The 144,179-nt window shown below is 48.8% G+C and overlaps 1 protein-coding gene across 1 annotated transcript; it reads right to left on the bottom strand.

Annotated features, from left to right (window-relative positions):
* Positions 1-39,124: 39,124 nt before the first annotated feature.
* Positions 39,125-117,791, bottom strand: SPSB4 (splA/ryanodine receptor domain and SOCS box containing 4). Its single transcript, XM_045903662.3, has 3 exons — positions 117,203-117,791; positions 100,899-101,745; positions 39,125-40,575 (listed from the first exon to the last, which is right to left on the bottom strand). Exons 2-3 carry the CDS (start codon positions 101,590-101,592, stop codon positions 40,448-40,450), a joined length of 822 nt encoding a protein of 273 aa, XP_045759618.1. The 5' UTR covers positions 101,593-101,745; positions 117,203-117,791; the 3' UTR covers positions 39,125-40,447.
* Between the last annotated feature and the right edge of the window lie 26,388 nt (positions 117,792-144,179).

The raw sequence follows: 144,179 nt of genomic DNA on the forward strand, positions 1-144,179 counted from the left end.
AGTACCTGACAAGAGCCAAACATTGCAATAGAAAAGTGGAGACGAGGCAGTCATGGCCACTGTCCTCATATAGTCTAATCTTCGTTCTCCACACAAAGTTGGGTACCATCCCTAAATTACCATCTCTTCCATTACCCTGAGCTCTCATTTCTGCATTCACACATCTCACACTGGCTGGGGGATGTCCAGGTAAATGTTGCTCCCCAGTCTTGCAGAAACAGAATCCAAGAGATTCCCTCAAAGCACTCTCTGAGATGGATGTGGTCAGAGTAGACAATAAGAGATCTCAGAATCCAGTCCAAAGTCCTTCTGGTACCTAATTCATGGGAAGCTCTTCTAAGTAGCAATACTAATAGCACAAAGCCCCCTGAAATAAATATTCAAATCTGTTGAATAGTATTACATGCTGGAAGGATTGAAGAGTATGTTCTTATTTTCAAAAAGTACATGTTTCTTTTTCTTTTTTTAAATTTTATTTATTTGTTTGACAAAGAGTGAATGACAGAGAGAGAGCATGAGCAGGGGGGAGGGGCAGAGGGAGAGGGAGAAACAGATTCCCCATTGAGCAGGGAGCCAGATGGGGGACTTGATCCCAGGACTCTGGGATCATGACCTGAGCCAAAGGTGGACGCTTAACCAACTGAGCCATCCAGGTACCCCCAAAAGCATGTGTTTCTTTCTAGATCCTGCTACTCTGTTCCCTCTGCCCTAAAATTTTGATGTGTTCCCCAAGGTTAACTTCTTTGCCTTCTGCTCTATGTATCCTGAGTTCAAACACTTCTTTTTACCAAGTCTGAATCCTGGTCCAACAAGATCTCTTAAGTTCGTGACTTATATGTCTATTTTCCTTCTAGACTCACATATCCCAAAGGGCATAGAAATTCAGCCTGTCCTAAATCAAAGTTTAAGACAAGTACAATAGCAAGGCCTCCAGACTTTAAGATCTGATGAACGAAATCTCGGGGGATGTCTCCTAGGCTAAGCAGAGTAGTCCAGAGAGACTACCCCTAATTAAGGGACATGAACCCACCTCAAGAAGCATGCAGCAGAGGAATCCTGGGGTTCAGAGAGAAAACTATGTTACTGTCCAAGGAGGAGAGTCCCTAGATAGAGGGGTTCTAGCAGAAGTCCTGCTACTAGAGAGGTACCTTAGTCCTGGAGTAGGAGACTGTTTTAGGATGTTCTGGTTCAGGGTCCATGGCTCCTAAACAGCTGAATGATTAAGACCTTCCCATCTTAGCATATTGACACATTCAGAACTTTCCTGACTCCAGATCAGGACCCCAGTGCTGTGAATATATGAATATACCCCCTTTGGGGAGAGGAGGTACATCAGCCTCCTATAAGTATGGTTAGTGTGAGCCGAACACTAAAAGACATCATTCTGAGTGGCCTGTGAGCCCCAGCTCAGGCCTGGATTCCCCAGGTTCTGATGGCCCAGAGAGGCACTGGCCATTTTGTGTGGCATTAATGACATCCAGTTGATCCATATCTACACCAATTGTGCATGACCACTTTCGTGCTGTGATTTCTAGGACTTTTGGGTCTAGCATTTCCCTTATTTACTCACTGACACCAGGAAGTTCACTTTTAGGAGCCATCACTCCAATAGCTAAGTCTTTCTTGCTATTTAAATGCAGTCTGTAGATCAGTATACACTGATTCAGTTTTGGAAAACTGTCTGGGAATATTTACTAAAGATGAACACCTACTCCATGATCCAGAAATTCCATTCCTAGGCATATACTCAAGAGAAATGAATGCATACATCTGGCAAAAGACATATATGAATGTTCATCACAACCTTTTCCGTTATAGCCCCAAACTGAAAAAAAAAGACAACTGTGCATCAATAGAAGAATGGATTTAAAAAACTGGAGAGAATGGCTAAAATTAACAATAGGGGAAACAACAGGTGTTGGTGAGGATGCAGAGAAAGGGGAACCCTCTTACACTGTTGGTGGGAATGCAAGCTGGTGCGGCCACTCTGGAGAACAGTATGGAGGTTCCTCAAAAGTTAAAAATAGAGCTACTGTACAACCCAGCAACTGTACTACTAGGAATTTACCCAAAGGATACAAAAATACAGATTCAAAGGGGCACCTACACTTCAATGTTTATAGCAGCATTATCAACAATAGCCAAATTATGGAAAGAGCCTGTGTCCCTTGACTGATGAATGGATAAGGAAGATGTAGTGTGCATGTGTATACACACACACAAACACACACACACACACAATGGAATATTACTCAGCCATCAAAAAGAATGAATGCTTGCCTTTTGCAGCAATGTGCATGGTGCTAGAGGGTATTATGCTAAGCAAAATAAGTCAATCAGAGAAAGACAAATACTATATGATTTCAGTCATTTGTGCAATTTAAGAAAGAAAACAGATGAACATATGGGAAGGGGGGAAAGGAAAAAAAGGAGAGAGAAACAAGCCATAAGAGACTCTTAACTGTAGAGAACAAACTGAGGGTTGACAGAGGGCGGTGAGTGGGGGATTGGCTAGATGGGTGATGGGGATTAAAGAGGGCACTTGTGATGATGAGCATCGTGTGTTGTGTGTAAGTGATGAATCACTGAATTCTACTCTGAAACCAGTATACATTATATGTTAACTAACTAGCATTTATTTTTTTTTTTTTTTTTTTTTTTAAATGTTTTTTATTTTTTTATTCATGAGAGTCAGAGAGACAGAGAGAGACAGAGAGAGGCAGAGGCAGAGGGAGAAGCAGGCTCCCCGCCTAGCAGGGAGCCTGATGCGGGACTTGATCCCAGGACCCTGGGATCATGACCTGAGCCGAAGGCAGATGCTTAACCATCTGAGCCACCCAGGAGCCCACTAACTAGCATTTAAATAGAAATTTGGAAGAAAATAATTCTGTAGGTAAAAAAAAGTGAAAAAAAAAAAAGACCAAAAAGAACAAAGAGCTTCCCAAAAACCCGTGGCTAGCCATACGATGGAATATTACACAGCAGTAAAGAGGAATAAAGTGCTGATGCAGGCAGCAACGTGGATGAATCTCAGAGACACGCACTGAATTAAAGAAGGCACAAAAGGCTACATGCTGTATCATTCCGTTCATATGAAGTTTAAGAACAGGCAAAACTAACAGCGATAGGCGTCACAGGAGAGGTGACCTCAGCGTAGAGATATCGACTGAGAAGGGGCACAAAGGAACCTTCTGGGGGCCAGATATAAACTTTATCATGATCTGGGTGGTGGCTACATGAGTATTAGTGTGTAAAAATTCATTGGCTTGTACAATGAAAAGTAGCACTTTTTGCAATTTATTACAAGTCTCAATTTTTCAACATCGAAAAAGAAAAAATTAGGGAAAAATATAAAGAATGTAGTTAGTCTTGAGCAGGGAGAGCAAGATGCAGAGAGAGCAAGTGTATTTAATATCTCACCTAGACTCTAACTGAGCTACATTTTTTTGTATGGGGCCCGATAGTAAATATTTTGGGCTTTCTGGGCTGTACCATCTGTTGCAACTACGTCACTCTGCCCTTGTAGCATGAAAGCAGTCACAGACAATAAATAAATGAACGGGGTGGTTGTGTTCTAATAAAACCTCATTTACAAAAGCAGGCAGTGGGTCAGATTGGGCCTGGTGGCCTGTAGTGTGTCCACCCCCTGATCTAATCCACTGGTGGCGACTTCCCGGAGAAACTGTTGAGCAGTTGGAGGCCCCTTCGGAGGTTCCCAGGAAGACTGTGGCGATCCCTAGCTATGTCTGTCCTAAGAGAGGGACAGAGCAGTTACACAGCAGGGAGGACGAGCCAGTCCCTCCGAATGAGCCCTTGCAAGGCCTCGTTTCATTGGGAAAAGAAACCCTTTGTCCTTCACCCTCTTACCAAAGGCCTCCTCCACCATCTGCCTTCACGGTCTGGCCCCCGAGGCACTGCTCAATGCCGCTGACGCTTCCCCCTTCGTGCCTTATAGCCCAGGTCTCCCTCTTCCCCGTGCCACTCCCAAACCGCCTGTCATGAAATCCTCCTCTCCCTTGGGGGTTCTGCCGTATAACCATGTCACCCTCTTCCCCTGCTCAGAACTGACTTGTGTTACCCTCCCAGGCACCTCCCTCTCACGGCCTTCCTCCTCATCCCAGGGACTCCGGTGCCTACAGGGCTGACCTGTCCATGCCCTAACCTTTAGGACCCTAGACAGCCATGTTTCCAGATTCTTCACCCGCCTTCTCCCTGAGCTTCTGGTTCCCACAGCAGCAGTGCAGACCTCTCCATCACAGAGCCACAGGGCCCTGGCCATTCACATCTTAAATCCACACGCTGGCCACTCTAGACACAGTCCTTGCCTGTCTTGGCTCTCCCCCACTCATTCTCACTGCGCCTCCTCATGAGATCTGGAAGCCTTTGTGTGACTTGGCCTTCTCCCTGTTAACCCCTCCAGGCTCCACTGCTCTTCATGCCAAGTTTCCACCCTCTTGCGGTCACTTCAACCTCCTCGCCCCTCTGTCAAGCTCTCTTATCCAGCCCCCAAGAGCCCCAGTTCCTAAGGAATCCTGTTGTCTGCCCCTCTGTGCCCCCCTCTGTATGGCCTAGCGCTGTTGGAGAACATCTTACAGTCTCAGCCTGGGCAGAATATAACCTCGTGGACTTCAACTCAGCTGGGTCCTCAATGCCACCGGGATTTCTTTCCCCAAAGTGCTTCAGCAGCTCTTTGCAAACCTCTCCGTGGGCTCCGGTCCTGTACCCCTCACTCCGCCGGTGACTTTGCCCTCACTGCTCAGAGGGGGCTCTTTCACTTCTCAAGTGTCCAAGGGAGATCCAGGTTCAGCTTAACCCCCTCCCCACATTCTCCCTAACAGTCAGTGCACATTCTTGGGGGTTCATATCCTCAGATCACTCTGGTCCTGAGTGCCTGCCTCAGGGGGCCTCCTCCCTACCGTTGGCTCCAGGCCTGCCCACATGAAACCACCCTTGGGAGGAAAACCCTTCCTCTTCCTGTTTGTGTCCAGTGCTTGGGGGCCTGCAAAGTAACAGGAGAAAAGACAAGGTTCATTTTCACACACGAAAGTGGTGTTCCCAATAATGGGAAAAACACAGAATAGCCTGAAGCAAAGGTTTATATATATCAACTTAACAAAAGAGGGGTTTTTAGAGCTTCGATGGGAGAGTTTGGGAGGTGATTGATGATATTGGGAACGGGCAGTCTGTCTTTTTGGCAGCTGAATTTGCAGTAGACTCCCTCATAGGAAGATTAAGGACACCTGTATTTTGGGAGGCCCTGCTTTAGTCAGATAAGATTTCTTCCTGCATCTTCTGTAACTCAAATGTTTTTACCGTATGTATGTATCTATTTATGTATGTATGTATGTAGGCTCCATGCCCAGCCTGGAGCCCATGACGCAGGGCTTGAACTCACGACCATGAGATCTAGACCTGAGCTGAGATCAAGAGTCGAACGTTTAACCAACTGAGCCGCCCAGGCACCCCTCAAATGTTTTTACTTTAAAATAATCTTTATACCAACTCTGGGAACCCCAGAGGGTTGCCACACCACTCGGACAAAGCATTTACAGGTATGGCAGATTTTACCAATCATTTTGAGGACCAGTGGAATTTACAGCATAGAAAAGCAAACAGCCTAAAATTGAACATTGGAATTTCCTGTTGGGAAAAAGTCCCTCAGTGGCTTTCGCCAATTAGAGCCCCGCTCCCACATGCAGCTCTTCCTGGCCCTGTTTTGCCTTTATTCGCAGCCCAGCAACCATAACCTCCCCCACACCTTCTCATTCAGAGCAAGGTAGCCCTCTCCTGCCCCTACACTTAGATTGCCCCAGGCCTCCCTTTACGTTGCTGAAGACTTGATCTATTCAGCTAAACAATGGGCACATCCCCTGAGCCCCTCAAGGCTCAATCACCCTCTTACCCACCAGTTTCTGCCAGGAGAAGGGGGAGTAGTGAGATTACTTTCCCCTCTGATCTGAGAGTGTGGTGGTGGGGAAGGAACCACCGTCTGCTTTTATTTAGAAAACATTCTTCTCCCTGTCACAGCTGTGTCCCATGTCTCCCTGCTCCCCCAGTACCCCATGGAGAGGGGCCCTCCTTCCTAACAGCAAACCACTGAGTCTGGAATTCTCCCCTCCGGCCTTCTCGGGGCCTCACTCTTCTACTTTTCTCCTCTTTCTCGAGGTTTTAACTGCTTTCTCCACTGGCTTCTTCCCATCTGCATTTAAATACTCTCAATTCTCTTTCAATCCTTGGGGGGAGGAGAAAAAACTCCCCAAATCCTAAGTCTTTTCTTCCATCTGCAACTGCTGCCCTGCCTTTTTCCTTTCATTCACCCCCATGATCTGGAAAAGTCATCCCCGCTCACAGTTCCAGCTCTTCCGGCCGGCTGACTCCAGTGTCACCTCACTGAAACCTGCTCTGGGGCCATGTTGGGTCACCGCTTTGTAGGGAAACCCAGCTTCTGCTCCGAAGCCACTGCGTTGCATTTCATGTGGTGAGCCTGCCCTTCCCCTCCGGACCCTGCTCCTCCTCGGGCCCCTCTAGCTCTGCTGACGTCCCTCTGGCCTCTTCAGCTGCTCCTCCTCAGGCTCTTACGCTCTGCCGCCCATCCCTGAACCGGTCCTTCTGCAGGACTCTGTCTGCAGGCGCCTTCTCACTCTGTGTGCTGGGCCTGAGCAAGGTTGCAGTCAGTGACCGTTGTTTCTTTTATTTTTTAAATTTTTATTGTTATGTTAATCACCATACATTACATCATTAGTTTTAGATGAAGTGTTCCATGATTCATTGTTTGTGCATAACACCCAATGCTCCATGCAGAACGTGCCCTCTTTAATACCCATCACCAGGCTAACCCATCACCCCACCCCCTTCCCCTCTAGAACACTCAATTTTTTTCTCAGAGTCCATCGTCTCTCATAGTTCAAGTGACCATCGTTTCTTAAGCAACACCTCTCCCTGGAAAGTTCTGGGCATCTTTGGGGTGATGATTATAGCAGGGACTGCCAATTTGCCTCCTTGAATCTGTTCTCCCCTTTTTACATGGTAGCAGATCCCTGATATATATATATATATATATATATATATTTATTTATTTATTTATTTATTTATTAAGATTTTATTTATTTATTTGACAGAGAGAGACACAGCGAGAGAGGGAACACAAGCAGGGGGAGTGGGAGAGGGAGAAGCAGGTTTCCCTGAGGAGCAGGGAGCCTGATGTGGGGCTAGATCCCAGGACTCCGGGATCATGACCTGAGCCGAAGGCAGACGCTTAACGACTGAGCCACCCAGGGGCTCACAGATCCCTGATATTTATCTGGGTACGTGGCAGGGTATCTCCCCGCCTCCGTTGCAGGTGGGTGTGGCCATGTGACTTGGTTCTGGCCAGTAGGTGTGAACATGTCATGGAGAACTTCTGAGAAGACTATTTAGAAGAAGCTCACTGAACTCGGGGTCACATCCCGTGTTTTTTTCCCCCTTCCTCCTGTCCACTGACTGGAAGGAGCTGTAATGGCTGACTCCACTGCCATCTTGGATCATGAGGCAAGTTTAAGGATGGCAGTCCCATGTAGTGGGGCAAAAAGATGGGAGCAGTCTGGGTCTTGGAGAGCTTGGTAGAGCCTCAACGCCTGCCCTCGATGCCCCCCTGGACTTCTGGGGGAAGAAAAACATAAAAACATAAAACATAGAAAACAGAGCACTGCTGTGTGTCTAAGCCACTGTTGAGTCTGTTGAGTCTGGGAGCTGAAATGAGCCCCAGTACATCTCTTGACCTCCCAACTGATGTAGGAAATGTTGCGGTTTGGAGCCAATGGCCAAAAAAGAATTCTTGAGATGACTTCGGTGCCAAAAGGTGGTTTTATTAAAGCCCAGGGACAGGACCCGTGGGCAGAAACAGCTGCACTGGGGTGGTGTTGGGTGACTGATTATATACTTTCAAGTTGGGAGAGGTCTAGGGATAGCATGAGTCTCTAAGGAATTTTGGAAGCAAGGTTTCCAGGACCTTGAGGGGGCTAGCCATTGTTAGGAAAAGGTCATTTTAAAAAAAGATTTTATTTATTTATTTGACAGAGAAAGACACAGCGAGAGAGGGAACACAAGCAGGAGGAGTGGGAGAGGGAGAAGCAGGCCCCCTGCTGAGCAGGGATCCCCATGCGGGGCTCCATCCCAGGACTCTGGGATCATGACCTGAGCCGAAGGCAGACATTTAATGACTGAACCACCCAGGCACCCTAGGAAAAGGTCATTTATTACTGTGTAGTAAAACCCTAGTCACGAGACTCTTCAGCTGTATATCAGTGGGCCATATGCTTGGGGGATGATTGCCAACATGTATCTTGGGGGGTAGAGATAAAGGAAGTTTCCAAAGGAACTTTTATATGTTAAAGAAGACTTAGAGGATCCTAAAGGTCAGGATAATATTGAGCTGAGATTGCCTTTTGCCCTCAGCAAAGTATTAACATCGAGGCCGCTGAGTCCCTAGAGGAATGTCATTCTGCCTGTTTCCAGGACTTGTCAATGGGCTGTAAGTAGAAAGGAAATTAAATTTTTTTCTTTTGCCTCTGTATCCCACATCACTGACCATTAAGAAGTTGGTGATCTTCTCCTGCCCACCTGCTCCTCCCCCTGGGTGTCCTACCACAGGTAAAGATGCACTCCTCCCTCCTGGTTTCTCCAGACCGGAAACCAGGGAGTCACTGCCTGGAGTTGACTGCCGAGGATCTCCTTGCACACACCCAGTGATGGCATCCTGTCATCCCTATCTCCTCACTGCATCTCAGGATCCATGCTCTGCCTCTAGGCCAGCATAAACCATCATCTCACAACCCCCCGCAGACCTGGGAGTCCCAGGGGGCTGGGAAACCGCCGAATGCCCCCCAGTGAGGATCCTGGGGGCTAGGCCCAGTTTGCCTGAGACAAAGGGGAAATGGGGAGGTGAGGGTGCCTGGGGGCTGGATGGAGGGAGGAAGCGCCTTGAAGGGACTTGAGGCCCCAGGGACAAGCCCTGGATGCCCCCGCAGTTTCCTCCAGGGCCAGCCAACTGGGATGGTCATGGGCGAGGGAAGATCTGGGCCAAATCTCAACATCTACTTTTTGGAACTTCTGCAGCAGTGCCTTCCTGGGGACTTCCCTTTCCCCCCAAAGCCATTTCCAGCCACTTCCTGGGGAGGCTTAGTTATCAACTCACAGTCTGCGCGTGTGGAGCTCAGGTAAGTACAACCAGGGCCCCCAGGCATCCCTGGGCTTAGTCTTCCTTCTACTAAGCACCTGCTGTGTGCTTGGCATTGTGCTAGGAGCCTCCACCATCCTTTGGGGAGGGTTTCTCATGCCTCTTTTCTAGGCCGGACACTGGAACTCATAGAGGTAAAGTGATTGGCCCAGGGCAGCACAGCGGAAAAGGAATGGGCCTGGGATTTGCCCTGGGTCTGACTCTGAATCCCTGCTCTTTCCTGCTCACCAGTACCCCTAAGCCTGGATAAATATCTCCATCACCTGCAGAGCTATTAAAAAGTCTGATTCTAGGGGCACCTGGGTGACTCAGTCGGTTAGTGTCCGACCCTTGATTTCTGCCCGGGTCATGGTCTCAGGGTCATGGGATCAAGCCCCAAGTGGGGCTCCGAGCTCAGCACAGAGTCTGCTTGTCCCTCTCCCTCTGCTCCTCCTCCCTCCCACTCGGGTTCTTGCTCTCTCTAAAATAAATAAATAAATAAATAAAATCTTAAAAAAAATAAAAGTTCTGATTCTAGGGTCAAACCGCAAAGATTCTCCCTCAGCTGTTCTGGGCTAGAGCTGGGGAGTCTGTTTTTCACAGGTGCCCTGGATTCCCAGGTAATTGTGATGCTCAAGCAGGTCTAACATTGGAGCTGCATCAGGTCCTGCGCCTCTGGGAGACAGGAGCGGCCGCTCCCCGCCCCCGCCCCGCCCTCTCCCCCCCACCCCCCGCCCGCTCCTGCCCGTACAGCAGGGAGGAGGGGCCGCTAGATGAGGCAGCTGTAGCCCTGAACAGGGGTCTGGCCAAACATGAAAGAATTGCACCTGCAGTAGGCCCAGCAGAGCCTGCTGAGAAGTGCTGGTGTCAGGAGACAGCTGTTCCCACCTAATAATACCAGTTTTAGGGACTGTTGCTTTGACTTCTTTGTGCATTGGACCAATCTAATCATTCTTGCCCTTCACCTTGCACAGAGATGCCAAGTTTGGGCACAGCATCTGCCTATGTCAGTCTGTGTTTGAATATCTTCATGGGCTCCTCCCATTCCATGGGGTCCAGGTGAAGCTCCTGGCCCCAGGATGGTCTAGCCCGACTTCTTGTTCCGGCTTCTCTCTGGCTGGTCTCCTTCACAGAGCCCCTGGACCCTTTGCTCATGCTTCTCCTTTCTCCCCTTCCCTGATCTAGAACCAGCACCCCCATCCCCAAACTCTTCCTCACTCTCCAGGTCCTACTCTAACTAAATATCCTTTCCTCCAGGGATAGGCTTGGTCCATAGTCCTTCCTGGCCCCGCTAGAACATTCGCTGTTGCTCTTGTCTTCTGCTCTGCTGTGTCCTGTGACCTCCACACATCTGTGTCCTGAGGACACAGCACAAGCTGCTTCTCAAGGTCATCAGCTGGGTCTTGAATGTCTTCTTGACTCCACATCTGCACTCCTGAGCCATGGCCCAAGCCCGGCGTTGTCCTAACAAGTCCCTTTGCCCTTTCCTCCCTGCCCTCAGAACTGACCTGCCTTATGACCCTTTACTCTGCTAAGAAACCAATGATCCGGGGCGCCTGGGTGGCTCAGTTGGTTAAGCGACTGCCTTCGGCTCAGGTCATGATCCTGGAGTCCCAGGATCGAGTCCCGCATCGGGCTGCCTGCTCAGCAGGGAGCCTGCTTCTCCCTCTGGCCCTCCCCCCTCTCATGCTCTCTCTCTCATTCTCTCTCTCAAATAAATAAATAAAATCTTTAAAAAAAAAAAAAGAAAGAAACCAATGACCCAGTTTGTAATAATCTAATCATGCGACTTAATTTTTCATTTTGTTAGGAGAGGAGCTAAATTGTATGCAGCATTGTCCCTGGCTAGGTGTTTTATCCCAGGTATCTCATTTATTACAAAAACACCTTGAGGTAGGTGCATTAGTCATTTTACCAATGCGGAAACTAACATTCAGGGAAGGTAAGCGATATGCTCAAGTTTGCGCGGTGGGTGGGTGATGGAGCAGGAGAGTGAGGTCCAGCCGGTGCGTTTTCAATCATTCCCTCAGCTCCTGGTATCCCTTTCTTACTCTGCAGTGTTAACAATAGTCACTAGATGGTGTCTCGAGGCAGCTGCCAGCTGGGCTCCCCTGGATGGACCCTTGAGGAGAGGCCGAGACGGTGGTGCCCACCTTCACCACCAGGGGGCAGGCGGGGGAAAGAAATGGCACCTGGGGCCACCCAAGAGGCGGCATAGTTCTAAATGGCTAGGGCACCCGATTACCTTAGGGCTGGGGAAGGCCACCGCAGTGCACTGATTATTTTAGTTACGCTAAATATTACAGGTTCCAAAATGTGTTATTGAAATCTTCCTTACATATATCAAAGCACCCTAGCCGAAGCAGAACTTTTTTGTTCACTTGAAGTCATCAGCATGATTGATAGAATGAACAGCATCCCCTCTGCAACCTCCAGGCTTGAGCAACAAAGAGAATCACCACCAAGTACCTCCTGCGTGCAGACGCTTTACGTGCTTTATCATGTTTTATCTTTACGACTTTGAGAGGTTCTGAGAAGGGAAGTGATTTGCCCAAGTTTACAAGACTGCAATCCCAATCAAACCGACCTCAAAGTTTCTTAGCCTCTCTGAGCCTCAGTAGCCTCATCTGCTAAATGGACATAATGATAATACTTATGCCAGTGCCGAAAAGGATCATGCCCATGGAGTGGCACAGGTGGGAGCACTCAAGTGTGTGAAGTACTAGATGCTAGGTACCTGCGGTCTGTCACAGGGTGAAATCTAAAACTCGTCCCCGAGGGCAGTCTCCCTGTGCAGCACCAACAGCATTATACATTCTGGGGGTGGGTATTTTCATATTTGACTTACATGGAAAGACTGAGGCCCCCAAAGGGAAATAGTCTTAGCTGAGCTTTCTGAACTGGCTGGTGTTCGTTGATTTTCATTGATTCACATACTTGACAAACATTTATCGAATGCCTACTGTGTATCAGGCCTCTGCCAGGCACAGGAAAACAGGGATGACTCAGCTATCTTCCCCTTATTTCAGGTGTTCACAGTCGAGGGAAAGGATGAGTGCCCCGATCAGGACTGAGTTGTCATTCCCCACTGCCTTCTGTGATGTCACCTCACCCATATATCCACTCACAGACCCACCTACCAACTCCCCCATGCATCTACTCATCCACCCAACCATCCACCCACCTATCTACCCACATATTCATCCCCTCATCCATCCGCCCCCTGTCTACTCATCCATCCATCATCCACCCATCCATCCTCCCACTTATCAGTACATCCATCTAAACAGTTGTTTAACCATCTTTCCTCTGGGTGAAATCCCTTCCCCGTGTCCCCACAGTCATTCACGTTCCCTCTATCACATCACCTATCAGTCTGGTTGTAATGGTCTCTTCTCTTACCTGTATTCCCTTCTCAACAATGAGCTCCCTGAGAACAGGAAACTGGAGTGTAAGAGACACTCAGCAAATGCTTGTTCAATAAAGCAGTGGTGCCCAAAGTGGGAGCTGGGCACCGCAGGGTTTGTGCAAGATGATCCACTGGAATGCAGGAGGACAATTTTAGAACTTCCATTTGTATTTATTTTTAAATTAAATAGGAACATAGTTAATTATCTCTACATTGATCCTGATGCAGCTGATGTATTGGACAATCCTGCATTGCTCCTAGCACATGAGGCATCCTGAGAGGAGAACAGGAGTCCCACGTTGTGAATGGACTCCAGAGACCCCCTCCCTCGTTTGCTGGCTTTCAAGCAATTGCAGATATAATACTTCAACCGTAGTATATCCCCTGATGCTAATTTTACAAAAGTGAGATTTTCAGATATCTTTGGTCTTTGGTGTGACTTTGTAACAAGATGTCAAGTGACTAAAATTTTTGAATTATTTGGTGGTTAAATATGGTTAATACCATCCCCTGAATTTAAGATCAAATGGCAAAACTGGGTATTATATTTAGCAAAACAAGGGGATAAAACAAGAAAGAACACATGGGATCTAAGACCCAGGGGGCCCCACAGCACAGCAGGGTGGAGGAGGTCTGGAACAGTTGATGGGCAGCAGGTCCAGAAAGCAGGCAGCTCAGACGAAGCTGATGGCTGACCGACTCAGAGGAAAACGACTTGTTAGCAGGCCTGATGTTCAGCCAAGATGTACCAGTTGTATTACTTCTGAACTGCTTGTTAAATAGCAGCTAACATGGGCCACCCTTCTTCCACTGCCCCGTCGGGTCCGGAGGTGATGCTTGGCACAGCCGGGGGCTTCCAGTACCTGCCCTGTCCTTTTTTTTTTTTTAAAGATTTTATTTATTTATTGACAGAGAGAGGTAGAGGCACAGCGAGAGCAGAAACAGAAGCAGTGGGAGTGGGAAAGGGAGTCAGGCTTCCCACCGAGCAGGGAGCCCAATGCGGGGCTCGATCCTAGGACCCTGAGATAGTGACCGGAGCTGAAGGCAGTCGCTTAACCAACTGAGCCACCCAGGTGCCCCTCTGCCCTGTCCTTTGATGGCTAGTGCTTTGTCCATTTTGATTGCTCTCCGCTATGACTCATCCCTACATATTGAGTTAAATTAGGTTGGGTTTTGATTAAATAGTTTTAGTATAATTCTCTGCTTATTAGAGTATCTGATATGATGGAAAATTTGAAAGAAAACTAGGATATGATATAGGCAAAGGGGACAAAGAAAAGAAAGACAAATAGAAACTGCTGAACAAACAAGACTTCCAAGAAAGACAGCGTGCTTATAGTATGTAACCGGAATTGGCTGAGCCACCATCAATATTTGCCTAGTCATAATAGTGTAAACACTGTTGCCTGATTTTCAATTTTTAGATTCAGCCTGTAAACAAAGAACAGAAACCTTACTTGTAGCTGTGAAATAGAACACCAGTTCTGAAAACATAAAGTAAAGCTGACCAGCATTAGGAGGAAGGAATAGGGAGAGAAATTAATATCTTCATCTGACTAACGGAGAGTCAGAATACACTGTGGAGGGCTGGTAGACATATAAAGGTAGTATTTACGCTTACAAAGACATCCAAATGAGGAATGCATATGATAATCTAAATTCAGGTTAACTAGGAAGGTAACAGATAATGCCTAAAATCGATAAGTCTAGAAAGCATGTTAAAGTCACACTGTCTCGAAGAGGTTTGGGAAGATGGCAGAGTAAGCTCACGTCTTTCCATGTTTACAACTAGATATCGCTCACATCTGAGTAAATAAACTGGAGAGCAATCTGAAGACTGGTGGACAAACTCCACAACTAAATGTAGAGAAGAGAATCATACTTTCTGGAGATATGGAATGAATGCCCAGCAAAAGTCCCTGACAGAGATCAGACTGGCCCCACTGGGAACAGGTGGGAAGGATGGCTGGGCTTCCCTTCCAAGCTATTCTGTGCTCCTTGACATTTTATCAACCAGGTGCATCTGCTAAAAACTTAAAACCAGCAAAAGGAGCTTTTTTGTGATTAAAGTGGATGAAGTGGGAACTACTTGAAAGCAGTCCCTTAAGTGGTGGTTCTTGAAATTTAAAATTTGTTGACAGGCATGCTTTTCTTAGAAATCTGTTGTGATTCAGACTCTCTAAAAAACCTCCCTCTCCCCCGTGTTGGATCTCATCAGGTGAGGTCTGAGAAAGGTGACCAGGTGGGGTCCCAAAGCCAGAAGGCTGCTCCTGAGCTCAGAAGGGGATCGAGGCTCCTTCTCTGGATGGGGCATGTGTGCTGACTGTGGGCAGCAGGGCAGGAACCAGACCACATCCCATACAGGAGCTCAGCAATCCAGGGGCCCCACAGCTCCTGCACAGCCCTAGCTGGGATGTAGGCCTGGGGAACCCCGGGGCAGGGTCATTCTTGCTCTGTGAATAGGAACCCAGGGCTACCTGTGTGCTAGATGAGCTGCCCCCAGCCCCTGGGCCATTCCGAAGTCCTAGCATTCCTCCCTGAGGACAGATGGAGACAGCAGTTGGCAGGCAGACACACATACAGGTGGGACAAAGACTGTCCATCTGTTGGGGGGAGGGCAGGGCCCAGGAAGGGAAGCCCGACCCTTTTCTCCTCCCTTCTGCCCCAATCTGAAGAGCTGAGGATACCAGTCTGCAGGGTCCCCTCCTGCCCCTCCTCCTACTCCCCTTTCTGCCCACTGCAGACCCCACACAGATCCCCAGATTCCTCCCACTTTGAGCAGGGCCCCTAATTCCAAAATAATACATCACTACTCCTCAGTCAAACCAAAACTCTCAAGGTCTTGCTCCTCCCTGACCTGGAGCCTTGCTGCTCAAAGGGTGGTTCTTGGGCCAGCAGTAACACGCATCACCAGGGAGCTTACTGGAAATGCAGAATCTTGGGTTCCACTCCAGACTCCCTGCATCAGAACCTGCATTTTTAAGAAAACCCTGAAGAGGGGGCAACTGGGTGGCTCAGTCAGTTGAGGGTCCAACTCTTGGGTTTCAGCTCAGGTCATGAACTCATGGGCGGCAAAATCAAGCCCCACATTAGGCTCTGTGTTCAGCAGGGAGTCTGCTTGAGGAATCTCTCCCTCTGCCCCTCCCCCCAACTCACACACGCTTGTTTTCTTTCTCTCTCTAAAATAAATATATCTTAAAAGAAAAGAAAGAGAGAAAGAAAACCCCCAAGTGATCCACATGCACATTAACATTGAGAAGCCGAGAGTTAGAATACACTATCTGATAAATCAACTGACCCTATTACTACTAGCTGACATTTTAAAAATCCTTCCTGTGATGCAGACTGCGTGCTAAGACTTCACATGTCTTGTCTTATTTAACTTTCACACAACTTGACAAGGTAGGGACTCTATTGAGCCCATTTTACAGATGAAGAAGCTAAAATTCAGAGAGATCAATCGACTTGCCCAAGATTACTGGGACTGACCTGGGATTTGACGCCAGGCAATCCGACTCCAGAAAACTCTTAGGTCTCAAGACTGAGGTTAATAATGATGTTATCCATCTGGAGAGGGTTTGTGTTTATTCTAAAAGGTCTTAGAAAAACATTCAAGCAGGAGAAGCTGTCCAGGAGCTGGACAGAGCTGAGGACAGGGTGGGAGGGGATGTGGATTCAAGAACCACTGTTTCAGAGGGTGACTTGGAGCAAGTCACTTAGCCTCATCTGTGGAATGAGAACGAGAATGATGGTTTCTGCCACGCGGGGTTAGTCGATTATTCAATGAGAAGGTATGCACATCCTTTTACTAACAGTGAGCATTGGACATTAGTTGCTCCTTGAGTTCGAGGCCAGTACCAGATGCTGGGATGTAGAAATCGGGAGATGACACTCCGCCCTCTGAGAGTTCAGAGCCCAGGGGGAAACTGATTTACAACAATACAGCATGTCTGTTACTCCAGGGAAGCATGGGGCTTATGGGAGCCGCAGGAGAGATGTACAATCCCCTCTGTGCAAAAGGAAATGCTTCCCTAGAGGAAGCGACCCCTGGGTTGAGTTCTGAAGAAGTTAGGCTGGTGGAGGAGTGTGATCTAGATGAAGGGAGAGGCATACTGCCAAGGCTGGAATGGCAGTTGGCACACAACACCATCCAGCAGCCAGAGGGCAAGGGGTGTGGGGAAGGCAGTCCCCAGCCCACAGCGCAGGGCAGGCGAAGGCCAGGGCTTAGGTCAGAGAGCAAAGGTGCCGTTTACCTGCCCCTCCCAGATGGATTGCTCCAGGCCTCCCCCCCGCCCCCACCTGCTTCCTCTGACTTCTCATTGTCTCTCTTGGCTTCCAGGCTCTTTCGAAGGCTTTACTGTCTTCACTGACACACAATTGCTCTCTCCTCTCCCTGCTGCTGGGTTTGGAGATTAGTTTTGGGGCTAACACCTCAGACCCCCACAATTCCGCTTCCCAGCTTCCTCCTCAGACCTGACCCAGGTCTTGGGAACGTGGTACCCCTCCTGGTTGCCTCTAGTGCACACCCTGGTTTTGTGCCTCTGCCTCTGGGCAGACACAGCCCTGTCCCGGGGGTCACAGACAAGCAAGGGGAGTGCTGACAGGCTTCAGCCTCACTCACCCCTCAGGTGCCTTTGTGCAGTGCTCAACCTGCACAACCATACATGATGATCCTGATGCATAAGAACTTGCCCTGTTCTCTGCTCAGGCTGGGGGTGCCTTGGGAGCAAAGACACTATCATACTCATCTCTGATACCCAGTGTCCAGGAACAGGGCTTGCCACTCAGTGGGATGAATGGATGGCCTCGCACTCATACCCTCCAACTCAACTGCCAGGGTTAGGGAAAAGAGATGCACTGCATAGCCTGCCTGGTGGGGCAAGGCTAAACTTGTTTCAGCCTCTAGCTCCCTCCCGCTTGGGCTCAGAGCAACTTGACTACGCCATTTCTGTCATCCAGTGGGACCCAGTCTCGGCAAAGTACCTGAAGGCAGAGGTAGGAGTGGGGCCTTCTAGGCCCTTCTACCCAATGGAAGATCTGCTCCCCACAGCCAAGGAGGGATAAGGGACAGGCATGGCCATTGGGGAGTGATAGCCAGGGTGGGGAGATATTAGATCCATCATGAGAACATATAATGAATAATTCAAACCTGCTGATCATTTCAAGCTATGTTCAAGCTTCCCAGACTCCACCAGTGAGCATGTCCACTGAGCTCCCGCCTGGGACCCCTGGGAGTCTGGGGTGAGCCTGAGCCGCCTGCTACAAGCTCGAAGGCTCTCTGAAATTACCTGTTTCATCTTAAAAATTCATGAGAATTTTGCACTCTAGTTCTGGGCTTGTTTTAATGTAACATTGTGTGTGAAATTACTTTCTGTGGGGAAAATAGAAGCTGCAGAGAGATGCCTGAGTTTCCCTGTGACTTTGCATTCTGTTGGCGCCGTCTTGGTCTTGGTGAGGAGACAGCTCTTCTGTTTTTCCTGCCCTGCCTCCATTCCTTTCTGCCTCCAGTGCCTCAGTTTCCCTTTGAGGGAACCATCCCCCTCATGCCCCCTCTACAGTCAGACTCTGCCCTCTGTCACGGGTGGGCCCATAACTTAGGTTACATTCTTCTGAGCACAGTGAGTGCTTTGGGAGTGGATGTGTGGCCCAGGGTGAACCAATGAGCATCACCCTGGGGGCTTCGGCTGCTGCTGTCAGGACAGAGAAGGCCTATTTCAGCTGGGATGGCTAAATTGCTGGGAGACAGCCTGGAAGCTTCGAGCCACCTAGTAGAGAAAAGCTGCCTGGGAATGAACCAACCCAAAGGAAAGCAGAACTGAAACATGGAAAGAGACCAAATCTCAGTGGGCCATGTAAGTCCCTGGATCTAGCTATACCTGAAGCCATGTAATTTTTTGGTGAAACTGGTTTGCATTAGCGTTCTTTCACTTGTAAATAAAAGAGTTCTGACTAATTCAACCAGTGGGAACATGCTTCAGTTTAGAGGCCAGACCTATTGGAAAGAATCTCAGAGCTTTGGCATGGGAGCCAGAAGACTGGATTTGGGTCCTAGCTTTCCCACAAACTTGCTATGTGATTTTAAGGGTTGAATTAGATCATCTCCAGGGGTTCTTCCAACTTTAAGATCCTCTGCCTAAAAAATCTTGTAGAGATTTAATGAAAGGCAAATTTACCAGAGACTTGGGGTGGGATTTGTGGGCTGTGTATCTGGAGATTCTGACTCTGTCTGGGTGGGGCTTACAAGTCTGTATTTTTAATGCAATGTCCAGGTGGTTTTGATACACAGCCAGGTTTGGAAACCACTCAGATTCTTGAATTCTTTTTCCTGAGGCGGCCATTTAAAGATTTGTCCAGGGCGCCTGGGTGGCTCAGTTGGTTAAGCAACTGCCTTCGGCTCAGGTCATGATCCTGGAGTCCCGGGATCGAGTCCCGCATCGGGCTCCCTGCTCAGCAGGGAGTCTGCTTCTCCCTCTGACCCTCCTCCCTCTCATGCTCTCTGTCTCTCATTCTCTCTCTTGCAAATAAATAAAATCTTAAAAAAAAAAAAAAAATTAAAAAAAAAAAATAAAGATTTGTCCAACAAGGATTTATTGAGCACCTACTATGCACCAGTGACACCTTCTTCTGACAATGGCCTTCTTGTTGGGCAGGGAGGGTGACCTCGGTCCTCATGCCGACTTTCTGTAAAATCCCAGAGCTGGCTCTGAGAAGGAACATACATTACTGGTAACACACTTCCTCCAGTCATTCAATTGCTTCATAAATAGCATTTAAAACTTTTATTGATGAATAAGCTATTCACTGTCCAGTTGGTTCATTTATAAACAGCAAGTAGGTGAACGTGTGCATTTATGTAGCTGTTGCTGTTGACGTCTCATTTAAAAACTTAACAAGACCATGCCATGGCAACCGTAACTCCCACATTACTAGAATTCAAATGGCTTATTATCAAGATAAACATTTATTTTATTAAGGTATGCAATATTAGTGTCATATTTTATACATGGTTACTTGTGGCATAGTTCAGCTTGGGGCCAATACCATATTGAATTATTTAAAGCCATTTCTCCCTGGGTTATTAAAAAGTTCAGTAAAATATATATTAGTGTATAAAATTTTAATGCATCGTTCCCATTGCAGTGTTTGCAAGCTCTTGGCCTTTAGAAGAGGAAAGCCAGGGACACCGAGCTCTAAACAGACTGTGTCTTTGAGAAGGTGCCCACCATGCAAACAAACACAGCTTGCACTTTGTCTCAACAATGACTTCCAACCACGCCAGACTCTCTTATGCAAGCTACAGGTGGGGAGGCCAGGATAAGATGACAGCCACCAATCACGGCCTTTGGGTCCTTAACTGCAGTGATTTTGACCCTATTGACTTAAATAGAGAGAGGGTGACCACCAATTCTCTCTGCTCTGTGTGACCCCTAGTAACCCCTGGGTCGCTCAGGTGGGCAATGAACCAGGTGTTCCCCACACTGTTGTTCACCCATTTCCTGAGTGTTCATTCTATCTTCCCTGCACCACGCCTTCCCTCCTGGCTGGAGTAGGTGGGGCTGGAGTACGTGGTTTTAAAAAAGCTTGGTCAAGGCAGAGAAGCCCTGTCAAATGCAGGGTCTACTATTGCCAATGTCCCCTCCTACTGGCCCAGATCCCCTGTATCGGGGCAGGAGGCTCTGCTGGCCAATGTCTTATCACACCAAGGTTGGACCACGTGACCTTCAGCTTGAGCAAATTACTGCATTCCTCTGAACCCCAATTTCCCCAATAAATACCTGTGTCTGTGAGCATGAGACACATGACACAAACTAGGTACGTTCCCACTCTTTGAATATTGATTTTCTGCTTCTGAGATCTGGGTCATCAGCACCTTCTCATTTTTCTTCTTTCTCTACCGCAAGTCCATGGCCATGGATCAGGCTGGGCATGTGGTAGATGTTCAGTATGTGATTGTTCTGTGGCAGGAAAATGTATTGCAGCGTTCATTTCTCATATTCTCTTTGTGGTAGGAGACTCTCCCAAGGAAGAAGAGGTAATTTTTCTCTCTTACCTTGCCTCTCTTAACAGATAAGGGCAGACTGGGCCTGGACTCCTTTACCTCTGGAGGTATTGGGAGCTTTTGGGTTTTAGAGCCCAGAACAGAAGCTACCAGGAGCCTTAGGCTGGGGTCCCCAGAAGCAATCCCCAAGACAAGGATTTGCAAGCACTCTGGGAGGTGATTCCAGGAGTCACAAGTAAGGGAGTGGAGGGAAGGGGAGCGAAAGTTGATGTGCTAACAAGCACTGGGACTCCATCCTACTTGGACATCTGGGAGAGTGTGGGAAACACAGACATGCACTGTCCCACCCCAGGGGCCCAGAGCTGGCGTATTTATCCACCAAGTGCTATTCATCACCGGTTGAAGTTGCTCCCAGGGCATTAGCTTCTGGGTACTTCTGGCCTTCACCCTGGGCCAAGCATAGTCCTGCAGCTGGAGAAGTCCTCAAGCAGAGTGTCAAGGGCCTGCAGGAAGACGCTCTTGGCTTCCCCAGAAAGGTGAGCTCGGGGTTAGAGGCAATGTACCTACAGTGGCAGTGACATCTAACACCTAGAACACAGCTCTTCCACACTGAGGGGGTTAAGCTTGGTTCTCCCCGAGGGGAAGGAATGGAGGCTAGAGCTTGGGGCTTTGGGTGACTTCTGGGGACAGAGGGGAAGAAGGTGAGTCCATGCAAGGTGAGAATGACACCTCACTTTCATAACAGGGCCTCCGAGGGATGGCATACAGACGTCTGGTACTGGATCCTAAGGAGTCTGACTCCAGGGACCAGCAGCGAACAAACACTGTACTCAAGCTGGAGAGGAGGTAACACCACCCATTTTAAATGGGCGACATGGGGGGAGCCTGGGTGGCTCAGTTGGTTGAGCATCTGACTTTTGGTTTTGGCTCAGGTCCTGATCTCGTGGCTTCTGAGATCGAGCCCTGCCTCCGGGTTCGTGCTCAGGGGGAGTCTGCTTGGATATTCTCTCCCTCTGACCCTTCCCCTGCTCACTCACTCTCTCTCTCAAATAAATAAATAAATAAATAAATAAATAAATAAATAAATCTTTAGGGGCGCCTGGGTGGCTCAGTTGGTTAAGCGACTGCCTTCGGCTCAGGTCATGATCCTGGAGTCCCTGGATCGAGTCCCGCATCGGGCTCCCTGCTCAGCAGGGAGTCTGCTTCTCCCTCTGACCCTCCCCCCTCTCATGTGCTCTCTCTCTCTCTCTCTCTCATTCTCTCTGTCTCAAATAAATAAATAAAATCTTTTAAAAAAATAATAAATAAATCTTTAAAAACAAACAAACAAACAAATAAATGGGCAACATAGGTGATGAGAATCTCATTGACGTCTGTGATAGCCTGAAGACCAGAGATGCTTCCTCAAGTTTTCAGGAGTCTGCAGGTTCCACCGGCATCTTGGATGACCCTTGGGAAAAGAGAGAATATCCCCAGTAATGGGTTGTATTGAGCATCTTACTGCCCTGGTAAGTGGAGGCTGAGATTCTGATGGAAATTGAATTAGCAAAAGAGAAGTACTATGATGCTTCTTGCTCCTGAGTGTTGTGGAGCAAATGCAAACCTATTTCAGCAGTTGCAGTGAATAAAGTTTTGAAATCAGGTGGGAGAGAAGCCTGAATTGTGGGGCCGTAACCCAAGGGCGAGCAATTGTAGTTAAATGCTGTGTGTCCAGCGCAGGCACACAAAAAGAAGTGTCCCCTCTGCAGCAAGTGAAATAGCATCCCGAGGTTAGAACACACAGCAGAGTGATTTTTAAGTGACAGAGACCAAAAAAAAAAAAAAAGTGCCTCTTCCTCCTTAAAGACTCACGAGGTGTGTGAAGTCATGGAGAAGATGAAGAATAGGACTTGAATCTTATGACAAAGTCTAGACACTCAGAGGAACTTTGAAACACAGAACAGGACATCCTGTTTCCCTAAGGGCAGCCTGTCACTTTGAGAGATGGCCCAGGCTGGAAATGGAGAGAGGTTCCAGAAAGCCTAGAGGAATTCACAAAATTGACAAAGGCAGGCATGTTCCTTGAGGAATTCAAAGCTTAGGGTAACCGGGCCTGATTGAAGGACGTTCTTGACCTTCACAAACCCACGGCAGCCAGCAGAGCCATAGGGAAGGGTAGGCCAGTGGGCCCTGGATACCAGTCTGTAGAGATATCACTCCAGAGCCATGCTAAGATGTCAGTGGAATAATTGAAAACATGATACCAGTAACTCAGATGTCCCGCTTGACCAAATGTACCATGGTCCTGCTTTTGCTGAGGCCCACAGCACACGGGAGGGGAAATTAAAAATACCCATAGCGTGTATCCACCTACTATATGTGAAACAAATACTGTGAAAATATCAAAGCAGCCCCTATTTATCAGCCTGTCTGAGACATACATGTCTCAGGCCAGCCCTGAGATAGTAATTCTAACTCCTGGATGATGGAGGAGTCTCTATGGAAGCAGGAGCTGAAAGGCACCCAGGCTTCCAGCAGAGGCACAGGGGAGCAGGGCAGACCTCTAGGAGCAGGTGGGGCCTGCTAGGGGAGCCTGGGGGAACACAAGCAGTTCTATGTGGCTGGAAGGACAAGTTGGAAGTTTCAGGATATGAAGTTGGAGACATAAAACAAAGGTCAGATCACAGTGGGCCCTGTAGTATGATAACCATATACTATTCTTTTGATTGGGGTGCTTTTTAAAAATTAAGTTTTTACTGTTGAGGTAATTATAGATTTGTATGGCAGTTGTAAGAGATACTACAGGGAGGTTCTGTGTACCCTTTATCCAGTTTCCCCCAATGGTAATGTTTTGCAAAACTATAGTACAACATCACAAACAGGATATAGACACTGAGGCAGTGAAGCTCAGAGCGTCCCCATCCCCACAAGGATCCCCAATATTGCCTTTTTTAGCTACATCTGGTTCCCTTCCATATACTGTCTCTTTCACTTCTGACAACCATTAGTCTGTTCTCTATTTATATAATTTTGTCATTTTAAGAATGTTACATAAATGGAGTCGTACGGTGTGTAACTTTTGGAATTGGCTCTTTGTGCTCAGTATCATTCTCTGGCGATTCATCCAGGATGTTGCACGTATCAACTGTTCATCCTTGTTTATTGCTGCATAGTATTCCATCGGGTGGAAGTGCCAGATTGTTTACCCATTCACCTGTTGAAGAACGTCTGGATTGTTTCCAAGTTTTGACTGTTTTGACAACTGCCATAAATACTCATGTACTCGTAAATCCTATGTGAACATGAGTCTTTATTTCTCTGGAATATACCCAGGAGTGCAACTACCAAATCTTATGGATGTTGCATGTCTAGTGTTTGGAGAAACTGCCTAAACTGTTTTCCAGAGTTCAAGGAACTCTGTACTATTTTACATTCCCGATAGCAAGTGAGTGATCTAGTCCTTCTGCATCCCCACCAGTATTTGGTGTTGTCCTTATTTTTTTTTATTGGAAATAATTGACATATAACACTGTGTAAGTCTAAGGTGTGAAACACATTGATTTGATACATTAATATTGTAATATGATTGCCATCACAGTGTTAGCTAACACCTCTATGAGGTCACATAATTATAATTTCTTCTAGTGGTGATAATTAAGTGAACAATTAAGATGAGATTTAGGTAAATGGATTGACAGGGTCGAACCCAGAGGAGTCACCCCTTTAAGTGGAGAGCGGGCGGCTTCTAAAACTCAAAGAACCACAGGATATCAGTGTGGGAAGAAGCCTCAGAAATCATGGAGTCCAACCTTCTTGATATATGGGTGAGTATACTGGGGCACAGAGATGTGCCCCATCAGCAGATTCTTTAAAAAAAAAAAAAAAGATTATTTACTTATTTATTTGAGAGAGAGAGAAAGAGAGAGCACACGAGTGGGGGGGAGGGGCAGAGGGAGAGGGAGAAGCGGATTCCCCGCTGAGCAGGGAGCCCAATGTGGGGCTCAATCCCAGGACCCCGGGATCATGACCTGAGCGGAAGGTAGATGCTTAACTAACTGAGCCACCCAGGTGCCCCTCACCAGAAGATTCGTATCGCAAATGATGGAAAATTTCTATGGATAGTTGAGAAATCTGTTAGTGCTTCATAACTTTATCCAAATTCAGGCCAGTGGAGATCTTGTCAAAATACACATTCTGTCTCAGTAGGTCAGGGGTAGGGCCCAAGAGTCTGCATTTTTAATAAGTTCCCAGGTGATGCCTGTTCTGCTGGTCTGTGGATCACACAGAGAGGAGCAAAACTTAGAAAACATTAAATAGCTCACAGAATTCCCAGGTGAGCCAGAAAACCAGGCAAGGTGGCTTCATGGTCAGGTGGAATCACACTGGGGAGTAGTCACAGGAGCTATGGGAACCCTGCTAGGAACACTGGCACTGAGTGGATTCCATGGGGGTCTGTTTCTTCACATCATGAACTTCAGTTTCACAATCTGGCATGGAGCTTCTGACTGGCAGAGTGGGGGTCAGGCTGGTCCGTTGTTTCAAGGGAAGCTGGGAATGAGAGCTCCCTAGCTCTCCTAGTCAGGAAGCCCTGACCCACGCAGTGGAGGATCTCCTAAAATCAACTCAAAGGGGCTGGATGGCCAGAAAGAATGACATCCCCTCTTGGGTACAAAGTATACATTCCCCTAACAACCAATAAGATTAAAAACGCTGAAACTTCTAGGAGGAGGAACACATAAACTTTAATATTTGTGAGGGTCAATGGTAATTTTTTATTCCTCCATTAAAGAAGCATGTGGATATTTACTGAATATCTACTATAAGCAAATCACTGAGGTGGGTAGTATCCTGTGTTCATCTTACCATCTGGTCAGGAACTAGGCTCCAAATATCTCTCTATAATTTTCTCCAGGCTTATGATTTTTCCCTGACCTCAGAAATCATGGGAATGGTCTCTCTTTAGGAAATCCCTGGCATCCATGATCCCTTTGAACTTCTTTCAGATGTCAATTCATTGGCACCAAATTGTTAAACTCCATTTATTCATTTTATCAGTAGCAGGCTCCTGGCACATTCTCCTTCATACAGAGGGTAGAATGGGCTATCTTTCTAAAACATTCCAAAACATACTTGAATAAAATGGTGTTCTTATAGAAATCAGAGAGGGACATGACACCCCACAGATGGAAGGAGCCTCAAGATGTTCAATGCTTGCAAAGTAACAAACAATAGAAAGGGTGAAAGATGGAAATGGGATTTGCTAACAGATGGTCAGTATGAAAATATGCAATCCTAATTCAGATATGCAGATCTGTACCTTTATGAAGAAAACTGGAAATGGTAACTAAAAGGGTAAATACATAAGATTTTTTCTTCTTATTTAAATCTCATTGAAAAGGTAATTATCTAAACAACAATAACCACAAAATACAATGGTTTGTGGGGTTTATAATATGTGTATAAATAAAATATATGACAACAAAAGCATAAAGGTTAGGATGGGTGAAATGAGAGCATATGATTGCAAGGTTCTCATACAATATAAGTAGTGGTAAAATATCCCTTGGAGGTACAGCATAAGTTAAAAATGTATAAACCTGGGGAACTCGGGTGGCTCAGTCGGTTGAGCGACTGCCTTTGGCTCGAGTCATGATCCTGGGGTCCTGGGATTGAGCCCCACATTGGGCTCCCTGCTCCACAGGAAGTCTGCTTCTCCCTCTCCCACTCCCCCTGCTTGTATTCCCTCTCTTGCTGTCTCTCTCTCTGTCAAATAAATAAATAAAAAGTCTTTAAAAAAATGTATAAACCTTAGAGCAACCACTAACATAACAAAACAAAAAGCTATAGTTTATAAGCCAAAAAAATGAGATAAAATGAAGCATAAACAATGCTCAAGTCATCCAAAAGAAGGCAGATAAAAGAAGAAAAAGAGAATAAAGAACAGATGGAACATGAACTCCCTTTAAAAAAAAAAAGCAACACATATTTCTTGTAGGCAGTATAATGTTTAAAGTTGGATTTGCTTTTTTACCCACAAAGAAGAATCCAGGCACAGACAAATTCACTGATAAAATTTATGAAATATTTAAGGAAGAAATAATATCAATGCTACACAAATTTTTCCAGAAAAGTGAAAAGGAGAGAATCTTTTCCAACTCAGTATTATCCTGAGACCAAAACAAGAGAAAAGACATTACAAGGGGAAAAAAAGGGCACAGATTATACCCCTCACAAAACGAATGCAAAAATTTAAAGCAAAAATGTTAGTAAATCAAATTCAAAAATAATTAAAGGGATAATATATTACTGGTGAGTTTATCCCAGGAATGCATGTGTCAACTGATCAATGCAATTAACCTTATTAATAAACTAAAAAAGAAAAACCATATAATCATCTCACTACATGTGGAAAAATATTTGACAAAATCTAACATTCACTCCACATAAAAACTCACAGCAAATAGCAATTCTTTCTGAGGGAACTTTTTCTTCTTTTCTTTTTTTTTTAAATTTAAATTTAAATTTTAGATTTTATTTTATTTATCTATTTACTTATTTTTATTTATTTTTTTAAAAGATTTTATTTATTTATTTGACAGAGAGAGACAGCAAGAGAGGGAACAGAAACAGGAGGAGTGGGAGAGGGAGAAACAGGCTTCCTGCTGAGCAGGGAGCCCGATGCGGGGATAGATGCCAGGACTCTGGGATCACAACCCAAGCCGAAGGCAGATGCTTAACGACTGAGCCATACAAGCACCCCCTATTTATTTATTTTTTTATGTTATGTTAGTCACCATACATTACATCATTAGTTTTGATGTAGTGTTCCATGATTCCTTGTTTGCGTATAACACCGAGTGCTCCATTCAGTACGTGCTCTCTTTAATACCCATCACCAGGCTAACACATCCCCCCACCCCCTCCCCTCTAGAACCCTCAGTTTGTTTCTCAGAGTCTATAGTCTCTCATGGTTCGTCTCCCCCTCTGATTCCCCCCCTTCATTTTTCCCTTCCTACTATCTTCTTTTTTTTTTTTTAACATATAATGTATTATTTGTTTCAGAGGTACAGGTCTGTGATTCATCAGTCTTACACAATTCACAACACTCACCATAGCACATACCTTCCCCAATGTCCATCACCCAGCCACCCCATCCCTCCCACCCCCCACCACTCCAGCAACCCTCAGTTTGTTTCCTGAGATTAAGAATTCCTCATATCAGTGAGATCATATGATACTTGTCTTTCTCTGATTGACTTATTTCGCTTAGCATAATACCGAGGGAACTTTTTCAACATGTTAAAGAACATATATGAAAAACTTATAGCTAACATCTTGATTAAAGGTGAAAAACTGAATACCTATGCCGTTAAGATCAGGAACAAAACAAAAATTTCTATTCTCACTGCTTCTATTCAACCTCGTACTGGAGGGTCTAGCCAGTACAATAAGGCAAGAAATAAAAATAAAAGGCATCCAGATTAGTAATTAAGAAGAAGAGCTCTCTTTATTTGCAGACAGCATGATCCATTATGTAGAAAATCCAATGAAATTTACAGAAGATACTGGAACCAATATGTGAGTGTAGCAATGTTGCAGGATACAAGATCTATATACAAAAATAAATTGTATTTCTTTTTTTTTAAGATTTTATTTATTTATTTGACAGAGAGAGACACAGTGAGAGTGGGAACACAAGCAGGGCGAGTGGGAAAGGGAGAAGCAGGCTTCCCGCTGAGCATGGAGCCCTATGTGGGGGCTCAATCCCAGGACCCCGGGATCATGACCTGAACTGAAGGCAGACGCTTAACGACTGAGCCACCCAGGTGCCCCAATAAATTGTATTTCTATAACTAGGTACCAGAGATCTGAAGCAGAAATGTTTTTAAACATTACAACACATCAACAAATATTAAATACTGAGGGGGTGAATCTCACAAAAGATGTGCAAGACTTATCCACTAAAAGTATCAAACACTTTTGAGAGAAATTAAAGAGGACCTAAAGAAATGGACAGATATATGTTTTTCATGAGTTGGAAGACAACATTGTTAAGATGTCATTTATTCCCAAAATGGCCTATGGATTCAATGCAATCCCTATTGAAACCAAGCAAATTTTCTTTTTGGGAGAAATTAACAAGGCGATTATGAAATTTATATGGAAATACAAAAAAACTTAGGATAGCCAAAATGAATTTCATAAAGAACGAAGTTGGGGGACTAATACTAACTGATTGCAAGACTTATTATAAAGCTATAGTAGTCAAGACAGTGTCGTATTGGCATCAAAACCAACAGATCAATGGAACAGAATACAGAGTCCAGAAAAATACCACACATATATGAACAACTACACTTCTACAAAGATGCAAAGGCAATTGGGTGGAGAAAGGATAATGTTTTCAACAAATGGTGCTAAAACATTTGGATATCTATATGCAATAGCATGACTTTGGCCAATGACTTACCCAATATACAAAAATAAATAAAAGTGGATCAAAACCTAAATGTAAAATCTAAAGCTATAAAACTTTTAGGCTCTTCTGGAAGAAAACATAGGAGAAAATCTTTGTGAGTGTGGTAAAGCAAAGATTTTTTTTTTATTATGTTATGTTAATCACCATACATTACATTATTAGTTTTTTTTTTTTAAGATTTTATTTATTTATGTGAGACAGAGAGAATGAGAGACAGAGAGCATGAGAGGGAGGAGGGTCAGAGGGAGAAGCAGACTCCCTGCTGAGCAGAGAGCCTGATGCGGGACTCGATCCCAGGACTCCAGGATCATGACCTGAGCCGAAGGCAGTCTCTTAACCAACTGAGCCACCCAGGCGCCCTACATTATTAGTTTTTGATGTAGTGTTCCATGATTCATTGTTTGCGAATAACACCCAGTGCTCCATGCAGAACGTGCCTTCTTTAATACCCATCACCAGGCTAACCCATCCCCCCACCCCACTCCCCTCTAGAACCCTCAGTTTGTTTTTCAGAGTCCATCGTCTCTCATGGTTCGTCTCCCTCTCCAATGTCCCCCCCTTTCATTCTTCCCCTCCTGCTATCTTCTTCTTCTTCTTCTTCTTTTTTTTTTTTTTTTAACATAATGTATTATTTGTTTCAGAGGTACAGGTCTGTGATTCATCAGTCCTACACAATTCACAGCGTTCACCATAGCACATACCCTCCCTAATGTCTATCACCCAGCCACCCCATCCCTCCCACCGCCCCCTCCAGCAACCCTCAGTTTGTTTCCTGAGATTAAGAATTCCTCATATCAATGAGATCATATGATACATGTCTTTCTCTGATTGACTTATTTAAAGCAAAGATTTTTAAATAAGACACCAAAAGCACAGTGGATAAAAGAAAAAAATTAATGATTTAGACTTTGTTGAAGTTAAAAAATTCTGCTCTTAAAGGACAATGCTAAGGGAATGAAAGGACAAGCGACACACTGGGAGAAAATAAAGCATACATCTGATAAAGAATGTGCATCCAGAATATGTAAAGAACTCTCAAAATTTAATAATAAAAACCAAGTCAATTAAGAATGTCCAAAAGATTGGAACAGATATTTTAACAAAGAAGATATATGGATGGTAAATAAGCATATGAAAAGATGCTCCATGTCATTGGTCATTAGAAATCTGCTAATTAAAACCTTAATGAGGGCGCCTGGGTGGCTCAGTCGTTAAGCGTCTGCCTTCGGCTCAGGTCATGATCCCAGGGTCCTGGGATCGAGTCCCGCATCGGGCTCCCTGCTCGGCGGGGAGCCTGCTTCTCCCTCTCCCACTCCCCCTGCTTGTATTCCTGCTCTCGCTGTCTCTCTCTGTCAAATAAATAAATAAAATCTTTAAAAAAAAAAAAAAAAAACCTTAATGAGATAGTGCTTCACACCTAAAGTTATAAAGGCTGATGATATCAAATGTTAGCAATCATGTGAAAGAACTGGAACTCACACACTGGGAATGTGAAATGACCCAACAAACTTAGAAAACAATTTGGCAGTTTCTTTTCTTTCTTTCTTTTTTTTTTTAAAGATTTTATTTATTTATTTGACAGAGAGAGACACAGCAAGAGAGGGAACACAAGCAGGGGGAGGGGGAGAGGGAGAAGCAGGCTTCCTGCCGAGCAGGGAGCCCGATGCGGGGCTCCATCCCAGGACCCAAGATCATGACCTGAGCCGAAGGCAGACGCTTAACGACTGAGCTGTCCAGGTGCCCTAGCAGTTCCTTAAAAAGTCCAAAATACTCCTACCATATGGTCTAGCATTCCACTCCTATGTATTTACCCAAGAGAAATGAGCATATGCCCACATATGAATATTCATGGCAGCTTTATTTGTAATAGCCCCAATCCAACAGCAACCCAAATGTCCATCAATGGTGAGTGGATAAACAAATTGTGGTGTATTTATCCAACGGAATGCTACTCAGAAGGAAAAAGGAATGAACTATTGCTGCACATAAAACTATAGATGCGTCTTAAAAAGAATTGCTGAATGAAAGAATCCAGATAAAAAGAGTACGTAAAAACCAAATATATCTGAGTGATCAAAAAGGAAAGCAACAAGATATTCAACCCCAAGCTTAGATTCCAGTTAATGAAGGACACATTGATGATAGAAAATTATTAGTTACTGGAGGGAAAATCAGGAAATCTTATTTTCATTTTCAAAGGTGGATGAGAAATGGCAAGTTGATTTCAACTGTCAGAATCTCCCTGATTATTAATCTGTGTGATCGGATATAAATGCTATCCCTCCAAATCAATTCACCTGCAGAGAATCTGTCTTTGTTATTATTATTATGACCAATTTCAAACAATAAGAGTAGAATGGACAGTATAATAAACTCTCATGTTTCCATTACTCAGCTCCAACAATTTTCAACTCGTTGCCTATTTTGTTTCGTCTATATAACCCTATCCACTCCCTGTGCCTCCAGCCCCAACATCATGCCATTCCATCTGGAACTATTTGTTTGTATTTCTACAAAAAAAGATTATTTTCAGTCTCCGTTTTAAATTTCTAAGACTTCAGAACCAGTCCTGGCAACTTCATCTGAAAATCTTGGAGGAGTTTGGGAGGAATGTAGGACTGCCCACACTGATAAAGGAGAAGTGATTTACCAGCCAAGACATTTTTCTCAAGAAAAGGGAAAAGGTTTGTCTTTTCTTCTCTGTTTACAAAAAAAAAGAAAAGTTGATTTTTCTGTAACTAGTGGGCAGTGTTATCCTATTCGGCTCTATGTGACCGTCCCAGGGGCTGCTGTGTAACATGACCATTATCCAGGAAAGAAATGTGCATTTTTAGATGGAAACGTGAAACCTTTCCCCTGTGTGCAATCCGGCTCATAAGGGCATCCACACTTGCTTTATAGGAGGCCACTCGGAATGGGAAATCATTGAACAGATGTTGTGCTCCTGGGAGTGCTTCTAGGACCTCAGCTCTCTGGAAATGTTTTCATAAGACAATGGGATTCTTTGTTCTTTAAAATCTTCAAATCTCTCAGTCTTCTTTTCTGGACCTTTTCTCAGAGGTCCTTCTTCCTTCTTCCTTTTCCTCCTCCTCCCCCTTCCTTCTTCCTTCCTCTCCTCCTCCTTCTCCCTCCTCCTCCTCTTTCTTTCTTCTACCTTCTCCTTCCTTCTGCCTTCTCCTCCTCCTCCTTCCTTCTTCCTCCTCCTCCTTCTTCGGAACACTCTTTCTTCTCATATGTGATAACTACTAATTGCTGCCAAGGGTAATAATACTGCATTGCATCCAAAGAATTTCCAGTGAGAACAAAGTGGCTTTTGAGGGAATATGCTCCTCTCTCTTTTTTTTAAATTTAGGTTTTTTTAAAATATAGGTTTTATATAAATATAAATAAAGTATGTGAATCTTAAGTATATAGTTTGGTGAATTTGTATATCTATATCTATATCTATATCTATATCTATATCTATATCTATATCTATATCTATATCTATATCTATATATCTCCATGTAACCATCACCTAGGTGAAAATGTGGAACTTTTCCAGGACCCTAGCAAGCTCCCTCATGCTTATCCCCGAGATCAGAGGCATGCCCGCCTCTCCTCCAGAGTAACACTATACTGACTTCTACAATCAGAGATACTTTTGTCTGTTCTTGAACTCACCTACATGGAATTACATATTCCTTTATGTCTAACTTCTTTCACTCATCATTGTCATAAGATCCACTCAGGTCATGTGTAGCAATAGTCCATTTCTTTTATTAAAAATTATTATATAGTATTCCACTGTATGAATATGCCACAATTTATTTTTCTCTTCTGGGGATGGACATTGGGGCTGTTTCCAATTTGGGCCTGTTAGGAAAGTGTCCAGTTCTGTGTGTTGCAATTAGCTTCTTCCAGACTGTGACTTGCCTTTCCATTCTCTTAACCTGTGTCCTTTGATGAAGAACAGTTAATTTTGATAAAGTATGATATATTTATCTTTTTCTTTATAGTTACTGCATTTTGTGCCTTAAGAAAGCCTTGCTTACTTTCTCTAGAAAACATATGTTGTTGCTGTTTTACTTTCACATTTAGGCCTCTATTCACTTTCACAGTAATATTTGTCTGTGATGTGAGGTAGGGGTGATGATTTGTGCTTTTTTTCCGTATGGATATCCAATTGACCCAGCACCACTTTTTTTTAAATTTAATTTTATTATGTTATGTTAATTACATCATTAGTTTTTGATGTAGGGTTCCATGATTCATTGTTTGCGTATAACACCCAATGCTCCATTCAATACCTGCCCTCTTTAATACCCATCACCAGGCTAACACATCCCCCCACCCCCTCCCCTCTAGAATCCTCAGTTTGTTTCTCAGAGTCCATAGTCTCTCATGGTTCGTCTCCCCCTCCGATTTCCCTCCCTTCATTTTTCCCTTCCTGCTACCTTCTTCTTTTTTTTTTTTTTAACATATAATGTACTATTTGTTTCAGAGGTACAGGTCTGTGATTCAACAGTCCTACACAATTCACAGCGTTTACCATAGCACATACACTCCCCCATGTCCATCACCCAGCCACCCCATCCCTCCCCCCGCCCCCTCCAGCGACCCTCAGTTTGTTTCCTGAGATTAAGAATTCCTCATATCAGTGAGATCATATGATACTTGTCTTTCTCTGATTGACTTATTATGCTTAGCATAATACCCTCTAGTTCCATCCACGTCGTTGCAAATGCAAGATTTCATGGGGTTTTTTGATGGCTGCATAATATTCCATTGTATATATATACTACATCTTCTTTACCCATTCATCTGTTGATGGACATCTTGGCTCTTTCCATAGTTTGGCTATTGTGGGCATTGCTGCTATAAACATTGGGGTGCACGTGCCCCTTCGGATCACTATGTTTGTATCCTTTGGGTAAATACCCAGTAGTGCAATTGCTGGGTCATAGGGTAGCTCTATTTTTAACTTTTGAGGAACCTCCATACTGTTTTCCAGAGTGGTTGCACCACCTTGCATTCCCACCAACAGTGTAGGAGGGTTCCCCTTTCTCCGCATCCTCGCCAACATCTGTCCTTTCCTGACTTGTTAATTTTAGCCATTCTGACTGGTGTGAGGTGGTATCTCATTGAGGTTTTGATTTGGATTTCCCTGATGCCGAGTGATGTTGAGCACTTTTTCATGTGTCTGTTGGCCATTTGGATGTCTTCTTTGGAAAAATGTCTGTTCATGTCTTCCCAGCACCACTTATTGAAAAGACCATCTTTCCTCCACTGAATTTCCGTGACACAATCATTGACCATGCAAGTGTGGGTCTGTTTCTGAACTGTATTCTTGTCACTGATCTATTTGTTCATCCTTACACAACCAGCAACCATCTTAATTATTGTATCTTTATAGCAACTCTCAGTATCTGGTAACATAAGTCCTCCTATTTCGCTTTTCTTTTTTAAGACCATTATAGCTATTTTAGATCCTTTGCATTTCCAGATGAATTTAGAATCTTGTCAATTCCCACAACAAACTCAGAATTTTTAATGTTATTGCATTGACTCTAGATAATTTTGGGCAGAATAACATATTAACAATATTGCATCTTCTTTTTTAAAAAAATTTTGGGCAGGGAGGGGCAGAGGGAGAGAGAGAATCCCAAGCAGGCTCCACACTGAGTGTGGAGCCTGACGCCGGGCTCGATCTCATGACCCTGAGATCATGACCTGAATCCAAATCAAGAGTCCAATGTTTAGCCAACTGAGCCACCCAAATAATATTTCATCTTCTGATTGACATGGTATATCTCTCCATTTATTTAGGTCTCCTTCAGTGTCTCTTGAAAATGCTTTGTGGTTTTCAGTGTGGAGGCCCTGTACCTCTTCCATTAGATTTTCCTATTTTTGTTACTATAAGTGGCACTGTTTTAAATTTCATCTTCTAATAGCTGTTAATATGAAAAAAATACTGACTTTGTATCCAATGATCTTTCTAGATTCCCTTATTAATTTTTACAATTTTCTATAGATTTGTTTCTATGTACACAATGATGTCATCTGCAAATAATGATGATGTTATTTCTTCCCTTCCCTTCCTTAATTTTTATACCTTTAAATTTTTTGTTCTTGTCTTATTGAACTGCCTAGGATTTCCAATATAATGTTACATAGAAGTGGTGAGAGTGGGCAACCTTTCGTGTCTGTCATCTCAAGCAGGTGGGGACATTGCCACCAAGCTTGTCACTGGCTTATTTACTCCCAAGACCCATCAAAGAAGTGGAGGGCATCATTATTTTGGCCAAATGTGTCATCTCGCTTAAGGAAGCAAGGTTTGGCAATACCAGGAGGCAAAGCATTCTTATAGCCGGGTCTCACCATCTCAGTTCTTCTAATGAAACAGTAAGTTCAAGACCAAGCCACTCTTAGTCACTCTGTATTTATTATTCTATGGTTATTTTGATTGAGCATGATGATCCTCTCCGGGAAATTCTCCACACACCATGGGCCCCACAGGTTGCGGGTGGGTGGGGCTGGAATGAATTAGTCAAAAATTGTGCGCCACCAGGGCAAAGTGAATAGTCCCTCCACCCTGGTTCTGGAGAGCAACAAACTCAACATCGCCGAAGGAAGAAAGAGAGTTGGGAAGTACTCCCTGGCTTTGGACTCAATCACATGGTGACAAGTGCCCTTCAAAATCTTCCCTGCCCTGAGAATTCTGGGTGGGCTGGGACAGCTTTCTCAGTTCTATGATATAGGTTCTCACTAATGTCAACCATACCTGCCCCGAGACGACTTAATTAAGCACCTCTTTAAGGGTGGGGGGTGGGGGGGTTAACCTGGCTGCATATTAGAATCACCTGGAGAGTTTTAAAAACTACCAAGGCCCAGACCCCACGCCAGAGGTCCTGATTTAATTGGTCTGGGGAAGGACCTGGGCACCGGGACTTTTTACAAAGTTCCTCAGGGGATTCTAATGCACATCCAAGCTTGCCTAGTCCTATCATGCAGCTCCTTAAAAAGAGGACCCAAGAATTCTTGTCCTTGTCCTCTGGGAGTTCATCATCTAACCAGGGACATACATGCTGTCCCTGGCATCTGGGCAGAGATCCTGGGTGTCTGTGACCTCCTTGGATATCAGTGGCTGGGGCTGTGAGACACTTCAAAGCCAAGTCTAGAACTAGCAGACTCGTCTCCTGAAGCTGCCCTTGGTTGAGTGTGCCTGTGTATGAGATTGTGTTATTGTAATAGTCCAGAGAGGTGACCCAGAAGCCTTGACCCAGAACCAGACAGTGACACCCAAGAGGGAGGTTGGCAGTGAGAGGTCGCGATGTTGTGCTGTGGGAAGGGTGGACCTAGGGCTGGGTCACAGAACAGAGACCTCCTCTCAAGAGGCTGTCACTGCTCAGCTTCAGCCAACATCACCATAGAGGAATGTGGGCCTGGTCTTTCCTCATCTCTCTATTCTTCAAGAGCGGTCAGAAATCTGGATTTCCTGTTTAATTGCCTGATTTTTCTGAGCTGGGCTCAATTTTATTTAAACGCACACATTAAGTGGGATGACAGATGTCTGACAAAACGACCTAGCCCCCAGAACTAGAGGGAAAAGCGGACCAGCTCCTTGCGTTTGGGACTAACAGCGGAGATTGGCGCTCTTTGCCGGGGCCCGGGCGAGACGCTGCGGGGTCTCCTGTCGGTCCGCTGCCGCGCACACGGGTCTCCTGCTCCGAGGCCGCCGCTGGGAGCAGGCACGGCTGTCCTGGCACAAATCAACCACCACTGTGTTCCTTGTCACCTGCCGCCACTTCGGCTGCCGCATCGTGAGGTGAGGAAACCTTTGTTTCTTATGAAAGATGGCCCCTAAAGAGGCCGGCGGCTGGCCTGAGGGTCTGAGGGGGAAACAGGGGAAAGAGGGGGGCTTTTGTCCAGAAAGTGGCAATGGTAGGTGGGGGAGAGCGAGAGCCAGGGGGCTCAGCAGGGCTCGGCTCTCTGGGGGGACTGTGCCCCGCGTGTGCTCTAGTCGCCGACAGTTAGAAAGCGGTTAGCGGGACCGTCTCAGCAAGTGCCTGGGCCAGACGCGGGTCATGGAAAGGCCAAACCTCAGGGAACGTGCGGCGGTGACGGGGGCTGGGGGCCGGGGTGTCATGGGCACTGGCTCTGGGGAAGGGTCCTGAGGCTCCCAGGCTGCCTGTGGGGAAGGGCCCGCGCCGGGGACTGTGCGCGCACGCGGTACTAATACACCGGGAGCCCAGGGACATGGGGCGCGTCACAGGCGGACTCCGCTGGGCAGCTACAGCGGCTCCTGACCTCAGCCCAGCTCACCCGGACACAGAAGCTCCCGCCTTGAGAAGGACGGGACAGCAGAAGTGCCCCCCTCGCCCCGAGAACCCCCCCTTTCCTGTGCATGGCTCCCTCCCACTTGTTCACAACTCTGCATCTCTGCCCTGGTTTTCCTTGATCGCCCTCGGTCCTGGGCGCCTTCCACTCCCTGCCCTCCCGCCCTGCCTGGCTCCTTTCTTCCCTCTGACACCATTCTGTGGGGTTGCTTCCTGCCACCCGTCTCCCCTTAGAATGTGAGCTCCAGCCGCGGGAGACCGCACCCCCTCCTTCGGGTTCTGGCAGGGCGGGGCCCACCCCAGTGCCCCAGTATCTACGGAATGGCTAAGGGAGGGGAAGGGCCTGAGGTCCCAGAGGCCTCCTGGCCAGGGTGTGGCTCTAACAAGAATTCCTCCCCTCCCCCCGGACTTTCCTCACAGGTTCCATGGACATCCCAGCTACAAGGGGGCACTTCCGCACACACTCCACCTCACTGGTCTTTGCTGAAGCCATGTGTCTGCGCCAGGGCTGTGTGGAAACAGCAGGCCCGGGCTCTACCATGCCAAGACTCACAGCCCGCAGAGGCAGAGAGGGGCTCTAGCCCAAGAGCTTGGTTGAGAGGCATACTCAAGCCTGGGAGCTGAGGAGTGGACTCCCAGAGCAGGCAGAGGTTGGGGGGGGAGGGCTAGGGAAGGGCTTCTTGGAGGACGGTCCACCTAAGCCAGTCCTGGAGAAGGTAAAGTGAGGACGGGGAGAGCATTGCTGGCGTGAAGGAAATTGCATAAGCAAGGTTTGGACAAGACAGATGCCTTTAAGCTGGAAAGCTGGTGCTGAAACTGGGACCCTAGGAGTTGGGGAGTGTCCTCGTCCACTGGTCACCTGGTCCAGCCCTCGCACTGTGTAGAGAAGGAAGTGATGTACCCAAGGTCACAACATGTAAGTGACAAACCCAGGCCTCCTGACTCCAAAGCTGAGCCCAGCCTCCAGCCCTGAGATTAGGGCGAGGAAAGAATGCTACCCCTGGTGGTAGGTTTAGCATGTCTAATGCTTTTGGTCCGTCCTTACCAAGGTCGTCTTTGCTTAAAAAGCAGAGATGAAGAGTGCCTCCTCCTCCAGGAAGCCTTACCCTCAGACCCTATTTCCCACACCACCTTCATGATCTCCCTCTCACTTTGTTAGTCTGTAACATCCATAAACGTCGCCTTGGAGGGACAGATCTGCCTGAGCCCTGGGTCCTCAGAGATTGGCACGGTGCATGTTGGTGACCTGTCCTGCTGCGTGAATGTTGTGCCAGTCCTCGCCCAGACCTTAGCCTGACTTACTTGCAGCCCCAAGGCTGCCTAGGCTGCATGGTCACCCTTCAGCAACTGGCACTACTCCTTGACGATGACATGCACTTCCAAAGTCGCATCCGGCTCCACCTTTGGGTCCGGTTCACAATGATTATCCCATAGGGTTCACCCTGCTGGACCCTGTGCCCCCTGCAGAGCCACCCCGAGGACACCCCCACCCAGGCATCAGGAGTTCAACCTGGTTTTCTGCCACCATGACTAGCTGGTGTGGACGCAGGACCCAGGCACGTTCGCCTTTGTAAAATGACCTCGGGTTCGGGCTCAAGTGGGAACAGCAAGACAGAAGAGGCGAGAAAAGCCTGGGGAGGGATTTGCGTTCTTGCCTCCTGAGGGTCTGGGGACACACCAGCCAGGCTGGCCCAAGGCCCCCGCCCACCCCTCCCCACAGAACATTTAAGCAGCTGAAGGACTGAACGACAAACTTTATTAGAAACACTCCTCATTCATCAGTCAAATTCACATTGAAGTGGGGGGAGGCAGTGCCATCTGGGGCTCTGGAACCCCACTGCTGTGACAATTTCCAGTTAAAAATGGGTCTGGGCAGCGAGCTTCAGAAACACATGAGAGATGCTCAATGGCGGAGGCGGCGGCGGCGGCGGCATCTCCAGGAGGGGACCGGCTCGGGCGGAGAAGCTGCTGTCCACGGCCACCCTGCCAGTGACAGGGCTGCCCCTGCGGCCCCAAGCTGATAAATAAACAGCACATCACACACACACTGGAAACAGAAACAAACTCGTACATGTCTCCTAAAGTGAAAAAATAATTCACTCAAATAAAGCTTTGTGGCAGCTAGGCACCTCCAGGATGGGCGGTTGCCCAGAGACCCCCAGCACCCAGGAAGGCTCCCCAGCCTGAGGACATCATCATCCACTTGGGTGGCACAATGCCCCAAATTCCCCCATTAGCACCTTTGGACTAAGTACTGCCCTCTCACCACATTCCTCTTTTAAAATGCAGCGTGACTCAAGATAATAATAATAATAGTAAGGATACACTCTGACCCTGGGGTGAATTAGTCAGACTCAGCTTCCCTGAATAGAGGTGCCTGGAGTAGCCAGAGAACTGTGGGCCAGCGGTGCGTGGGTCGGGGGGGGGGGGGGGGCGCGGGACGGGACAGAAAGGGCGGTGAAGGGTTAAGTAAACAATGTTTGAAGAGGTAAGCAGGAAGGTGTCAAAACACAGCTTTGTCCATGTGCCAATTCTGCAGTTGGGCATCCCTGGGTAATAGTCTTGCAAAGGGGCACATAGTCCTAAAGTGTCAAGGGGTGGGGGCCCAGAGGGACACCCGCATCAAGCTGCTTTCGTCATTCATTATTCAGAGGCAATTTCTCCCCGAGCTGGCCAATTTTCCCCTGGTCCTCTCTGCACCAGGGCACGCAATAGAAAAGTCTCCTGCCCAAATGTTTTATTCATTCTCTTGAATAAGAAGACAGGCTCTCTGATCAATACCGGGGGCCGCTGGGTCTTGGTCGGCGGGCAGGATCTCTGCTGGGCGCGGGCTCCCGGCTCTTCACAGCTTCCAAGGAGGTGCCCGACTTAGAAGGGCCGCCTCCAAGGCAGCAAGTACTGTTGGCAAGAGACATTTCGTTTTCCGAGTTGGGAACGCGTCCTGGTCCTTTCAAAGAACTGAGTGTCCTGGCGCTCTGGGTTGAGGAGGAGCACCCCTTCCTGAAGGTACTGCGTGACCATGAAAAGCCAGGCCCTGCTGTGTGTGGGTACCCACTGCTGCTCCTCAGCCTCACTGGTACTGCAAATAGTTTTTGAGAGATTGAGGCAGGGGCAGGGTGCTGATGTCCCGTAGGCGCTGGCGGCCCAGGGCCAAGCGGATGGATCTCCGGCACAGGTCCATCAGCGGCAGGGGCTCGGCTGCAACGAGAGGGGAGTGGTTAGTCTTGCTGGTGCCTTGCACACCTGCTCGTCCCTGCCTACCCTCTGCCCACCACTGGTGCCCCTGCTCCTCAGAGCTGACCTTCAGGGCCTGGGGCTCCTCCTCCGAGAAGCCGCCTCCGATTATATTAGCTGAGGGCTTAGAGCAATGTTTTTCTTTTTCTTTTTCTTTTTTTTTTAAAGATTTTATTTATTTATTTGACAGAGAAAGACACAGCGAGGGAGGGAACACAAACGGGGAGTGGGAGAGGGAGAAGCAGACTCCCTGCCAAGCAGGGAGCCCGATGCGGGACTCGATCCAGGGACTCCAGGATCATGACCTGAGCCGAAGGCAGTCGCTTAACCAACTGAGCCACCCAGGCGCCCTAGAGCAGTGTTTTTCAAACTGGGAAGCAACCGGTTAGACTAAAGAGTGGTGAAATCAGTTCATTGGACTGTGACCAGCAATTAGAAAGAAAGAAAGAGAGAGAGAGAGAGAGAGAGAGAGAAAGAAAGAAGGAAAGAAAGAGAGAGAGAGAGAGAGAGAAAGAAAGAAAGAAAGAAAGAAAGAAAGAAAGAAAGAAAGAAAGAAAGAAAAAATGAAGAGCAATGACCATAGCAAGGGTAAATATCATTGCATGAAAACTTTGTCTCTGATGTGGGTGTTCAGTGTGTCTCAACGGAAAAAATACTTCTCGTTGCAGGTCGTGATAAAAATGAAAGTCTCGGGGTGCCTGGGTGGCTCAGTCATTAAGCGTCTGCCTTCAGCTCAGGTCATGATCCCAGGGTCCTGGGATCGAGTCCCACATTGGGCTCCCTGATTGGCAGGAAGCCTGCTTCTCCCTCTGCCACTCCCCCTGCTTGTGTTCCTGCTCTCGCTATCTCTCTCTCTGTCAAATAAATAAATAAAATCTTAAAAAAAAAAAAAAAATGAAAGTCTCTGACCTAGGAGGGGATCTGCACGGGGCTTCCTCCTAGAAACAGGTTAGGCTTAGGGAGGCTGTTTGAAATTCCTTTGAACCCTCACACTTCTCCTGTAGCGTCTTTTGATGATCAGCAGAGGGATGCATTTTCTTCTAATAACCAGTTCTAAAAAAATTCATGAATTAAAATCCGTAAGCCATAGAACCTCTGGATGTAGGACCAAGTTTAGTTAGTTTTACTGCAGACATGTTGATTAAGCTCTTACTCTCTTCCAGGCCCTCTGATTGGACCCAGAGATACAGAGATAACAAAGCCAAGGCCAGAGGCAGCCCTGGAAGTAGAGGAGGGCTCGTTGACCCAAATTAAAACAGGTGAATAATCTGAATAGAGTATAATATACGCAATAATTCTTAAATGCACAGGGGACAGAAACTGGGTGGTTCCTATGGAAGAACCGTTTGAAAGCTTCAAAGAGGATAACTGAATGAGGTTTTGAAGGGTGAATAGGAGTTTTATGTGATGTCAGGGAGGAGGGTATTCTAGGCCAAGAGAACAGGCAAAGGCAGAGAGGCGTAAGACAGGACAGGCTGGGAGGTCTAGAGAGAGAGGAGTGGTGCTGGTCCGCTGGATCAAGAATGAAGATGGTGGTGGTTACATTGTCTCATCTGGCTTGTACAGGCCTAGTTTCCCCAAGCCAACAGGAACATGCTAGAGGCCTGAAGCTGCAACTTCCCACTTCTTTTTTTTTTTTGATAACAGAATAAGTGATAGTTTAAAAGCATTCTATAATGTACCAAGATGCAATGAAACTGTAAATAGCAAATACTAATGCAAGAGCTGTGAGAAGAATAATATCATAAGGGATGAGAAAGTGGTCAAGAGTGTGTTTTATGGAAATTTTCATTTACTACAGCTGCAGAGTTCATGTGGCGAGCCATTAGAACTAAGGCAGGACTTGGCTGGTGCTCTGGAAGGCTCACACCAGAGTGCGTCCAGCTCTCCTTCACCTGAGGTGAGGCTGCATGGTCCCATATCTGCACAGAGTATTGGTGGCTTTAAACACTCTCCCCTCCGTATCCTCTTGTGATCCTCACAAGGATGGCCACCGTTGGCCAGGGAGGACTGGGCATCCTGTTTTTCAGGCCCAGAAAACAGATCGCTCGCCCCTGGGCACATGGTCACAGAGTCACCATGCCTAGACCAACACTTGACACCCCTCTTAACGTGCCCCCACCCTCCTTCAGCTACACCCCTGTACCCAGCTTTCTTTCTCCCTGTCCCCCACCTGGTTCTGATTCAGGCTTTGCATTGTTCCCCAAATCATGCCTCTGTGAACACCCGCCCCCAAACCCAAATCCTCATCTAAGTGTAGTTACATTTTTATTTATATATTTTGTATTCAAGTATTGCTGACACACAGTGTTACATTAGTTTCAGGTTAATTGTAGTTACTCTTTATTGAAGACTCATTATAGGGGCGCCTGGGTGGCTCAATCAGTTAAGCGTCTGCCTTCGGCTCAGGTCATGATCCCAGGGTGTTGGGATCCAGCCCCATGGCAGGTTCTGCGATTAGCCAGGAGTCTGCTTGTCCCTCCCTCTGCTTGTGCTCTCTCTCTCTGTCTCTCTCTCAAATAAATAAGATCTTTAAAAAAAAGACTTATTATGTGGTCAGGTGGTGTCCTAAGCTATTTGTAGCTGTTCACATGCATGTAGGTATCAAACTCATATCACAACAACCCTTTGGGGTAGGATTATTATTATGATTATTACTATTATCCCCATTTTAAGGAGGAGGAAACTGAAACACAAAGAGGGTGAGTCACTTGCCCAAGGACACATAGCTGAGAAGGGCCCGAGCCAGGAACTGGTCCCCACGCGTGGCATGTTGGTAAGACACGGGTGGGCGCCATGCACAAGGTGTACCAAGAGGAAGTGTGCTCTTCTTCTGCTTAGACAGATGTGGCAAGGATTTTCAATCCTATTCATTGAACAATGAATGGGTACAAGGCGCCTATAAGCTTCTTAAAGGACATGACCCTGACTCACCTGCCTTTTAGGACCCACAGCCCTCAGTCTGCACCTGTCACAGGGGGATGGCCCAGAAACTCTATTAAATGAACGAGCTGATGTTCTGATCCTGGGCGTTTCTTCTCCAGAGGTTTTATGCAATTGGAATAAATTAATCTTGCCTGGCAGCATTTCCGGCTTAGCTCCCCACTCTCCTATAAATCCCCTGAGAACAGGGCAGGTTTTAATTGACAAGAGGCTTGTGGTGAGGAGTCAGTGAGCTAGAAAGTGTAACGTACTTAGCACAGTGACCAGCACATAGTCGGTGTTCCCCATACGCCACTTCTAGCTCTCTCCTTCCCATCCGGGCATTTGCATGGTTGCCTTTGGGGAGGATAAGCTTGGGGATGGCTGGTAACAAGGTAGGCTCTGTCTGGGAGGCCAGCAGCAGTTCCTTCTCCGAGTGAGGGGAGATGGGCTGGCACTTGGCATCAGGAAAATTTTGAGCTGATAATCACTGCCAGAGCTTGAGAGCTTTCTTAAATATTTTAAAGCTCTAGGCACACATTACGTCCTCAGTGCCCAAAATGCCAAGCCTTTTCAGCAAACCCAATTCCCTATGTGTTCCCTGCCTAGTTAGGAGCTGGGGAGAAGGGAAGATCTCTGTTTATGGTCATTCCTCTGCAGTCATGGCAATCAATCCAGAGCCCAACTCTATAAAGGAAGCGAGACGGGGGGGGGGGGGGGCGGATGGGGTTCAGGGCACGTCGTTAGCTCTAAGTGTGATATAAATCATCTCTTCTCATTTCTTGAGGGCCCTTTACACTGACAGAGTCACAGCAGTGCCAGAGCGCACAGGGCAAGTCCTCACTGTGGCTGTGAAACTTCCCAAGCTCCGGAGACGCCCCGTGTCAGCTGGGCCCGCCCTCTGACTCCTCTTTTGGACTCCCCTTGGCTTCAGAACCTTTCTTCGAGCTGCCACAAGCTGAGGCTTAGAAATGATCAACCAGGTGGCAAGAGAAACAAGAGATCTTTCAGCACAGGAGCCATTTTTGGAAATGTTTGCCAACTACAAAATGAAAAAGGAATTCTTGTTCCCCAGAAGTGAATATCCAAATGGCCAATGAGTCCATGAAAAAGTGCTCAACTTTATGAATCATCGGAGAAGTGCAAGTTAGGGCCATGACGTGACTCTGCTACGTGCCAACCCGAATGGCCAAAATGCAAACAAGACATTAGCAAGTGCAGACAAGGATGCGGAGCAACTGGAACTCTTATAATGCTGAGAGCACGCAAGCGGGCACAACCACTCCGGGAAACTAAAGCTGAACCTCTGGCCTGCAGTTTGAGTTCGGGTGCACACAGGTGCACCAAATGCATGTGCACGCATACTCACAGAAGCGTTATTTGTAATAGCACAATCTGGACACAACAGTTCTGCGGTCCACCAACAGTGGACTGTACACATAAATTGTGTCTCTTCATATAGTGGGACACTAATCGGCCATGAGAAGGAAGGACCCACAATGACATGCAAACACGTGGACGAATCACAAACATAATTGTGAGCAAAAGAAAATTACATCTTGTGTGGCTTCACTTATAAGGTTCTGGAGCTGGGATGATGAAGTGAGGGCAGTGCTGATATTGGGCAGGAGGTGATGGTGGGGGCAGGGGGAAGCTCCTGGTGGGCAGACATTGTTCTGTTCTTTGAGTTCTGGCTATACTAGGGTGTTCAGTTGGTAAAAACCATCAACCTTAGTCCCCTGAGATTTGTATACTTTCTGCCTATTTATACTTCAAAAACACATTTACGTCGGGCGCCTGGGTGGCTCAGTTGGTTAAGCGACTGCCTTCGGCTCAGGTCATGATCCCGGGGTCCTGGGATCGAGTCCCACATCGGGCTCCCTGCTCGGCGGGGAGCCTGCTTCTCCCTCTGACCCTCCCCCATTTCGTGCTCTCTCTCTCTGTCTCATTCTCTCTCTCAAATAAATAAATAAAATCTTTAAAAAAAAAACAACACATTTACGTCAAGAAAAATAAAGTCACTGGCTGGTTGGGAGGGCCTCTACCCCCTGCTGGGGGGGGGGTGTGGATCCAACACAAGCCAGGCATCTCTCGCCGCCCCCAGCCCCAACGGGGTGAAGTAGGGAGAAGAGGTTGGCGTGGAGTCCCTGCTTCTGCTCCCACCCCCAGTGGGCCAGACAGTTGGCTCACCTTCCTGGAGCCACATTTTCCTCCTCTGTAAAGCAGGGGAGAGCAACACCTCCATCTGCATGTTGTGATGATGGTATGACACCACATGCTCTTGCCTTAGAGGAACTCTCTCCACAGTATGTCTTATTTCAGGCCACTGGCCCAAGAGGTACCTTTAAAAATAGTAATAATTTACTTATTGTGGTTCTAAAAATTGCTCGGTACATCATCCTAATTGACAACAACTCTCTGCTCTTGATGAAGATTTATTGGAGCTGGGGCTGGATGTCTGGTTCCATGCTAAAAATATCCCAAGGCAATCATCTCCAAGGTTCTACAGTGACCTGAATTTTCCATAATTCTCCACCACTAACCTCCTATACAACCAACCCCAAGTAAGCCGCAGAACTTCCCAGGGACTCTGTTTTGCTGTCAATAAAATGGGGGAAGTTAGATCATCTGGCTTAGACAGTCCATGTCTGTGATGGAAATGTAGAGATTTCACCCAGGGACTGGTGGCTGAAGCAGCTTTCCTGGGCCCCTTGACAGTCTCCTCTCTCTGCGGCAGAAGATGCCAAGACGCGAGTCACCATACCCTACTCCCATCTCTACGTTTATATTTTGAAAAAAGATCAACATTTTAAGGTCAGGAGGTGAAATTCTTTTGTAATAGTTTTAGACAATGGTCAGCAGATGGGGGAAGGTTTGAGTGACAGCCCTGACATCTGAACTCAAGTAGACGTGGGTACCTTTTGTTTTCAGGAAAGAAATGAGAAGACATGCATGTGGATAGGCACACACACTCTATATGCACCATACGCTGTGCTAATCGCTTATGCATAGACTATGGTTTTGGTGCTGGAAGACTCAGAGAATTGCCTGCATGCCTCTGGGCCTCCCCTCATGCTGCTCCTTCAGCTGGAAGACCCTCCCCTGCACTGCCTGCCAGAAACCTGCCTCCTCTGTAGGACCCCCACCAAGGGTCACCTCCTCCCCAAAGACTTGGCTTCTCCGCCCTCTGCATCCACATCTGTCAGGTGTCACTCCACTTAGTTAATTACATCAAGGGACAAATATATCATTACCCACTCACTTCCAAAATATATGACATCCCTGTACCAACTGGCCCTGCCATGGTCCACAGGGACCTCAGCTCCCATCTAGAAAGCATTTGGAATATGGGGTTTTCTCTTTGCAAGCTTCACTGTCTCCCCAGCAAAAAGGGGTGTGACTGCAGCTGGGACATATGCAGCGCTTTCTGGTGAACTCTGTACCAGCAAGTGTCCCTGGCACAGATGGGTCCCACATTTTCCCCTGGGACAGAGAGTGAGCGAGTCCTGTCGTGTGCATAGGAGTGCGGCACAGAGGAACAGTCCTAAATAATGCATGGCCTTCCCTAGCAACACTGCGGAGGGCGGACGTGGGAAAGCTCCAAAGGGGAGAACCCAAAACGAAGAGTGCTAGAAAATGCCACCTGAACTGCATGCGACTGTGCTCAGGGGTCACCTGTCCCCGCCCCATCTCCCCAGAAGGGCAGAAGAGATGTGCACATGTGTGTGTGTATGTGTTTAAAAGGATCTGACAACAATATTGGAAAGCAAGAAGGACAGTCAGCAGCCAAGACGATTGGGTAAATTCTGGGAAGACATAGGCAGGTGGGACAGGTTGGGTGGAAAAATCAAGCAGAGAACTGGCTGCCCTGTGTGCCAGGGGTGGACGTGGCTCTCACTCGAGGAGCCCTGGAGAAGCCCCAAGCTCCAGCAACAGAGGGCAGACTGGGCACGGAGCAAACACTGGGGTACTCCCTTGAAGAACTCTGAGCTTGGCATCGGGGGCAGCTGAAGCCTGGGCCTGTGCTCTGTGTCAGGTGGACAGGCTGGGGGTAACTCCTGCTCAGCGCTGCGGTAGAATACAGATGCCCCGTGGGGCACGAGCCAACCCTTCTCCGCCATGGAGGGCACGGTGGCTGGTGGGAAGAAGCTTCCATCTGGATGCAGTCCCTGTGGGCCTGGCCTGTCCACCAGCTCCCTGGCCCAGTACCGGGCAGGAAGGTGTGTCGAGCAGAACGGCCTCCCCCGAAGGCCAAAGACTCCATGGCGCTCCCGGGCGCAGGGGGACTGCCCCGCACGGCCAATAGCAACTACATTTCAGACTCTGAAAGAAGAGCCTCAGCCCACCCAGGCTGAACATTACATGGGATGTACTCCAGCAAAATGAGAAAGGAATCCGACCAACAGGATGGCACGAGCTTCCAGGAAAAGAGGAGAAATTGGAACACGGACGTGAAGAAAGGTAGAGTGAGGGACATGAAGAGCCATTAGGTCTCCTGTCTATGGCTGTCGCTTCTCTCAAGTGCCATCCTCCCCATCATGCTCTGTGCCTCATCGCCTCTGACCCCAGCCCTCAGCGAATTTCCCACTGTGCTCTCTGGGACTGCAGCTTTACACACAGAAAATTGCACCCTTGACTTCTCTGAGAGATCCCCCCACTTCCTGACTTAAGAGCACAGAGCCTTGTCTCCCAGACTCCATTGCCCTTCAGCCTCCCTCCTGGGAGGTGGTCTGTGCCTTCAGGCCCAGGAGGTGGGGCAGGACTTTTCACTCCTTCCTGCCACATTCTAAGCTCTGCACCCGCCATCTGCTTGTGATAAGTCCCAGCTCCTCCGTGGCTCACAGAGCTCGCCTTTGATCCCTGTTGCTGTCATCTATCGACCTCTTGTCAGGGCTCTGGCCTGCACCACACTGGCCACCCCCCACTGACGAAATCTTCCCCAGGCACAGCCTCTCATCGCTCAGGCTCCTGGTTCTGGACTGCCTCGTGCTCGGAACACTCTCCTCCACCCTGCTGCCCACCCCTGGGCCATGCCACAGAGCTCAGCCACCTTCCCAAAAGCCCATTCCAGCACCCCAGTCTCTGACCACTGGATCAACCACCTCCACTGTGGTCACTATTTCCTTTCAGGGAAACCTCTAGGCCCCAGGACGCTCTCCTTTTGTGCTCTACCCATCCACATCCCTTACTTTCACCTTCCTCCTCACCCAGCTGAATGACAACGGGTGTGGAGGTAGGCTGGTGGGGTGGGTAGCCAGGGAGTGGCTGGGGGCTGAGAATGCACTGGAACAGGGAGCACCTTGAGCTCGGTTCATCTCTGTTCAGTTCCTTTGCAGGGCCTCCCTGCCCGGACCCTGCTACACAGCTGAGTGCAAAGTGGCTGAGCAGTTGGCAGCCCTGGGCCCCAGCTGGCCTTGGCCACCAGCTGGCAGAGCGGCTCCGCCTTCCTCCTTAGGGCCTCCGCCCCTGTCACTGTGGCAAGTGGTTTGGCAAAAAGGCTCGGGGTCCCTTCCACAGCTGACACTTGGCAGAACAGAAATCAGATTTAATCCTGGCAGTGGAAGGACTCTAACTGAACCCAATCGGATTAGGCTTAAATGTACGTGAACAAGTGAACGGCAAGGCCAGAGAAGCCTGTGAGATGAATGTTAGATGAGCCTTGGAGACCTAGGGCTATGGCTCCCAAGCTGCTAGCACAGGCTGGGTGGGCTTCCTGGGGGAGGTGATACTGAGCCAGACCCATGGGGGCTGGCTGGCCATAACCTGCCGTATTATCAAAGGCAGGGCTGGCCGCTCAGAGGCCGCACTCAGGCTTACCAAGGGAGCCCCGTTTTAGCCACAGGCTCACATTAGCACTGTCGAAGGAATGAAGAGTCTGGTGACCTGACTCCTTCATCTGACGACCTTTTATCCACGGGTATTCTCTGCCCTCTTGGCCAAGATCTCAGCAGAGCTGGGGCTGGGCTTCCTGTCTGCTCACTTTGCTGCTATGCCCTGGTCTTGCCAAAGCCAATGGGAGGGCGTTAGCTGTTGCCCTCACCCAGCTGTGAGGAAGAATGAATGGCTCCAGGCAGGCGCTGGGGACTCGGGCCTCCCTGGGGATTTGTGGTCTCAACTCCTGTTGGGCCTCCTCAGCCTCTAAGCAGATGCAGCCTGGAGAAACCTCTTTGTGTTTAGGTTGGGGAGGACTGGGGCGATGGGAAGAGGTCCCCTCACTTGCCCAGACTCAGAACCTGACAGCGGTGTGGAGAGATGTACCGGAGAGGAATCCTAGCTCGGCTTCTACCCTAGTCCAAAGCCAAGGTCAGTCTCTATTGACAGCAAACTTGAAATTTTTGGGGAAATCAAAGCATGAAAACATCACCATTATAATCAAAGTCTTCTTTTTTTTAATTTTTATTTTTTTTTTAAAGATTTTATTTATTCATTTGACAGAGAGAGACACACAGAGAGAGGAAACACAAGCAGGGGGATTGGGGGAGGAGAAGCAGGCTCCCTGTGGAGCAGGGAGCCCGATACGGGGCTCGATCTCAGGACCCTGGGATCATGACCTGAGCCGAAGGTAGACGCTTAACTGACTGAGCAGGGGGTGCCTGGGTGGCTCAGTCGTTAAGCATCTGCCTTCGGCTCAGGTCATGGTCCCAGGGTCCTGGGATGGAGACCCGCATCAGGCTCCCGGGAGCTCTGCCTGCAGCTCCCCCTGCTTGTGTTCTCTCTCTCTCTAATAAATAAATAAAATCTTTTAAAAAAAGAAGGGTTTGGAGGGATACCAGAGTCCCAGTGTCATTTTGTGGACTTTGAGGATAAAGTCTTGTCCCTCTGGTGCAATGATGAATCACACATGTATGCAGTCATTATACTTCTACTTACAAACGTGCTTTGCAAGACCTGAGCAGGGAGCTGGGTACCCAGGGGCTCAAGGGGCTACAGATGGAACTGAGAGACCAGAATAAATGGTGGCAGCCCAGAAAGGTTTATGTTTATTAGCAGGAACTGCAAGGGGAGCTGTGAGAGCCAGGAAGAGGGGCACCTAACCCAGCCTGGGGGTACCCAGGATGGCTTCCTGGAGGAGGCAGCAGGTAAGAGAAGTTTTAGAAGATGAATAAGAGTTAGCGCTCTGTTGAGTGAGGATGTTTATTGGCTCCAAAGGCATATCCCTTAGATGTGTTCAAAGAATCTCGTTTGTGTAACAATGGGAAAAGTTGTAGTTTTCTCAAAATGACACTTTGAGGAAACAAAAATCAGTTGTGGAAGATCTAGTCTGTTAAACTAAAAGTCAGTGTGCTCACCTCCCTGGGAGTAGAGGCTGTACCCTAGATCTAGCCAAGCGTCCATATGGGTGACCAGGCATGTCCCAGGGATGAACGCACACTGAAATGGTATGTGTCTCACTCTTCTAATGAAAACATTTCCAAAAAGGCACGTGTCCCTTTCCAGTTTCATGTCCCTGAATTCTGACTGGAATGATCCATACTGGTATTCCTGAAGCCTGAGACACTTTCAGTTTGGAGGCGAACTAAAATGACTACATGTAGACCTCAACTCAACAGGTACTGGGCACCTGCTATTACCTGAACCAGGGAGAATGTCCCACCACCTCTACCCAGCTCCAGGCTGGGACCCTAGAGAGCCATCCACAGACCAGCAGCATCAGCTTCACCCAGGAGCCTGTTGGGAATGGGGGATCTCAAGCCCACCCAGCACAACTGCATCAAAACCAGCAATTTCACAAGATCCTCAGTGCTTCCAACACAGTGGTCCACAGGCTTGGTCCATGGAGTTGCTCCACACATATCCCCACACCCAGCAGAGAGACCAAATACTCATCCCTGCCCATCCTCCTCACCGCTGTGCTTCTCTGGTGGGATCCCTGTCCTAGGGGCCATGTCTTAGGCTCCTAAGCCCTCCTCCACCCTCCAAATTGGCCCTACTAGCAAGCCCTTCCATGCCTACCTTCTAAACATCTCTGATTCATCCTGACTTTCTATCTTCACCACCAGCCCTCTGGTCACTTCCTGACTCCACCATGAAAAGCAGCCTCCCGAGGGTCTCCCCGCCTCTGCCCTCTCCCCATCCAGCATGGCTCCCTCTCTCTGCTGGACGAGCCTCCCTCCTGTCCCCCAAATAGCCCTCCCCAGCAGAGGCCTTTGAGTGGTTCTCATCATTATGCTGACTCACCTGAGGAGTTTATGAGACAACCCCTGTCGGAAATATTCTGTCCTGCTGCCAGACATCGTTGTCTAATTTTCAGCTGGGGAAATGTGGTTTCCCTACCCCCCACCTGTGATAAATCCCGGGCCACCCTGAGTTGCTCTAGAATCATTTCCTGTTATTGGTGCTGCCTTCAGCCCTTGTAGGCTGTAGGCTCCCACAGGTAGGGACCGGCTCTTGTCCCTGCTGCCCAGCCCTTAGGGCTCTGCTCTGGACATCATGGGCGCTTGGTCTGTGGAAATGAGCCGGCCGGCGTGTGGAAGAGAGGAGGCAGCTGCAATAAGCCTCATCTTTCAAAGGAAACTGCAGCCCAGCTCTTCTGGTATGAGGAACGAATTTTAAAAAGTAGCCCTTTCACATTGCCCTAAGCTGGCTAAAGAACCCTCCAGCAAGGCTCCCACAGGCAGGCAGAATTAGTAACACACTGTGCCAGTTCCTCGGTCTGGTGGAGGGATGTTCCTGACTCAGCTGAAAAACTTCCCAGAAAATCTGACTGTTTTCAACTTGGAGCTCGCCCTGGGGAGCTGCACGATGGCTGGACACCCTGGCTTTGGCCGAGGACGGCCCCTGGTCACGCGGGGAGAGCCTCAGGGAGGTGGGGGGTGCTCTCTGGCTATTATCTACCCTGCACCATGGATCATCCCAATGTCCCCAGAAGTCTTCTCTGCTGCTGTAGTCCTGGGAACAACCTGGCTGCCCCTACAGATACTGGAAAAAATACTGGTCGCCCCACATGGGACGACCGCATAAAGGAGCAGAATGGCCCTTCAGAGACAGTTGGTGCATGCCCCATCTTGGGCAGGGTTGGGGCCTTCAGGGATGGGTCCCCCTCCTCTTGGTGTGTCCCTTTCTTTTCTTTTTAAAAGATTTTATTTATTTACTTGACAGAGAGAGAGCGCCCGCACAAGCAGGGGGAGCGGCAGAGGGAGAAGCAGGCTCCCCGCTGAGCTGGGAGCCCGATGTGGGACTCGATCCCAGAACTCTGGGATCATGACCTGAGCCGAAGGCAGACGCTTAAGGACTGAGCCACCCAGGCGCCCCAGTGTGTCCCTTTCTAAAGAAGAAGAAGAAGGAGTGGGGGAGCAGCAGGACTTGCCGAGCAGATAGCAAGACTTACTTAAAGCCACAGCAATGAATACAGTGTGGTATTGAACAAACTAGAAAATTCAAGAACAACTAAAACTAAATAAGTCATTGTTTAGACATATAAGTGAAAAATCTATAAGGAACAATAAACCCAAAATTCAGAGAAGTGAAGGTTGGCAGGGCTGAACCAGGGACGGACACAGCGGTACCCAATTGTCCATGTGCCAGTCCTTAGGTTGGGGGAGGGATTCATGGTAGCATTAAATTATAAAGAAGTAAATACATAAAGAAGCAAATTAGAATGAAAGAGGGCTATGCATGTGACCAATGACGGTGTATTACAAGTAAGGATTATGTTTAATCCAATTCTGTGTATCAGAGGTTCTGTCAAAAACAAAGAGAGACAAAGAGAGCAAAAGTGAGAGAGAGAAGTCATGGATTGGCCTCTCTCTGGCCAGAAGATGAATTACAGTTGAATGCTAGCTGATGAGTAATAATGGGGTCACTCTTGCCTGCCGAGAACTTAACACCGCTTGGGGCACCGCTGGAAGGAGAAGCAGCCCAGGCGTGGAGCTGACTTCTGGCTTTAAATGGCAAGCTGCTTCCTCTGCAGAATGGGGACGACACCTGCCTTGGGGGGCATGGGGGCACAAGACGAGGGCCACAGGCTCAGGCCCTGGCATAGCTGGGCGATCACACGCGACAGCTTCTGTTGTTTCAGTTGCTCCTTTAGAACAAAGTGGAAACAGGCAGTGGGTGTGGAGAGCAGGACTGACACCCCCGGAAGGAGGCCTCCATGTCAATAACCACAGATGATTCTGACCAGAGGTCGGAGGAGGCCAGAGCAGCTCGGGCATCAGGAAGCTGGGGTGTGCATCTAGCTCTGTGGAACCCCACAACTCCAGCCCTGCCCATCAGCCCCTTCTACTTTGGGGGTGTTCCTTCCAATCTTTGCATCAGAAGCTGAAGCATGAGGAAAGCCATGAGTGTTGATCTACTTATTTTCTCAAAGTCTGTCTTGGTGTTCTCCTGGGCTCTTTGGCTGGATTTTTGGGAATAATAGTAGTAAAAATGTAAACAGTCAGAGCAAGGATGCACATAGCACTTCTTAGGCCAGGAGATGGTCTGCGTCTTACCGTACTTACTCCTCACTGTGATTCAGTGAGGCAGCTGCTATTATGAATGCCCACTTACGGACTGAGGGAACTGAGGCACAGAGAGAGGTTAGGTAGCTTGCTTAGAGCCATAGTGAAGTGGTGAAACGGGGTCGGAACTTGGGCAGTGTGGTTTGGGATGCGCTTTCTGTTGGCAGACTCTCCTGGGGAGGTGGGGTGACAGGCACTGGGAAAGAAACCCGGCTCTGCTGATTGTCACCCAGCCTCGCCCCTCAGCCTTGCTCCATGTGGAGGGGCTAGCTCTGTCTCCGTGCATGGAGATCCCTGCATGGACTGGAGGTGAGCCCCTGGCCCAGCCCTGCCCAGCCATGGCCGGCAGGCAAGCAGTGAGATAGGGCCCAGACGAGGGACCCTGCCCAGGAGGGGACAGTTACTAACAGGTCATCCAATCCACCTGGTACCACTTGGACTTGGCCTCAACAATTTGGAAAGAAGGGAGCCAAAGCAGACTGCACGAGGGGGCTTCTCGCCTCCAGGAGCAACCACCAGCACCACCACCATCCCTTCCCGCTGCGGCCCCAGGCCGTGCGCCCTGCAACCATGAGGCTGGCACAGCTGACTCCTCTTTCCTGGCAAAGAGCCAAGGTCAGGCTAACTTCCTTCCACTTGGGAAACGTCATCACTGCAGCCTCTGCTAAACAGCATAAGCCCCGGGGCTTTAATATGAAGACCTTTTAATGGGTGTATTGTGTTTATTTGACCTTTCCAAGTGTGAGCTCAGAAACAGGCCCAGAGGAGGATGGTGGAAACTTGTTTTTCTTAAGCTAAGCAAAACTGATGAGTAAACTGAATTCTTGGATGGAGTCTGCTGAGTTTTCTCAGCCTGGCTCCCCGCTCCTTTAGTCAGAGGATCCAAGTAGCTCAAGAGGAGCCCCGTATTTAGGGGATAGCTTGGGAAGAGAAAAAGTATCTAGTAAAAAGTGGGAAGTGATGATGCCTGTAAATAAATATTTTCTGGGTGTAAAGAGCCATGATACAGCATAATATCTAGCAAATTCGGAAACGACTGTCCTATTTCTATTTCTCATTTTAAGGCAAATGGCTTCTTGCTTTAGGTAACTTTTTAAAAAGTTAATGATCGTGCCTGAATGAAAACCACTTCCAGTATGACAGATATGTCTGGATTTTGGACCAGAGGCTGCAAACTCCAAGGCCTCGGGGCCGGGGGCGGGGGGGGGGCGGTGGTGGGTAACCTAAGAGACCGGCAGGAGCAGTGGGTGTGGGAGAGTGGGGGGCGGGGGCCCAGGGACACCAGAGGACACACACAAGCTCTGGCTTGGGCTCCAAGCAGGAAGGTGGGCCTGGTGTTGCAGATTTCCTGCTCTTTCCGAAACACCTGAAATCCAGATTTTTATGCGACATTTTTGCGTTATTTTAATTCAGTACAGCCAAACACAACATTCCTAGGCTCTCCTGTGCAGGGAGGCTCCTTCACCACCTTGTCAGAATTCACCAGCCGGCGGGCAGCCCATCTTCATAAGCTGCTGGTGGGTCTGATCCAGCCACGGAGGCACAGACTCAATGGGATCCAGTGATTTGCTCACTGTTCTTCCACGGTGAGGACGACTTTAGCTATACTAGCCATAATTACCTGCCAGAAACCCGAACTGCAGGAAGACCCAATTCTCTCTCTCTGTGGTCTCCCAGCAAGGCTTCTACTGGGTCTCCAGATCGGAAAGATCTCACTCACTTGGACTCCAAGCGTATCCACTCCTTCTTTACACCCAGTTTTCTTTGTGTAGACACCAGGTGGGTAAAATGTACAATCCACTGTGAGGGGTTCGGACACCTGGGAGTCAGAGGGCACTGCAGGGACCACCACAGAACAACAGTAATAACACCACCACCACTACCCCACCAATGATAACCATGGTTGATACGGAGCTCGGCCCAAGTGCCAGACACTTGCCCTTCGGTAACTCATTCAGTCCTCACAGCATGCCTAGGAGGCACCATCCTAAAACATACCATGTTTACCTTCATTTTAGAGCCGAGAAACTCAGGCATAGCGAGGTCGTGTGATTCCCAAGGTCACCCAGAAGTAAAGGGCAGAGCTGTCGGCTCCAGAGCCTGTTCCTCACAAAACACTATTCAATGCCGAGAACACTGATATATTTGGTGTAAGACGCCCATATCTATTTTCCCATAAAATCAGACACCTTCTTATTTCTTATTTTACTCCAGACAAGGGGTAGCAGATGGTAGAGCTTTATGAACAAAAACATATTAGTAGAGAAAAATGACAGACAAAATTAACTTGTTTTGCTAGCGTGAGCTGGAAAAAGGCAGGAGACTATCTTAGTTCAGGCTGTGGCAAAACCAGTTTCCTAAAGGAATTTAGATTGAGAATCCTCTTGGCCAATCTTGCAAGTGGCCAAGAGAATAGATCTTCAATGTTCCCACCACCAAAGAGAACAGGTAATTAGGTGATGTGATAGAGGTGTTAGCTTACCCTGCAGAGATAATCATTTTGCCATATGTAAGTGTATCAAATCCACATGTGATTCACCTTGAACTTACACAATGTTATATGTCAATTATATCTCAATAAAGCTGGGGGGGGGAGGCTTGTCTCCCAATTAAAATAATAATAATAATAATAAAAATAATAATAAAACCACCACCACCACCTAAGGCGAGCAACCGCCCTCGGCTGGGCCCCACCTGCTTGAGATGCATCACCTCACTGGGCCAGCACAGCGAGTCCAGACACAGCACCATCTTCCCACATTGTTTCTCAGTGAGCAAGACAAGCTGCCGGCACGTTACCGCAGAACTAGCGAGTGGCGGACGGCGCTGGTGTGTATTCACTATGCTTTTGTCAACTACCCCCCGGAGTCCCATGTTTCTTGAGGATCTGCTGTGTGCAAAGCCAGGTGCTGGGGAATCGGAAATGAGTCAGACACGCTCAGTTTGGGGAGCACACAGTTTCCTGGGGGTCATGGGGGATAAAGGGAGCTCCCCAGGGCCATGCTCAGGGTGAATGAGTTCCCCCCGCTAATACTTTCTGCATCAGCACAATTGCCCTGTCGACTGAAGTCTGTGGACAGCTTCCTTGCGATAAATTTATTTTTTAATTGAGGTGAGGTTTACATAACAAAATTAACAGTTTTAACTACAATTCAACGGCATTTAATACATTCACAGTGTTGTACAGCCACTGCCTCTATCAAGTTCCAAACCTTTTGGATCACCCCAAGGACATCCTGTACCATGAAGCAGTTACCCCCCACCTCATTCCTCCTTGCTCCAGCCTCTGGCAGCCACTAACTATCCTTCCTACCTCTATGAATTTATCTGTTTCAGATATTCCATATAAATGGAATCATACAATATATGGCCTCTTGTATCTGACTTCTTTCACTTAGCAACAATGTCCCCGGAACTCCTCCACGTTGTAGCAGGCATCAGATCTTCATTCCTTTTTATGGCTAAATAATATTCCATCGTATTGGTGCCCCACATTTTGCTTATCGATCCAGTGATGGACATTTCGGGTAGTCTCTACCCTTTGGCTGTCGTGAGTAGTGTCTCTGTGTATATGTGGGGACAAGTATTTGTTTGAATACCTACTTTCATTTCTCTTGGGTACATAACGAGGAGCGGAATTGCTGGGTCATATGTTGATTCTATGTTTAACTTTTTGAGGAGCCACCAAACTGTTTTCCATGGCAGCTCGTCATTTTACAGTCCCACCAGCAATTTCCCCATATCCTTGTCAACACTTATTTTTAAAAACGTGAATTGAGTTGGACAGGACTCGTGGAGTGAGAAACAGAAAATCCAGGTGTCGACTCTGCCACAAACTCTCTATGAGATCAGATGAATAGCAGCCCGCATTTCTAGTGTGTGTGCTGCCCCAGGCACTGTTTTAAGGTCTTTCCACAAATTAGCTCATTTAATCCTCACAACAACCATCAATATCCTCCTTTACAGATGAGGAAAGGAAGTCACACGAAGCTCACAACCTGCCCAAGATCGCACAGCTAGTGAGTGGTTGAGGAGGGCTTCCAACATCGGCAGCGTTAACTGAGGGGCTAAGCACCACACACCGTGCCTCTCTGGGCTGTAGTTCTCAGCCTGTGTGAGGGGAAAGGGCAAGGCTTGGGGCCAATTTCTGCCAGATGAATTTTTAAGTAGAACTCCAGTCTATTTAGCGGACAGAAGGGAAGATGATCAGAGTGAAGAGTGGGGAAGCAGGTTCTGCCCTTGAGATAAGGCCTTTGAGGACTTCAGAGAAACAGGGTTTTGGAACTCCCTTCCAAGATCCATGATTCTGAGATGTGAATGATAAGACAAAACTTCAGGCTCTTGCCCAGTCACACCTTATTTGATATATCTTAGACTTACAAAGTGTGTGTTCTCTTCTCTGAGGACCTTCACAAACACCCTATTTGCCATCAGGATGAATCATTCCAAAATCACACTCAAGGATTTATGAGGCCCTGAAGAACATCTATTTCCTAGGATAGAATTTTCAGGAACCCGGGAGATCTGATTTCAGTTAAGTGCAAACCAGAGCATTCCCACTCTTTTTGTGCTTTGGTTTCAGCTCCTGGGGCAATCTCTCCCAAGCAGGCACCTCTTTCCTGTCTTGTCAGTTCGATCTTGGGACCTAAAATAATCACCAATTATTTGAGCACTTAGTGCATGTTGGGCCTAGTGCTCAGAATCTGTGACACGTCATCTTCCTTAATCCTCACTGCAACCCCTTGAGGGAAGTGCTACAGATCCATGGTCCCTTATCAAAACCCTGGGGCCAGACTGTTTGAGAACTGAGAGAGTTCCAGAGTTTAGTAATTAAGTCGTTTATGCCATGCATTGCATAACATCCCTGTGGTCTGGGGCAGCGCTTGCAATCAAATACATTAATATTTCTGTAGTGAAACCTATGAATATTCACACTGAGTGAAATAAGGAAGGACTATAAATAGGTTCACACCCATTCAGATGGAGTCTGACTACAGAATGAGTTTGCCCCAAACTTAGGAATAAAGTTTTGGTTTTCAGGCCACAGTCCTGCACGAGGATCTTTATTTTACAAAAAAATGAGGCTCTGAGAGGCTATATGGCTTGCTACCTCGGGGTAACATATCTGGTGAATACTGGAGACAGAATTTGAGCCAGAAGTCTGTCTTTAGTACCTATGTCTATAACCACGTTGCAACATGGGGAAAGAGCACAGATTTCGGGGGGTGGGGAACAGCTGAATGTTCAAATCCCTGCTCTGCCACTTGGGAGCTGTGGACTGGGGGGAAATCACTCACCATTGACCCTGAGCTCCTGTGAGGTCATTAGGGCTGTTTTCAAATATTCCAGCTTTCCCCCTCCAGGTACAGGAAGAGCTGGACCCTTCCCTACTCATTTGAAGTTAGGCGTGGCCCTGCCCCGACTGCGGCTAATGAAAGGTCAGCACCACTGCTGCGCATCACTTCCAAGGGGAAGCTTGAGGAGCCAGTATGAGCACTGCCGCCTTCTCTTTTCCGTGAGTGACCACTAGACGTTGTTCCTTTTGCCCTGGACCCGAAGGACACAAACCTTGCAGAACTGAGCCTCTAGGCGACCAGTAAGGGCATGCAGCAAGGGCAAAAACAAGCCTCGGTTGTTCGAAGTCAGTGCAATCTGGGGTTTGTCTATTACAGCGGCAAGACCTGGCCTGCCCTGACTGAAACGGGCTCCTTCTCTCTAGAAAACAAGATGTGAAGACTGAATGAGGGCGCACATTGTGAAGCTCCAAGACAGTGCCTGGCAATGAACATCAGCTAATTCCTCTGCCATCCTCTGCCTGAATTCCCCAGCTGTGAGGAATGGGGCCCAATAGTTCTCCTGCTCTGTTGGAAGGAGTAAAACTGCTTGTTAATACTATGAGGTATTAACGGAAAGGATTTTGTGGGTGTGTACTTACGTATTCAGTCATACATGTCCCTCACCCCACTCTGGCTTTGATGGAGAGGCCCAGGGAGGGGTGGCGGGGGGAGGTTGGGGACAGAATCCCAGCCTGGAGACAAATGGCCACCCGAGGACTCCAGGTTCCTGATGGAAGTGACAGCTGGGGACCCAATATCCCCAAAGATGGGACTGCAAAGGGCCCGCTTATGTCAGGAGGAGGTCAGGAGGGCCAGGCAGCCTGCTGACAGCTGCTGAGCACAGAGAAGGCACCATTTCCCCCAGGAGGGGCTGCCAGGCAAGCCCACTCAGGCCGACAGATGGAGGGAGTGAGGCTGTGGGGAGGACATTCTCCGTGATGAAAATGTGCAGTTGCCACCGGGACTTGCCTTAAGACCCCATTTAGCAACACCGATTAAGGAGCTATAAATAGCACCTGGGCTCTCTCACAGGCCATAAAACACACTTCCCTGCTCTGCTCCCAGCCTGCAGCCTGCCCTGCTTAATTGGAGCTCAAAATAAAATACCTGGAAGGCCACTTTTTGATGGAAGGCCCTTGTTGTCATAGTGACCGGTTGCTGGGCTAGGGATGGGCCAGAGACTTGACACAGGGCTGCTGAGGCAAAGGTGGGGAGGAGAAAGCTGAGGAGGAGGAAGGGGGGGGGGAGGGCAAGGGGGAGGGGAGGGCACGCTGACAAAGGTTACTATGGAAGTCTGGAAGCACACATCAAGGGGCCGGTGGTTACATCAGCCTAGTGCCGCAATGGCTATAAAAACTGGCAGGCTCACCCATCACCTTTTCCAACCGATGGCCTGACAACGAGGACCATGGAGGCAAGGAAGTGGGCCTGGCTGGCCTCGGGTAGATATGAGAAGCAGAAGACTTGAGTTTGAGTCCTGGCTCAGTCACCGAACAGCTGGGAGACCTTGCGTGGGCTTCCTACTTCTCTGGGCCTCCAGTCTTTGCCACCAGCAACAAGGGACCAGATGAGAAGGTCTCTAAGCTCTTGATGCCCAGCTGGGGCTCTATAGCTGAACTCCCACCACTGTCAAGAAGAATGAAGAAGCCCTCTATGTGCTGAGTCACCTCCAAGATATATGAAGTGGAGGGGCGCCTGGGTGGTTCAGTCAGTTAAGTGTCTGCCTTCAGCTCAGGTCACGATCCCAGGGTCCTGGGATCGAGCCACACGTCGGGCTCCCTGCTATGTGGGGAGCCTCCTTCTCCCTCTCCCTTTGCTCCTCCCCCCACCCCCTGCTTGTGCTCTCTCTCTCAAATAAATAAAATCTTAAAAAAAAAAAGATATATGAAGTGAAGAAAGCAAGGTGCACATCAGAGCATGAGGGGAATGCCGCTGTTTGTGTATTTGTGAAAAATATCCTGGAAGAAAATGCAAGCATCTGACAGCCGTGGTTGCCTCTGGGGAGGGTGACTGGGAAAAAGGGTGGGCAGAGGAGTTATCACGGTCATATTTTAATTCAACGTTATGAGTGTATTTAATATAAATAAAAATCTAAATCAAAAAAAAAAATACTGGACTTCAGAAGGCCCAGGTTTTAATGAATGAGTAAACGACCAACTAGACCAGTGGGGTTACCCTAGATGACTCCTCTCTGCCTCATGTGCTCCTTGAACTTGCAGTCTCCTGCACTTGGCTGTGTGTTTTAACGCCTTGGGGCCTTTGCCTGTGCTGTACCCACCCCTGGCCTTTTTCAGCCTTCCATCTAGTAACATCTTTATTTTTTTTTTAAGATTTTATTTATGTATTTGCCAGGGAGAGGGCTCAAGCAGGAGGGAGCGGCAGGCAGAGGGAGAAGCAGGCTCCCCGCTGAGCAAGGAGCCCGATGTGGGACTCAATCCCAGGACCCTGGGATCATGACCTGAGCCGAAGGCAGACACTTAACTGAATGAGCCACCCAGGCACCCATAGTAACATCTTTAAATCTAAACTCCTACATCCCTCCTCTGTGAGCACTTCCTAGATACCACAGCTTCCCCAAACACCTGCTACTCTCTCCACTGCACTTTCTAGAGCACTTGATTAATCTGATTTCACTGAATTATCATGATCTATGTGGCTGCTCCAATAAACAAGGAGATTTTTGAGGCTGGGCCCACGTCTGATTTCAGAGTGTATCCGAGGCCCTAGCACAGAACACTGCTCAGTACAACACTCTGCATCTCTGAGGGATCAAACACACACAGAGCATCCTTTCCAGATGATTCCCTGTGGTTTATCTGCTAAATACCAAGTCTCTGCTTTCACATCCCCTCCTCCCTTGCCCTCATTTGAATGTGTTAGGAAAGTTAATTTTTAACATTAGTCTGAGCAGAATACAATTAGGAAGGGTTGCCCTGCAGCCAGAAACAATCGCAGTAGATGCACCCAGCAACACACACAGGGAGGCGCCTGCCCCACGCTTCTGCCTGACTAAAGAGAAATGCTTTTGAGGATTATTCACAGCAAAGGTGTCATCCGGGCTTTCATCTTGGCTGCCTTCCTGCCTGCTTACTCAGGAATCCCATGGTAATGAGGCAGCCACAGGAAGGGGCTGCCAGGCACAGGGTCTTGGCTCTGCAACTTAACTGGTTGAGTGGCCTTGGCAAGCCCCTGACTCTCGCTGGTCCCCATCCACAGCATGGGGGCTTGGACCAGGGTCCCTAAGGCCCTGCGCATTTGAAATCTCTATCTGGAATTTTAAACATCGGTCCAGGCAGGGCAGCACGGTGAAACCTACTCAGAACAGACAAAATCTCTGCGTGAACACCAGAGACCAGAGGAGGGGATGTAAGGATGTCCCAATAGTTACAGGATGATATCACATGCAAGACACACTCCCATGGGTAAACCCAGAAACCTAAAGAAATACCTCCCTTTTGCCAGGTCTCTGAATTGAAATCATCATTGAAATGTGCCTTCACCCGGACCGCCCCCTATGGACAGCAGTGTGGGGAGGACGGAATCCAGCGGCTATTGAATGAATAAACAGGGGCAACCAAGTGAGGTTATCAGAAAGATAGCCCTGATTATCGCCCTGATTTGTCCAAAAGATAATTTATAAACTTCCATTCCATTAACCCTTATGTTCGTTACTAACAGATTTTTGGTAGTTTGCCTCCAGCATCTTTTCTCTCCTCTTCGGATTCCCTTGAGGACCCTCCCAAGACTGCCCCATCCCAGCTCCATGGGTGGAGACTGGAACTGGGGCTCAGCCAATCAGCGCATTCCAACCCAGTGACCATAGTGATTGGCTCCGGAGTGGGCATGTAACCCGAGCAGGGCCAATTAGAATGCATTCTAGGACTTGTGCCAGGCAGGGCGGATACAAACCGTGCTGGCTCCTGCAAGATAAGGAGGAAAGGGGTGGCCCCAGTGGCTCCTTGCAGTCATTCTGGGACTTCAGAAAGAAGACCCCAACCATGGGGAATGTGTGTGTAGAAGGGGTCGTAAGGGTGGTGCTCTGTGGGATGGGAGATCTAGGGATCAGTGGGGAATCACTGTCCTTATTTAGATTGTATCATTTCATGTAGCTTGTGAGTATGAGAACCTAAAGCCCCATGAAATACCCCTAAGGCGCCACTAGACACAAAGGAAGAAGAGCTGAGAAATGGAGAGAGAGAAACTTGATTCTGGCAATGGTCTTTGAACCCTGGATGTAGGTGAGGATGAAGCCCGATTTACCCAAGTACTAGTCAGTGATAAAAGCATACACATTCCCTTTATTAACATTAGGTACTTTGGGTCAGGCTTGCTGTTCCTTACAAGAGAATACAACTAATAAAGCACCACTCCTGGGTTAGGCCTTCTCTAACGCTGGACTTGAGTTCTTGGACTACCATCTGAGGTAATCCCTGATGGAGACACCACAGTGGGTGGAAGAGGATCTCTGGCCCAGCGAAGAAAGGCAGGGGTAAGAAACTCATGGCGGGCCAAGCCACACACTTGGAGGGGGAGGGCTCCGGAAAGCCCTGCTTGCCCGACACCAGCCCGACACCAGTTTTTCCACCGGTGCCTCAAAATCCACTGAGCGTTTCTCCTTCGAGTTCAATGCAACCTAAGACACGAGGAGTCGGGGAATGTACAAGTTAGAAGAGATTTCCAGGGATACCAGTCCACCAGGCACTGCACAATCAAGGATCTGCTGTCCAGAGAGCTGAAGTGGCTGACTCAGTGTCCACGTGGCCAGTCCAGGGCAGATCACAGGCCAGGACCCCTGAGACACGGTGTCCCTTCCACTGACCCATAGCTGTTGTCTAATTAAGTCTTGGCGCTTCTGTTTTTTTAATCTCTCCTCCTGCTATGTGACAGCTCTGCCACCAGGTGGCGATGCGGAGTCACCGCATGCCTTGCGGAATTGAGGTCAGTGGCCATCATGGATTTGCTTTTAAGAAAATGATCTTTATTCATCCCAAAAGATAATTAGCATACAAAACTATGATTAATTTGAATATAACTTTGAAGGCAAACCAATGAATTATAACTGGGGCTACATACATTATCTCTTCTTTACTAATTATTTGCCTTTTCTAACCTGGCCAGTGAGGGAGTAGAGAGAAGCCAGGCATTGACGTCAGACGGGCCTGGCTTTCAAATGCAGCTCTGCCATGGAGTAGCTGCATGTCTTTGGCAAGTCATTTCTCTATGAGCTCAACTTACTCATCTGTAACAATGGGTTCACTGCTACTATAAATAGGGCTCTTGTAAAGGAAAATTTCATCACTGCATTCTCAGGGGCCTATATATAGTAGCTTTTCAATAAACCTCAGTTGAAGGAAAGGACATGGTACCTAATGAAGTGCTTGGCATAGAAAGCAAGTACCCAATGACTCTTATTATTAGAGGCAAAAGGGAAGTAGGTCTATGAATGAAATTATAGGCCATGGTCATTAAGAAAGGGGGCTTTGTAGGGGACATAAGACCTCACCGGGAAGCTAAAAATCAGTGTGTCGGTGGCTGCCCACTCGCTAACCACTTAAGGCTGATGCTTTTCAACCTCACTGTAAAACATCCCCTCCCACCAGATACCTCAGCTCTGAAACCCTTCTAGAAATCTCTGTGCCTTGTGGGCAAGTTCTTCAGGAGAATTCCCATCTACACTTCTCTGTATCGTCCCTGGCCTCACCTGTGAATAAGAGGCTAAACAGTCCCTAAAAGCCCAGTGCTAAAGAAGATTCTCAGGAAACTGGTCTCCTCATCTAACACCACCTCCTGGGCTGACTTTCCAGGCTTATGGCCTCATTCTCTCCATCTGCAAAACCTGCAGCTGGCTTGGGTGGTGCCCACATCCCCTGCAGAGGTGGGATCCTGGGAACACCCCTCCCTCTCAGGCTGACAGGCCTGCCCAGGGTTGCAGAATTCCCTTAACTTCAAACTTCCTCAACTCTAACGGAGCAAATTATGTGACGCTTTATTTTTCCCAGCTTGAATGGGCAGAGCTAGCACCTCATAAAGTGACAGGGAAAATATTTGGCTGGTTTCGTAGACCAGGGCCACAAAGGCTCACTTGTGATGGGCGGCTGTGCCCATCTGGGCAGTGAGGTCCGCAGACACCACTGCCCACCCGACACCGGCCACCTGTGTGCAGACCATGAGGCCTGGCAGCCTCTCAGCCCCGCTAGGCCATCTCCTCCCACGCACTTCCCGACCCTGAGCTGCCAAAAACAACCCCGGCCATTAGCCCTGCACAGGGCATTCTCAGGGGCATGCCTGGGAGGCCCTCAAAGAAGCTTCTGTGGACCGGTCAGCGGCAGCCACCGGGAGATGTCTGCGGCGCGTCCGGGTCACAGTCTGGCCCCAGCAGGCTCCCCTCAAGGCACCCACCCACAAACTTCCCTCCTGCAGACTCAAGCGCTTTGCAGCCTCCCTGCCTCTGCTCCTGCCATTCCGCCTGCCTGGAGCACCTCTCCCGCCCTCTCCCTCCCGCCCGTTCCTACTATGTCCCGGCCCTGCACAAGGTCCTCCTCTGGGCCCAGGCCTCCGTAACACCGCACCCACGGGGCGTGCCTTTCCGCAAGCTGACAGAACTCCTTGCTGGTGCCCTCATTAGAGAATTAGTCACACCCTTCCTGGGGGGCCTTTATTATTTAATGCTGGCATTATTTCACTGACGCCTCATTTATTTGAAACAGGTAAAGAGCTTTTTCAACATCGGTGCATTTTCCTGATAAAGTATCCTTTTAAGTACCAACCTACTTTTAGTTTGATCTCTTTGGGTGGGAATTTTTCTAAAACGCGTTACGCCTTCATCTTTAAAAATTGTTTTCCAGGGCGCCTGGGTGGCTCAGTTGGTTAAGCGACTGCCTTCGGCTCAGGTCATGATCCTGGAGTCCCGGGATCGAGTCCCGCATCGGGCTCCCTGCTCGGCAGGGAGTCTGCTTCTCCCTCTGACCCTCCCCCCTCTCATGTGCTCTCCCTCAAATAAATAAATAAAATCTTAAAAAAAAAAAATTGTTTTCCAGTTTTCCTGAGATATAATTAACATATGACGCCGTACAGGTTTAAGGTGAACCACCATGATTTAAAATACGCACATACTGTGAAATGATAGTATGCCCCTCCCAATCTAAAACCAGCCACCGTAAACATAATGGAATCCATTTTTGAGGATTCCGTTGGAAAAGAAAACGCCACTCTCGCTCCCGTGGCTGGGGGACCACTGCACGCCCCGCGCCGCGGTCGGAGAGCCCCCGCTTGCGCCTGCGCGCTTGCCTCTGGCCTCACTGCGCACGCTCGCGGCTGCCTCTTCCGGGAAGGGAGCGGGAGCCGATGACCGGGCCGATGTACGTGCTTAGTAAGGTGTGGGTGAACAGAAACTGGTGTCTAAGATCTTTTTCTGACCTTCAGAAGAGAAACTGGGTTCCTTTCAAGGCCCTAAGTCTTTCCGTTCATTCTCGGGGATGAGGTTGTGTGGAACTGAGGACGCCAGACAAGCATGCTTGTTCCTATGTTGATGTGTCCTGCGGGTGATGCGTCGGCTCTGCGGTGCCCGCACGGTGCTTGGCCCCGAGTGGCTCGGTAATAAGACCCAGCTGACTTGCTCTGGGCGATGTGTGACCGGGAGCAGCGTGCTCAGCTCTCACTTTGGAATTAACTGTGTCTTGAAAGGGCAGGCTGGCTCAGCCTCATCAGTGCCTCAGAGGGGCCGTGGCTCCAGGTCGCTGGCGGCTGCTGGCTCCAGGGGAGGCACATTTGGGATTGGGGGGTCGGGGGGCGAAATTTCTAAATCTTGCTGGAGCTAGTTGTTGTGTCTGGTCTCTGGTTCTTGGAAAACAGAGATGTCAGACAACTTTATGCTGCATACCGGACAGGCATGGCCACTTAGGGGCCATCTCGTTTCTTCTAAGCTACCACAGCAGGTTGAGGCTGCAGTAAATCCTTTTTTAAGGCCTGCGAATGGAGGGGCTGGACAAAGAGCAGGCTGGGCATGGCGGTGACTACACAGCCAGGGATCATGGGCAGTAGGAAGAAAGGGCCTGGGAGGCCCTTGGAGCCCAAGTAGGAGGTGGAGGCAGAGGGGCAGCCTCTTACCCACAGGCAGATGCCTGGCTGCCCCGACGCTTGGTGAGTTCTGCCAACTCCACAGGGAGTTCTCCTCCCTGGCCATGCTTCCCTCAGGCAGCCACTTGGACCAAGAGGCATCTCCAAGGTGCCACTTGACCACCTGGCTTTGGGCACTGTTCGTGAGTTTGTGATCTCATCACACCCCAAATTATCCACACTCAAACGTCTTACAGGCACAAAGCTTTACTTCCTGCTTGCTCCCTTTAATCTTCATGAGACCCTGCCTGCCCCTCCAGCCTTGTTTCCTGCCCTGCTCCATGCATGCCTCTTGCCATCTCAGTTCCTAAATTATACCAAGCTCCTCCTTCTCTCCTCAGGACCTTTGCACATGCTGCTCCTTCTGCCTGGAATACCTTTTTCTTCACTCCCACCCTGCAACAGACACCTCGTTAGTTAATTCCTCCTCGAAACTTAGAGGTCCCCAAGATTGGCCTTTTCTGACTCCCAAGACACACCAGAGCCCCCTCATGCACTCTCCCAGCACCCTCTGCTTGCCCTGTGTACCACCCAACACCACAGTAACCACAGGAAAATTTCTGTCATTGGATGTGACATTTCTCCCTGCTGATTTCTCAGTTCCAGTTCCCTGGCTGCCCTGCCTTATCAGCACCTAGCACAGGACCTGGCACATAGAACATGGTCAGGAAATATTTAATCAATCACTACACCCTCCACTCCACCCCCAGCCAAGCTGAGCTGCCCCAGACCCAGAGCCCCCACATGACTGTGACTTGCTCTTTCTTCCTGCATACACCTTTCTCGCCTAAGTAATTCCCACTCTTTGATGAAGGAAGGAGTGAATCAATGAAAGCATGAACAAACGGACAAACTATTAGGATTTCGTTAATTTATATGGGAATCATGAGGTCCTCCACTGCACTGGAAAGGCTCTGAACGTGTGGCTGGAGAAGTATTCACAGAGGAAAGAGCCTGGAGTGGGAGGATTGCCTGTAACAAAGCAGAAAGCATCCCTGAAAATGCTTTTGGGAAATCCTAAAAAGTCTCTGGTGAGCAAGGCCTGGTGGGTGGAAATGAATAGTGCAGAACCTGTTACGATTAATTTAAGACGAGCATGTGTCCTTGATGCCTCTCATGTTTAACGAGCCATCTGCTGTTCAGCTTAAGGGAAAGGAAACATACTCGTAAGGTGGACAGAACCTAGGTGTCCATCATTTGGGGAATATTATGTAGGTAATGATCAGAGTTCCCTGGCGGTGATGACTTCCATGTGCCAGTGCCGTGCTGGGCAGTTTATATCCATTATATTATTTAATCCTCAGGAGAACTTTGGGGAGATCTGTCGCCATTTTACAGATGAGAATATGGCGGCTCCGAGAGGTTGAGTAGCTCAGCCACGGTTACAGAACTAGCTGTGGCAGCGCTGGGCCCTACCCCAGGCAGCTGGACTCCGAAGTCTCTCTGCCCAGCTGCAGAGTGAGGTTCTGGGCAGGGCTCTCTGGGCCACATCCCCCAAGCTGAAGAGGCAGTGCTGCCATGGAAACGAGGTTCCCAGCAGCTGGTCGGCTAGGTCTGTTTCACCAAGTCTTTAGTTAGGTCTCCCCCAGCGAAACAGTCTGGGTGTCTGTGGCGGCGAGGGAGGAAGGGAAGGGCGGACCACATCAAACGGCACTCGGGCCAGCCTGCGGGGGGGTGTGGCAGCCTCAGAGGGTGCCAGCAGTTGGGCTCTGAGGCCCCCCACCCTTCTCCACAGGGACCTCCTCCACTGCCAGCCTTGGAAGGTCAGGAGAGCATGTTTTAGGGCCGGTGTCATTGACCTAGGACAACTTCTACCTGTTGGTCTACCCGATGCGGAGTTGTAGGCTTCATGAGAAGCCAGTCCTCCGCCTCCTTGAAGTGACATTCCTTCCCTGTGTGGTCATCGTGTATCTCCAACACTAGCAGAGTAGCTACAGGGCTTGGGCCTGGAAAGCGGAGGCCTCTGACGCCTTCACAGGGACTCTGTTGGGTTGATGCAGCAAACATTCCCCAGAGAGCTACCATGTGGTTAACTCCCTGGGCACCAAGGGCACCCTCGCCTTCTGTCTCTAGGCTCCAGGCCCACCTCAGGGCTGCTGAGTCTGGGGATCCAGCATGTTCAGCCTGCAGGCTGTGCTACTCCCATGCCCCTCCTCACTCTTGGCCTCGCCTGTTGAAGCCATCGTGACACATCTTTCTGAGCACGTGGAGGCCTTTGCTTCCCGTTGGTTGAGCAGAGGAGCCTTTTACCCTATGCATTCGTTGGCTCAGTCTGCCCGAACACAGTGCCATGGACTGGGGGGCTGAAGCCACAGAAATTTATTGTCTCTCAGTTCTGGAGACCATGAGTCCAAGATCAGGGCATCAGCAGGGAGGGTTCCCTCAGGGACTATGAGGGACAATCTGTTCTCCGTCTCTCCCCTAGCTTCTGGTGGTTTGCTGGCAATCTTTGGTGGCTCTTGGCTTGTAGACATGCGCCCTGATCTCCATCTTCTTGTTCACATGGCCTTCTCCCAGAGTCCATGTCTCTGTGTCTGAATTTCCCTTTTTATAAGGACACCAGGCAGATTAGATTAGAGCCCACTCTAGTGACCTCAATTTACTACATCTTATTGTATCTTATTTCCAAATAAGCTCATATTCTGAGATTCTGGGGGTTAGGGCTTCAACATGAGAATTTTAGGGGAACACAAGCCCATACCACTTTGCTTACTTTCTGCAAGGACAGACGAGGGCTACTCGGGAAGAACAAGACCGGCCCAGCAGCTGGCACCTCTGCAGAGCCAGGAGAGAAAGAGGGAGACATATGTACAAAAGGCAGCACAGAGGGGCAGAGCCACACACCTGCTGTGTGGCTGACAATGACCCGGGCCACAGACTTGGGGCTTCTGGGGCCTGGGCAAGACCAGTCAGGACAATACTGGACACATGCCCAATGCTAGTGTAGTTTACAACAGTCCCCAGCAGAGGGAATCTCAGAAGGTAAACCCAGGCTCTGCTGCACTGCAGCTCAGGGGACCCCCAAGAGGCCTCAGCACTAGCCCATTCTGATGCCACAATCTCTTGTTCTGAACTAAGACTGAGTTGACTATAAAACACCTTCCTGACAGGCCGAACAACCAAGCTCACTTAATATACATCCCCTCTAAGGAAATGGCCCACCAGTCCTGAGATTCTGCAAGGAACTAGCCAGTGTTCAAAGCTTTCACGTATACATGTTTAATTAATTAGAGAAATCCTTTCTGGAAAATCAGTTGGCACTCAGCATCCGCAATCTCAGAAACAGTTCACACTCCTTGACCTGTTATTTTTACTCCTAACGATCTACCATGCTGATATAAATAAAAAGGACAGCAGGTGTTAAGCAAATGCATTTACTGCAATGTTACTTATAAGAGGGAAAAATTGGAAACAAATGTATACAATAGAGGACAGTTAATTAAATTATGATATAATTAAATGGTGACATACGATTTATTAAAAATTATATCATCCCGCCAACGCCACCACTACTTATCACTGTTCTGGAAGGACTAGCCAAACAATTAGATAAGAGAAAGAAGGCAAAGTTGTCATTTTCTGCAGATGGTTTGCTTGTATACCTATAACACCCAAGAGAACCAAAAGAGAACCTTTGAGAGAAATAAGAATTCAGTGAGGCAGAAAATTACTGGTCATCAAAAATCAACAGCTTCCCTGTAGACATATAACAAGTTGGGAAATATAATGGGAGGTAGGGTTCCTTTCATAATAACAAAAAAAAGATAAAATACTTAGGGATAAACACAACAAGAAATGTGAGGCTTGTAAGGGTAAAAATGTGAATCACACTAAAGGACATTAACAGAAAACTTGAATAAATGGAGAGACATTATTTTATGTGTGGACCACAGTCCTCAATAATTCAAAGATGTCAACTGTCCCCTAAAATAATCCATAAATGTAGTATTATCTCAATTAAAATACCTATGGGATGTTGGAGGGACTTTACCAAAATGATTAAAGTATATCTGGAAAAGTAAACACAAATGAAGAAAGAGAAAAATGCTAAAAGAATAATGAGGTGGGATGCCGGCCTATGGGTTATTGAAACAGATTTTTAATCACTGCATTACAGTAATGAAAACCATTTGGCACTGGTGAAGGTCTAGGCAGACTGATGGTGAGTGAATACCTGCTGCAGGGTGAGAAAATGGCTAGTGGGGAAACAAGGACAGGGATCTGATACACAGACAGACCTGGGCTGTCCTCCCAGCCTGTGTGGCCTTGGTCGTCTACGGTACCTGCTCTGAGCCTATTGTTTCATGCGAGTATGGGGAGAATTCAAGGAAATGTGAACTCAGAGTAGGGGCTCAAATGTCACAGGACTCATTGAAGGGCCACTATTATTACCAGTTATTTATTCTTTATTCTTTTTTATTTTACAATTATTTTAATGATTGGGGGCGCCTGGGTGGCTCAGTCAGTTAAGTGGCTGGCTCTTAATTTTTGGCTCATGTTATGATCTCAGGGTCCTGGGATTGAGCCCCATGTCAGGCTCTGTCCTTAGAGGGGAGTCTGTTTGAGATTCTCTCTCTCCCTCTGCCCCTCCACCCCCACTCGCATGCGCTCTCTTTCTCTCTAAAATAAATAAACAAATCTTTAAAAAATACAATTATTTTAATGATTAGATTATTTTAATTATTTTCAGTTACTGAATTTAACTTTTGGATAGGACCACATTGCCACCCAATCAGAGGCTCACCAGCCACATTCCAGCGCCATCTAGATCTCCCTTCCGGGTATGGCTACCTGCACATCCCTGAGCCCATCCCTCCACCTTTCACAGCGATGAGGCCAGTCTCTCTCTCCCATGGGAGACAAGCAGAAAGTCAAAGTGGAGGCCTTAGGAGATATTCTCAAGAAAAGAGCAAGACTACGGGAAATGTGAGTCTTTGGAGAGAAAAGTGAGCAGCCTCAGAAACAGTCTCTATTGTTGGAAAGCCTCTGTTATGGGCCCAGGGTTGGTATTATTGAAGACCGTCCCATTCCCAGGCTGAGAGAGACCAGGGGCAATGGTGGACGTGGAGGAAGCAGCGTGGTGGGTCCAAGGGCCAACAGCGGCCCTGGCCTGACTTCAGGGATGACCTTGGGTCACCCTGGGGCTGGGAGCTAGTGATGGAAAGGCCCCATGCAGGCCGAGTAGCCTGGCCTGGTTCCAGCTCCAACCCAGACTGTCAAGAAAGGTTGGAAGAAGAAGAAATGGTATTTCAGGAAGCCATGTATAGAAGACACCAGGTTGAGGACAGGGAACCGAGAGACCGGAAGTTCAGCTAGGATGCTGATGCAGCTGGCCTGGAAAGGGGGTGGAATGACAGGCCTGTTTCAACCAGGCAGCACTCCAGGCACACGGCTCTCTATTACAAATCTCCCCAGATCCTTAAGATATGTTTGAGATTGGGGTAAATTTATCGGTTCATTTATTGGTAAACTTACTTCTTGAAAGAAGGCTGCAAAATTAAAGTTCATACATTTAATTAAATATCTACCCTAGAAAAAGAGCATTGTGTCAGGAAGTCAAGTGCAGTACAACACAACTCAACTCACCATTACACCTTCATTATGTTTAATGAAAGAGGTTGTATGTTTTAATATGTCTGTTGTGATGTTACCAGATATGTAAGAAGCACAAGCTGGAAATGATAGATGACATCCAGTATGGAATTAGAAATCCAAATGATCTGTACCCTCTAGGAAATTTGGCATAGTTCAGTAAGATGGAACCCATTAGGGTTTCCTATGAAGTCCTGCTTTTAAGCCTTGGAAATAAATCCAGCTGACGGGACAGGGATGTCTCTGAAACAGAGTCATAAGCTCCCTGAGACTGCCCAATGTGAGCTGGCTGCTTAGTTAGCTGAGACTAACAGAGGCTGCATCAAAAGAAGTATGAGGTCCAGATGAAAGGAGGTGAGGTCCCACTATAACCTGTGTTGGAAAGGCCTTGACTATCTACCATACCATCTACCTGCTTTGGTCACTAAACTCACTTGCTTTCTGATGAACCTATTTAGCTGCTTCTACCTACAGCCATAGAGGGTCGTCACCTCCCAGGTTTGGCTCCTCTTCCAGAGGGAAGCACAGATGGTGCCTCCACTTCTGTCTTAGGTGTTATTTCTACTTCTCTGCTCTTCTTATGGTTTTTCCAAATCCAGGCCCAGACTCAGTCACAGGGGTCTCATGGCTTGTGCACCAGTTTGGACCCAAGATCTCCATCATCTAGGGAGAGTCCCTTTGCCCCCAGTCCCAGCTCCACCCCGGTTAGCCCCCCGCCCAGCCTCCAAAGCAGAAGGCACTGGAGCAGATGACCTGAAATGTTCCAGGAGGACAGCGCACAAAGGATCCCTAGCCATCCCTGTGTTCCAGGCCCCAGCTGCTTCCCAGGAAGTCTGGGTGGACATGGGCCCTCCCCTTCGATTCCCCTCATTTATGGAGAAAAGTGAAAATTCCCTCTTTCCTCCTGATGTCTGGGGCCTTGCCGACAACAGAGCCAGATGACACTGGGATTTATATGAGTTTTGACAACACCAAGTCCCAGAGAAGTCTCGGGGGAGCCGGGCAGGGAGCAGGTGGGGGAGCGAGGGATGAATAAGTCCGTTCTGAGCCCCAGGACAGCCTCTTCCATTATGCATTTGTATTCATCCCGTAGCCATGGCGCTCCAGGCAGCGGCCCAAACAGTCCGGAGCGCACAGCTGTTGAGGAGCTTACAGCCTCAAATTTTCCGCCTCAGAGTAGCCGGAAATCCCTTCCTGAACATGCCCTCCACAGTCTCGCCCGAAGCACTCCTCCCCGGGGATGCCGCAGGCCTGCCTCCTCACCCTCACCCCCCCGCAGCAGGCCCCCCAGCCCCTGCTCCCTCGAAGCAGGCCCGAGAGGGGCCGGGCGCATTCTCCAAAGGGGAGCGCAACACACGAGTTTTGCCCCGTCGGGGAGCAGGGTACACGGTTAGATAGGACTTGCCCCAACACCCTTCCTCCTTAGTGCTTCCTTGGTGGCCCCTGAGGCGCTTCGAAATGCTGCCCATGTTCTCTGAGGTGGAAGGTGCAGCCGCAGAGAGCGTGTGTAGCGTAGGGACAAGGGAATCACGGGCAGAGGGCAGGGAAGGGACACCTGAGCAGGCTGTGCTCTTCGGCCGGCTCGCCATGAGAGACGGGGCGTAACCCAGGGGGCCAGAAGGCACCCTCGGGGTGAGCCTACCTGAGGACAGGGAAGCTGGGGAGTCTATACACTAATGGCCAGGAGCAACTGGGTGGCCCAGCCGGCTCCCACAGCGGGAGGACGCCTTCGGTGCTGGTGGGGACACTCAGGCGACGGGGCGCAGAGGATACAGGCCACTCAGCTCAGGCCCCGGGAGTGGCGACAGGTCCTCGACTAGAGTCTCAGTCCTAGCCCGGGACAGCTTCCTCCTCAGGCTGCAGTAAAGTGGTTTTGGCTTGAAAGCCTTTCGTTACAGGACTTTTGGGGTCGGCCAAAAAAAAAAAAAAAAAGGCCAGGAGCAAGCGTAAGATCGATCCGTGTTCTCGTCAGGCCAGCTCAAAAATTGCCTCCTCTGAGAGGCCTTCCCTGTTCCGGGCACAGAGGTGTGTGGAAGGAACAGCCGCCCAGCTCGGCTCCCCCTGAGGTGGGCGTGCAGGCGAGGAGCCACCCCAAGGGTGACGCTGACGGAGTTGCTCCTTGGGATGCCCTGTGGTAGTCAGCACAGATCTGCATAGAGTCGGAGCCCAAATTCACCCACTCACCAAGTTCCCAAGCACCTACTGTGTGCCGTGCCTTGGAGGAGGGAAGGGGGTGGACGATGCCCGGTCAGGTGGAGACAGCTGAGGCAGAAGAACAGGGGCTGCCAGGGTAGCCACAGGAGGAAGAGGAAGATGGACACGAGCTCCCTCTGCAGAGGGAGACCACTGCACTCCACCTGGCCCCAGGCAGCAAGACTGCCGCAAAAATTGTTCTAGAAACAGAATGAGCATGCCCAGCTACCAATCACTAAAGAACCAGGCCAGGCCTGGGTGGCATTTGTTAAATGTCGACGGGGTGCCGGGCACCTGGCTGACTTTTTTATAGATGCCACCACACTAAAGCATCCCTGCCACCCCAGAGGGAGTTGCTGTTAGCCCCTATTTCCCAGAAGAGGAAACTGAGGCTCAGAAGTTGGCAATGACTTGCCCAAGGTCATATAGAACGCTTATGTGGTGTTAGAGGAGGAAGCCATTTGGCCCGAGTTCAGGGAGTGGGCATATGGCTCTTCATACCCAGCTGGTAAGGAGGACCCTTGGTTTCCAGTTTGAGTCTCTTGCAGAAGTTTGAGACGCTCATAAAAATATATGTGAGTGTGATAAATATGCATGTGGAAGGAGGGAAGAGGGGAGCCAGGCGAGCCCTGGAAACTGGCACACAGCCCTTCTCCATCAGTGCATGGTGGTAAGGTGGCTCTGGAGATCCGGAAGCTTCCCTAGCTGTGACTAATCCACTGTGGGCTCACGCCCAGCTTAACCTCTCTGGACCTCCTCTTTGTCATTTAAGATCAAACATTCTGATGAATTAAATTATACCCCAGTTAGTACAACAGAAGGAACATGTTTTTGAAATGAGACAGACCAGGTTTGGATCCTGGCTCTGCCACTTATTAGCTGAGTGACCTCGGGCAAATTAAGTGACCTCTCTGAGCTCCAATGACCTCATCTACAAAGTAGAAAAGGAAGTATCATCTACTTCCCAGCAAATCTGGGAAGATTTACAATATGAAAAGTGCCTACCACAATATATGGTATTACTACATAGTTTATTATTGTTGTTGTCATTATGGCCAGCTAACATTTTTAGGTTTAGTTTCCAAGAAGTCTTGATTTCTCCCTACAGACTCTATTATGAGAAAGAACGCTTTATCTCCCTGCATGATGTCTGCAAGCGTTCCCACATCACCAAGGCTGCCCTACCTTCTGCCTCCTCCTCTCCGTTCATTTCCAGGCGGGTCAGGCTCAGCCCCACCACTGCCCCCTGCCCAGAGCCCATCACTGAAACCTGCCCTGCAGGCTGGCAGCCACAGCGTGGCCCACAGCCCTCTCTGAGGGCAGAGGGAGGGAGGCAGAGGAGAAAGAGCAGGAGCCCAAGCATCAGACTGGCCTTGAAACAACTCTGTGATCGTGCGCAAGTTGCTTCACCTCTCTGAGCCTCTTGAAATGAGGAGAGCAGCCCCTCCCTACAGTGGAGGGAGGCATTGCCTCCTCTCTCTCCTTGCCTTGAGACCTTGCCCAGGCTGCATACCCATCCTTAGCTTCCCTCCCTGCTCTCCCCGTATCAGGGTGCTGAAGGCTGGAGGCCCACTCCAATGTGATCAGCAGGCTTGGGAGGCACTTGGAGCCGGAGACTGGGCTCCCATGCCGGTCATTCCCCCAGAGGGCTGGCTCATGGGCAGGACGGCGGCAAAGCCAGCGGCTGCCTGAGCCTGGCTGCCCTGAGTTGCCCTGGTAGAATCTGGCTGCCTCCCCGTTTCAAGCTCCACTCCTGGGGCACAGGGGCACACAGAGCTACTGGCCGTGTCAATGATGGGGGCTTTGATTGTCCTGGATTCTAATCAGTACCTCTTTTTTTTTTTTTAAGATTTTATTTATTTATTTGACAGAGAGAGACACAGCGAGAGAGGGAACACAAGCAGGGGGAGTGGGAGAGGGAGAAGCAGGCTTCCCGCGGAGCAGGGAGCCCGATGCGGGGCTCGATCCCAGGACCCTGGGATCATGACCCGAGCCGAAGGCAGACGCTTAACCGACTGAGCCACCCAGGCGCCCCTAATCAGTACCTCTTGATGGACCCCCTGTCGATGGCAGAGAACGGTAGATGTGGTTAGTGAAGGAGAAGGGCTTCCGTTGAAAGTAGGTAGGTTGATTTCAACCCAAAAGTTTTCATTTTGTTGGCTGATAATGTCAATGCTAATAATAATAATCATACCATCACCTCCTATTTATCAAGCCCGGTTGTGTGCCCCTCACTCTACATGTTATTTCTAGTCCATAAACATGCTGGGAACCAAGGGTAACCGCCCCCCCTCCGCACCTTACAGAAGAGAGCGCTGAAGCTCAAAGAGGTCAAATCACTTGCACCAGGTCCCCGGCTGGGGATCAAGGAAGTTGAGATGTGAACCCGGCTCAGCTCTACTCAAGGCCAACCCAGGCCTCCCCACAAACCCCCCATGCTGCGAAGTCAGGGTTCACAGCTTCTTCGAGTTTGCCGGCTGCTGTGTCGGGTGATGCACTGACTGCTAAGAAAAGCCGCTTCCGGGGCTGGGCAGGCTCTGGTTCACGCAGGTTTGCTGAATAGAGCTAGTGTGGGAATGAGCTCTACCGCCTCAGCTCCTTCAAAAAAGGAACTTGTCCGACAAAAGGAAGTCACCCTGCCCTGTCACCATATCCATAGTTTCAGCCTGCGTCCCTGGCCATGAACCTGAACCTGGGCCACTGGTACCACCACGGGGAGCCCTGCCATTGGGCTGGTCCTGAGTAAAGCTGCCACCCACACTGTCACTGGCAAGCCCTACCTGTGCTACTTAATCGAGTCATTTGTCAGCCTGAACAGGCTGTGGCAGGAAGATCAGAGAAGCGGGAGTCGGGGGCGGGGGGTGGGGGTGGGCGGGGTGTGGTCCACACAGGCCCCGGCTCTGTCACTGGTGGGGCGAAAAGCTGCATACCTCCCTTAACCTCTCTGAACCCCAGGTTTCTCACTTGCCCCATGGGGGCAATTATGTCCTGTCTCATTGCTCGGGACACTTTTGATGGTCAAAAATAACAACGTGGATTTAAAAGTTAAACAGCATTGATAATAAGTAAGAGGCATTATGCTCGCTGAGACCATAATTTCTCATGGGTAACAACTATTTTTGTCTGTTTTGCCTCTGCCGTCTGTATCCCTAGTGCCTACTAGTGACTGTCACATAGTAGGTGCTCAATTAATATGTGCAGAATGAATGAATTTTTAAGAAATGACTTCCCCAGGGTCACATGGTGGTAGAGATGGGATTTAAAATCTGGGCTGACCCTAATGTATATTCCCGATCTGGGGGGTAGGGGGAAAGAGAGAGAGAACTCTTCTGCTTATCCCTTAATTCATAAGCAGTCTGGAGAGGGAGCAGGAGCTGAAACAAGGGGTGGGTGGCCAGCACCACCTCAGATAAGTATTCATGAATGGCCCCACCCCACCGCCCAACACACAAATGGATACACTCAGATTTGGTCAGCTGCCTTCGAAAAAGCAAAAAGAGCAATTCTAAAGCAGGCTCTAAAGTGACTTTCCCAAGGTCATCCAGCTGATGAGTGGCAGGGCTGTCAACACTCACAAATTCTGGAATGATTTCTGTGAAATCCCTGAAAACTGGTTTTTCAAAGATAACTGGCTTTTGACAAATTCCCCAAAGAATGAAGCAAGGGCTTCTGTCCATCTCCTCTGTTCCTGACCCTAAGGCTGCTGGTGGACACAGGCCTGCTTGTGAAAGTTGTGATAAAAGAATCCATTGCAGTCGAGGAAAAGGGTAGACTGAGTCATGAGAAACACCATGTCTGCTCCCTGTCCTGCCTCCGCCACACCCTCTCTCTGGCCTCCACACCTTGGCCTGCCTCGCTCCTTCGGGCTCTACCGCACTCCGCGGATGCCCAGGTATCAGGACTCAGAGGTCCCTTCCTCAGCAGAGCTCTCCTTTATCTGCCATCTGTGCCCCCCTGGTGCCCTTTCCCCACTGCCTGAGGTCTCTGGGAACCTGTGGCTCCTACTGGACCGTTCTGCTTCTGCTGGACAAATGGGCTGGACCGTGTGGGCCGTCTTTGCAGCTGCAAAGCCCAGCCCAGATCTGGCCTGGGGGCGGGGGAGAAGGCTCAGCCAGTGTTTGGACAGTGAATACTGACCTGCTGGATGAGGACGAGGCTGTGTCACACACGCCCCTTCCTTGAGGACCCATAACCTCTAGCTGGGATTGGTCCCATCCTTGGGGGATGTGGGTGCCCACAGTGAGCAGGGTCAAGGCCGCCCAGAAGGGTTAAGTGCGTCAACCAATGCCTGAAATCCCACTGCGGTGCGGTACCGAGTCACCACGGAAGCAAATAGCGGGATGGCAAGGACAGTCTGGTCCCGTTTGTGCTTTGTGAAAGAGCAGGGGCACGCATTCGTATTTAGATATGGATAGAGATGTGCTTGTATCTACCTAGAGCGTGTGTGAGGAGCTCTGTAAGACCTTGGTCAGAGTGGGCTTGGCTTAGTTGGGGCGCTCCTGAGACAAGGCTTCAGGAGCAGACAGTTGTGGGGGGAGATGATCTCTGGAAGCACGAGGGAGAGGGCAGAGTGCACCAGCACGGGAGGAAGACAAGCGAGGGAATGTTAACGAGCTGACACAGATGGGGGCAACTGGGCTCATTCTCTCAGGACCCTCTGAGCAGGTGTGTAAAACGCACCTCAGAACCGTCCTGGAGGTTGGGGAGCCGGGGGCCTTGAGCCACTGACTCTCTCCCCGCGACGGCTGAGGGGTACCCCCAAGTTGTAGCTGCATCCTGCTGAGTGGCTGCCTGCAGCCCAGGACGGGGCGGCGCGGACAGGTGCGACCACAGTGCCCAGACAGCTGGCCCGGGGACTGCTCGCCACCATGGCTTGGGGATGCAGTGTGGGCACCCCAAGAATCTGCTAGGAACTGGGGATGGATGGGGTTTTACAGCCCTGTGGACGTGTTGAAGTGCAAAGTACATTAAGCACAAAGAAGCAGGAACTCACCTCTCCTCCTGCCACCTGGAGTAACCTTTGATACCCTGTTTGGAGACTAGCCCTCTAGCATTATTTTTTCTTTCTTTTTTTTTTTCTTTTTTTTAATTTGAGACAGAGAGAACGAGAGAGAGAGAGCACATGAGAGGGAGGAGGGTCAGAGGGAGAAGCAGACTCCCCGCCGAGCAGGGAGCCCGATGCGGGACTCGATCCCGGGACTCCAGGATCATGACCTGAGCCGAAGGCAGTCGCTTAACCAACTGAGCCACCCAGGCGCCCCTAGCATTATTTTTTCTAATCTGGACTTACACGTACTTATTTTGTACTTGTGGACCTATATCTGTATAACCTCGTGCCCTTTCTGCGTTCCCATGTAATAACGCTGGCAACACCTTCCTTTGAAGCCAGTGCCAACAGCCCCTGTAGTCCAGGGGAGCGGGGTGGCCAGCTGCCCCGTCCACTTCCAAGACGGGCTGGCAGGGGGTTGGGGTCCCTGTGGAACGCAGAGAGCAGGGAGACCCCAGGAGGCCAGGTCCCCACGTCACGGCGAGAGTGGATTTATCACTCTGACGCTGGGGTCCCACGCTATTAAACACGGTGCTGCCTAAACGGCCAACAGGGCTTTAAATCTCTGCTCCAGGGTCACTTCCATTTTCCTGCTCACTGAGCACAACCAAACTTTGGCTTCCTAAAGTCTATTCCTTAAGTTTGTAAACACAGAAGCGCCCCCCAGCCCCCCCACTCCCACCACAGACAAGGCAGCAGCCCCTCACTTGGCACGCCCCATCCCACTCTGCCTCTCCCCCTCCCCGCGGCGGCCTGGGTGGGCAAGGGGGAGTGCAGGGCCCGGCCAGGCCCAGGGAGTTCGTCCTCTGAGCTAGGGTCAAGGTTCTGCGTGCAAATCTGACTACAACAACTCGGGAGCCCCGGTCCTCTGCTGTGTGTCACCTCAGGGGCAGCTGTCCCTGCAGCTTTGGGCCCCCTCCACCCCCAGCCCTTCCCGTCTTAAACCCAGAGCGGCTGCTCTTTCTGTTCCCAAGCAGGGCAGGATAGGCTCTGGATCAGTTCACCCAGGAAGTCAAAGCTCGACTTCGTTTCTCACCAGTTGTGTGACCCTGAGCGAGTCCTTAGACCCCAGGTGCCCCAGGAGTAATGTTAAGAGCAGCCTACTTCTCAAGTGTTTTTAGGCAAAGGAGCTGTTGACAGAGCCTGGGACACAGTATCATTATTATAATCTTCTCCAGAGTTCTGACCTGTCAGATGTTCTGTGTGTTGCTTTACAGCTCTTCTGTCATTAGCCCTCAGGCTGCAAGGTAGGCCATGTTATTCTTGCTTTACAAATGAGGAAAGAGCCAAGAGGAGTAGTTTACCCAGAATCAAAGCCCAGGCATGCCTGATCCCAAAGTTGGTGCTCTTCAGAGCTATAACCTCTTAAACGCACGCACCGTGTGTATTATCATATGTGTGAGCCTTACAACAGCTCTGCAAGGTAGGTACTATTATTAGCATCCCCATTTCACAAAAGGAAACTAAGGCACAGAGAAGTTAAGTCACATAGGCAAGGTCACCCAGTAACCAGCAGCAGAGCCAGGATCGGAACCCTGGCAGTTGGAGGCCAGAGCTCCTAACTGCTATCCTCTGTGTCTCTTCCCTGCTTTGCCCTTTCTTATTCCATGTGATTCTCCCAACAACCCCTCAAGGTAGGTGGTATTAGCCCCATTTCACAGCTAAGGAGAGTGGGACTGTGACTGACACACTGCAGGTGTGAAATTAAACCAGGAGACAAGGCATTTCCAGCTGTGAAAATAAAATGGCTTGAAACTTCCCTCAGATTCCTTCTGTATTATTACATGCTGGAAGACCTCTTACTGAGGGATGAGCCTGCAGCGATTTAGCAACATTGTATTTCTTTCTTGTCCTCCTAGTCCATGCTCTAACTGCACAGACCATTCTGCACGGACTCGAGGCTTGCAGAAGGGCAATGGGTGCTTTAAGGAGGTGGTAGATCAGAAACAAAGTCAGACTGCAGAATACCGAGAAACCCTTTGCCTAGAGTTCTGCTGAGCTTTGGGGCTTTGGAGAAGCACTGACCATGTGCCTGGCTTTGTTTGCAAGAACCACACCAAACACCTTGGGAATCCCTGGGGAGAGGACCTTCTGGCAGTAGACCACATAGTCAAGGGAGGCATTGCTAACTGAGCAGTGTTCTTTCCCACAGAGGCAAGGTAGGGCCTCAGGATCCTTTGCAGAAGAACAGTGTTATAGGCAGCACCTACTGATAAGAACTACAGTTCGCATCTTCCTTGCAGCTAAGAACGGTATGTGATCACATTTTGACCATTGAGCTATAAAGCAGAAGCATGGTGTGGTATTTCTGAGACATCTTTTTAAAGAAAACAGTATGCCCTCCTTCATCTTTTCTTCTGTCCTACTGCCTGAAGTATGGGTGCAAAAGCTGGAGCTCTGGCAGCCATCCTGGACCATAAGGTACCTTTGGGAATGGAAGTCACAAGCTGGGAAGGTAGAATAGCAGGCAGAAGGAATCTGAAGCACCGATCACCTCATGGAGCATCACAACATCCTTGGACTGCCTGCTTCTTGACTTCTCTTAAATGAGAGAGAAATGAACCTCTATTCTTGTTGAAGCCTAGATTATTGGGAATTTTTGGTCCCAGACAACAAGTAATTCATACTGATACACATCTAGCCTCCAATAACTCCCCCAGGTGTACTTCTAGCAGGCTCTCCAATTTGTCGGCCCCTGAATCTATCAAGCTGCTTCACACCCCGTGCCTGCCCCTGCCATGTGCTGGTCTACCTCTGTCTGAAACACACTCCCTTTCATTTGGCAAATACCAACTCATTCTTCAAAACTCAGCTTGAGCGTTCCTCCCTGGGAAGCTGTCCTAGAGTCCACCTTTGGAGTTCTCCCAGTGCTCTGGGTCTCATGCTCAACTGCAGCCCCTAAGACCCTGTCCTGTAAGTGTATCCATAGCTATATCCATAGCTGTAATTATATCCATAGCTATCTCTGGGTGCTCCTGATTGTAAGAGCAATGTCCACACTTCCCACTGGGCCCAGGCAGAGGAAGCATGGTAAATGTCAAAGGAATGAACAATATATGAATGAGTGCCTGGGGCTGGGGGTGGGGGGGAGTCAGACATTCTATGCCATCCAAGCTGCAGTAGCTGCTGCAGCCAGGGAAGGCTTCCTGGAGGAGGGGTAGACAATGGCACAGAGCATATCAGCTCTGGCTATTGGGCCAAGCTACTGCCTGTGGCACAGAAAGCAGGCACCATGAACCCTCCAGAGATCTTTATACGGCTTAGTGGAATGTCTCTACGATAGTCCCTAAGTGTCTCTGAGAGGTCACGGCCCCCAGCTAGAGCCCCGATCATGGATTGGGAGTGATTGACAGGGCAGCTGCATAAAGGAGCTCCAGGGCCCTGGGTCAGGCCGGGGAGGGGTCAGGCATTGTTGGAAGCTGAGCTTACTCTGTGCTGGCGTTGTAAGGCCATTTGGTTTGGGTCAGAGGTCTCCAGGGGCAGGTTTGATTTATAGGCCAGCGCAGTGGCCTGGGCGGCATGGAGGGGAGGGCACAGAGAGGCCAGGGAAGGGGTTTGGGGGAGGAGGAGGGAAGGGCCAGGCAGAGGCCCCCTCCAAGGCTGAGCAAGCACGGGGCTTCTGCTCTGTGCCTTGGAGGGCCTGGGGTTGCCTTTAACGGAGAAACATTACAAAAGAAAGTATTGAAAAAACCAAGAAGACTAGGGCGCCTGGGTGGCTCAGTTGGTTGGGCGACTGCCTTCGGCTCAGGTCATGATCCTGGAGTCCCGGGATCGAGTCCCACATCAGGCTCCCTGCTCGGCGGGGAGTCTGCTTCTTCCTCTGACCCTCCTCCCTCTCATGCTCTCTGTCTCTCATTCTCTCTCTCTCAAATAAATAAATAAAAAATCTTTAAAAAAAAAAAAAAAAGAAAAAACCAAGAAGACTTTATTGTGTGCCCACTGTCTACCTGGGACCATATCACATGCTGTTACCGTCTGGGGGAAGGAAGAAATCCCCACGAGCTCCATCCAGTGATGCCAGGCCTCGGACACTGTGCTAGGTGTTTCACATCCGCTGGCTCACTGGCCGCTCTCTGCCGCGCCCCCGGCAGACCCATTATTAGCCACATTTTACAGACGACGACAACCAAGCAAAAGTGCAGAGTCCCACAGCCTGGGACAGCCTAGGCAGGATTCAGCTCGGGCTTTCTGCCCAATTCAGAGCCTTTCCCCTCTGCCCCAAAGGGCCTCTGAGGCTCTGGACTTAGTGGAGCGAGAGGTAACAGGGGCCAGAGTCCAGCAAGGAGGAGCCACAGAGAAAGCCATCTGAAGATTAGTCACTAAGAAGGTGGTGGCGCCTTCCTCTTTTCTGGGTTACAAACCCCTGCAGACTCCCTCTATCCACCCACAGGTGCTCCAACAGCACAGAATGGGGTTGTTACTATGGCCTGAGATCACCAAAGAGGACTTTAAAAACGAAGCTGGCATCTCTCTGAGCCTCGAGAAAGGCTAGCTTAGGCGGATGGAGAAGTGGGGCCGGCACCCAGGCCGGGGCACAGCAGAGACAAACGTGTGGGGCTGACACGTGCCTGGTGAGGTGTGGATGCTGGTCTGAGGACTGGGGGCCATATTCTTGTGCTGGAGGTTCGAGGGGCCCTGCTGAGAGAGGCCACACCCAGGGCACAGCTCCTTGGGCTGGCCTAGAGAAAGGGGCACACCTAAGACCCCCTCTCCCCAGGGCAGAGCCAGGTGGAGCCTCCCTCCTGGCAGGAGGCTGAGAACATGGGGCCCACGCCTGTCCCATGTCCTCTGCAGGCCATGTCCTGAACGAAGAGGGGCACCACCAAGGGTTCTATCTGTGGTGTGGGGGGTTGGGTAGCATGGGGACAACAGAGAAACCACAGAGCACAGTTCCCATGGGCCCTCCAAACCAGCTGGGGGAAGCCACAGACCTGGCACTCCACCCCTCTAGCTCCTTGGCTATGCATGGTGTCCCCCCTGTCCAGTGAGGACACCTGAGGCTCAGGGCGGAGCGGGGTGGCGGGGGAAGGGTTGTCCCTGTGGCTGGCCGAGGTGACACAGCTCTGCAAAACAGCCTTAAACATGCATCTAGACAAGTTCAGATCATCAAGCTGAGGCTAAGCAAGGAAAACAGGGATGCCATAGGGCCTATCAGCCGGTTTAAAAACTGCTACAGCTCATCGTGATCAAAGGAAAGATAACAGGAGCAAGAAAGGAGGCCTTTGGGACATCCTGAAAGGGAGGCTTCGAACTTGGACTCAGACAGAGAAGGCTCCAATTCCAGTTCTAGCCCTGTGACCTTTTAGCTTCTCACAGCCTCAGTTTTCTCATCCATGAAATGGGGATGTTAATATGACCCACACAGGGCCAAAAGGATTAAATGCATACACACACACACACACATAACACCCCCAGGGAGATGTTTATCAAATGTTTCTCTGACTTATCGTCGCTGCCACTTTTGTTGGGAAGCACCCCACCTCTATGGCAGGAAAGGTGGCTCTGGCGGGACTCAGGCTCGCCTCTCTGTGTTCCGCATGTCCCTAGAGCAGACTTCATGAAAAGCCAGAGCCAGCCGGAGCAATGAACCTCCCCAGGGCTGGTGTGTAGCAGGCCATCCGTCATCAACAAGCCAGCCAGAAGGGTCACCTCCCAGCTAGGAATGCAGATGAAAAGCTGATTTCTGCGTGGGGAGGGGGCCCGCATGATGAAACCGGACACCAGGCTACTTCCTGCCAAGAGTGCTATGTGAGGTGCCTGCAAAGCCCAGCTCTGGCCTTTGACCTCTGCCCTTGGTTTGTTTACACACCATGGGGCTGGGGTCAGAGCCTGAGATACGCCGTGGGTTCAGAAAATGACAACCAGACCTAGCCAGATGTGCCTATGTGTCAGGGACAAGGGAAGTGTTCAACAACTCTCGAAGCATGACTGCGTGCTGGCGAGAGGCCACCGGGTTGGGAGCAAGGAGGACAAGCCCGCACGGCCCCTTGCATGGTGGCCACCGGCACTGTTCTGTTCCACTGCGCGAAGGGAAAGCGCCGGTATGTGCAGGGCTGAGGGCACGCACAGAGCGCGTGCTGGTCCCCTTCTCCAAAGAGCCCACCTTCCAGTTGGAAAGGCAGGACAGACACCCCAGAACCTTAAAATCACAATTTAGGCCAGTCTACGATTACAAGTCAACATGAGTAGCCAACAGTGCTCTGTCTGGGAAGCAGTCTCTGACATGGCCTTACCATTTACAGTGGGCTTTCGAGAGTCGATGTTATTTCATCTCCATAAAAACCTTTTCTTATTTCTCCCCTTTCATCCATGAAGAGGTGGAGGTTCTGTGGGCTCAGGAACTTGTCCAAGGATGCAGACCTAGCAAGGGGCGCAGCTGCTCCCCGATCCTGAACCCGGGGCGGGGGGGGGGGGGCGGTGCGCTGGGCTTTGGCTTTCTTGCAGCAGCTGCCCCTCCCCAGATGGGGCTCCTGGCCCCTGCTGTCCCCAGCATTCCTGGCATACCTCCCATCACTGCCCCGCCTCCTGGCTCTCCCCACCCAGGACCTGTAACATTCTCTAAGGTTTCCTGGTTGTGCCCAGCACTCCCTGGATGGACGTCTGTGCTGAATCCTCTTCCCACGCCCACCCTGCTCAAGCCAGGCCCAGAGAGCTGACCCTCCTCCTGGCACTGCCTCCAGAATAGTCCCATGATGGAAACAGGGGCCTGCACCCTGCCATTATGTTCCCCAGTCCTCCCCAGGGGCCCCACAGCAGCGCTGACCACTAGAACTTTGTGCAATGATGGACATGCTCTGCATCTGCATGTCCAACATGGTAGCCACCAGCCGCACGGTGCTACGGGGCACTTGAATGTGGCTAGTGCAACTGAGGAACTGAATTCTCACTGAACTTTAATTCATTTAAACTTAAATGTAAGTAGCCGTGTATGGCTGGTGGCTGCTATACTGGACAGCACGGCATGTAAAGTGTTTGCCATCCAAAAAATCAGATGTGCAGAGAGCCTCTGAATATTAGATAACACAGAATAATGGAGATCCTTTGAGGTCATCTTGTCTAAACCCCTCCTTCCTGCAGTGGAGAAATAAAGGCACAGAGAGGAGAGGTGACTTGCCCAAGGTCACACATAGCCGGTGGCCAAGCTGGAATGGGCTGAGCCAGCTTTTCTGGCTCTAAGTCTAGCATATTTTCCAGGACCTGACCCCTTCTTCCCTCTTTTCCACCCAACACCAGACGCTGGGTAAATCAAGTCAGTTCAGCTCAAGAACACTTTTTCAGCTCTCACATATCTGAACAATCCTCTTTTGCTACAATACCTTGAATAACCGAGAGAAGCTGATGGTGTCCGCAAGAAAGGAAACAGAGTCCTCCACTCCAGAGGACTCTAATCCAGAGTCCTCCTGGATGGCTCACCCAGCCTGAAGTGACAAGCGCCCAAACCAACAGACACCTGTCAGAACCCTGGGGCTCTACCCTGCCGAGGGACAGAAGAGAAGGCAGAGTCCACCAGCCCGGAACCCACCCACAGGTCCCCCTTCCCAGGATGCAGCCAAGGACATGGAGAGGCCGAAGCACCGCGGACAGTGGCTGGCCCAGACCCTGGCCATGGTGGTGATGGGCTCCAAGCCCTGGGTCTCCCACCCACCTACCACCCAGACAGGGAAGACTGTGAGCCACAAATTCCCAGCCATTGTTCACTCAACAACCTGAAGGGAAAAAAGAACAGTGTGGGGAGGAGACTCGCCCAGGCCCACATGGGTTTCCCTGCTCCATAGAGGCCCCTTCTCTTGGCTGGCCTGCCAGATGGCTCTTAGTAGACCCATGGAGCTCTGTTGTGTTCAGACACACACACACACACACACACACACACACACCTAGAATCTGGAGCAGTGACAAGGTGGAAAAATAACAGATGGGGTTCAAATCAGCTCCGCCACTCACAGTGCAACCCAGGCAAGGCTCCCAAACTTTCTGAGCCTCAATCAACTCATCTGTAAAATGGAAATGGCAATACCCACCTCAATCAAAGGCCACCTTCACCAAAGTTCCAACAACGGGTCATTTGGTAGAACCAGGAGGCATGTCCCAGTGGAAAAGGAACTTCAAATATTGCTTCTTTAAAATAAGGTTTGTTTACACCTTTTTAAAAAACAGTGAATCATCTGAGTCTGTAGGATGGAAGAAAATGCCACAGCCTGCAGGCCCCCAAGCCCAGCCTCTGCCAAACCCTACGTCCCACAGCCCTCGCTCTCCCCTGCACCGTGCCCGGCCTTGCTGGCTGCCTGCCCTTTTGGCCACACACTCGCCACCTTGTACCCACCAACTCAGTGTTCCCCAGATCTTCCCAGGGCTGCTTCCACCTTACCATATAGGTCTCCAATGCCCTTCCCTGGCAGCAGCCCGGAGACACCCCTCCCTCCCTATCACGGTCTCCTGTTTTGCGCATTTCGTCACATTTCTCTAGATTTATCATAGACGTGTCTTCTGTTTCTGTCTCTCCTCCTAAGTTGTCATCACAGTACCCCCAGTGCCTGGCGCATAGGAGATATTTAAAAAAAATAGCCATTGACCCATTGGCTGAGTGATAAAAAGCCTCTCTCATTGTGACCATAGCTCTCCAGCGGACTGTGGCGCCATGGAGAATGGACAGTGGGCCTGCCTTGCTCACCACCGCAGCCTAGCTCCTGGCCCGGGTCAGCACAGGTCAGGCCCTTCACAAACACCGAGTGAAAGGATAAATCCCACGGGGCAGACTGGCCCACGCAGGACCGTTTGTGGTTGAGGGAAGAGGAATGGCTTATTTATACCGAGATCAAATTAGTGGCTATGAGCCGAGTGCGACTAATTTCAATTTACTATTCCTGGCTAACTGGAAACTTCTTAGGATTCCCTTCCCTGAAGTTTCAACAGGAAGCCTGTGAACTCTTTCTTTTGTGCAGATGCTATAGAAGAATGTGCTCTTTCTCTGGGCCTTGTCCTCCACCCGAACCTGCAGTGTTTTTTCACCCTGCCGTGTGGGCCCTGAGTTATCCAGTCACTCATTCAGTAGATGTTCACTGAGAACCCACCATGTGCCAGACGCTGGGGACACAAGGGCAGAGGGGACGACCTGGCCTCCGCCAGGGGGGAGAGCAACAGTGACTCAGGAGATCTCCATACCACACCTCGGCCCTCCCGCACCCACAGGAACACTGACCCTCCTGGGCCCCTGGCTGAGAGGCTGACTGGGGCCGTGCCTCCACAAAATGCACCAATCAACCCTGATGCCCCTTGGGATACCCCGGGAGGAAACTAGGGGAGTAAAGCAGCCTCTCCAAACTCAGCCACCCAACACTAACACTTCGGCTGCATGGACTAAAGATCTGTTTCCTTAATGCTGGAGCCAATAAGAATGATCTTCAGGTGCCCCATGCCCATTCCAGTTAAGACTCGGAGCCCAGCCCCTGCTTCTGCCTCGGACCACAGTTCCCAATAACCAGTTCCTGTAAGTCTGGGACATCACTACTTGCCTAGCACACTCTCCCTCTACGTGACCGGGCACCCCCACTGCACCCCAGTAGTCTCCCGGCAGCCAGGCACCCCGAGCAGCTGACTTCTAGCTAGTGCTAGATTGATGGCATAATCAAGTGGGAAGTTTGTGACACACACACACACACACACACACACAATCCTGGGTCCACTGATGCTATAGATGAGAGACAGCTGAAATCTGTGTTTTTACATGCTCCCTGAGGGACGCTGATGTCCAGGCAAATGTGCTAAATGACCAGCTCCAGGACTCTCCACAGCTAAGGGAACCAGCAGGTAGGATCTGACCCAGCAACAGCCAATCAGGGGGTTGCTTCTGAAGAGAAGCACTGGACCAATCAGAGACTCTCAGGATTTTAAAACAAGACATGGGAAAATACTGTGCCAACAAAGGGCCAGAGTCAGCCAACACCAAGAGGTGCCTGAATTATGAGGAAGCCAGAAAAGATACAGGAGAGGTTGGGAACAGGTGGGTGGGAGGGAGCCTAGGGCAGACGTGCAGTTGAGGCTGCAGAGGGGTGCCTGGAGCTCTCAGTCCTCACACACCATTACACTCGGCCCTTTCCTGAGCCAACCTGGGTCTTCCGAACTCCAGAGGAGCTGGGCTAAACATCCCACCCCAATCAGCACCTGGCCTCCAGGTGAGCCCTGGGAGTGGCCCTCAGCTCCGACTCTGGCCCCTCACCCCAGAGGCGGCCATGCTTAGGGAGATGAACAGGATCCCATGTGCCTCTCCGAGCCAGGCCTCGACATCAGGCAGAAAGCTGTCATCCACCTCACTGAACACCAGAGGCAAACCCACCCTCACCCTGGGACACCCTCGTGAAATGCATTTTGTGGGAGAAACATTGACAGGGCAAAATCTGGAACGTGGCTGTAGCTCCAGATGGATCAACTCAAACACTTCTACTTAAATGGTTCCAAAGCCAAGGTGACGATATCTTTGCCAGCAGATCTGGCCCCTTGCGGCTCCCCAGCGGGGTCACCGGCCTTGGAGGTGGGAAAGATGGCGGACACCAGGTGCCTCGTCCGCTGTGGTCCCAGAGGGTCATGACAGGGCAGCCGGTGCCCGCTGGGGCTCCCAGCAGGAGGGGCACGCAGCGGGGCTCACGGCTCTATTTATAGAAGCGGCCGCCACTGAGCATGAAGAACTGGGGAGAACCAGCGCGGCAGTATTTTCCAAGCTCACGCTGTCTCGGCTTAATTTTCATCCCAAGCAAATAAATCATTAAGGAGGCACCGAGTCTTGGAAGATCTGATGAAGAAGGGCCATTAGACGGTACAGCCTTAACTTGAATTATGGAAGGCTTCAGACAAGCACCTTATTAGTGTCTGGGCTGGGCTGTAACTCATGCTAACTGCCCCCTTGCCTTAACCAAGGGACACGACTGGGAGGAGTGGCTGGCTCCCCGACCGCGGCCACCAAATGCTGTTGCCAAATGGGGAGCCTCTTTGCTCATTTACACCCCGTCCCGCCAATTTGCTTGCCCGGTGCACTGCGAGCCCTGCAGCACCCGCGCCGCATCCGCGCCGCTCCCGGGGGCACAGGTGAGAATGAGCACAGCCTGGCTGTCCTGTATTTAGGGTGTGGACATGCTGAGGCAGCCGGACTGCTGACGCCCGCTTCAGTAAGCCCTTCTGCTAAGGCCCGAGACCACCAGCAAGGCCGAAGGAAGGCTCACCGCGACCGTCTGTGGCCCGGAGGTTAGAGGTGGGGGTGGGTGCTGGAGCTGGCCGCCTGGATCCCTGCGCAGATCGCTGCCTCCGAGTTTGTGCCGTGAGCGGGCTCTTCATGCCCCTCGGCCCCAGGCTCCTCATGTGGGAAGTGGGGTGACAGTACCTTCTCCTCATCCGTGGGGATTAAATGAGCTGCTGTGCCTAGGGCACTTACGAGCATTTGTATGGGGCTGTGGGGGTTTAAATAAGACAACGGGAGGCCTGAGCAGCGCCAAGAGGTGTTTGGTCTTTTGTAGGTGCTCAATCAATGACTGTTAAACAAAGAGCTGTTTCTATTTGCAGTAATCCTTTCCCAAACAAAGTTGGCCTCACAGAAAAGTCATGGATTTCCTTGCGTGTACCTTGCTGGCAACGGGGCAACGTGGCGAATTTGGGCTCCAGGACAGGTAAACTGAGTCACATGGTGGCTGGGGAGGATGAGAACAAAAGGAAAATGGGGCTGGATAGGAAACGGAGGAAGTGCAGAAGGCACAGCTGGACAGGGGAAGGGTGGGGAGCACGTGGGGGGACAAGGTGCAGGAATGACCCTCATGCCAGCCAGGCAGGAGGGCTGGTGGGCAGAGCCAGGCTTGTTTACAGCAGGCCCTGTTGGGTAGGTGGGGAGGAAACAGGCCATTTCCAACGAAGAGGTCAGCACAGACCAAGCACGGAGGAGTAAGCAGACTGGCTTGGCTGCAGGATCAGAGTGGGGGTTAGAGAGGTGGACGGTGGGAGCAGGGGACAAGCCGTGTGTGGGGAAGCCTTGCCCTGTGCCCTGCCCTCAACACACAGCAGCATGAACCCCACCCAGAGGCTTGTCCGAAATGCAGAGTCTCGGGCCCTACCTATACCTCCTGAGTCAGAACCTCATTTAGCAAGATGCCCATTGAGGTGTGAGAAGCACTGCTGACAACAAGTCTATGGGGTGAGTCCCATCAGCAAACCCACTTTACAGACAGGAATGCTGAGGAAACTTACGCCTGGCTCATCCAGGTAGTACACGGAGGGACTGGTGATCTTGACTGTGCTGGACTCCCTGCTCTGTGGTCTGAGCAGGGTGGGGACAGGGGCTCTGACATGCAGAAGGCACGGGGAAGCCACGGAGGGTCTCAATGCTGCCCAAGCTGTCAAGACCACTTCCTACGAAGGCAGCATTCTCCTCCTAAACTCCAGTGTCCTCTCCCATCTATGTCAGGCTTTTTGAACACAGCTCACAAACTGCATCGAATCCTCACTCTCTTGTTTCTGGGGAGGTGCGTTTTCAAGGGGGATTGGAGGCCTGGGTTTTAGGTCTGGTTCTCCTGCTAATTAGCCGGTGACCTTGGGCAAGCCGTCCCAGCTCTCTGGTCCATTCAGCTCCCCCATGTAAAGTGGGGGTCCGGCCCCAGCTGCCAGAAGGCATCTCTCCCAGCTCCATTGCCTGGGGCCTGCCCTCACCCTCCTGCCGGCTCCTCTCAGCCACCTCTTCCCCCTTCCCTTCCCTCCAAAGGTCCAGCAGGGGCGAGCCCACAGCTGGGCCTCGTGGCCATCTGTTCGGAGACAGATGCTGCCCCTCAGGCCCGGCGCCTCAACAGCTCCTCCCCACTGAATACCCGCAGGGGCCATGGCGGGCAAGGAGGCCGTGTATTTGGACAGCCTTGCTGAACACATGTCCACCGAGCAAGTCACCACCAGGAACTCCAAAACACTTCCACCAGACACTTAGCTGGAAATCCCTGAAACTGCTCACAGGGAAGGCTCAACACTCCCAGCTCATTTGTGACAAACTCACAGTGGTCTTTCAACCTCAGGTGGCATTTCCATCAAGTATCTTAAAGAGAAAAAGAGTCACCCCCCCCCCAACCAACATATTCCCTTATGTGAAAGCCCCCAGACCCAAATTTAATAACAATAATTGTTTCCACATCTAATAACACTAACAGTAATTCTACCAGTCTACAGAAGCTGTGATCGTCATGAGTGGCGATTTTTAAACCTACTTTTTCCCGTGTCTAGCACGTGCCAGGCACGCGCCCAGTCACTTTCTGTATATCATCCACAATCCCAACGCCTGTGGCATAGTGTGTTTCTATTACTTTTGCAGATGAAGACACGGAGGCTCCAGTGTGAGCTGACTTGCTCAGGGTCACAGCTCATGAGCAGCCCCGTCAGGAGTGAGCCCCAGCTCTTCCCACGAGGCCCCACGGAGGCCCTCTGAGAGGAAGAGGGCAGGTGCACAGTGTTTCCAGGGTGTATGACTCCACTGTGGCCCAGGGCGACACTCTCCTGACTGAGCCCGTGCTTCAAAGCCCCCTTCCTGCAGGAAGGACTTCCAAGGGTGAACCTACTCACGACTGTTCAACTGTGAACACCGCCCCCCTCCCCCCACACACACACTCAGAGCAGCGCCACAAAAACCGCTTTCAGCTAAAAGTCTGTTCCTTTCTGTGGCAAACAAAGGGTAGGGGCCAGTTTCTGAATGTCAAGATCCTGAATCGAATGGCCCAGCCCATCGCCCAGCCTGGGCCTGGCCCGAGTGCGGGGACAGATGTGCTGTGCCCCACACACAAGGAGATGTGGGACTGGGTCACTCTAGGGTCAGGTTTCAAGGGGGTGGCCTCTCCGAGCCAGCCTCCCTCTATTCCAGCCAACTGTGACTCGGGTCCTGCTGCAGAAGGGAACAGAAAAGCTCGGCAGGTGGCGGGAGGCCAGTATATTCATATGCGCTTACTGAGCACCTACTATGTCCTCAATTGCAAGGGGTACCACAGAGGGAGTCTCTGCCTCAAAGAACTATCACCCTCAGTCCTGGCAAGAGCAGCAACAGAACGGCAACCCACTCCATCATGGACCTGCCCTGGGCAGGTAAGGGACCAGGTGACTCGGCATGCTGACACACACCCTACGTCAGCACTGACCAGATTATACAATTCAAATGCTCCTAGTCCAGCACTGTGCTTGAAGCCTCCTTAACAGCAAATTAATGTGGTTCTACTGTACTTTAAACTAGAAACCAAATCATTCACAAGATTCATCAAGGGGCCCAGAAGAGCTCAGCGCTGGACGCGGGTAAGCACGGTAAGACCCACAGCCCCCTCCAGTACACGCCCCCACTCTGAGCCACATGCTGGACCATGCTTCGTTTCTGCCTCATTTCTTTTCTTTTTTTTTTTTAAGATTTTATTTATTTATTTGAGAGAGAGAGAATGAGAGAGAGCACATGAGAGGGGGGAGGGTCAGAGGGAGAAGCAGACTCCCCGCCGAACAGGGAGCCCGATGTGGGACTCGATCCCGGGACTCCAGGATCATGACCTGAGCCGAAGGCAGTTGCTTAACCAACTGAGCCACCCAGGCGCCCTCTGCCTCATTTCTAATCCTCACAGCAACTACGCAAGGCACATATAATTATTCCCACTGCACAGAGGGGAAAACGAAGGCTCGGGGATGTTAATTAGCCAGAAGGGGGCAGAAATGAAATTTAAATTGGAATCAAATGTTTATTCTCAAAGATTGGAAACTGCATAAATGTCAAAAAAGTGGGGGTCTGAATAAAATAATGATACAACCATACCAAGAAAACTCAGGCAGCTGTTAATAAAGAATGAGGCTACTCTATAGTAATATTAAATAATCGCCAAGATCTATGAGGGGGGAAGGGAGATGCAGAGCAATGTTTACAGCATGATCACATTCATGTAAAATTTCTGTGTCATAAATTTCTGGAAGGACACACGCAAAACTATTAATGGTGGTTGCCAGCAGGGAGAGGAGCTGGGGAGCTAATGGGTGTGGGGGAGTATTTCATTGTAATGGGGGGGTATTTCATTGTAATATTTAAATTTGTTGCTACGTGCACAGTTTGCCTTTCAAAAGTAAATGCACACATATTTTTAAAAAGATTTTATCTATTTATTTGAGAGAGAGAGATAGCAAGAGAGAGCATGAGCAGGAGGCAGGGGGATGGGGGGGAGAGGGAGAAGTAGGCTCCCCACTGAGCAGGGAGCCAGATGCGGGGCTCGATCCTGGGACCCTGGGATCAGGACCTGAGCCAAAGGCAGATGCCCAACTGACTGAGCAATCTAGGCGCCCCAAATGCACACATATTTTTAAGTCCCTCCTCTATCCACTTCCCCACACATGCTTCCTGGGTCACCATCCCTTGTCCCGAGGAACTCACTTCATCTCCACTTGGGGAAAGAAGGCACACATGTGCAAAAGTAAGTGAATGGGGCGGATGCGGGAGACTCGGTGCTGAATGAGGGTGCAGGGGGCAGAGCCCTGGGCTGAGGGCTGGGGTGGGCTGGGGTCAGGGCAGAATGATAAGGGGGACCAGGCCTGGGTCGGGAGGGCCGAGGAGCTGCATGTCGATGTCAGGGAGGCTGGGAGGACCGTGGCAGCCGGGAGACACATGGGAGTCGAGCAGGAAGGTGGTGAGTTCAGTGCAGACTGGAGGATGTCTCTGGCAAGGGGACGGTGTCCTTGTACTCAGCCTGGAAGGAAACTCTCTCTGGCCTTCATCAATACCAGAAGCCTTGGCTGGCTGCCAGTGTCTTCTGCTGAGCCGCTGCACCAATAAATACTTGTTGGCAGGTCAATTAAACCATCTAGGAACAACGTCTGGAAATACAGTTTTCCCGGCTTGATGCAGGTGGACAAGCCCTCTCTGCCAGTTAGGCCTGAGAGCCTACGTTTCCCACTCTCTAACCCCCCAGAGAAGGAGCCATGGCGCCGACCTGCTCTGTGGAATCAGGCTCTATGTGGTGGGCAAAATGGAGTCAGGGCTGGCCCAGGCAGCAGGAGCAGGGCACAGGAGAGCTGATGGACTGGGGTGAAGCACAGCTCTCCTGCTGGCTACCTGCTTGGCCTTGAGCAATTCGTGAGTTCTTTACCTCTCCAAGATTCCATTTCCCATCTACAAAATGGAAATAACAGCAATATCCCCTCAAAGTTTATTGTATGGGTTAAGAAAAAAAGAGAGAGAGGGTGCCTGGGTGGCTCAGTTGGTTAAGTGACTGCCTTTGGCTCAGGTCATGATCCTGGAGTCCCGGGATCGAGTCCCGCATCGGGCTCCCTGCTCGGCAGGGAGCCTGCTTCTCTCTCTGACCCTCCCCACTCTCATGTGCTCTCTCTCTCTCATTCTCTCTGTCTCAAATAAATAAATAAAATCTTTAAAAAAAAAAAGAAAGAAAGAAAGAGAGAGAGAGAGAGAGAAAAGAACACTTGGCCCAGAGCACAAAACATGGGTGGTATAAAAAAAGGCATAATCATTATGACCCTCAAATCAAAGCTGCGCAGGGCTCCAAGCCCGCCCTTCTCTGTCTGGGGCTCCTCTCCACTTCCTGTGTCGCCCATACACCACTCACCGCCCAAGATCTGCAAGACAGGAGACAAAGCTGTTCTGTCAAGCTTCCTGGCCTCCAACACGTGGAAGGGGGAGCCAGGGAGCAGAGGAGCAATTCCGGAAACCAGCCCGGAGCCGATTCCAAAGGCCTGGACCACCTCACAGCCGTGGGGCCAAACCTCACAGCGGCTGGGACATTTTCAGTGACATTCTCCCGTTAGCAACCGAAGCATGCCTGATCCACAGACACTGCTGGGCTGTCTTGATGCAGCTAGCTTTTCCGAACACCTTGTGGAGCTCTGTGCTGAGCCAAGAGCTTTGAGGGCTGGGGATGAAGGCAGGAGGGAGGAGAACAGCTGGGACAGCATCTCAGGGTCTCACCCAGATCCACCGCTGAAGGAAAGGTCCAGTTGGCTGCGTGCCCACCCAGCCCAGTGGAGCAGTCTCTCCTGTTCCTTCCCTTCCTGCCCCCTCTGCAAACATCTCCACAAGGGGCCCATTGGGCCAGTGTGCCTTGTTTTGAATATCCTGGTTCCCCCCCTTACTAGCTGTGTGACCTCGAGCAACTGACTCAAGCTCTCTGTGCCTCAACGTCTTCATTGTAAAATGAGATAATACAGGCATTCGCTGAAAGAGTAGTTGTAAGGATTAAATGAGTGAAAATTTGTAAAGTGCTTAGCATAAAGGCCAGCACAGACTAAGCACTATATAAGAGGTAGGTATGGGTGGTGTGTTATTATTGCTGTTATCACTTGGGCTGTGGACCCGGTCATCTGGAGACAGCTTGCCCGCTTGCCCGACCTCCCCCTGGGCATCCTGCAGCTCTTTGTGGTGAACCCGGAGATGCAGAGCTGCTCCACTCCATGCCATGGCTGAAGAATGCATTTGCAACAGGAAAACATGCTTCTAGGAGCTCTACCCCCAACGAACACATGCTTCACAGTTAAATGCGGTTAGTCCTTTTTGAGTCTTGCTTTCATAGTCATAAAAATTCAAACACTGAGAAAAGGATATCCATGAACTTACTTCCGTCACATTAGAGGAGAAGCTTCTATTCAGGCCACTTTTGTTGTAATCTATATGTGAAGCTCAGGACCTGGCTCAGTTCGCCTGGTTAATGAAAGCCGTGAGCACCCACGGCTGTATGCTCTGTGCCTGGAGCTTTATCATGCCCATTCTACAAAGGAGAACACTGAGGTTCAGAGAGAGGAGGTCATCCTTGTGCCCAGCCTTCTGGTGAGCACTGGGGCCAGAGTCGAATACGGTTTGTGAGGGGCCTTGGGCATACTTCTCTCCCCAGTGATCTTCTGGGGAAGCAACCCCAGAGAGCAGCCCTGCCTTTCTGTTCCAGAGTCTGTCTCTGACGATGCTTCCCCACATCCCTGTCAGGTCTGAGTGTGGAGACTTGACATCATGTCCACAACCAATGGTGGCTCAGAATTTTCATGTACAGAACCCCACCTTGGGTCACCTTCCCTGCCCAGGGACTCCCCAGGGCCAAACCCTTCCCAGTGCCCAGGGATGCCCCTGGTGGACATCAGCCCAGGTCACTGGCTACAGGCATCACACAGTCCCCTCCCAACCAGCCCCGATCAGACTCCACCATGGCACGTCCTATGGCCCACTCTGTAGTCAGGGCGTGTCCTAGGCTGACCATGACCTTTCAAAGCCCAGGAAAGCTGAGGTCCCCCTCTCTGCCATCATATCCTGCCCATAATAGAGAACATTACTCCCATCTGGAGAATAGGCTAGTGCCACAGCAGACAAGCCAATCCTGACACAGAACAACAGATGCTACAGTCTTGCCTCACATGACATCTTGTCCTTCCCTTGCCTCCTGACGAGCATTCCAGCTTCAGCCAAACTCAAAAATCACTGCGAGTGGGGAGGAGGATGGAATAGGGCAAGTTTCAGCTGCACCAACCTTCTCCAGCCACCTGAAGGATCCAAGAGCTCAAAATGCCCCAAGAACAGCTGTCCTTTCCCACCCAGCTCCCCGCCAACATTGCACCAAGGAGGATACCATGGCTTGACTGCTCCTGATCCTAACATGCCTGGGGGGAGCCACTGGCCAGCCTCGTTAGCACCTTAGCTTTGTACCTGAAAACCAAGCAACAGATAATAGCTGAGTGTGAACCAATACTCAAGAGGAAGCGCATCTTGGGGGCCCAACTGTTGGCTGAGGGAGCTCCTGCTGGCTATCAATGTCAGCCTTTAATGCCAGCTACCATATAACTGGTACCACCAGACCAATCTCACAGCAGCTATGAAATGAACCTGATACTGTCCCATTTTACTGATAAGCAAAATGAGTTGTAAGGCATTGGAATGACTCACCAGAGACACGAAACCATTAAGCAGTGGGGATGCAGTTGGCACTAAGGCGTGTCAGACTCCAAAGCCTTGTACGCCAAGTCCACTCTTCTGCTCCCATGATAAATTCTGGCAAGTAAATTTTCCAATTCTGCTTGAAAAGAGTGTTTGTTGTTGCTATTGGTTTTCTCAGTACTGGGGTTTGCCTGGCCCCCATGTCTACGAGGGGTCCAGACATTCTCCACAAGGCACTGGGATGATTAAACTAGCCCTTCTCAGGACACACTCATCTGCTCCTAGATCTAACCGGTTAATCAGAGAAAACAGAACAACACTTTGCCATGAATGGCAATCTTCATCTAACAACCATGAAAATGAATCTGAGGGAGAATGCTGTCTGTTCCACCAGAGAGATGAGCATACGATTGGGGTGCCTGGGTGGCTCAGTCAGAGAGATGAGCATACCAGCCACTTTCTGCTGGCCCGCCACCCTTGAAAACAGCCAACCTACCCTACCCTCGAGGTAAATATAAATTTTACTTGAGTAAAATCTTGTTCTTGAGTTCTTTTCTGAGGTGGTACTCCCAGTCCCTCAACTGAAGGGGGGGAGCATGGGAAAAGAATAGGCTTCGGAGGCTGACAGACCTAGGTAGGCGTTGGTTCTCTGTAGCTCTGCTCTTCCGTTTTCTCCTCTCTGAAATGGGGGCAATTATAGCTCTCATCTGACATGAATAAACTGGAATTCTGGCTGTAAGCACCTGCCTCTGTGAGCTTCATCAGGGGCGTGGCAGGAAGTGTCATGTGTGGATGAGGAGTGGATAAGCCCGCAAGGCTCCTCTCAGCTGGTGGCCATGCATGGCTCTGTGCAGAGGCCACCCTGCCTCCCTGAGGGACTCCCTCCTGAAGCCATAACCAATTTTGTGGCCATGATTTTTAAGCTGCCTCACAGCATGATGGTGCCTATTAAATGAGAGGAGGCCTCAGAGCTGCCAGGGATCACCCCCAGTAGCCTGGGGGCTTGTCTACAGCCTGCAAGGGGGTTTTGTTTGCCCACATGGTGTTTTCAGCAGCTGCCAACTTCAAAAATGGGGCTCTTTCACACAAATCTAGATTTCTGGGTCCTCTTGGAAAACAGGATTCTACAACTTCTGGCTCTCATTCCCAGGAGGTAATAATCAGCTAGAGATGAGGGCCAGGTGACCCCTTTTAATAGTTCACCAGGGAGAGCTGGAAATTGGGTGCTCGGTCCCTGCCTTCAGGAGGCGGTCAACAAATGATAGTTGTTATTATCATTACGTATTATTTATCAGTAACTCAGAGTACACGGCATTCAAGTGCAGGCACTAGGCCTTCTACTGTCACTCTCCTCCTGCTGTGAGCCTGAGGCCTGGCACACAGGAAGACATCAATTTGTATGACCCTTATGCAGACAGCAAGATTCATGATTAGTATCAACACAGGAAGCCCTTAGTAGGTGCCAGTCACTGGTCTAAGCACCTCACGTACATTATCTTGGTTGATCCTCACAACAACCCTGACCAAGATTACTATCCTTGCACCACTTTTGCAGGTGGGAAAACTGAGGCACAGCGCAAGACCACCAAGCCAGTAAATGAGAGATTCCCAGAGTTCACATCCTCTACCCGGCAGGGTCCGCCCGAGTGACCATGGAGGGCGGGGCCTCCCCTGCTCCCTGCCGCCCTCCCCAGTGCCTCCGTGACAGGCAGCCTCTGGAACCCCTGGCCCCCCGACGGGGCACTTACGGTCAAGGCCGTTGATGTAGCGCATGGTGACTTCGCAGTGGCCCCACACGGCACTCACCACCGGGTACAGCTTCTTGCCCTTGAGGCCGCGGAAGGCCACGCCCAGGTACTGGCCATCCACGACGAAGCTGAGCGTGCCCTCGTCCATGTCCAGCACCACGAGCAGCGAGTCGGGCAGCGCGAAGGCCTCCTCGGGCCCCAGGAAGGCGGGGTAGGCCACTCCGGGCCTGTTCTTCCCGTCGTGGTAGAGGCGGCTGCGGCCCAGGTCCCAGCCCCACGACTCGGCGTCGCTGCCCACCAGTGCCGTGTAGCCCACCGAGTGCAGAGGAGCCCGAGCCGTGGCCACGCCAACTACGGCGTGGGTGCCACGCTGCCGCGCCGGCCAGTTGATCTGCCAGGCGTGCAGGCCGCGGGCATGGCCCACCTTGCCACGGATGCCGTCCGTGCTCTGGGCCACCGGGTGCCGGTGGAAGGTGAGCCGGTCGTCATCCTTGACGAAGACATTGAGCGAGCGGTCCTCGGGGTTCCACGCGTGCCGCAGCTGCACCGAGGGCCCCGCCGCGGGCATGTCCAGCAGCTGGTCCAGCCGCGCCGGCCGCCCCGGCTCCGCCCCCTGCAGCTCCCGCTTGGCCGGCCGCAGCGCCGGCTCCCGCACCTCCACCGACTTGAGGCTCCCCGAGAGCTTCTGGCCCATGGTTCACTGCCGGGAGGGGGCCGCTGCAGGCCACCGCTACCTCGTGGGAGCTTCCGCTCCCCACCGCCAGGGATGGGCCGCCGGGCTGCGTACCAGACTTCTGGACCGTCTACCTCCACAGCCTCTGCCGGGCTGGGGCAGGGGCCCAAGCTCCTGGAAGAAAGCAAAGGGCACCGGTTATGACAACAGCAATAGCCACTTATGCCCCTCTTGAGGCTGGGTCCTTTGCGTGCATTAGGAAGAACAATTAAGTAACATAACAATATCTGGCATTAATCTAGTACTTTCCATATGCCAGACACTGTTCCAAACAGTTTACATTATCGTTTAATCCTTAAGTCCTCCCTGTAAGACAGGTACATCATTATTCCCATTTTATAGTTGAGAAAACCAGAGAAGAGAAAGGCTAAGTAATTAGCTAAAGTCCCACAGCTAATAAGGTGCTGAGCTCAGATTCACATTGAGATCATCTGGCGTCAGAGTCCATGTTCTACTCTTCCAGTAATCATAGACATTTTAGAAATAAGGACTGAGCCTAGAGAAGTAAAGTGATTTACCCAAGACCACAGAGACTGGAGAAGAACCCACGTGTATTTTGTCCCAGGGACAAGGCCTGTGCCAAAGCTGAGGGGACACAGGGCCGAGGACATAGGGATGCAGAAGTATAGGGTGTGCGGGCTCTCTGCTCAGCAGGGAGTCTGCTTCTCCCTCTGCCCTCCTCCCTCTCATGCTCTCTGTCTCTCATTCTCTCTCTCTCAAATAAATAAAATCTTAAAAAAAAATTAAAAAAAAAAAAAGAAGTATAGGGTGTGGCCCGTTGGTTCCCACCCTGGCTTCCCTGGGGAGCTTAAATAGTATCTAAAGTGTAGCCAGCCTCGAAAAGGAAGACACAGTGAGGAACCCACAAAATCACCCAGGGACATGAGCATGGACACAAGACAACCATCTGAGGATGGGATGGAGTCTCCATGGGAAGGTGAGTGGGAGGCAGGGGAATAAGGGGAGTAGTGTCCAGGCTCTGGAACCAGGTAGAACTGCATCCAAATCCCTGTCTCCATCTCTAAGCTGTTTGTCCAAAGAAAGGTCTCTTAGCCTCTCTTAGACTCTAGTTTCCTCATCTGTAAAAGGGGGGTAAATAGCGCCCTCTGCGTAGTGTGGTAATCTGCGAGACAATATAAAGGGCCAAGCCTGAGACTCTGTGGGCAAGGTTTTCCTCTCTGGCTCTATCCTCTGGGCATCCCACAAGTACCCCTTCCCTTTGGATGGGCCTGCTCTTTCTTTGGGCACATAAACACTGGTTAACAACACTGACCCTGGACAACCTCCTCTGAGGCAGGATCCTGGTTTCCAGGGAGGAGGATTTGGCCACCATCTCTAGGAGGCCAGCCAGAACCCAAGGTGCTCGAGCTGCTTGGAAAGCCCTGGATGTGAGGAAAGATGGAGAGGTGAGCCCTGCATCCAGTCCAGAGCACAGGCATGTGCACTCCTCTCTGGCCTAAGGGCAGCTGGGCGCCAAACAACTTCCCCAGAGACAGACCAAGAGGCAGGCATGTTTCATGCCCTGTCCTGTCTGGCCACAACCTCCCACCCAAATAGTGGCACACTCCCAGGCACAGTCCAAAGGGAGAAGGAAAGGACCCTGCTGCCACACAGCACACCAGGTATACCACGGATTCCTTTTTAACTCTCCTATTTTATTCTCAACTCCCATTTTCTTTCCTTTCTATTTGCAGACGCCAGCTTTAGCGCATGCCAACCCTATCCCGAGCGCCCTGGCTAATGTTTAATCTGGTGGAAACCAGAGCACGTGAAAATGTGCAACACTAGACACTCCTAAGATAGCAGAATACAGTTACTCCTTTTCATATCCCAAATCACCTAAAATAAAGGAGAAAGAGCAAGAGAAATGTAAATGTTATCTTCAGCGAAACTGGAACACATTTGTAACCCAAAACACAACTTCTAACGAAAGACTGCCAAGAACAGTAAAGGGCTGCCAAAAGCAGCGAAGATCCGACGGGGGCGAGAGAGCACCTGTGGCCGCAGATCTCGGATAAAGCTGGCAGAGCCGACTAGTAGCTGGCACTCCCTGATGGAAAAAACCAACGGGGCGCCTGGGTGGCTCAGTTGGTTAAGCGACTGCCTTCAGCTCAGGTCATGATCCCAAGGTCCTGGGATCGAGTCCCGCATCGGGCTCCCTGCTCTGCGGGGAACCTGCTTCTCCCTCTCCCACTCCCCCTGCTTGTGTTCCCTCTCTCGCTATGTATCTCTCTGTCAAATAAATAAATAAAATCTTTAAAAAAAAAAAGGAAAAAACCAACGGTTCCCAAACAGAAGAGCAGGAGCTGCCTCGGACACCCTGAGGCTAAAGGAGGGTGGGGCTAGCAAAGGAGACCTCAGGTCGCCATCACGGCAGGAAGCAGTGTGTCTGTGAGGCAGAGCGGGAGGACGGGCCTGCACTGGGGGAAGCCCCTGGCTACAGATATCTGCTGCCTGGGTAGAAGCAAGGCCAAAAGAAATCACAGCCATAGTCCTGGGAACAAAACTGTGACGAACCAGGGAGCCATCATCCTGTTCTCCTAAGATACTTCCTGGCCTTTCCTCTACATAAATCCACTGCAAAATGTCGATCTAAAGAAGCTTCTCCTCTTCCAAAGAGGAACAAGCACAGGATAGAGTCAAAGATGCTTACAGGAGAAATAAAGGAGGAAAAGGGAAAAAAAAAAAAAAAAGGCAAACCAAAAAATTCACCAGGAAAAAAGCTGTCACAAAGCATATAAAAATTGTGACTAAATTTGTAAACTAATTTTGTAATCACTTATTTCAGAAGGGAGACAACTAGCACAGTCTTAAAAAAAGATAAAATGCATCTTATATAGTTATAAACATCCAGAAGGACTGAAAATAAAATACAAACCTTCTAAATTGTCAGAAAGAACACAAAATAAAACAGACCACACAGTGAAAGATTTTGCTGTAAGAAGCAATAGAAACAATAACACAAAGACATAAAATATGATAGTAAAACTAAGTCAGAAATACTAGCTATGTCAATGAATGGCCATGGTAAACTATACAAAAAAAAAAAAAAAAAAGAGTCTAAGATTGGAAATCAAGACAAAACTCCCAACTGTATGCTACATATAAGAGATATCTCCAAAGCAGAGAGACTCAACAGTATTAAAGATCTAACACACCAAGTAATATCACCAAAATTCACTGCAAAAGCTACAGCAAATACAAGGACAGACAGATACACAGTAGAGGCAGGTAACTTTAATGTACCCTTTTTAGCTTATGACAGGTCAATGAACCAAATTACGTAAAGACATAAAAATGCTTAACTAATAAGATAGGTCATTTCCCATTTATTAGGCTACAAATAAACCATACACAAAAAAAGCAGAGATAACACAGAATCTACTAACACAAAAGAAAAACTAAAAACTAATCACAAAATTATGATACAGAATCCTACCACTTGGATATTTTTTAAAACTCTCTTCTAAACAACTCAAAAAAAATCTATATAGAATTTGCAGAATACAGAAAGAGTGAGAATAACAAAACACATCCCATATCTTAGAGCCTGTGGGATCCTACTAAAGTAGATCATGACTGGTGTACTTATACTGATAAGTATAAAAAAGTGAAAATAATGAAGCATAATAAAATAGAAAAATAATAGAACTAATAAACAAGTCTGAGAACTAGTTCTTTGGGAAAAAATACCACATAAACAAAACAAAACCAATAGAACATAAAAACTCTCTAATGCAATCATTTAATCTACCATATTATATTGTCTATTATAATGTTATTATTCTATCATTATCATGTTGATAGTATGTCATGAAATGACATAACATGATGTAATGAAACAGTACTTTATCTCTATGGTCTTCTTCCACAAAAACCCATAACCCCAGTCTAATCATGACAAAGACATAGGATAATTTCCAGTGGGAGGCATCCAACAAAAGACCTGACCAATACTCCTCAACACTGTTAAGGCCATTGAAGACAAGGAGCAGCTGAGAAACTGTCACAGCCAAGAGAAGCCCAATGACAACTAAATTTAATATGGTGTCCTGGAACAGAGAAATAATACTAGGTGAAAACTAAGGAAATCTGAATAAAGCCTGGCCTTCAGGTAACCATGTATCAATACTGGTTCATTAGCTGTGATAAATGTACCATACTAATGGAAGATGTTAATAATAGGGAAAACTAGGTGTGAGTATATGGGAACTCTACCTACTTTCTATGTAGTTTTTCTATAAATCTAAAAATATTCTAAAAATTAAAGTCTATTAGAAAACATTAAACCACTTTTTAAATTCTAGAAAATGTTAAAAAATGTACAAAACTTAAAAATCACCACCTGACTCATTAACCAGATATAAAACACTATTAGCATTAGGATTATTTCATTTTATCTTTTTTTTAATTTACAAAAATTAGTGAATTTTCTTTTTATTTATATGTTGGCTAATTGAATTTAAATTTAAAAAAATAAAAAATTAAAATTGGCATCATGGGCCTTTATTCAGGTTATTTCACCTAAAATTAAACAATTAACAGTTTTACATATTACTAAATATATTTTAAATGCAGGACTTCGATGGCTAAAATAAAGAAACAATAAAACCTATCAACCATTTAATCTAATCATTTAAGGGGGAGAGAAGACCCAAACATAAGAAATAAGAAACGAAAATGGGAAACACCAAATTGCATAGCAAAAAGCACTCATAAAAGAGGTTAGACTAGCTTGTTGTCTTAATATGGGGAAATACTTAAGACACAAATTACAAATATATGACAAACTACTATAAACTGGTAAGAGAAGACCAACCCACATACAGAATGTGAAAGATACAACAAACAGTTCACACAAAAAGAGAAACAAATGGCTCTTTTGAGAAGATGTTCTACCAAGTGCATAATAAAAGAGAAACAAGTTAGAACTACAATGAAATGCCGGTTTTGTCTATCACATTAGCAAAGCTCAAAAAATTAGATAACACCTTCTTGGAGAAGCAGACAGGCTCATACATTGCTAACCTAAAGGTAAAATGGTGTAACCTCTCTGGACAAAGAATTAGCGCTGTCTCTCAGAATGGCAAGTGTACATTCCACTTCCAATATTTATTCAGTATTAAATGTGCAGAGCTACATACATATGTATAATACATGATACACATATATTATGTATTATATATAAAATACATGTGTCTTTCAAATATTATATATATATATATATTACATACATACATAGGCAGCATTGTTTGTAATAGCAAAATATTGGAAAAAACCCAAACTAAAGCCAGGCTAAATAAATTTTGGTAAATCATGTGATGGAATACTATGCAGCTGGAGGAAAGAATGTACTGACATGGAAGATTCAACAGAGAGATTAAGTTGAACAAACAAGGTGCAGAACATGCTGTGTGGTATGCTGCCATTACTGTGGAGGGAGAGGGGAGGGGGAAGAGGGCAGAGGTAGGGGAGTGAGGTGGGGGTGGGGTCTCTAACCCAAAAGGGCCCAAATGGAAATGAGGACCAGTTGTGTCTACAAGAAAGCTGGACACTGTAGTTCAGTTAACAAGACAACTTGCTTTTTCCTCTATTCACCTTGGAGCTCCATCGCAACCTTCACCCAGCCCTTGAGCCTCAACCAATTATGAGAAATAAGCAAGATAACGTGTGAGTGGTGCAGGGTGTGTATGGGGGATTCAATGAAGAGAACCAACACTCATCCAGGGTCATCTCTGTAAGTCTGTACAGTCTGCCCTAGCGCATCAGACTGCGGGGGGGTTGGAATCTGTCGCTTTTATAATTCACTTAAAGGCACCTTATAGTCCCATTCTAACAGACCGGGAAACTGAGGCACCAAGCAGCCTGAGCAAAGTGACAGCGGGGCTGTTCCCATCCTGAACCCAAAGTCCCCACTACGTGTGCTTTCTCCATCACTAACCGTAGGTATCTGCACTCTGTTCCAGGTGGCCTCACAGCTGCTTCACAGGAACTGGAAGTCACGTGCCCCTTTATCCAAAACAGGGGACAGGGGCAGAGAGGGTCCCAGCAAGTGGCAGGACTGAGACGGGCCCCAGGGCCATGGTAGGACAGGCCCGTGCTCTCCCACCTTCCTCCGCACTGCTAAGGACGGGGCTTCTGCGTGATGCCAACTGTGATCAGTGCTGTGTGGCCCACAGGGGACAGTCTAAGGGCAACTGCTTTACCCTTGTACACAACCAGGCCAACTCTGGAGTTGTTGCTATCGAAGAGACACCTTCAATGTGTTTGAAAGCAACAGCCAAGCCACATCCCCAGAGGAGACCCACGCTGGGTCACTGAGGGCCTCAAGGCCTTTGCCCCATCAGTGGCAGGGCTGCCCACACTGGGGCCGGGGCAAAGCAGACCTACGACAGACGGCCCCTTTGCTGCTCACCCCACGACAGGGCCCGATCGGAGTGTTCATGTCCACTAATGGAAACCTAGCAACCGCGCCTCGTAACGAAGGGCAGAGTTTGAATGCCCGGCTGCCCACTGGGCCCCGGCAAGGATGTAAGCTCTCTGAGACTCACCTGAAAAGTGCCGCTAACTCTGCTAACCTTGCCCGCCTTTGCAAGGACGTCTGTAAAGTCTGGAATGGCACAGGGCACCCAGGAGCTACCCAGGAAATGTGAAGCGCTCCTTCAAACTGCGGATGTTCTCCGACACTGCCATTTCAGCCCCTGAGCGCATCCTAAAGAAATGACCATGGGTGTGCGCTAGGATTCAGCTACAGAGCAAAGGGCAGAGTGGTTCACAGCAGCAAAGAATGGAGGCCAGTGCACATGCTCAACAATAGGGGACCATGTCTTAGCTTCTAGCCCAGCTCCTGGTCTGGAGTGGGGGCTCTATTCTGCCCTCACGTTCCCTGTATCTCCTCACTGCCTCTGCAGTCCTCGCCCCAGGGAAGTTCCAGCTCCTACGGTCCTCTTTAACTGGTCACTCAATAACAAATGAATAAAAGACTGGCTAAATAATTTGGTTTTAGTCCCACAGAAACTGTCAAGGGCAATGGTCAGGATCAGGATCGAGGGACAGAAAGACCAGCTGACTCCAGGCCAGAGCTGGGAGGAAGGAAGTTAGTAACACAGTCCCAAATCCTGAACCCGGGCTACAGGTCCGTCTTCGTGTCTTTGTCCAGGTGAGTGGAGCTCCTAGTCCTTCCTTCTTCCTCTCCCCAATCCTGCCTGACAGCTCCACCTTCTCCAGGAAGCCTGCCCTGATCCACCAGGCCTCGAGGAACCTGCCCCGCAACTCTGTCCACCCAGGGCCGGCCTGGGCTCTCTCTGGTCCTGCTGATCTGTTTTTCTTCCTACCCCGAGGGGTGTTCCTCTGAGCACAGGAAGCTTTCGCCTGGGCTTCTCTGCTCCCCCCAGCCCAGACACAGGCAGCATGCTTTAAAGACAGGGTAGAGTATATATGTATGAGTGTGGGGAGGAAGCCCTGAGCTTCAGGGAGGTCTCACTTCCTGCTCTTTTTAGAGGATGTAGTCAGGAGATGGGGACACGGGGCCTAGTTCTGCCACTAACACTGTCATCTCCTCCGAGCAGTGGACTCTTGGCTGTCGCCAGTCTGCCCCTCTGCTAGACACTGCTGTGCACACTTCCTGCCTCGGTCCTCACCTACTCACTCAACAGACACTTAGAGGATAGTGGCCACGTGCCAGACCCTGTGCTGCTGGGAGCCGGGGATAGAGCAGGAGCCCTGTCAGACGCAGTCCCTGCCTTCTCTCTTCAGCCAGAAGGAATGGGTCCCTGTCACATAGCTCTTCTTGAGGAGCTACAACAAAGTCCAAATTCCAGCTATAGCAATAATGTCGTCTCTCAACCCAGTAAGCAGAGGGTACACGGCACACTGCCTAGTGGTGCCCCTGTCCCGTGCCCCCCAAACCACACTTAATTTCTTAGTCTGTGCTTGGATGGGATGCTTAATGACATTATATGGAAGGGTCCGCCCCGGGGCTTCAGTGACGGCCGAGCAAGAAAACAAAAACCCAAATTGCCAGTTGCCCTTCTGGGGACCCTGGCGGGGTGTTGCAACTCGACAGGGAAATGTGGAAACATGAGGGGTTGAGGCCGCACCGCTGAAGGAGCCTCAGGGTTCTGCAAACTGTGACGCTCAGTCTTTAGAGGCCCAGGAGCAGAAATCCCGTTCTCAGAGGCCCGGCTGGCTGGGCTCACCCAGGCATGGGGTCAGCCTAGAGACAGACGCTGCAGGAATTGGTAATGACTGGGTGAGCTGCCCTCCCCTCAGGGTGGCCTTTGGCTTCAGACTCAGGGGTGGGTATGGATTTCATTCCTTCTTTTAACCAACAATAATGCTGCCTCCCTTGGGACCTGAGGCTACAGGAAAGTCTAAAAGCAGATCGCTTCCCTCTAGGGAGAGCTCACACCAAAGGGGTCACACCCCTTTTACAGTAAAAAACAGTGCAGTCTGATACCATTTGAATTCCTTTAATAGACTCATATTGCTTTCAAATATATACTACAGCATTTGTAAAATGCAAAGCTAATCTAATCATACCCCTGCTTACAATCCTTCACAGCAGGATAAAGTGCAGACTCCTAACCCTAACCTCCCACAGTGCTCCCCTGGCCCATCCTCCTCCACAAACCCCTTCACTGCATTCCCACCAACCTGCCAGAATTTTCCAACAGGCACACGTAAGCCCACACATCCCTGTCCTAACACACTGCTGCCTTCCTCCCTTCTCCCTCCCTGCACACCCCCACATGCACACATCTGGGTAATTCAGCTTGGGTATCAACACCTCTGGGGAGGCCCCTCCCCTGCTCGCAGGGCCGCTGGGCTTGTCTCCACCAGACTTATCACAGGAGGCCATCCATCTCCTTAGCTGCCTCTCTCCCGCCAGCTAGGAGACAACTCAAGAGCAGGGCTGGGTCTCCTCACTGCAGTCCCAGGACTCCGAATGGCACTGGCTCAGAGCAAGTGCTAGGCGAACATCTACACGAGCAATGCACAAGCCTGAGCAAATGAGCAAAAGAAGCTCCACAGAGGCATGAGCTGGGAGTACAGAGCACCATGAGCTCGGCCAATCCATTTACCATCTTCATTCCTTCAGTTTTTGCCTCTGTACCATGGTGCCAACGATACCTAGGGCTGAACCTGGTTTGGCTGGGATGTTTTTGAGATTTTCTTAGCACAAATATTAAGTCGAGGGGCTGTTTTATTAAAAGACGCTCATTCAGCACGAAACCACCAATGACAAAGGAACTAAAGAGCCTCCAAGATTTTGTCCACAGACGCCCATTATCTTTTTCCCTCTATACACATGCTTGGAGCTCATGCTACAACTGGCTGGGCAAGTCCTTTCTTCCCCAGAGCTCACAAAGAGAGCCATCTGTCCAGTTCCGGGTGGAACCGTCTCACGCCTGTCTTCCTAGAGTGCAAATCAATGAGGCTTCCCTGAGCCTCTCCTTCTTGTGGGGTTTCCATGGGAATCCTCCCACGCGTGACTGAGCCAAGAGCCCCCAAGGCAGAAGCTCAGGCTGTCAGCCAGCAAGGAGAGCAGAGGATGGGATGAAGGTGGTTGCTGGGCAGAGACCAGGCCAGCATGCTCTATCTACAAGGTCATTTGAAAGAGACACACCTCCGAGGCAGCAAGGCCAGAGGCCTGGTCACCCTGTAGCTGCCCCTGTGCCCAGAGGGCAGCCCCAAGCACATGTGGCTTGTTCTGGGGGGCAGATGTGAGGCCCAGCGTGGCTCGGCCTACAGCAAAGCTGGAATACAGGGGGTGGGGGGGGCGCTACACATTGGGACCCTCCTGGGGAACATTCTATGAGGGAAACACAATAATCTTCACGTCCAGCCCCTCATTTGTCTCCCATTTATTTGGTGTAACTGGTTGTGGGAAATTCAGGATGCCTGAAAGAAAAGTAAATTTATTCATGCCTCAGGCTTGATCCAGGAGATCATGATAGGCACCTGCTGGGATTTCCGAAGGTCCCTCTGTGAAGCCTGAGGTGAGTCTGGGAGCATTTTTGAGATACCAGGGAGTGGACAAGAAAGGAAAAGGGGCTAGTGAGGAAGCGGGGAAACAGGGAGACCTGGGGGGGAGAGAGAGAGAGAGAGAGAAGAGAAGAGAAGGAGGGCCAGGTGGGAGGGAGCCCCTGACCCCAGGAATCTGTGTGATTAATCGATCTCTGGCTGAGAGCAGAGCCATCACAGGGGGCCTGGCTGACTGGAACAAGCTTGGCTCCCTCCTGGAGAAGGCAGGGCTCTGGGCTCACCATCAATGACATTTCCCAGCACTAAGCCAGGTGGGTGACTTTGGAGCTGCTCTGGGCTTCTCCCTCTGTGCACGCATGGAGGTCCTGAGCTCACGGCAGCTTCCTGTCACCTCTTGGCTCCAGGATGCACCTTGGCTGCCCCATAAAGGGGGCGCCCCCTAGGTCACATCTTTAGGTTCTGCTCCTCGTCTCTCATTTCTGGCCTCTGCAGATTCTGCCAAACTGGGTCTCTAGCCCTGCCTTCTCTCCTCAGCACCAGAACCCTCTTTCTGGAAGCTGCTAACAACCATCAGATTAGGTGCTCCTTCAAACAACCTTGTAAAGCCAGCTGGCCTCTTTCGACCACAAGCCTCCCCCTGGGGAGTGGGGGGCGGGGAGCATGCTTATCCTCTCCAGATGTCAGACATCTGGGGACCCACTGGCCCCTCAGAATCTACATGTCCAGGGCTGAACCTCAGCTTCATCCCTCTCCAGCATACCAAGTTCCTCTCTGCACACCCCTGTTTCTGCTGTGGATCTTCCCATCTCTCCATCTCTCTCATTGAGTGCCTTCAGCTCTCCTTTAGCTCAGCTGTTGCCTGGATTACTACAATGGTCTCCTAACAGGGCTCTTTGATTCAGTCTGTGTCCCTTAAGCCCCCTTCCAAGCTGCCAAGGGGTAAATCTGACCAAGCCACCATCCATCTTCTCATTCACCTCTCCAGGTGGCTTCTCAGGGGGAAGCTGCACCTCATAGCTTGGCACAACAGTCCCCGAGACCTGCTCCTGCTTAGTTCTCCCATGCTGCCTCCCAGCATGGCCCAGCTCAGAGTAGCTAGGCCAACCTTCCCCAAGCACTACATCTTGTCCATACCTTGTTGTCCTGGGAGCCTTCCCACTTGCCCTTGCTCGCAGGCAGGCCGGGCAGCCTCTGTGCCAGCCCGCCATCTCCCTGCATCCCCGTCCTTGTTGTCTTCTGCACCGCATGCTGCGTTTCTTGTTGGCAGAGTCAGCACCCAGCTCTCCCCTACCTCCTGCCAGCATCCAGCCAGCACCTGCTACCTCTGGCTAGGCGAGAAACTACCTGTTGGGTTGAAGAAGGGGTATCTACCCCACATCTCCTGTACAATTTGCATTTTAACAACAAGCATTTTTTTTCCCCTCACAATTAAAGTACACATTTGGAATGGGGATTGAGTTCTAAACTCAATATGTGAAGCAAAAACCACATGCAGTCAACACGGCCCCGGACAGGTCCACAAGGCCCAGGATACCTGATTTGGGTACGCCATCCTCTTTCCCAAAGGGTAGCACAGACAAGTGTTTTTCCCACAGCCTCCGTATTTCTTGAGCTGAGCAGTAGCAGATAAACTAACTGACTTATGTAGGAACCATGTTTTATTTAAAAATGTGTTGATATTTTATGTATTTTTTGCTGTGGGTCTTCTTTATCAAATATGTATGGTTATGTTCACATAAATTAAGTGCACACATTTATGTACTTATTTTTTTTAAGATTCTACTTATTTATTTGAAAGAGAGAGATTTAGAGTGAGCAGGGGGAGGGGCAGAGAGAAAGAATCTCAAGCAGACTTTCCATGCTGAGTGCAGAGCCCAACATGGGGCTCGATCCCACAACCCAGGAGATCATGACCCAAGCCAAAAACAAGAGTCAGAGGCTCAACTGACTGAGCCTCTGTACTTATTTTTTTGAGCCTCGTGTACTTATTTTTTTAAATGACTATAAAGCAGAAACTTCTGGTCACTTCACTTCAGGTCCCACCCCCTGGATTTTCCACATTGAATGGCCTGTTCTAGCCAGGGAGTTGTCTGAGACCCTTTGTTCTTTTTTTTTTTTTTTTTAAGATTTTATTTATTTATTTGAGACAGAGAGAATGAGAGAGAGAGAGAGAGAGAACACATGAGAGGGGGGAGGGTCAGAGGGAGAAGCAGGCTCCCTGCCGAGCAGAGAGCCCGATGCGGGACTCGATCCAGGGACTCCAGGATCATGACCTGAGCTGAAGGCAGTCGCTTAACCAACTGAGCCACCCAGGCGCCCTGAGACCCTTTGTTCTTATACCAAGAGAGAAGAGACCTTTCAAGAGCCTGGCTATGTGACAACAGGCCAGGCAACTCAGGGAGAATTAAGTAGCCCCCATATGGTGATTTCACTGGGTCTCTTCACAGAGGGATGAGGAACTCTGTACTGGCCCAGGTCTTGGCCATTTCCTGGGAGAGGAATGAAGCCCCTCCCAGGACAGGCCTGCCCAAGTGAGGAGAAGAAGCGAGTCTTAAGAAAAGGGAAGAGGGGCTGCTGAGTGGCTCAGTCGGCTAAGAAACCAACTCTTGATTTCTGCTCGGGCCGTGATCTCTTCCGGGGCAGTGTTGACTGCATGTGATTTTTGCTTCACATATTGAGTTTAGAACTCAATCCCCATTCCAAATGTGTACTTTAATTGTGAGGGGGAAAAAATGCTTGTTGTTGTGAGACACAGGTTTGTGTCTGCTCGGGTTGTGAGATCAAGCCCTGCTCAGCACTTAGTCTGCTTGAGATTCTCTCTCTCTCTCTCTCCTCTGCCCCTGTAAAAAAAAAGAAAAGAAAGAAAAGCGAAGAGGAAAAGTAGGGGAAACAGCAAATGAAGTCCTTCGAGTGTCACAGCAAAACTAGAAAGGCGAGGGAATGGAAGGCAATGAGAGAAGAAAACGATGACGAAGGGAGAAGGGGGCAGTAACCAGACCTGGAAGACCCTGGGGTGTTTAGAGTTTACTGCAAGGGCAGCCTTGCGGGGGGTTCTGAGAGAGACAGGGCTTTGATTGATTGATTGATTTTTTTCAGGTAGGCCAGTGTTGGAGTCCAACATGGGGCTTGAACTCAACCCTGAAATCAAGACCTGACCTGATATTAAGACTCAGATGCTTAACCAACTAAGCCACTCAGGTGCCCCAAGTCACTTATTTTTTAAAAGACATTTTTTTTTTAAAGATTTTATTTATTTATTTGAGACAGAGAGAATGAGAGACAGAGAGCATGAGAGGGAGGAGGGTCAGAGGGAGAAGCAGACTCCCTGCCGAGCAAGGAGCCCGATGCGGGACTCGATCCCGGGACTCCAGGATCATGACCTGAGCCGAAGGCAGTCGCTTAACTAACTGAGCCACCCAGGCGCCCCGAAAAGATATTTCTGATAAATGCTCATTGCTACTATCTGCTAATCTGATTCGTGAAAAAAATGTATCTTATTGTAGTTTTAACTTGCATTCTTCTTATTGAGGGAGGTAGAGCATCCTGTCATATGTTTAAGTATCATTTCGATTTCATTTTGTGTGTGTGGACTGTTTATGGCCTTTGTCCAGTTTTGGTCTTTTGCATATTGACTTGAGAAACCTTTTATATATTAAAGAGATGAGCCCTTTGTGTTAGGAGTGACAATTCTCCCCCCAGTTTGTCCTAAGTCTCTTGACTATTTATGGTGATTTCTTTTCCCTGCAGAGTTTCTTTTTATATAATTGAATTTATCAATCTTTGAAAGAAAACAGAAATACAAACTGGAGAGATATTTGAGTGAAATGGCCAGCCAGTTGAATTTTGTTGTTTGCCAAAGGTAGTTTAAATTCCTTTTATTACTGCTATTTAAGGAAGTTTTAAAAATGGAATCAATCAGAGGGTATGTGTTTCAGAGGAATATGCCCTTGTGTGAAGCAAGCTTATATCATGCTATTGACACTCTGTCTTTCCACAAACTCCATTAATCTGCAGAGCTTTAGAAACAAATGAAGGTTTGGGGGGATGAGGAGGAGTCCCCCATCAGCCTGAGTGACAGAAGCTGGCTGCAGGATTTGGTTGGAGGATAGAGGTGAGAAGGTGGGTAACAGGGACAGAGGGACTGAGAGAGATTTAGTGCACTGATCTCTTCCCACCCAGCCGTGACCGGCCGGGAAGAGGGTGGGCAGATCTTGGATTTTCCTTTTAATAGCGTTTCCCTAAAACTCAGGCATAACATTTCACGTCTTCCGGATTTAGGCTCATCAGATTGCCGGGAGGGGCAGAAGGTGGGTGGAAGGATGGGGGCTCAGATTCCTAGAGAGGAGAGAACTCCCATCTTCACCCTGCAACTGCCCCCGGAGGAGAATGGGGCCGCCGAGGAAATGGAGCTGGGAGAGATCAGAGTACTGGCCCAAGGTCACACCGAGGGCTGATGGTGGAGGCGGAATTCGAACTCTAGCCTGACTCCAGAACCCAGAGCTCTCCACCTCTTCGTGACAGCAGTAGAGAAGTGCCCTCCGGTCCCTTCTAGTCCGCAATGGTCCATGCTCGGCCCTTAGGGAGGCTGGAGCGGCCACTTCCTCAGTTTATCCCACCAGGGAGAGGTCCTGGGCTCGGTGTCCCCTTCTGGCTCGGAGCCCGTGGCGCGTCCTGCGCTACCCGGGCGGACGCATTTGCCGCGCTCCAGGCTCTGCCCTCCTCCCTCCTTCCCAGACCCCACCTCCTACCCTCGCCTGTGACTCGCGGAGCTCGCGACCCCCTCCCTTCCTGAGCATCACCAAGTTTGCTCCAAGCAAGGCCAGAAACTGGCCCCGAGCAGCGCTCGGGCCGGGCGAGCAGCCTCACTACCCCAGCGTCTAGAGTAAACGATAACAACAGCCACCACTTCATCACCGCCTACTGCGTGCCAGGCCCTTGATTGCCACCGCTCCGAATCCCCTCCCCCACCCCACCCGGACGAACAGACTCCCAGAATTTATTCAGTCCCCATTATATAGACAAGGGAGCTGCTACAGCTCCGGAAAGTTGTTACACGCTTGGGCTCACACGGCTAATAATAATGCTAGCTGGCATTTGACAGAGTACTTCCTATGTGCCAGGCACAGGTCTACATACGTTACAAGCATCGCCTCATAGATCCTGCCAATACCGCTATAAAACGGGTACCATTATCATCCCCATCTTACGGATGAGGAAACTGAGGTTTGGCGCCTTGCCCAAGGTCACCCAGCAAGTGAATGACGGATCTTGCACCCAAACACGGGCAGGGTGACTCGGGGGGGGGGGGCAGTTATTCGTGATGTCTCCATTACACAGAGAAGCAGTAGGCTTCGAACCTATGGCGCCAGGGGCCAGCCCCAAATGCCCCAAGCCTGTACGCAAACTAGCCGGTTGGGGCTGCCACAGCCTGCAGAAAGGAATTCCCGGGAACCCGGACACGACCCATGCCAGGAGCTCCCGTTGTGATGAGTGCCGGCCCGCACGAGGTCCGCGCTGCCAGACCTCGGCGCCCGGCTCCCGCGCGCCCAAGGGCGCCCCTCATCAGAAGCTGGACGATACTCACCATAAAAGAGAGGGCGAGCGCCTGCCGGGAGGAATCGCCGGGGCTGGCAGGTCCTGCACTCCGCGAAGAGCAGTCTGCCGCCGCCGCCCACTCAGAGGCGCCCGAGCGACCCCGAAGATGCCGGCTGGCTCCCCAGGGCCAGGGGCGCGTCCTCACGGCTGGTGCCCAGCAGCAGCGCCCCCTCTGCCCGGCAGGGTGGCCTGGAGTTGGAGCGTTCTTGGGGAAGTTGGCGCTCGGGCACGGCGGGAGGGCGCGAGAGGTCGGGTGGGAGTGGGGCAGCGCCTTCCTGCGCGGATCCCGGGGGCGCGCCAAGGCCCGCGCTCTAGCCGTTCTGAAGCTCCGCGCCGGACCGACAGGGCGGCGGGTCCCGAGCTCAGGGCTCAAGGGCCGCGCCTCGGCCGCTGGCCCCTGGCGCCCTCTGCGTCTTCCCCCGCGCCCTGGGCGCACGCAGTGGTAGTTGGAGCTGGGGTCCGCGCCCCGGCTGCGGTGCGCTCATCGCCCTCCCCAGGGGCCGGGCGCCTTTGTGCGCGGGGCGCGCCGGCCGCCACGGCCAGCTCTGGATGCTGCAGCCGCCGCCGCCTCCCCCTCCTCCGCCGCCGCCGCCCGCTCCCCGCCTTCCCGGCCGGCCCGGAGGCTGCAGCTGAAAGCCGATCCGGCTGAGCTCATCCCTGAAGGCCACTAATCCAATAGCCGCGGAAGGCGCGGTCGCCGGGAACGCCCCTTCCCCCACCATCCCGCGCCCCGGCCCGTCCCAGCTCGGGCCGCTGCCGGCGCCGCCACCTTCCCTAGGCCACCAGCTGGCGGGAGAGGGAAGTGGAGCCCGCGCCCGCGCCCCTGTGCCGAGTCGGCGCGGTCGCCATTCACCCGCCCGCTGGCCCGCGCACTCCCTCACTCCCGCACTCATTCATGGGCACGGGTCCTCCCCCATTCATTCAAGCGCGCGGGGAGCTCCAGGGTGGGTGCCCCCGAGAGGGAGGAGACACCCACGGTCACTCGGCACCTTTGGTGTTTCTTCTCAGCGCACGTGGGAAGTAGCAGCCAGGGAAAGGGGATGGTTTAATAGCCTCTTCCCTAGACACGTGTCCACACTTTATTTTTAAAGAGCAGGCTTAACTCATCTCTTGAATTCCAATTTCATGCTGCACCTGCTTCACGGAGCCTTCCCCGCCCACCCGAGGCGCAGGGAGGTGAGTCTCCTCTGTGCGGGCTACTGGAGCTGCTGGTGGGCCGCTTCACCGCCGGCGGGAGCCGAGAGATAAGGAAGAGGGCGTGGCCAGAGCGGAGGCCGAGAGGGTGCCTCGAAGCATCTGGGCTTCCTCGGGGAAATGGCAAGTTCCTGGTCTGGGTGTCCTCCTCTGTGCTCCCGGACTTGACTTCAGTTCCATTCCACAGTCATTTGGTCTGACCCCAGCCCTCTCTGTGCCGGGCACCAAAGAGCCTAAATGCAGAGCGCCCAGGTCGTCAAGGACACAGACCGGTGAAGACCATTCAAACCAGTGAGGGAAATGTTTTGATGGAGGTTCTGGGGCTCCTTTCCCGGACTGGGAAGGGTAGTCTGAGAATGTTTCCCGGTGAAGGTGGTTACACGAATTAGCTCCTGGAGGTGGGTGGGGGGCTGGGGGGCGGGGTAGGACGGTCACCTGGCTAGGTACCTACCCCAGCCCAGAGCCTGTAGCATGACCGGAGTGTAGCCAAAGGTGGTAAGATGAAGCTGGCGGGACAGCCAGTGGTTAGGCTGCTTGAGGACGGCCTACTTACTTCCCCTGTACTGCCAGAGCTGTCTTCATAAAGTCAGTGTCCTCGTGTCTCCCTCCCCCCGTCCCCAGCCCCCCTTTCAGAGTATCCTGTGGCCTACAGGATGGTTTCCCACTTCTTAGCTGACTCGGACTCCAGCCCTCTGGTCTCACTTTTCTGCAGCGTTGCTCTGGGTCAGGCCTCACCAAGACCCTCTGAGCAGCTCCAGCAAATCAAGCTCTCTCTTCCTGACCCAGGCCTTTGCACCACGCTGAACTTTGTCCTTGGTACAGCCTGATCCTAGGTAACTCCAGTTCACCCTTCACCTCTCTGCCTGTATGCCCGTCATCTCCTCCAGGGAGTCTCCCAGGCACCTGCATTTATTTATGTGTTTATTCACAATATAATAAACACCCACGATCCCACCATCCAACCCCAGGCACCTACATCTCCCTATGTGCTCCTTTCCTAGAGCATCTTTTTGCCTCTGCTTCACATAAAACCACCATTCTGATTGTTAAGGTTTATCATTTCCTTAGAAATGACATATATACATATACAGACACTTGAAAAATATATATATATGCCTAAACATTATCATTATTTTATTTAGTTTTATGTACTTGTTCTTGGAACTCTATTAGCACTATACTGTATCTGGTTTTCTAGGACTTGCTTTTTGGAATCAACAAGATTCATCCACACTGATGCATGCAACTGTAGTTCATTTTCATGGCTTATAGTAGTCCATTGGGGGAACAAACACAATGTTGAGAAAATATTCTTAACACTTGTTAAAGACAGTAAAAGAGACTTTGTTCTGGGGGGGCTACTACAATGGGGTTTTGTTGTAGGGGAGAGAAATTGGGCTCAACTTTGAATACAAAGACAAGCGGGAATTTATAGCCAAGGAGCTGGGGTGGGGGGGTAGTGGGTAGAAAATCACTAAGAGCAAATATCAGGACTGAGGAGGATTCTTGCTGGACAGACTCAACAGGGTTCTTGCTGAAGGCAGACCAGGGAGAGGGATGAGGGATTTGTTCAGATATTGAGGGTGGGCAGATACTGGAACGGGAGATTTTCACTAACTGACTTAACAAGATTCCTTTTTCTTTCCATTTTTTTTTAAAGGCAGATTCTACCTCAATTGCTAAACTGTGTCAGCCCAACTATATATTTAATCATAACTCAGAGTCTGTGAAAAGAGTATCTGTTTAGAAGTTTAGCTTTACACTTAAAAACAGATGGGATTTTTGCCTAATCAAATGTCTTCTCAACACCAATAATTTCTACTAGTTTCAAAGCATCTTTTTTTTTTTTTTAAAAAAAAGCATCTTTTTTTTTAGAAGTATTTTTGTAATAACTGATTTAAGGGACTACACTACATCTACCACATTTCATTAAAACATTTAATTTTTTTTCAGACTCAATAACATGATTCCTACAGAGCACAATCCAATGTATTTAATGACGAGCCTTTTCAGAACTCAGAAATGACCTAAAGTACTATTTTATATTGATTATCAGTCTATGGTGTATTATATGCACAAAAATATTAAAAAATTATTTGTTTTAATTTCTAAATATTGAAGTTCATTTTAGACAACACGGAAAGATACATGCTCATACACTGAGAATACAACAGTGGATTTAATGCCTAAAGTAGTAAAATAGAACATAGGCACATAGAACATTGTTTATAACTATGGCTGGAGATTTACTTGTTTTTTCTCTTTTTTACCCCCTTTACCCGTTTCTTCCATGTCCATCCACTACCTTTGGCAACCACCAGTCTGTTCTCTCTATAAGCTTGTTTTTTCTTATTTTTTTAGGTTCCACGTATAAAAAAGACAAAGAGTATTTGTCTTTCTTTGGCTCATTTCACTTAGCATAAGCCCTCTACATCCATCCATGTGGTCATAAATGCAAGATTTCATTTTTTATGGCTGAATACTATCCCATTTTATATATATACCACAATTTCTTTACCCATTCATTCATCAGCGGACGCTTGGGTTGTTTCCATATCTTGACTACTGCAGATAATGCTGCAGTGAACATGGGGTGCAGATACCTTTTTGAGTTAGTGTTTTCATTTTCTTCAGATAAATACCCAGAATTGGAATTCCTGGATCATGTGGTAGTCTTATTTTTAATTTTTTGAGGAACTTCCATCCTGTTTTCTATTGTGGTTGCACCAATTTATATTCCCATGAACAGTGCACAAGGGTTCCCTTTTGTCCACATCCTCACCAATACTTATCTCTTACCTTTTTCATAATAGCCATTCTGACAGGAAGGAGGTGACACCTCATTGTGATTTTGATTTGCATTTCCCTGATGATGAGTGTTGTTGAGCATCTTCTCACATGCCTGTTGGCCATCTGTTTGTCTTCTTTGGGAAAATATCTATCCAGATCTTCTGGCTATTTTTTTTTTTTTTAATTTTTAAGATTTTTATTTTTTTAACTTCTGCCTATCTTTAAATAGGATTATTTTTTGCTGTTGAGTTGAATGAGTTCTTAATAGATTTTGGATATTAGCCCTTTAGCAAATACAGGATTTGCCAGTATTTTCTCCCACCCTGTAGGTTGCCTTTTCATTTTGTTGATAGTTTCTGTTGCCGTGCATAAGTTTTTTAGGATGATGTATTCCCACTTATTTATTTTACTTTTGTTGCTTTTACTTTTGATGTCAGATTCAGAAAATCACCACCAAGACCCATGTCAAGGGGCTTACTGCCTATATTTTCTTCTAGCAGTTTTATGGTTTCATGTCTTACATTCAAGTCATTAATCCATTTTGAGTGATTTTTTGTGTATACTGTAAGATAGTGGTCAAGTTTCATGCTTTTACATGTGGCTGTCCAGTTTTCCCAGCACCATTTATTAAAGAAACTGTCCTTTCCCCACTGTGTGTTTTTGGCTCTTTTGTTGTAAGTTAATTGACCATATATACATGGGTTTACTTCTTGGCTCTCTATTCTGTTCCTTTAATCTAGGTGTCTGTTTTTATGCCAATACCATACTGTTTCAATTACTATAGCTTTGTAATATAGTTTGAAATCAGGGAGTGTGATGCCTCCAGCTTTGTTCTTTCTCAAGATTGCTTTGGCTGCTTAGGGTCTTTTGTGGTTCCTTACACATTTTAGGATCATTTGTTCTATTTCTGTGAAAAATGCTATTGGAATTTTGGTAGGGATTGCATTAAATCTTCAGATTGCTTTTACCAATATTGATTTCTCCAGTCCATGAGCACAGAGATCTTTTCATTTATTTGTGTCTTCTTCAACTTCTTTCATTAATGTCTTATAGTTTTCAATATACAGGTCTTTCATCTCTTTGGTTAAATTTACTCCTAGGTATTTTGTTCTTTTTGATGCAATTGTAAATGGGTTTTTCTTCATTTCTCTGATAGTTTCATAGTGTATAGAAATGCAACAGATGTTTGTATATTGCTTTTGTATCCTGCAACTGTACTGGGTTCACTTATTAGTTCTAACAGTTTTTTGATGGAGTCTTTAGGATTTTCTCTATAAAACATCATGTCATCTGCAAATAGTGACAGTTTTACTTCTTCCTTTCCAATTTGGATGCCTTTTATTTTTTTTTTTCTTGCCTATTTGCTGTAGCTAGGACTTCCAATACTATGTTGAATAAAAGCGTCAAGACCAGGCATCCTTGTCTTTTTTCTGATCTTTGAGGAAAGGCTTTCAACTTCTCACCATTGAGTGTAAAGTTGTGGGCTTATATATGGCCTTTATTATGTTGAGGTATGTTCCCTTTAAACCCACTCTTGGTTGAGAATTTTTATCATAAATAGATGTTGAGGGGCACCTGGGTGGCTCAGTCAGTTAAGCTTCTGCCTTTGGCTCAGGTCATGATCTCAGGGTCTTGGGATCAGGCTGCGTTGGGGTCCTGGGATCAGGCTGCGGTTGGGCTCCCTGCTCAGCGGGAGTCTGCTTCTCCCTCCGCCCCTCCCCCGCCCCGCTCATGCTTTCTCTCTTAAATAGATGAAATCTTAAAAAAAAATAGATGTTGAATTTTGTCAAATGATTTTTCTGTATCTATTGAGATGATCATATGGTTTTCATCCTTCATTTTGTTAATGTGGTGTATCACAGTGACTGATTTGCAGATACTGAACCATCCTCATATCCCTAAAATAAATCCCACTTGATCATGACGTATGATCCTTTTAATGTATTGTTGAATTCAGTTTGTTAATATTTTGCTAAGGATTTTTGCATCTATGTTCATCAGGGATATTGGCCTATAATTTTCTTTTCTTGTGGTGTCATGGCTGGTTTTGATATCAGGATAGTGCTGGCCTCATAAAATAAGTTTAGAAGGATTCCCTCCTCGGGGCACCTGGGTGGCTCAGCTGTTAAGCGTCTGCCTTCGGCTCAGGTCATGATCCCAGGGTCCTGGGATTGAGCCCCACATTGGGCTCCCTGCTCAACAGGGAGTCTGCTTCTCCCTCTCCCACTCCCCCTGCTTGTGTTCCCTCTCTCACTGTGTCTCTCTCTGTCAAATAAATAAATAAAATTGTTAAAAAAAAAGTGAGTTAAGATGTTCTGTTTTCTTCTATTTTCCGGAATAGTTTGTGTAATGTTGGTATTATTTCCTCTTTAAATGCTTCATAGAATCCACCAGTGAAGTAATCTGGCCCTGGAGTTTTCTTTGTGAAGAGATTTTTAAATAGAAATACAATTACTTTAATAGATACAGAGCTATTCTCTGTTTTAGTGAACTGTGGTAGTTCATATCTTTCAAGAGATTCGTCATTTCATCTAATTATTGTATATATTGGCATTAAGTTGTCTATAATATTTCCTTATTATCCTTTTAATACATGTGAACTCTGTAGTGGCCCCACCTCTCATGTTTCTGATAGTGGTAATTTGGGCCTTCTCTTTCCTTTTATGCCTGTTCGGTCTGGCCAGCAGTTTATCAATTTCATTCATATTCTCAAAGAATCAGCCTTTGGTTTCAATTATTTTCTCTGTTTTTCTGGCTTTGATTCCATTGATTTCTGCTCTGATCCTTTACTACTTCCTTTCTTCTGCTTTCTTTGGCATCCACTTGCTCTTCTTTTTCTAGTTTCTTAAGGTGAAGGTTAAGGTCATTGATGTGTGACCATTTTTCTTGTCTGATACGGACCTTTGGTGCTATGAAGTTCTAAGAACTGCCCTAGCTGCATCTTGGATATTTGGCAATACGGCATTTTCATTTTCAGGCAGTTCAAAATATTTTCTAACTTTAACATACTTTCTCTTTTTGACTCATAAATTACTTAGAATCGTCTTATTTTGTTTCCAAATATTTGGAGATTTCCCAGTCATTATTCCATATCAAATTCTAATTTAATTCTTTTGTAGTGAGAGAACATGCTTTGCCTTCAAACTGCCAGTTCTCACCATCCACCTGTCTCAATGGCCTTTCAGCCCACTATGAATCAGTCGACCCTCGTCCTGCAGTGATCAGAGTCCACTGGGCAATGACAAACCAAGTGGAGGACAGATATAGGCCTAGGATAAAGGAAATGCTAATGGACAGGCGTGTGCTCACCCTAATACTCCTAACAAAAGTATTGCTTTGAACAGAAATGTAAAGGGAAATTTGCTTATAGAAGAGGATGTTAACAACAATCAGCTCAGATGATATTTTCCACCTGGGTCCCAGAATGAGAAAGCGTGGTACTCAAGGTAAGTCGAGCACAGATGAGTCATGATAGACAGAGGTAAGTAGACCAATGGACGAGCAGACACATTTGTTAGAAATGGCTGTTGTTATAAGCCACTGAAATGTTGTTGTTTGTTGTCCCAGCGAAACTGACTAGTACATCAACGTCAGCTGAACACTTGCCCTGTGCTGGCACCACCCTGAGCACCTACATGTGTTCTCCCATTGAATCCTCACACTAATCAGGCAAGGTCAGGTTTCAGGCAGGGTTTTCAAGTGTAAACATCAGAAAGTTACTCTGTGCACAAAAGCAAGTACAAAGGGAAGGCTTCTGCTTCTAGCGAAGATGGAATGACAGAGTCTGGATGTGCCCTCCCACCTGAAAGAATGTGTGGCATTGGGTGGATAAATGAATGACTTTCTCTAGTCTTCAGGGTGCCCCTTTTGTCTTAGGTGCCTGAGTCTTATCCCTTACCATGGGTGCAGGAAATAAGGCTTCTGTGGTCCATCTGAGAAAATCAACCCATCTTTGGGGGATGCCAGTCCCTTTCCTTCTTCATCCAAGAATCTACCCCACCTACCTCAGCCGGAATCGTTCTGCTCTTCAGTGAACTCTAACAGCTTTTATTTCGGGGCATTTCACTTGGCAATGAGTTATAGGCTATCTTGTGATATGTCTTCCGTTACATTATTTAACTACAAAGTGCTTTGAGGAAAAAGGAACTTAGATTTTCCATGTGCCTACACATAGTAGCTATCCTAAAGGTGGGGATGACCTCATGATGTAGGTACTGATGGCTCTGTTTTCCAGGTGAGGAAGTAGAAGTACAAAGAGGTTAAGTGACTGTTCAGGGTCAGGGTCACATAGCTAATAAGTGCAGAGCTGGGACTTGAGCCCAGGTCTGTCTGCTATGCATTGTGCTTATTTTAGGTCCTTAGTGGGATTTTATGATTCTGGAAAACAGGGGCCACATCTTACATTTCTTTGTATCTTCACAAAATCCAATAGAGAGGCTGAGCGCTGGGTAGGTGTTTAAAAACATTAACTTTATAAAGAGAGAAGCAGGTGACTGAGCACTCCTGAGTCCTGAAAGAAGTACGGGGTGTGGTACCAGAAGACGCACGCATGCTCTGGGCTCTCGATTCTCTGGTGTCTCACCCTCCGAGCCGGCTGCTGGTACACAAGGTTGAGGCCACTGTGTGGCTGAGAGGGGATGCAGTGGATAAATCAGGGTTTGCTGGGCCACAAAAGTAAATCCATGGAAGTAGCAAGGGGGGAAGGGAACTCTCACTGTGTGTCTGTGTGCTTGGCTTTCATCGCTCATTATCTTATCAAAGGTGTATAATATCTTCTATGGCCAGGATTTCTTACATTTGACAGCCCAGCATTATAGAGCGATAAACAACAGAGCTGGAACTTGAATACAGGGCTGGCTGCCTCCAAAGCACTGATTGTTGCCACTCCCCTCCCGTACTGACATGGAGAACACCCCTTCTGCTGAGGGGAAGCCAGGTCAGGCCATCACTGAGGGTGGCTGGCCTTGGGCGCAAGGGGAATTAATAACTTGGAATATATTCCGCCCACACAGCTGAAAGATCCCTACTCCACACTACCTGATCTATATTGCCACTTGAATTTTTTTTTTTTTTTGTCAGCTATTACCTGGCTGGTAGTCAAGCATTTCATCTTTCTCATTGAATTATCTTATTATGTTCTTGACATAGTCTCTCATTCCCTCTGAAAATAAAGTGGTTTAAGATGAAAACTGCAATTACAAAGCCATCTATTAAAAGGATTTCAGGATTTCTGTAGTGTTAAGAGGAATATGTAATTGCCAATTAAAGAAAAGCATGCTATTGGCCCAAACCACTGATTAGAAGTAAGTTTGGAAACATTCTCTGGGCAACGTCATGGACAGGCTCCCACCCTTTCTCTGAGAGACAAAGTGACCTGTGTGAGGCTCAGAGAGGTTAATAACTTGTCCAGGGTCACACGGCTAGTATTCTCTTTTTTTTTTTTTAAGATTTTATTTATTTATTTGAGAGAGAGAGAATGAGAGACAGAGAGCATGAGAGGGGGGAGGGTCAGAGGGAGAAGCAGGCTCCCTGCCGAGCAGGGAGCCCGATGCGGGACTCGATCCAGGGACTCCAGGATCATGACCTGAGCCGAAGGCAGTCGCTTAACCAACTGAGCCACCCAGGTGCCCCGCTAGTATTCTCTTGACACTGGAGAGTGCACATTTGAAACGTATTATCCAGGGAGCTGGTACAGACTAGAGTATGTAAGATTCTAGAAGGTCTCAGCAGATTTCATGGGCAACATGCCCCTAGTAGGCTTCTCTGGTTCAGGCCTTTATCATCTCTCCCATGGACCTGGGCAGTCCAGTCTCCTTTCCCTCACCTCACTCCCTTCCCACATTGTCCCCCAGATAGCACCCAGAGTGACTGCCAGCAATTATTATTGGTTACCCACCAAAACACCTTCCCCGGCCTTTTCACAAGAACAGAACAGTAATTTTCTTTTTTCTTTTTTTTTTTTTTAAGATTTTATTTATTTATCTGAGAGAGAGAATGGGAGACAGAGAGCATGAGAGGGGAAGGGTCAGAGGGAGAAGCAGACCCCCCACTGAGCAGGGAGCCCGATGTGGGACTCGATTCTGGGGCTCCAGAATCATGACCTGAGCCGAAGGCAGTTGCTTAACCAACTGAGCCACCCAGGCGCCCCCAGAACAGTAATTTTCATTCAGTGGTAATGTACCCACCTCAGGGACAAGTCCTGACAGGTTTCAGCCACTCCCAGCAACTGCATAAGTAAATACACACATCTTGTATTTTACTTAATAGATTTGGTTTTCTGTAGTAGTGTGAGTATAAGAATTCTGGAAATATTTTCTATGTTTTTAGGTCTGAACAAGTAAATGGATATACTAATGTTGGGAATCAGAGTTCCCACCCTGCAAGAAAGGAGAGACAGCCATGAAATGGGGCAAAGCAGGCAAACCCTGCTTTGGAATCAGAGCTTGGGATCAGAGACGCCAGGATTTCTAGCTTCGTCCATGGAAAGGGCCTAGAAATACCAACGCAGCTGGTAACGAGCCGACTCCAGCACGTAATATTTTTGGTTCCTAAAAAGCATTCTTTGCTAAAAGGAACCAAAGATTCTTGAAGAAATGGCTGATTCAAGGACCGGGGCAGGGCAAGTACAAGATGAGTCTGGAACATCCGGCTGTGACAGAATAAGAAATACTAGGAATATATCAAAAGTACACGGGAAATGCCTGAAGGCACGGAGTATCCGAATAGATGCCAATAATGGGTTATAATCAGTTGAGTATCATGAGAATCCGTAAGTCCATACAAATATATACATCCAGACCCAAAGGACAGCTCTTCCTTACTTTAGAATGCCAACATACAGCATGGATGCAGAGGAAAATCACCATCTTATAATGAAGCCAGGCAAGAGTCATCAAGGATTACAAAAACATGTGGATGAAAGTCTACTGGGGAACAAGATATTTACAGTCTCAACGAATCTCTCCACAAAAATTATTATTAATTAGAAAAGGAAGGTAGAAACTTGGCAGGCACCATTTTAATAAACTGGTCAATGTTAACGTCACCAGTGATGGGACAAATCGATAGCATCGCCTCCCGATATGTTGTACTGAGAAGAACACAACATCACTTCTGCGGCACTCTGGCCACAAGGACACAATCTAAAGCTGATAATGAGGTATCCAACCCAAACTGAGGGACAGTCTACAAAACAACTGGATGACTGGACTCTTCAACATGTCAAAGTTATGAAAGAAAAAGAAAGGATGAGAAATTGTCCCGGATTAAAGGAGACGAGAGAGCTACGGAGGCCTGATAAGTAAGTGTAACACAGGACCCTGGACTGGATCCTAGACCAGAAAAACATTTGCTATAAATTGTTTTATTTGGACCCTCCCTGTTTTGGGGGGGGCGGTGGGCTGGGAAAAGCAGTGGGCCCTAGGCCAGGTGGGGGCACCCCGTGGTTGTGTGTCTGTGTGTGCGTTATGGGGCATCCAGACCTGTGGGAAGGCCAAGATGCTGAGAAAGCGTCTTTGCTGTGGTTGGCTCTCCGTCCTGTATGTCTGTCTCCCCTTCCTCACTCAGGCCTCCTCCCTGGCTCTGCCTCAGGGTGCGCCACACCTCCCCTGCCCTTGTCTGTGGCCACCTCAGCCAACTCATCTTACCCCTTCTTCTTCCTTCTCTGCAGAGCTGGCACGGTCAGCCACCTGCTCTCATCCAGAGCGGTCGCATTTGGTCGCGTTTCTCCCCTTCTCTCCTCTTCTCTGTGTGGGAGATCCTGGAGCCACGGTGGGCCACGCCTAGGATGCCCGTGCACCCATTAAAACAAGTAACAGGGCTCCCAGGCTGAGGCTAAAAAGCAGCACCTGTAAGAGACCAGCTCCTCTTTACACTTTGAGCCTTTCCTCCCTGACTAGTCTCTCGCTGAAGGCTTAGGGCCACCTGTACAACGGGATGTACTCAGGCCCAGAGGGCCTTCCCTGCTGCCTGCCCTTCAGTGAGCAAGAAAGACAACACCTTGCTCACAGGACACTTGATGTCTCACGGGAGACTGGTGAGTCGGCCTCTGCCACTTGCCAGCTGTGTGACCTTAGTCAAATCACTTGCCTTCTCTGAGCTTCCATTTCCAGGGCCCTGCTGCGATACTGTTTCCTGCCTCACAGGGTTATTAATGATGATCAAATGCACAACAAAGGTAAAATTCTTCTACAAGGACCTCATTGGATTTCTTTAGCTGTGAAGACAGATCTGCCTGTTGGTGATTTTTCTTTCCGAATATCTTTCCTCACTCATTTTATTTTGAAATATTAAAACCTAAATATTCAAAGCCTCATGTATATAAATACAAAAGGAACTATTTCTCCCCAGTTATTTGAAACTACTCTCCTCCTCCATTTTCCCTGCCTCCCTTCCTCTATGTATGATCACACACCCTCAGTCCGTTAGTTCTCCCTGGGCTTGGGTCTAACTTGGAAGAACTCCACAGAAGGGAACCCGGGTACACTGTGGGGAATGCAAATTGGTGCAGCCACTATGGAAAACAGTGTGGAGTTTCCTCAAAAAATTAACAATAGATCTACCATATGATCCAGCAATTCCACTTCTGGGTATTTTCCCAAAGGAAAAGAAAACACTCTCAAAGATATCTGCACCCCCATGTTCATTGCAGCATTATTTACAAGATATGGAAACAACCTAAGTGTCCATCAACAGGTGAATAAAGAAAATGAGGTGTATATACACACAATGGAATACTATTCAGCCAAAGAAGGAAATCCTGTCATTTGCAACATGGATGAACCTTGAGATCATTATGCTGAGTATCAAGTCAGTCGGAGAAAGACAAATACTGTATGATCTCATTTCTACATGGAAGGTAAAAAAGCTGAACTCGTGGGGAGGTGGCTGGGGGGATGGGTGAAATAGGTGAAGGGGATTAAGAGTACACTTATGGTGATGAGTGCTGAGTCATGTATGGAATTGTTAAATCACTATATTGTACACCTGAAACTAATGTAACACTGTATGTTTATTATACTTCAATTAAAAATTAAATTAAAATGAAAAATAAAAAAATTTTTTTTAAAGCTGAACTCACAAAAATAGGGAATAGAATGGAAGTTACCAGGGGCTGGGGACAGGGGAAATGGGGATATGTTGGTCAAAGAGTACAAACTCCCTGGTATAAGATAAGTAAGTTCCGGGGATCTAACAAATAGCATGGCGGCTGTGATTAACAGTGACATGCTGTGTAATTGATAGTTGTTAAGAGGGTAGATTTTATTTTATTTTATTTTATTTTTTTAAAGATTTATTTATTTATTTGAGAGAGCGAGAATGAGAGACAGAGAGCATGAGAGGGGGGAGGGTCAGAGGGAGAAGCAGACTCCCTGCCGAGCAGGGAGCCCGATGTGGGACTCGATCCCAGGACTCCAGGATCATGACCTGAGCCGAAGGCAGTTGCTTAACCAACTGAGCCACCCAGGCGCCCAAGAGGGTAGATTTTAAATGTTATCACCACCCACAAAAAATGGCAATCATGTGAAAGATGAAGGTGTTAACTAACCTTATTGTGGTAATCATTTGGAATATACACGTGTATCAAATCATCACATTGTACACCTGAAACTTGACATAGGTTTCATGTCAATATCTCAACAAAGCTGAGGAAAAAAAGAAGAAATCCACAGAGTCATTGCAAGAAAATTCTATGAGAGAGAGAACTTGGTTAACGAATGCCACCTAAGTGTATTACATAGACTGATGTCCAAAAGGGAGGAAGAAGAATAGTTCACAGAAGACAGAATTAACTTTGCATGAAGTTCTCATAAATCCTGATGCACTTGTGCCCGTGGGCCTGGTCAGTCCGCACACAAACTCAGAACTCTCCCTGTTGAGGAAACAGTGCCGAGGGCTGCGTGAACGGAGAGGGAGTTTAGGAGGCTGAATGTCCCTGTGGCCATCCTGTCCTCTGTCCCCCACAGTCCTGTCCCTACAGCCCCCTTCAACATCCTCTGCAGGGGCCTGGCCACGGGCCCATCTGGGCTGGGCTGGGCGGGAAAGAGGCCGCCAGGCAGACACAAAGCAGGGGCCTGACCTGGACCCCAGAAGGCGTCCCTGCATTGTTCTGAGGGAGGCCCAGGGCAGCCCCGAGGCCGGGGCGGGGGGGGGGCGTGGGGGGGAGCAGGCTGGGCTCAGATGGCAGGCGGCACCCCTGGCCAGACAGATGGTGAAAAGTGGGGGGGGGGGGGCGCGGCCATCACACAAAGGATGCAAAGGCACCAGGGCGGTCTCCACCCAGGGCCTGGACCTCAAACTGGCTTGACACCGCAGGGAGGAGGGGGTGGGAGTGCCTTTTGCACTTGCCTGCGTGAGCTGGGAACAAACCAGTTTCCTCACTGCAATTTCACAGTCAAATTCTAACTCCCATCTTATAGATGAGGAAACTGGGTCTAAGAGATGCTTGTCTGAGGTCACACACTAGGAGTTAAACCAAGCAGTGTGTTTCCAAAGCATGTCTTTTTGATCTTCTTCACCAATTCTTTCTATATGGTAAATATTGCACTCTTGGCCGCCTGCACAGGGCTACTATCCAAGATCACAAAGACAAAACACTAAAAATTCCTTAACCTGTGTTCTCAAAACCCAGGAAACATCAGAATTCCCAATGGGGACAAATGAACCAAGCTGCCAAATGGCTTGACTTAGAGACATTCGTATCACAATAAGTGTGTGTTTTCGGATGTTTAAAACAATTGTTTTTTTAAAAGGAGAGCATTTGGGACCACACACAGTTGCGCTGAAGCACAAACAATCTCAACAATGGAGGGCTCCATTCAACAGATCTTGCAAACATCTAAAGGTGGCCCAACCCCTCACCAAATATTGCTCCTCCCCAGGGGTTTTGCCATTTCCAGGCAAAACTCGAGGGTTCCCTAGTACCACCCAGAAGGATGGATGGGGACATGAGGTGGCTGTCATGAGGTACATACATGCTGACTCAAGGGGTGCCTGTCACTCCGTCTCCACGGAAAGGAGTAGAAATAGACCCCTCAGAGTGGGGAGGACAGTTGCATTTGTCCTATTACTGAGCGTCAGGACTTTGCAGACCTCACTGACTCCTCAGGTGGGCATCATCGAGCTCACTTTGCAGGTGAGGAATGGAGGCTGGAGATGGGGAAGGATGCAGGCATATCTGTGTGCCTTCTCTGCCAAGGATCATGTCCCCCTTCTGGCAAGAGCAACCCAATTGCCCCTCTCCCACTCGCAGTCCACTGTGATTCGGGTGAGGCTGCTGGGCTCCCAGGATGTGCACCTGATCTAGCCAGGCCCTCACCGTATTTGATCCTTAGGACCCAGTGACTGGCTCAGGGGTGAGCAGGAGACCCAAGTCAGCCAAGGAGATTCATTCCGGGGGGTTCTGTTGGCCTCGTGGACAAGCAGAGCCTGCTCTCCACTGGAATGGCAGAAAGGATGGGTGGGTAGTTGACCTCAAGAGGTGATGGGCATCCTGTGAAGTAAGAGCCTTCCTGAGACTGAACCAGACAGAGTAGGAGAAGCAGGTGAGCGAGATCCAGTCCCAGGGTCCTCTGAGTTATTGCCTGAAGCCTTTCAGGGATGTGAGCAAAGCAATACCAATTTTGACTAAGCCCGTTGGCTTTCTTTTCCTCCTTTTCTCCCTTTACTTCCTTAACTCTCTTTCTTTTCTTTTTAACCTCAAGTACAGATGGTGGGGCTAATTATGCTCCTCAGTCATAACCCATTGTCATCCGTCACTGGACAGCCACAGGGGGCGGAGGACTGGCACTTGGGAAGACATACTTCCCAGCCTCCCTTGCAGTGAGTAGGGCATGGGACTGAGTCCTGGCCATTCTTCTTTCCTCTGTCCTATCTTTATCCACTCACCTTCCCCCTGCCCATCATTCTAAATTAAATTCTAGACATCTTATCATTTTACCCTCAGGTAAGGAGTTTTAAAAACATTACCACAATACCATTATCACACACACAAAAATTATAGTGATTTCTAGAATCATCTAATACCCAATCCATGTTCCTGTTTCCTCAGTTGTGTTCAAATGTCTTTTTATAGTTGGTTTGTCCAAATCACAATCCAGTTATGTTCCTTTTGCATATGGCTTATGTCTCTTAATGTCTTTTAATTTCATTTTAAATCTACAATAATATGCTCTTTCATTTTTTACCCCACATCATTTACTGGAGAAACAGAGTCATTTATCCTGTAGAATCTCCAACATTCTGGGTTTGGTGGATTATATCCTCACAGGGTTTCTTTCCTTTTTTTTTTTTTTTTTAAGATTTTACTTATTTATTTGAGAGAGAGAGAGCACGAGCAGGGGTGAGGGGCAGAGGGAGAAGCAGACTCCCCGCTGAGCATGGAGTCTGATGTGGGGCTCGATCCCGGGACTCCAGGATCATGACCTGCGCCGAAGGCAGATGCTTAACCAACTGAGCCATCCAGGCAACCTCTTTTTTTCTTTTTTTTAAGATTTTATTATTTATTTGAGAGAGAGAATGAGAGAGAACAAGGAGGGGGAGGGGCGGAGGGAGAGAGAAAATCTCAAGCAGACTCCCTGCTGAGCACCCAGCCTGATGCAGGTGGACACCAGGTGGATCCCAGAACCCTGAGATCATGATCTGAGCCAAAGTCAGATGCTTCACTGACTGAGTCCCCCAGGCACCCCTCACAGTGTTTCTTAATACGTTCCTCCAGCCGTTGTGTTTCCTGTCAAGTAGCCAGACAATCTAGAGGCATGGTTTGATTTTGGGGGACAAGAATACTTCAAAGAGGTGCTGTGTATTTTCTACAACACCACGCCTGGAGGCACATCACATGTGAGTACTATACGTTGGGCGATGTTAAAATTGATCTGGGGTTCAGGTATCAACCTGATTTACCCACTTTATAGTTTTAGTAGCATTGATGACTGTGGCTTAGATCCATAATCCCAATCTGGGTTGGAAAATGGCAGTTTTCTTTCTTTTTTTTTTTTTTTAAAGATTTTATTTATTTATTTGAGAGAGAGAGACTGAGAGAGAGAGCACATGAGAGGGGGAGGGTCGGGAGGGTCAGAGGGAGAAGCAGACTCTCTGCCGAGCAGGGAGCCCGATGCGGGACTCGATCCAGGGACTCCAGGATCATGACCTGAGCCGAAGGCAGTCGCTTAACCAACTGAGCCACCCAGGCGCCCGGGAAAATGGCAGCTTTCTAATTCAATTGTGTTTCTTGCTTTTATTAGCCAAGATTCTTCCATAAAGATAAACTTTTCTCCATCAACTCTATGATCACTCTGAACTATAGTCCACCCAATAAAGACAGGACCAATGGTTGTCTCTCTCCTTTTATTTGCCTGTTTTATTTACCTAACAAACACACAAAAACCCACAAAAAGTTTTTGGTGAGTTTCATTTAAAGAGGATTTAAAGTATATATGATATGTCAATGAACTGTAATCATTATTCTGTTGGATGCTCAAACTGTCTCATCTTTGGCCACAGCGAGTCCCTTCAAATTGGACTCCATTTCCTTCCACAGGACCTGGTTGCCCTGGTAGCTTCCTCGCTTTCCGGCACAAGACGTGCCTAGCTCATCTTGCCCGCAGCCAGAGCCACAGCCCTGCAGTCCATCCTACCTCCACGGAGCCTTGGTTCCTTTGGTGGTAGATGGTGCTTCAAAGGAAACAATCATTTTAAAAGCCCTTCCCTGTGGAAGTGAAGCAGACAAGCAATTCCCATAATCACTGGTCAGATCTTTCCTGGACCAGCCAGGGGAGACAGATGCTGCAAAGCAACCTCGCCGCGTTCAGGGTTTTGGCCTCTGGCTGGCCCTGCCTGAAAGGACCATGGAGAAAAGCCCAGAAAAACCCAGCCCAGCTGTCTGCGCATCCTTCCCGCAGAGCGACTGGCCAAGAGCTGGCAGGTGTGAGGCGAGTGTTTTCCTGAGACCTGGGTCCTCAGCCGACCAAGCCGATGTCTGAAGCGCAGAGTGTGCCGCCTTAGTCACGGAGGCCCCCCGGGGCTACTTCTCCCTGTGTGACTGGGCATGTGTGGGGAGAGGGGACAGTTGGATGGTCCTAGGGGCTTTTGCTAAGCCCTTCACCAACAATTTAAGCCTCACAGCTACCCGAGGAGCTAAGTACCATTTGTATCCCCATTGTACAGATGAGGAAAATGAGGCTCCTAGGGGTTAAGTCACTCAGCTCAGGCCACCACACAATAGGTAAGTGGACATGTGGCAGCGTAACCCGGGTGTCTTGGACTTAGCAGTTGTGAAGCTCCCTAAGCCCGGGCAGGGAGGTACCTCTCCAGTCAAAATCACTAGCAGCGGCAGCAAATGAAATTGCTAAACGCCACCCTGATGTCCATTCTCCTTTTCTTGCTACCAGAATTCTGATTTTATTCTGGACAACGAGGCACACAGCTGGACGACTACATTTCCCAGCCTCCCAGGCCACAGCTGGGGGCAGCCAGTGAGTTGGAAGTTGTCTGATGGGCCTTCTGGGTGCTCCTTGTCAGGGGACAGGCAGCTTCGGGGTACCCCATTGCCCTCGTCTCATTCCTAGCTCCCGGCCTACATTGTGGCCAAGATGACTGGAGCCCCAATGTCCTCTTGGATCATAGAACAGGTCTGAAAATGGAAGGCTGGCACCAAAGATAAGGAAACAGAAAGATAGAAGGAGACTGGGTCCGTGAGGACTGAGAAATTGCCATGCCTGCCTGCCTGTGGCCACAGTTCTCTCCTGGCTCTCACGCTAATCACCAATCCCTGTGCTCTCTTTCCAACCAGGCCCTGACTTTCAAGCTCCCATGTCCATCTCCGCATGGTCCAGTTTTAGCAAGAATCCTGCTAAGTCCATTTAGCAGAGCCCAAACCAACCCCATCCTCAATATCTGATCACCTCGATATCTGATCAGCTTCCTGGCCCCCCCCCCCCCCCCAGGGGATGTCTGGTCACCCTGGCCTGCCTTCAGCCAGAATCCCATTAGGTCAGTGTAAGCAGAATCCTCCTCACCCCTGATGTGTGCTCATAGTAACTTTCCATCCACTGACTCCCATCTTGCTCCTTGGTTGTAAAGTCCTACTTGTGGGGCGCCTGGGTGGCTCTGTTGGTTAAGTGTCTGCCTTCGGCTCAGGTCATAGTCCCAGGGTCCTGGGATTGAGCCCCGCATCGGGCTCCCTGCTCAGCGGGGAGCCTGCTTCTCCCTCTCCCTCTGATCCTTCTCCCCGCTTCTGCTCTCTCTCTTCTCTGTCTCAAATAAATAAATAAAATCTTAAAAAAAAAATAAAAAAGTAAAGTCCCACTTGTCCTCATTGCATTTAGAGTTGAGCCTGGTCTCCCTCCCCTACAACCAAATCCCACTGCAATAGTACCCACCCCCCCGCCACCTTGAATAAAGTCTTCCTTGCCATTTTTAACTAGAGCATCGAAAGTAATTTTTTTTTTGACACATGTCTTTGGAATTCATTTAGGGGATAGACACACAGAATTCTGTCTTGCTGAAGCCATTTATTTGGGTATTTTTTTCAGGGCAGATGAGCCTCACCCCTATAGATACAAACAACAACGTCAAAAGCAGAAGCAGTGCACAATGCTGGATCTTCAATGATGCTCCAGATCGGAGGCTCCCAGCCTTCCTGATAAAACTTTCACTTTCCATGACAAATATTTTGCAAGGGGACCTTTATCATTTTGAAATGAAAATCACATGCAATATATCCAAGTAATATAATGTTCCGATTCTAATATAAAGGAGAAATAAAAAGAAATTTGTAAAAATACGTATCTCGATATATAAATGCTTGGGTGCATTTACACCAGCAGACACAATGAGTAGTCAGATGCCCAATACCTATAGCAGAAAAGCATGTGTGTGGCAGAGCGTTTTATTAGCGACTCAAATACAGGAATGAACTGTCACTGGTGTTGTGACTTTCTGAAATGGCAAGCATCTCCAGGTAAAGTTTCAATAATAATGAAACAAAGCACAATCTTACCCTGATTTACAGAGTTAGATGCATTTCCAGAAAACACAATATTAAAACCACACATAGTACTTTTTATATAAAACCAGCGTTCTTGGGTGAGCTACTTATGAACAGCTTTTTCATGTACGTCAATTTCTGGTAGCATACTGAGCATTTGTGTGGGGTTTGGACAGCTCTGTCGTATGGGGCTGTCCCACACTTTGCAGGGGACAATGCACCTCCAGCCACACCCGCCATTACTCCTCTCCAGTCAACCTGAGCACTGAGCGCGGCTCGGACGTCCTCAGCGCCGCCTAGTGAGTGGGACTGTCCTGGCTGCAAAGTGCGGGCAGAATGGAGCTCTCGGAAAGGCCGACTTCAACCCCGCAGCTCCAGAACCAGAGCGAAATCGGCACGATGAGAGTAGTGCCTTCTACTTCACGCTCCTTCTGGATCCTGGGGGTGACTCTGGAGGGCGGGTATCATTGTCCCCCTTTGTCAGATGAATAAGCAGAAGACACAGGGAAATGACTGGCGCTAAAAGAGCTGCCTTGAGTCCCTCAACGACTTAAATTCCAAATTGCTAAGAGATCTAAGAGTAAGGAAATAGAACTATTGACACAGCTCTTCCTGTTTTACAAACAAACACCTAGCCAACACTGCACATTTTTCTTGCAAGACACTTGCCACTTGAACTTGGGTTGGTTAATTAATCCTTGGATGATATGAAATTATCGTCTAATGATGCTCTGCTTGCATCGTAAGAATAGAGAGAAAATGCCTTTGTGGCAGATGTCCACTAAGGACCATTCAGCCTGAAAGGCAACATGGAAGAGTAGGAACTCTCTTCAGATTCAGTCCTACAGCCAGCCCTTGGCTGATAGTTGCGAGAAGGAACTTACTACAGCAGTTCCCAAAAACAATGACATGAGAAGGATCAATATGAAATACACAAAAATTCATATTTCCTCTACAAAATAATTGACCAACTTTTTTTCTCTTCCAGCAGCAGCTTGGCTTCACAGAGCTTTGGGCCTGGCGAATTTGCACTGTGATTTCTCTCCTGTCCGTAGGCACTGGGTGAACGCTCAACGTACTGACATGTTCCCTCTCATTGTTTTCATGTTGTTTTTTTCATTTTGAAATAAAGAAAAATTCTTCCTTCATCCAATTCTCCCCTTTGCAACATACGTTTTTGCCTTTTTTTTTTTTTCCCTAGAAACAGTGAAGATTTAGGCCAGTAGAAGTTTCTCGAAGCATAAGTCAGACAGAGCATGGGTTTAAACGGAAGTGCAGTTGACGGCTGACCTCCGACTGGGTAGAAGGAGGGCCTGACAGATACGGCACATGCTCTGGCCTTTTGTGCTGCAGGCCTTTCACAAGCGTTTACCAAGGGTAACAGTCCTCAAAGCCATGTTGGGGTAGGTATCATAATTCTCATTTTATAGATGGGAAAAATCAGAGAAGATGATTTGCTCAACTTCCTGGAGCAGGTGCCAGACTCGGGGTTTGAACCCAGATCCGTGTGAACCAGGAAACCATGGAGATTCTATCACACTCTTTGATCATCCCCTGTTTGAACAAATTTGCCCTCCTCCACCACCTCACACGAGCAGAGAACCTTTCACTGCCCCATCGAACATAATCATGTGGCACAGTGAGCTGGACTTTCTGCCCTTGGAATCTGTCTCAATCCTCAAATCTGAACGTCTAGGGGTGCGATTGTAAATGCAAATTCTACCTACAAAGTCCTCTGCAAAGCAGCTCTCTGCTTCCAGTCTGTCTCTCCCACGGATAGAACTGAGTACAATTATATTGGTCTTTCACTATAAACAATGAAGAACTGTTGAAGGAAGTTCTAATTTCCAGCAAGCTCTGCCAGGATTTCTCTGTAACTCAGTAAACATTTGCTGAATATGAATAAACGAATAAACAAGAAAACTGATGAGCGTATTCTGTGCTTCTGCAGACTGAGAACACACTCTCAGCGATGGAGACAGGCGATGGGGCTGGGACGCTCGCCTGTATCCCACCTGCTTTAAAGTGAAACCCTCTGGGGACAGAGAGGAAATTGCACCAGTAAACACCATATTACTTTAAATCCTTGATTTCCTGTATGGCATAGCAAAGTATTTACTCCAATGCCCCCTAAAGGCAACATGAAATCCCATCCCCCAAAGGGAGAGGGGCTAGAGGACAATAAAAGAGGGCATTTATCACAACCGCTAGTAGAATCAGAGCCAGACTGTTTTAAAGATACAATGTCAATATCTTGCGGACTATTCCCCTATGGGGCAGAGAATCTGGGAGCACCCAGCTGCTGTTCGCCGCTTCGTAATCTCAGTCTGGCTACATTATCTCATTAAACCATAAGGTTATTAACGTGCAGCCCACGTTTGCGCATATACACCAGTACCAAGTAGTATTTTAGAGGACAAGTACCTAATGGTGACTATACTTACTCAAATTACATTTAATTTGCCTTCTATCATCACAGAAGACAATAAAACCATTCTTTATTTCTCTCCATGTTTTAAGGTTTGTGATTTATCAGGCCCTTAGGCAACTCCCAGACTTTCCTAAATTATTAATGTAACGAACTTTCACGGGTACTCCTCTGTGGGTGGATGCTGTTTCCAAGTTCTGAGGGTTCTGGGCGCCAGCTCCTGGGCACCGAAGGGAAGCGCCCGCAGCGGACCGGGGAGACAGGTTGCAAGCCCCACTGCAGCTGCCGGGCGCCCCCTAGGGCTTCTGAAGGGGTAAAACGCCTTATTTCCGTGCAAGTCTTTTTTTTTTTTTTTTTAAAGATTTTATTTATTTATTCATGAGAGACAGAGAGAGAGAGAGAGAGAGAGAGAAGCAGAGGGAGAAACAGGCTCCCAAGGAGCAGGGAACCCGATGCGGGACTCGATCCCAGGACCCTGGGATCATGACCTGAGCCGAAGGCAGACGCTTAACCATCTGAGCCACCCAGGCGCCCCCTCCGTGCAAGTCTTAAGCTAAAGCTAATTCTACTCCTAAAGCCTTTGAATTAGGAAAATGTTTGGATTGGGAGGAACACTGGAGTGGATTTTTTCCTAAGCTATTTTTCACGTAAATTAAAAATTGGATTGCATTGGTAATCATTTTCTAGTTGTTTCAGGAATAGAATTATCAGATCTTTAAACGTGTACCGTCTTCCTTCCTGAAGTGCATAAACTCAACGTAATCATAAGGATAAATTAAGACGAACTCAAATTATGGGTCATCCCACAAAAGAATTGGTCTGTACTTTGAAAAATATTGGTGTCTTGAGTGAAAAGTTGAGAATTGTTTCAGAGTGAACGAGTCTAAAGACACTTTTTAAAAAAAGATTTTATTTATTTATTTGAGAGAGAGAATGAGAGCACGAGAGGGGGGAGGGTCAGAGGGAGAAGCAGACTCCCCCCTGAGCAGGGAGCCCGATGGAGGTCTCAATCCTGAGACTGGGGGATCATGACCTGAGCCAAAGGCAAACGCTTAACCAACTGACCCACCCAGGTCCCCAAGTCTAAAGAGACTTGACAGTGACATGCAATGTGTGACTCTTGAACTGGAGCTTTTTGCTATAAAGGGCACTACGGGGGCAACTAGTAATATCTGCGCATGCGCTTGTACATTAGAAAATAGTATTGTGTAAATATTACTTTTCCCAAATTTGATCATTGTACTCCATTGTATGAGAATGTCCTTTATCTCTGAAACTTAATTGAAAAAAAAAAAACTAAACTTAAAAAAAAATGAAATGAGATTGTGTATGTGATATACACATTATAGTAGTTTCCTATTGTTGCTTTAACAAATTACCACAAACTTAGTGGCTTTAAATAACACATATTTATTATCTTACAGTTCTGGAAGTCGGAAGTCTGAAATGGGTCTTACTGGGCTAAAATCAAGGTGTCTGCAGGGCTGTATTACTTTCTGGAGGATGTGTTTAGGGGAGAATGTTTTCTGGCCTTTTCCAGCTTCTGGAAGTTGCCCACACTCCTTGGCTCATCATGACAACCTTCCTTCTTCAAAGCCCTGGATGGCTGGTCGAGGCTTTTAATCTCCATGCCATATTTTTGGTTCTGACTCTTCAGCCTTCCTTCTCCCCATTTATAAGAACTGTTGTGATTACATTGGGCCCATCTGGATAACTCAGGATAATCTCTTTATTGTCAAGTCAGCTGATTTGTAATTTTAATTTCGTCTTCAACCTTAATTCCCCCTTGCTGTGTATATATTCATAGGTTCCAGGAATTAGGATGTGGACATCTTCAGGGCCATTACTCTGCCTAACACACACACACACACACACACACACACACAATGAGAGAGAAAGCAAATGTGTTAAGATGTTAACAAGTTAACAATAAATGAAGAGTATATGGAAGTTAATTGCAATACTCTCGCAACTTCTGGTGGGTTTGACATTTTTTTCAAAATAAGAAGTTTAATTTAAAAAAACACTTTCCAACAGTGCCTGATGTTTCAAGCAAACACAAATCCACAATCCCTTATCTGAAATGTAAAAGCTCTGAAAACAGACAGTTTTTTCATAACTCCTCTGGCTTCAAAGCCTCACAGGTATTGTCACAAGGCTCTTCACAGCGTCTATTAAGCCCTTCACATGACTTGCTGAGACTGCTCCTCAGCGTCCCCTTCCCCTTTCAGCAGTGTTTCTCCAGGGTGGCTGGTGGGCTGGGCAGGGCCCCGAGACAGGAGCTGCCGGGAGATGAGCAGACCCCAGGCAGGGCCTGAGGGTGGGGAGAAGAGCGGAGCAGGGATGGGCTCCGGCAGGAGGTGGGGCATGTTGGTAAAGGAGTAGAGCAGGCCCATGGGGAAAAGACACCCTACGTGGGAGAAGTGTGGGGAACGCTTGGAGACCTGAGAGCACGATGGGGGCTTGAGAAACCCAAGTCAATCATTCATATGGAGAAACAGTGGAGGTTGGAGGGAGACAAAGCCAGGCCGTGAAGGGGGCTTCTTGGCAGGGAATGACCACAGTAAGGAAACGATATGATCCTAAGTTCCTGAGGAGGCCCCAGAGGGATTTTTATTACTGAATGTTTAATAGAGAACAAAGACACACCCGACTGTATGTTGTCGGCAGCTTTTCAAATGGCTGTCAGGGACTCCTGCCTCCTGAGGTTCACGGTCGTGTGTAATGCCCTCTGAGGGCGGCTGCCTTGTGACCGGCTTCACAGGTGTCCAATACACCTTCATTGTTGGCAATGAAGCCAACACGGCGAAAATAACAGGCTGTCACTTCCGAAACTGGGTTATAAAGCCTGGCTTCCTTCTTGCTCTCCTCTTTTGCCTCCACTCCCTCTGGGGAAGCCAGCTACCACACTGTGAGCTGCCCTAAGGAGAGGCCCACGTGTCAAGGAACGAAGGGTGGACTTTGGCCAAGAACTATCAAGGATCGGAGGCCCTCTGTCCAACACCCGGTGAGAAACTGGATCTTGCCAGCTATCCTATGTGTGAGCCTGGAACCAGATACTTCCCCGTGGGGCCTTGAGTGGATTGCAGCCCCAGCTGACACCTTGCGGCCTGAGAGTCCCTGAGATGGGGGGCTCAGCTGCACAGAAACTGAGATGATAAATATTTGTTACTTTAAGTTGTTAGATTTTGCGGTAATTTGTTATGCACTGATAGGTCAGAAAATTTTTGAAAATCGTCTGACCCACCAGTTGCTTGAAGAAGCCTTGGTTCCTTCAAAGCCTCCTGTGTGCATTTTCCCCATCCCACCCTACCCCCTTCCTCCTGCCAGAGGTAACCATGACCCAGAATTTTTGTCATTACACTGCTTTAAAAAAATTTTTTTTTATTTTAACACATGTAAGGTTTGCTTAAACAAATTTTGTTGACTTTGCAGCTTTTTGAACTTTATAGAAACAGAATCACACTATATGTATGCTTCCGTGATTTGCTTTTCTGACTCAAAATTAAGTTCCTGAGATTGAGCCCTGTTGATCACGTGGTTCATTCATTTTTTCACTGATGTGTATTTCTCCGTTCTCCTCTCCGTGGACACTTAGAATGTTTTCAGGTTTTGCTATTGCAGCCAGGCTCCAACGGACATTCTTACGCATGACTCTTGGAACACGTGAGCTCGGGTTTCTCTGGGGGATACACTTAGGAGTGGACATTCCAGCTTATATGGTATAAGCATTTTCAACTATATAATATAGTGCAATTTTCCCCCAAAGTGATGATACCATGTTATGTCCCCAGCTGGAGTGCACAAGAATTCCTTTGTTTTACATCCACTTGAGATTATCTCATTTACTCATTTTTGCCTTTTTCATGGTTGTAAAATGACATCTCTTGATTTTAATTTGCAGTTTCTTTTTTTTTTTTTAAAGATTTTATTTATTTATTTGAGAGAGAGAGTGAGAGAGAGCACGCAAGAGGGGGTAGGGTTAGAGGGAGAAGCAGACTCCCCGCTGAGCAGGGAGCCCGATGTGGGACTCGATCCCGGGACTCCGGGATCATGACCTGAGCCGAAGGCAGTCGCTTAACCAACTGAGCCACCCAGGCACCCTGCAGTTTCTTAATTATTGATAAGTTGAACATTTTTTCATATACTTATTGCATGCTAGGTTTTATTCTGTGAATTACTTATTTGTGACTTTTGTCCAGATTTTGTTTTTCTTAGTCTTTAACTGATTGATTCACAGGAGTTCTTTATATATTCTGATACTATACCTTGTCAGTTATGTGTATTGCAAATTTATTCTTCTAGTTTTTGGATGATCTTTTCATTCATTTTGAAGTATTTTAAGGAAAAGAAATTTGAAAGTTTATTTATTTTATTTATTTATTTATATTTTTTTAAAAAAGATTTTGTTTATTTGTCAGAGAGAGAGCGAGCACAAGCAGGGGGAGGGGCAGGCAGAGGGAGAAGCAGGCTCCATGCTGAGCATGGAGCCCGATGTGGGGCTCCAGCCCAGCGCCCTGGGATCATGACCTGAGCTGAAGGCAGACACGTAACCGACTGAACCACCCC

Source organism: Mirounga angustirostris, unplaced genomic scaffold, assembly GCF_029215605.1.
Source record: "Mirounga angustirostris isolate CCGP_5_RB_7025 unplaced genomic scaffold, mMirAng1.0.hap1 SCAF_1, whole genome shotgun sequence".
Taxonomy (NCBI): Eukaryota; Metazoa; Chordata; class Mammalia; order Carnivora; family Phocidae; genus Mirounga; species Mirounga angustirostris.

Excerpts from the sequence above, each read along its gene's own strand:
- SPSB4 (XM_045903662.3), bottom strand. The coding sequence starts at position 101,592 with ATGGGCCAGAAGCTCTCGGGGAGCCTCAAGTCGGTGGAGGTGCGGGAG. Across the intron at positions 40,576-100,898 it reads CTACATCAACGGCCTTGACC|CCGAGCCCCTGCCGCTGATG; the intron begins GTAAGTGCCCCG and ends CTCTCGTTGCAG.